This window comes from Felis catus, chromosome B3 (genome assembly GCF_018350175.1).
Source record: "Felis catus isolate Fca126 chromosome B3, F.catus_Fca126_mat1.0, whole genome shotgun sequence".
In the NCBI taxonomy this organism is placed as follows: Eukaryota; Metazoa; Chordata; class Mammalia; order Carnivora; family Felidae; genus Felis; species Felis catus.
Window position 1 is genome coordinate 53,717,156 of NC_058373.1, and position 125,345 is coordinate 53,842,500.

Here is a 125,345-nt window from a genome sequence, read left to right on the forward strand (position 1 = left end):
CATTAGGGACTCTAATTTGGGCCTGTTGTCTCTTTTTTAACAGATTGTGCTCATTCTTTTGTGTGGTGTGTTGTGTGCTTGTGCTATGATTTATTTAGTCTCCTAGCCACAGATATTTGGGTTGTTACCAGTCTTTTTTTATTATATACCATGCCGCAGAGAAAAACCCGGTGTTCTTATCCTGTCACACCAGTCCAAACATATCCAAAAGTGGAATAGCTGGGTCAAAAGGCAGGTACAGTTGCAGTTTGGGTAGGTGCTTCTAGAATGCCATGCCAAGGCCTTTGCTTGAGAACACTTGTTTCCCTACAGCCTCACATGCAGAATGTATTATCAAACTGGTCTTTTGCTAATCCATTAAGTAAAAATTGATATTTCAGTGTAGATTTAAGTTGATTTTCTCAGTTATGGGTTTTATATTTCCCTTTCTGCTCATTTCTCTGACTATTCTTTGTCCAATTTTTTATTAGAGTGATGGTCTTTTTCTTCATGCCCTTGTACTGTGTGTTGTAAATATTTTTTTTCTCGGTTTATCATTATCTTTTGACTTTCCTTCTGTGTAGGTGTGTGTGTATGTGTATGTGTGCATGTGTGCACATATGTTAATGTGGTTAAATTCATGATTTTGGATTTTGAACCATAGTTATAATATATTCTTCACTTTAAGGTTGCTGAGCAAAGCTTCTAAGTTTCCTCCGTGGAATTTTCATCTTTATTTTTTTAACAGCTTTATTGAGGTATGATTGATAGATGAAAAATTGCTCCATATTTAATGCATATAATCTGATGAGTTGGACATATGCATACATCTGTGAAACTATTTTAATTATGGTGATGGTTTCATGTAATTGTATGCTTTTATTTTTAAAATTTAAAAATTTGATTTAAAAATATTATCTAAGTTCTGGGTGTGAGGAATACAACTTACTTTTTTCCAGATGGTTATCCTTGTTCCAGCACTATTTATTAAGTAGTTCATCTTTTTCCCTTTGATCTGAGATGCCATTTTTATTATATGCTAAGTTCCTGTATATATTTGAATTTATTTGTATTTTTATTTTTTTTTTATTTATTTATTTAAAAAAAAATTTTTTTTTTCAACATTTATTTTTGGGACAGAGAGAGACAGAGCATGAACGGGGGAGGGGCAGAGAGAGAGGGAGACACAGAATCGGAAACAGGCTCCAGGCTCTGAGCCATCAGCCCAGAGCCTGACGCGGGGCTCGAACTCACGGAGCGCGAGATCGTGACCTGGCTGAAGTCGGACGCTTAACCGACTGCGCCACCCAGGTGCCCCTGTATTTTTATTTTTTAATTTAAATTTTAGTTTGTTAACACACAGTGCAATATTGGTTTCAGGAGTAGAATTCAGTGATTCATCACTTACATTCAACACCCAGTGCTCATCACAACAAGTGCCCTCCTTAGTACCTATCACTCATCTGGCCCATCTCCCACCCACTGCCCTCTATCAACCCTCATTTTGTTCTCTATTGTTGAGAGTCTCTTGTGGTTTGTTTCCCTCTTTCCTCTTCTCCTACCTTCCCATATGTTCATCTGTTTCATTTCTTAAATTCCTCATATGAGTGAAATCATATGATATTTGTCTTTCTCTGATTGACTTATTTCACTTAGCATAATACATTCTAGTTCCATCCATGTTGTTAAAAATGGCAAGATTTCATTCTTTTTGATGGCTGAGTAATATTCCAGTGTGTGTGTGTGTGTGTGTGTGTGTGTGTGTGTGTGTGTGTGTGTATCTTCTTTATTCATTCATCAGTCTATGGTCATTTGCACTCTCTCCATAGTTTGGCTATTGTTGATAATGCTGCTATAAACATTGGGGTGCATGTACACCTTCAAATTTGTATTTTTATATCCTTTGGGTAAATACCTACTAGTACAATTGCTCGGTTGTACAGCAGTTCTATTTTTAACTTTTTAAGGAACCTCTATACTATTCTCCAGAGTGGCCACACCAGTTTGCATTCCCACTAACAGTGCAAGAGGGTTACATTTTCTCTGCATCCTTGCCAACACCTGTTGCTTCCTGAGTTGTTAATTTTAGTCATTTTGACAGGTGTGAAGTGGTATCTCATGTGGTTTTGATTTGTATTTCCCTAATAATGAGTGATGTTAATCATCTTTTCATGTGTCTATTAGCCATCTGGATGTCTTCTTTGGAAAAGTGTCTATTCATGTTTTCTGCCCATTTCTTAACTGGGTTTTTTTTTGGGGGGGGGTGTGTTGAGTTTGATAAGTTCTTTATAGATTTTGGATACTAGCCCTTTTATCAGATATGTCATTTGCAAATATTTTCTCCCATTCTGTCAGTTGCCTTTTGGTTTGTTAATTATTTCCTTGGGTGTTCAGGAGGTATTTGTCTTGATAAAGTTCCAACAGTTAGTGTTTGCTTTTGTTTCCCTTGCCTTTGGTGATGTGTCTGGTAAGAACATGCTGTGGCCAAGGTCAAAGAGGTTGCTGCCTGTGGTCTCCTCTAGGATTTTGATGGTTTCCTGTCTCACATTTAGGTCTTTCATCCATTTTGAATTTATTTTTTTAGATTTTTATTTATTTATTTAAAAAAAATTTTTTTTTCTCAACGTTTTTATTTATTTTTGGGACAGAGAGAGACAGAGCATGAACGGGGGAGGGGCAGAGAGAGAGGGAGACACAGAATCGGAAACAGGCTCCAGGCTCTGAGCCATCAGCCCAGAGCCTGATGCGGGGCTCGTACTCCCGGACCACGAGATCGTGACCTGGCTGAAGTCGGACGCTTAACCGACTGCGCCACCCAGGCGCCCCGATTTTTATTTATTTTTGAGAAAGAGAGAGAGAGAGAACATGAGTGGGAGAGAGGAAGAGAGAGGGGGAGAGAGAATCTAAAGTAGGCTCCATGTTGTCAGTGCAGAGCCTGATGTGAGGCTTGAACTCACGAACTGTGAGATCATGACCTGAGCCGAAATCAAGAGTTGGACGCTTAACTGACTGAGCCACTCAGGAGCTCCTGAATTTATTTTTGTATATGGTGTAAGAAAGTAATCCAGTTTCATTATTCCACATGTTGCTGTTCAGTTTTCCCAACACCATTTGTTGAAAAGACTGTCTTTTCTCCACTGGATATTCTTTGCTGCTTTGCCAAATATTAGATGACCATCTAGCTGTGGGTCCATTTCTGGGTTTTCTATTCTGTTCCACTGATCTATCTGTCTGTTTTTGGGCCAGTTACATACTAGCTTGATGACTTTTAATATAGCTTGAAATCTGGAATTGTAATATCTCCAGTTTTGTTTTTTCTTTTCAGGATTACTTTGGCTATTGGGTGTCTTTTGTGGTTCCATACAGGTTTTAGGATTGTTTGTTTTAGCTCTGTGAAAAATGCTGGTGGTATTTGGGTAGGGATTGCATTACATGTGCAGATTGCTTTGGGTAATATAGACATTTTGACAATGTCTGTTCTTCCAATCCATGAGCATGGAATATTTTTCCATTTCTTTGTGTCTTCTTCAATTTCTTTCATAAGTGTTCTATAGTTTTTAGAGTACAGATCTTTTACCTTAACAGATGAATTCAGAACATTTCATCTTAATGTAGCAGAATACACATTCTTCTTGATTGCACATGGGACGTTCTCCAGAATAGAGCACATACTGGGTCACAAATCAGCCCTCAATAAGTACAAAAAGGTTGAGATCAGACAATACATACCTTTGGATCAGAACACCATGAGACTTAAAAAAAAAAAAAAAAAAAAAAAAGAACACCATGAGACTTGAAGTCAACTACAAGAAAAAATTTGGAAAGCCCTCAAATACATGGAGGTTAAAGAATATCCTACTAAAGAATGAATGAGTTTGGGGCACCTGGGTGGCTCAGTCAGTTAGTCTCAGTCATGATCTCACCGTTCATGGGTTTGAGTCCCATGTTGGGCTCTCTGCTGTCAGCACAGAGTCTGTTTAGGATCTTCTGTATTCTCCCCCTCTCTCTGCCCTATGTTTGTGTTTTCTCACTCCCTCTCTCTCAAAAATAAATAAATATTAAAAAAGAAATAATGAATGGGTTTACCAGGAAATTAAAGAAGAAATAAAAAAATACATGGAAACAAATGAAAATGAAAACAGGGCAGTCTAGAACCTTTGGGATGCAGCAAAGGCAGTTCTAAGAAGGAGGTATAGTGTATTGAAATTCAGGCCCATCTTAAGAAGCAAGAAAGGTCCCAAATGCACAACCTAATCTACACCTAAAGGAGCTAGATAAGGAAGATCAAATAAAGCCTAAAGCCAGCAGAAAAAGGGAATTAATAAAGACTAGAGCAGAAATAAATGATATGGAAACAAAAAACAATAGAATGGATCAATGAAACTAAGAGCTGGTTCTTTGAAAGAATTAACAAAATTGATAAACCCTTAGCCAGACTTAGCAAAAAGAAAAGAGAAAGGACCCAAATAGGGAAAATCACTAGTGAAAGAGGAGAGATAACAACTAACACTACATAAATATAAACAATTATCAGAGAATACTATGAAAAATTATATGCCAACAAACTGGGCATTCTGGAACAAATGGACGAATTCCTAGAAACTCACAAACTATCAAAATTGGAACAGAAAGAAATAGAAATTTGAATAGACCCAAAGCCAGCAAAGAAGTTGAATCAGTAATCAAAAATCTCCCAACAAATGAGTCCTGGGCCAGATGGCTTCCCAGGGGAATTCTACCAGACATTCAAAGAAGAATTAATATCTATTCTTCTCAAATTTTTCCAAAAATAGAAATGTAAGGGAAGCTTCCAAACTCATTCTACAAAACCAGAATTACCTTGATCCCAAAACCAGATGAAGACCTCACTAAAAAGGAGAATTACAGGCCAACATCCCTCGTGAATGTGGATGCAAATATTCTCAACAAGATACTAGCAAATTAAATTCAACAGTACATTAAAATAATTATTCACCATGATCAAGTAGGATTTATTCCTGGGCTGCAGGTCTGGTTCAATATTCACAAATCAATCAACGTGATATACCACATAATAAAAGAAAGGATAAGAACTATATGATCCTCTCAATAGATGCAGAAAAAACATTTGACAAAATATAGCATCCATTCTTGATAAAAACCCTCAACAAAGTAGGTATAGATGGAACATACCTCAACATCGTAAAGGTCATATAGAAAAGACTCACAGCTAATATCATCCTCAATGGGGAAAAACTGAGAACCTTTCCCTTATGGTCAGGAACAAGATAAAGATGTTCATTCTCACCATTACTATTTAACATAGCACTGGAAGGCAGCCTTGGCAATCAGAAAACAAAAAGAAATAAAGGCATACAAATCAGCAAGGAAGAAGTCAAACTTTTACTATGACATGATACTCTATGTAGAAAACCCAAAAGTCTCCACCAAAGAAAAAAATTGCTAGAACTAATATATAAACTTAGCAAAGTCACAGGGTATAAAATGAACATGCAGAAATCTGTTGCATTTCTATACACAGAAATGTAGCAGAAAAAGAAATCAAGGAATCTATCCCATTTGTAATTGCACCCAAAACAATAAGATACCTAGGAATAAACCTAACTAAAAAGGTGACTTTGTTTTTCCTTTGGTCTGTTCATATATCAGTTTCTCATTCTTTTAATTCTTGAGGATTCATAATATATTTTAATACCTTCTTGGTAGGAACAGAATCTTCTAGTTCCTTTTTTTTTTTTTTTTTTTTTTTACTTTACAGTTTTCCTTACAATCTTAGTTTATTTGTTTTTCCTTTGAACTGTAAAAGTAGCTACTGAATTCCAAAACAGAACACCCAAAATTCTTGCTGGGGTTTTCACTGGGATTGTGTTAAATTTATAAATTAACTTAGGAAAAATGATATCTTTGTGATGGTGAGTCTTACTCTCTGAGAATGTGGTATGTCTTTCCATTTATACAGGTGTTTTACATTGTTTAGTGTCAATTTTTAAAAAAAAGTTTATTATGTTCAAGGACTTAATAGTCAAGATTAAAAGATTTGGTAAGAAATTGAAAAGTGTAAAAAAGGAATCAAATGAAAATTTTACAACTGAAAAATGTTCTTAACATATTAAGAAATCAATAACCAGGTTTATTATCATATTAGATACATCTGAACACAGAACTCGAAGATAGGTCAGAAAACATTTCAAACTGAAACTCCGAGAGACAAGAAGATGGAAAATAAAGAAAAGAATATATATATATATATATATATATATATATATATATATATATAAAACATATATATTATACATGTAATTTATATAACTTATATAAAATACATAACATACACATAAATACTATATATGTTATATTTATGAGATAAGGTAAAAAATTTTAACATAGCATAACTGGAGTTGCAGAAGAATAGAAGAGAGATAATGGAGAAGTAACACTTGAAGAGAAAATAAACTGAAACTTAAAAAAATTGTTTTTAATATGTATTTATTTAGAAAGCATGCAAGCAGGGGAGGGGCAGAGAGAGAGGGAGAAGGAGAATCCCAAGCAGGCTCAGCGCCATCAGCCCAGAGCCCGATGTGGGGCTTGATCCCCCAAACTGTGAGATTGTGACCTGAGCCAAAGTCAAGAGTTGGACACTAAATCAACTGAGCCACTCAGTTTCAGCTCAGGCACTGAAACTGCTCAGTGCCTGAGCCACTCAGGCACCCCTCAACTGAAACTTTTCTATTTAAAGTACTGAACTTGGTGGTTGGTACTTTTTATGTGCTCAATAAACGTCGGCTATTATCACTGTCAATATTATTTTTCTACCCCTGGTCCTATAAAAGATTTATACTATTGGTCATATCACTGGAGTCCAAATCCACTAGACCATTTTTCCTCAAAGATCTTATGCTCCTCATGCATACTTATTCTCCTCATCTGTTTTTTTAAATTTTTAATCAACAGCTTTTTTGAGCTGTTCCCATACTATAAAATCCCCCATTTAAAACCAATAATTCAATGTTTTTAGCATATTCAGAGTTGTGTAACCATCAAAATAATCAATTTTAAAACATTTTTATCACCCCTTCCCCCTAAAAAACCCTATCCCCCGTAGCTGTCAACTTCGAACTCCTTCTCCCCTGCCCCAGCCCCTGGTAACCAGTAAGCTACTTTCTGTCTCTATAGATCTGACTCTTCTGGACATTTCATATAAATACAATATATGGTCCTTTGTGACTGGCTTCTTTCACTTAACATGTTTTCAAGGCTCATCCATGTTGTAGCATGTATCAGTACTTCATTCCTTTTTATTGTGAAATAATATTTGTATGGACATACCACGTTTTATTTATTTATCTGTTGATGGACATTTGGGTTGTTTCCATATTTTGGCAATTATGAATAATGCTATGAACATTCATGTATAAATTTTTGTGTGGACATAAATTTTCATTTTTCTTAACTGTATACCCCCTAGTGGAATTGGTGATTCATAAAGGAATTTTATGTGTAGGTTTTTGAAGAACCACTTATTTTCCAAAATGGCTACGTTATTTTTACATTCCCACCAGCAATATATGAGGGTTCCAATTGCTCCACACCCTCACCAACATCTGTTATTATCTGTCTTTTTTCCTTCTTTTTCAAGTACCCTCTACATCCAAAATGGGGCTTGAACTCACCACCCTGAGATCAAGAGTCACACGCTCTACTGACTGAGCAAGCCAGGAGTCCCATCTGTCTTTTTGATTATAGCCATCTTAGTAGGTGTAAATTTTTCAGTAGCAATTAACAAAAAAAAAAAAAACAAAAAAAAAAACAAAAAAACTTCTTATTTCAAAATAATTATAAATTCAGAAGAAGTTGCACAAATAGTACAGAGTCCATGAATCATTCTGTTACCAGTTTCTCCCAATGGAAAACATCTTACAAAAGTTTAGTAAAACGTGAAAACTAGGGAATTGACATCAGTACAATACTATTAATTAGGTCTGATTCAGATTTCACCAGATTTAAGATGCACTCTGTTATGAACTGCATGTTTCTGTCCCCCAGCCAAATTCATCATGTTGAAGTCCAACACCCAAAGTGATAGTATTAGGAGAAAATTAGGTTTAGATAACTTTCTGAAGGTGGAGCCTTCCTAATGGGATTCGTGTCTTATAAGAAGAGGAAGATACTAGTGCTCTCTTTCTCTATCATGTGAAGATACAGCAAGAGTGCAGCCATCTGCAAACCAGGGAGAGGGTTCTCATCAGACACAGAGTCGGCTGACACCATGCAAAGGGATTTGTCAAGGAGGCAGTTGGATAAAAGATTTTGGAGCTCAGAAACTGGGAGGGCCTCATGGTATAAATTTGATGCGAGCTTTAAACCTGTATGCGTGCCAACGTCCACAGCCTGGTTGGAGGGGACAGACAGCACAGAGGTAGATGGGAGAGCAGGACAAGCCATTTCCTGGAAGCCCAGAGAGACTGTGCGCCTCAAGGACAAGGAAGTAGTATCTGTCTAACACCATCGAGAGGACAAGAAAGATGAAGACAGGAAACAAAACAAAACAAAACAAGTCTATTCTATTTGGCAATTTTTTTTTTAATGTTTATTCATTTTGAGAGAGAGAGAGAGAGAGAGAACATGAGCGGGGGAGGGGCAGAGACAGAGGGAGACACAGAATCCGAAGCAGGCAGGCTCCAGACTGAGCTGTCAGCACAGAGCCCAACGCCGGCCGGGCTGGAACTCACCAACTCACAGAACCGTGAGATCATGACCCCAGCCGAGGTCCGACGCTAAACTGACAGGCGCCCCTATGTGGCAATTTCGCAGCATTCGATCACCTTTCAATCTTTACCTCTCCACAGAAACCGTCAGTAAATGGCAAAAGATTTATGCTCTCTGAAGAGAAACCAGAGCGTGCATCTGATCGCTTTTCCCTCAGAAGCAAGCTTAGAGAGAGGCGCTGTTCTCCTCGCGGCAGAGGAGGCCTGCCCTTTCACACACACACGTGCAGACGCACGCACCCTGTCAAGTGCTAAAAGCCGTGAAAGTCTGGGCGAGGCTTCCATTTCTTTTCTTTTTGCCTCTCTGTGTTTTCTCATCTCTCTGCAACGGTAAGTGTGTTATGTGGCAATTTAAAAAGCCCATCGCGTGAGGTGATAATATATATATCTGCGTGTCCCCAAGCGGCCTGCGGCCGGCCGGCCGGGCGGCCTGTGTGAGGGGTGCCCGTTCCTCCCTGCCCGCTGCGGACAGAGAAGCAGTAGCGGGAGGAATCACGGATAACTTGTGCGGCTTATTCTGCCTCCCCTCGGCTTTGTCCTGGGCTGCCGGGCTGTGCTGTGTCCCAGGCGGGGGGCTCTGTGGTGGGAATGGAGGGGCGGAAAGAACTGACGGGGACTGACGCGAGGGCCTGGGTTGCTAAGTGGCCTGTTTAATCTAGAAGCGCCTTTTATCCCGGATCTCTCGAGCAGCCCTGGGTGGGGGGAGGAGGGGTGGAGTTAATCAGGCCTAGAGGAAGGGCCTCTGAAGGGTGGAGCCAAGGTGGAAGAAAGAGCACCTTAAATAAAGGGCCCACACTGGCTGCCCAGGAGCCCATCCTCCACCTCCTCCGTGTCTGTCTGTGAGAAGGAGTCGCGGCCGGCCCGCAGCCCGAGGGACACGATGGAGCCCGAGGAGTACAGGCAGAGAGGTGAGCGACGGGCACCCTGAGGCCGTGCAGCAGCTGGTGCTGCTGATCCGCCCTTAGGTTTTGGGGGTGTCATTTGACTGGAGCATCAGACTTGCCCTCTGCGAGCTGGCTTCCGCGCAGCTTTTTCCTGAGGAAAGAATGCAGGATGGGAAATTAAAACTTTTCTCAACCTGGCTTTCCCCCTGCCCCTCACACGCCCACTCTCCTCTCCGTCCACTCTCCCGTGTGTCGCGCTTTTCTGGTCCAGGGTCCCACAGACGCAGGGTTCGGATTCCTGATCCGCGAAAGGGGAAAAGAATTCGTATTCTGCAGTGGCAACAAAAATTTCCCCCCATATTCTGTCGTCGCTGCAAAAGCCTTTCTTTATATTCGTTTCTCTCTGCGTGGATGTGTCAGCACTGTTCTTTCAGGTAGTCCCTCATTTCCGAAATGTTTAGTGAGCAGCTACTCTGTCTGGAGCCCTTGTGTGGTGAGAAGGAAGCCATGGTTAACCCGTTTTCAGGCGTGGCTGGCTAAGGGGAGCAGTGGACGGCTGCTAACCATTTTTCTCTCCGTAGCTTTTTGCTGTCCTCATCCCCGCTGGTAGGTTATATCGCCTAAAATGTGTTTGCTGTAAGCTGTTGTCCCATGTGAAATGCAACTCTTCCTCTCTCTCCTCCACCCAGACGTAACTCACCTCAGCCTCTACCTGTCTGCCCGCGCTGGCTTACTCCATCGCTTCCCAAAAGTCGTCAGCAGGTTCCCGTAGACATGTATCCTGTGCGGAGAACACAAATACATCTCCGCCCGCCCCTGGACAAGTGGCGGGCAAGGTCTAGTGCTCTCAGAGCTCTGCTGGGGTGCCACTACAGTCACAAGAGGCATCAGCTGTGGGAGGTTTGGAGGCGAGCACAAAGGGAAGAGAGGAGGGTGTCGAAACCCCTCTTTGTCTCCTTCACAGTTTTTTCTGGAGCTGGTCCTGCACATGAGAATTTTTGCAGAGCTGGTGCAGAGACAAGAAATAGGGGTCCCTCTCTTTTTCTCTGTTTTATTTTTTTTCAGGGAGAGAAAAGCTTAAGGAGTACTAAGGAGGAATTTTAGATATTGAGAGAGACAGACAGAGGGAGGGAGACCGACACAGAAAGGGAGAGAAGCAGAGAGAGAGAGAGAGAGACACGTAGAGCAAGAGACAGAGGCACTGTCTGGGAGAAAAAGGAAATAATTTACAGTGGCTCCAGAGTATTTGAGTTGACTCTTTTTCTTCCTTTTTTATTTGTTCATATGTTTGACAATTTTTTTTTTTTTGAGTATCTAAGAAATGCCCCAGGCATTGAGGTATTGGTGCAAACAGAGGGAGAGAAGTCGAGTGATTAAGACATGGTTTTGCATTTCCCCAAGACTTCAGGCTAGTGCCCCGTTCTCAGTCTGGGTGTGGTTGTGCTTTCAGGATTCCCTGAACCACAGAAATTATATACCATATTTTTTGTGTGTGCAAGCTCACCGTTTTCATCAGATTCTCAAAGAAACGCATGAGTCCAAAAGTGAGGAATTACTGGTCCAATGGGAATAGTGAGCAAGCAGATTTTTCAGCTTGTATCAGAACATGGCATAGGAATTTAGGGTGTGTGTGTGTGTGTGTGTGTGTGTGTGTGTGTGTGTGTGTGTAACAATTTTTGGATAGAAAGAGTCACAGAGTTTCTACTAAACCTGCAAGTAGTGAATTAATTAGATGTTCTGTTTTTGAGAAGAAAAGAAAGGTAGGAGAGACAATCAGGATTGGTATAGATAATGGAAGAGGGAGGAAAAAGAAATATTTTACTTCGGTGCTAGAGTTTTACACTTCAAGCTTTTCCGTCTTCTTCATTTGTTCACTCGCACACTCCCCCCACCATTCATTCATCCTCTTACTTACTTTTTCACTCTTTTTAAAAATTATTTATTTTAAGTAATCTCCACACCTGATGTGGGGCTTGAACCCACAACCCCGAGATCAGAAGTCACACACTGTGCTGACTGAGCCAGCCAGGCGTACCACCCTCACTTATTTTCTTAAATTCTGAAGACAAGGCTGATGCTGGGGATCAGACCCTCTCCCCATCAGCCCATGAATCCACTTCCGTCTTCACCAAGTCTGTTGGCCGTGAGCCAAGGGGGTCAGGCATGAATTGGCCGGGCCCAGTCAGGGGACATGAGGCTGGTTTCTACTCCCCCCTTGTAGGAAAAGAGATGGTGGATTACATCTGCCAGTACCTGAGCACCGTGCGGGAGCGGCGGGTGACTCCAGACGTGCGTCCTGGTTACTTGCGAGCCCAGCTGCCTGACAGTGCTCCCGAGGAACCTGACAGCTGGGACAGCATCTTTGGGGATATTGAGCGAATCATCATGCCTGGGGTGAGATACAGTTGCCACAAAGATGATTCTGGGTTTTAGAGCAGAGGAGGTGGGGGGGGGGCAGTAGGCCTGAAGAGAGGCCTGCCTTGGGTAAGCCTGGGATGCCTGCCCCTTGTCCACCAACACACAAGCCTGGCCTGTGGGCTGTAGAGGGCCAGGACTGTGACCGAAATTAGGTTTCTGATGCGAGGGCTGACCTGTATGCTGGGTAGGAGGCTGACACCCCAGGGCCTGGCCTGACAGATGTGTGGAAATCTAATCGGATGAGATGAGAATGAAAATTGGGTCTGAGGGGAAAGGCCGATGTGGATAGCATGACAGAGAGAGGAGGCTGGAGACAGTCCCTGAAGCCCCAGCTGGGAGAGTCAGGGACTCTCCTACAGAATGCTGTGACTCACTGAAGGGAGGGAAGGAGGGCCAGAATACACCTTCAGAGGGCACCCTGTCGGGGAGGGAGGCCCAGGATGCTGAGTGAGGCTGGAACCGTGTCGTTCCCTACCAAGGGGGATCTCGTGATTGAGGTGCTTTTCAAGAGTAGGAAGGAGCTTTCCAGTGACAAAGAGCACAGGCTGGTGACAGCACTGGCAGGGCCAGGAAACAGACAGAGGCTGGCTGGTGCTTGAGCTGGAGCCCGCCTCTGTGGGTTGTGAGCCATCCCTGGCCACCAGGGGCGAGGAGCCGTGCCAAGGTGCTTGTGTTAAGGTGTACCAGTCCCCTTCCCACAGAAGGGCTGCCTGTACTGAGCTCCGTGCCACATGCCAGGCACTGGATGAGCCCCATTACAGGCTAGCCTGTTTTATCCCACAGTGATCCTACAATCCCTGTTTTAGAAATGAGGAAACTGAGGCTCAGGGATATTCATTGTTTTCTCAAAGTTGCAGAATTCATGGCTGGCAGATCCAAGATTTTAGCCGAGGCCAGTCGTAGTCCAAAAGCTCTGCTCTTTCTCCTGTACTAGTATCCCTACTAGTGTGTGACAGAGTACTCCAGCCTGAGCCTGCGCACCCAGGCACTGCCTTTCAGCAGCACCCCAACAAGCAGGCTGTCCTCACTCTGCCTGCTGGGGACACTGATGTCCTGAACCACACGTGTCTAGTCTCTTCCTTCCGTCCTTCTTTCCTTCCTTCTCTCCTTCCTTCCTTCCTTCCTTCCTTCCTTCCTTCCTTCCTTCCTTCCTTCCTTCCCTCCTTTCATGTTTGTTTATTTTTGAGAGGGAGAAAGAGAGTGCAGGAGGAGGGGCAAAGAGATTGGGAGACAGAGGATCTGAAGTGGGCTGGCTCTGCACTGTCAGCATAGAACCTGGTGCGGGGCTCAAACTCAACGAACCGGGAGATCATGACCTGACCCGAAGTTGTACGTTTAACAGACTGACCCACCCAGGGGCCCCTGAACCACATGTGTCTAGAGACTTTCTGAGGCTGACTTGAGATTTACAACCATCATCCTCTAAGAGATTTAGATGTGACAGAAATGTGCCTGGAGGCAGGGATGCTAAATAATTTAAACTCAGAATAAGTGTCTACAAACGTATTGGTTGGCAAGTTTGTACAAAGCCAAATACACAGCTCTGTCTGACCACTCAGCCTATTTCATAAGCATCTTTTGAAAATTTCCCTATCGTAAAGCTTTACCAAGGAAGCTAGCTCCCCGATAAGATTATCTCATGGATTTCATTCTGTAAAGTGTAATCTCCTGAGGGGCCAACTGTAGTTTCGTAGTGAGACTGAGAGCAACTGTCAGAAGAGGCGGAAGTGAGCTGATTTGTTTGATTGCAATTCCAGCAGTTGCTGGGGGTGTGTGGTCAAAGAGACTCACTTCTGGACCCAGAGGTCTGCCTGTTTTTGATAAGTGTTCCTCTAGCCTATCTTATCATATTTATCTTGCAAGGACAGATAATTGGCTCTTGATAGGGCCATGGGATGGAAGCCCTTCTCTGGGGTTTCCAAAATACCGTCACTAAGGACACTGATAATGAGGGCCCCGTCTTCCATCTAATCTCACAGGCCGTACCAGCCTCTGAGAGATGGCGTGAAAGCAGTTGGCCCTTTGCTTTCTCATTCTGACCAGCCCCTCATTGAAGACTGGATTGATTTTTCTCTCCATGCCGTGACACAAACAATAACTGTCCTTCTGCTTTAGAAAAACTTCCTCTACTAGGGGCGCCTGGGTGGCTCAGTTGGTGAAGCGTCCAACTCCTGATTTTCGCTCAGGTCAGGATCTCACGGTTTGTGGGTTTGAGCCCTGTGTTGGGCTCTGTGCCAACAGCACGGAGCCTGCTAGGGATTCTCTCTGTCTCTCCCTCTCTCTTTGCTCCTTCACAGCTTGAGCGCATGCTTGTGTGCTCTCTCTCAAAATAAGTAAATAAAAATAAAAAATAAAAAGAAAGAAAGGAAAACCTCTTCTCTTCATATGGGAGAGAAAGCAGCACAGTGGGAGAAGGCAGGACACCATCCTGCTTAGGAGCTTGGGCTGTGGGGTTAGACAGCCTTGGATTTCTGTCTTCGCACAGTTACCTGTGTCTGAGAGGTGGGTGTGATCACGTGGATGCTGCTTCGCACTAGCCAGCCCTCATTCTCATCTGTAAAACAGGGGTAATGGTAGAATTTACCTCATAGGGGTCTTGTGAGGATTAAACAAGATAAAGCATGGAAAGGGGGAGATATTGTTAGGTAGAACACATTTTGTCTGGCAAAAATCGGAGGAAGAGGTCTGATTATCTGAGTCAAGTCAGGATAAATGATGTGTCTATTACCGTGTGACTAACTTACCATGAACATTAGTGCTTTTCATTTGGCAAATTTCTTCCTAGACCAATCCACATGATAGCCCCAGGAAACAAGATTTATTTTATGATGAGAAACTGAGGTCAAGAAAGGTATAGAGGACTATCTTGTTTGTATGGGGTCTGAATCACATATAAATTTTGAGATCCCCTGTAAGAAAATAAAATTAAGTGTGGTTCTTGGAAAAGACCCATGCAAACATGGGACCGTGGAGCTTAAGCTCCTTAGCTTCACAATAAACTTACAAACTCACACAGCTGGTTAGGGACAACGGAAAGTCTGAAACCTGTGTCCTTGGACTTTAATAGTATGCTCCTCCTACCACCTGCACTGTCTAGGACACTACCCTTGCTAGTGAGGGATAAAAAGAATTTGTGCATACCAAATAGCTCGATGATGCACTAAGATGTTGACTAATGAGTTCTCAGTAGGGTGGAACATCTATCGAGAATGAGAATGTTCCATGGGTTCAGGGAAAGGATCAAAGGGGGCTGGGAAACTGGGGAAGGGTTTGTGGAGGAAATGGGTATTCAGTACCTTTCTAAGAATTAACAGGTTTTGGAAGGTTCTGTCAGTATGGGAAGTGTCTTCCTGTCAGGGGACACAGTATTGCTCAAAAACATGAAATGAAAAGGGCATGAACAGGGAGATGAAGTCAGATTAGATAATCAATGAGTCTAATGTGGGGCCCTGTCTTTCCACCTGGCTCCTGCTTATATCTGGTTCTTCGACCTGATTGTGGGCTCAGGGGTTAACTTGGAGGTGGGGGTCCCATGCCCTTGGGCTGGCACTTCCCCTGCCCTTTTCTCTCCTTTCACCATCCCCACTGGGAAGCTAAGGACAGCTTTGAATCTCTGCATCCTGATCCTCTGCAGGAGCTGTGTGCCCAGGGAGCTCAACGTCCATAGAACAAAGGGTGTTTTTTTGTTTTTTTTTTTTTTCACAAGAAACTGGATGAGGCAGGTAGCCTATTCTTCTGGAGCTCATAGTCTCCTCTTCCTCTTTATTACCGGGCAGGGTGGCATGGGGGGCAAGCACTGGAGACTAATGTGCACACTATCCAGAATCCACAACCCTAATTACTATACCTGTTTTCATTTTGCATATTCCCTTCTGGTCTTTGCACAAATGCTCCACTGAGGAAGCAGCTTAGACTATGAGGAAGATGGGTGGCAAGAACAGCATGAGTCTGTTTTATTTTTACGGAGTTGTGTCATTTACTGGACTGTCTTAAAAGTGTCAGCCCATCTCTAGAGTGGGTGCTTCCCCCTGCCAGAGAGGGTGTCTGGTAGAGGAAAGCCTCCCAGATGAGCCTCCTGGTGCCACACATATACGTGCTCTGCCTCCAGGTGGTACACTGGCAGAGCCCCCACATGCACGCCTACTACCCGGCTCTCACCTCGTGGCCATCACTGCTGGGAGACATGCTGGCCGATGCCATCAACTGCTTGGGATTCACCTGGGTGAGTAACGATGGCAGTAGCTCTAACCAGTGGCAACTGGCAGAAAGTGACATCCTGGGGCAGACATGTTTTGTCCTGACCTCTGAAGTGGGTTCCGAGTTAAATGTTAACAATGGCTACATTCTTTGGGCTTAAGCTCTATATAAATTACCTCATCTTATCCTTTAACCCTGTGGAATCATGAATAGTGACCCATTTTGTAGATGAAGAAATTGCGGCTTAAGTAACTCATCTCCCCAAGCTCACACAGCTCATAGAGGCAGAGATGAGATTTGGACCGAGATCCGGTTATTCCCACGATTTGTGATCCTAACTAAGCACTTTGGTGCCTGTGGGTACAACTTTCCCTGTGTTCTTGTCTTTGAGGGGTGAGGGATATAGCCTCAGACTTCCCTTAATAACCCCCTAAGCACCAAACAGCTTTAAACTGTGCCAGAAGCCTCCTAGAACAGCTTTATATTTTAAGCCTGAAGGGTGTGTTGTGGGGAGGGAAGGCTGAGAGGAGTGAGGGGGAGTGTTGATGTCTTTTCCAGGAAGGAGTGCTTTCTTTCTTAGTCCTAAAACTTGTCCCTGGCCTTCAGAAAGCCACTTGGCTGGATATTTGGGAGACTAGGGAGGCCAAATGGAAGCAATCATTTTTAGGGCTGTTTCTCCATAGAGCTTTGGAGTTAGGAAAGACTCCACTTCACTGAGGGTGGCATCAATCCAAAGCCCTACATTCTCTTCCCTTTTTGGTTTGGTAAAAGATGGGGTGGGAATGGGGCCCAGGGACTGACATTGACCCCTTCTCCAGGGGGAAGATAGGTCAGGTTCTCACTGGTAGTGCAGGGATCCAGGGAGGGCCAGGGCAGAGACAGATGTGTTTCTGGGGCCGGTGTGGAGTTGCATTTGGTGTCCTGGAGCTGTCTGGATGAAGTTGCTTTCCCTCTTTCAGGCTTCCAGCCCTGCATGCACGGAGCTGGAGATGAACGTCATGGACTGGCTGGCAAAAATGCTGGGACTCCCAGAGCACTTCCTGCATCACCAACCTGGCAGCCAGGGAGGCGGCGTCTTGCAGGTGCCTCCATTGGCAAAGCTCCTCCCAGCTTGAGGGCTGACTAGTGAAAGATCAGCTGAACCCTTGCCCAGGCAATTCTCCTGTTCTCCGTGGAGGTTCCCCTATGTCATCTACTGCCCTACTATCGCTGCCACCGCTCTTGCCTTTACCATCATCACTGTCCTGATTGCCGCCAGTATCACTGATGCCACCACTGTCATGGCTGCCACCTCCGCCACTGTCACTGCTGCCGCCTCCACACTTCCTTTCTTTTTCCTTTGAAAAAGATTGAGAAATCAACACATTATCACATTTCCAGTATTGCTTGATTCAGGTTTCCTAGTTTATGAACTGACAACTCCCCTTCCTTGTCTTATTTAACACCTTATGGCCAATGGACAAAAAAAAAAAAAAAAAAAGGCAAGTAGAAACTTCTTTCCCTCCCTCCTGGGTCCAGGAGACCCTTGGTAGTAAGAAAAATTAATGACATAAATCGATTTATCTTATCATATAACCCTATCATTTGGATATCTATCAGATGATAGTTCCTCAAATATTTCTTTTTTTGTCAAGAGCAATCAGCATAATGGAGCTTGCTGAGTGCCTGCCACAGACCGTGCACATTGCTAGGTTCTTTCGCGTCTATAAACCTTGGATATTCAGGAGGGCTTGGTTCTGAGACCTTTGAGAACCCTCAGATTCTTTTTTCTTTAAAGCTATTTTTTAATGTTTATTTATTTTGAGAGAGAGAGAGAGAGAGAGAGAGAGAGAGAGACAGAGAGAGACAGAGAGAGAGAGAGAGAACATGAGCAGGGGAGGGTCAGAGAGGGAGAGAGAGAATCCCAGGCAGGTACCATAATATCAACGCAGAGCCCGATGCAGGGCTTGAACTCACGAACCATGAGGTCATGACCTGAGCGAAAATCAAGAGTCAGACACTTAAACGACTGAGCCACCCAGATGCTCCGAGAATTCTCAGATTCTTAAATTCCACTGTAGTATGTAATTTTCCTGCTTTTATATTCTATAAGACAGAGATGATAATAATTAATAATAATAACAATAATGTTTTCCTCACAGAGTGGATATGGACATTCAATGAGCTCTTCCTTAAAATAAAACCAGCCATGGTGCCCTGAGCTGAGAACCAGAAAGGTTGCTGGGCTCATTTGCTAGCTAAGTGACTCCCTCTCTCTCTCCAGTCTTGCAGCAAGATTAAAATCCTCACAAGGAAGACAAATTACTGCATGTTGTGGACCTTCTGTATTGTTTGCAAAAATAGTTACAGCTTCAGGTATTCTATCTGGGAGACATGCTAAATGTCTGCTGTACACGATCTTGCTTTTCATTTAATTATCTCAAGAACTCCATAGGTAAATACTATCATCGCTAATTTTTGAGATAAGAACCCTGAAACTCAGAGAGATTAAAAACTTGTCCCACTTGCTCAGCTGATAGGTAGAAGAGTGAGGATTCGACCCCCCGCCTGTCTAAATACAAACTCTGCTTTCTCTTGTATTCATCAGCCGTGTGAACTTGATTCCGTCCTGTAACATCTCTGAGCATTGCTATCCTCATCTGTAGACAGGAGTCACAATAACCTCAGAGAGGTTTTATGAGGAGCCGAAGGGACCACAGAAAGTTTTGTAAACTACAAACAGCAATGTAGACGGAAGGTAGCATTATTATTAGTATTACTATTCTGCTGACTTCCTTGTTGCAGAGTAATTTCCAGTTACTGAATATCTAATGGGATCTGATCTCTACCACTCCCCATGACACTGTCTGCCAGGCTTTTTAACAAGGAGCTATCAGATGTCGGTCACCTCAAGATTTCAAGAAGCAAAGGCACCAAAGACTGAGTGAATGAATGATGAGAAACCAAGATTTCTGTAAGGTTGCTGAGGGGGCACACAGGATTCCCATAATCGTGTGGCCAGAATGAAATCCTATTCAACCCTCATTTGGATGATCAATCCTCCCACTCTGGGAGGCAGCCAGAGGGATGCTTTCCATTTTATAAATGGAAAAGAATCTTCCAGAGAGGCAATGTTAACCCAAGGTCACGAGAGCCATTGGCGACAGAATCAAGGCCAAAGTGACTAGCCTCTCACATAGGCCAGGACCTCTCTCTCTGGATTATGCCTTTAGAAACAAACTGTTGCCATTCCTAAGAAACTGAACGTTCTTTATGTTCAGCAAGTTTTAAGTGGGGAGCAAACATATCTGTAAGCAAATTTGTACCTAGCTGAGGCTGAACATTCTCCTGTTGGTCTCTGTGGCCTCTGAATAAAGAGGTTGGTATTAGGTGAAAATGTGCTTTCATTACCTCCCTAGAAAATGAGAGGAGAGGGAGGTGTCCCAGGAGTGCACAAGGTGTTGTGAAGGGAGAATGTGGAATAGGCCTGAGAGTCAGGAGGAAGGACAGCCCCTTTGGCAGGAGCCCCTTCTTAGGAATGGCTATCACACACACACACACACACCACCACCACCACCACCACCACCGCCACACCACACCTAGAAGCCTGGGGAATATGCCCAGAGAACTCAAGGAGAGGCTGCCACTGGTAATCCTTTTTCCACTACAGAGCACAGTCAGTGAGTCCACCTTGATTGCCTTGCTGGCAGCAAGGAAGAACAAAATCCTAGAAATGAAAGCTTCTGAACCTGGGGCAGACGAGTCCTCCCTAAACGCCCGGCTCATTGCCTATGCCTCTGACCAGGTGAGTTGCCCAATACAGGCCAAACCTTGGGGTTAGGGCTTGGCTTCTGGAGTCTTAGCTCTTGAGTAATTTTTTTCTAGACATGAGTATGCTGGAGCTCAGGGCAGTGCAGGCCTTGGAGGTAGTCTCCAGGAACCGAAGGGGAAGACACACAAATGTTAGTTTTGATTTCTTTAGTCTGGCTTCAGCAGTATGTTTTTTGGCAGGGGGACAGGGGGCTGCTCATCCCAGGATGACACTGCTAACAGGTGTCCATGGTCCTAGGCTCACTCATCAGTAGAAAAAGCTGGTTTGATTTCTCTTGTGAAGATGAAATTTCTGCCTGTGGATGACAACTTCTCACTCCGAGGGGAAGCTCTTCAGAAAGCCATCAAAGAGGACAAGGAGAGGGGCTTGGTGCCTGTCTTTGTAAGTCAGAATGTGTTCTAAGCTTAGAATTTTAGAACCTGGAGGTGAGGAAGGAGTATGGGCAGAATTCAGGCAAGTAACCTGCTGCAAAGAAAAGCAGAGATGTTGTCAAATACAATGTTTTACAAATTATGAGTTATTGTTTGTTGGTGTGTTAGGAAATAAATTCTGTGGATCATAACCCGCATAAGAAAAAATAAGTAGAATAGAGACTATCTGTAGCCAGAGTATGTATTGTTTGGTGAGACTTTTATTTCAAATACACACATATATATGTACTAGATTTGCTTTAAAAAATATATTTCTCACTGTGGGTCTTGGTAAAGTGTAATGTGAAATACATACTGTTGAGGTGGGATGGGTGGGGTAGAGAATACCTGTGGTTAGAATCTTTGTTTCAGGCCAAATGTGTCACACGAGCCCACCCTCCCACGTTAACTTCCTTTATTTTCCTTCAGGTGTGTGCAACGCTGGGGACCACAGGGGTCTGTGCGTTTGACTGCCTGTCAGAGCTGGGCCCCATCTGTAAGTGTCTGCCCTGTCTGGCTAGGAAAACAAGTAATGAACTTCAGAATGTTCCCTAGAGCAAGAACCCAAAACTAGCTCTGTGGAATGATCCTCCTTGGTCATTGCAGAGAGAGTAAGAAGAGCCACCACAGCTCACAAATGCCTTCTCCTAGGCAGTCAGGTCACAGCTTTTCCCAGTGGTGGGCGAGGGGTTAGAGAGCTGCCCCTCGACCCCTGCCCTGCATCCTGTCAGGAGACAACACTGGGAGGTCTCCAGGTTTTCTTGCCCTCTCAGTTGTATGCTGAAATCTACTTAAAGTAAGCTATATGCAAAACCCAGGGTAAATGAGGCACAGTGAAATATTTTCTCTCCTAGGCTAAGGAAAGGAAAATGGTAGGCTAGGGGAAGCCATAGGAGAAGATAAAGGCAGAGAAGAGACCCAAAGCAGATTGTTTAAAGTCCCCAAGCAAGAAATCCACAAGGAAAGAGAGACGTCCCCTCTCTAAAGTTGGTGTTAGATGCGTTAACATTTGGGCTGGTGGGAAGTTAGTTTCTGTGCCAGGAACTTCTAGGTTGATGCCAAGAAGATGTCAACCCTCTGGCCAATTAGAAAGAAAGGCCAGGTATGGCTCTGTGGACTTTCCCTTTAGGAGGCTCCACTCCCATTGATGTGCCCCCCTGCTCCCATCTCCACATCCTCCAGCCATAGTGGACCATCCCTTCTTCTCTTCTCTTGAAGCCCACCAGCCACTGCACAGGGAGAGAGATGCCTTTGAGCTGGCTGGTGGTAACCCCTACTCCCACCCCCAGTCCTGCCTCCCAGCCGGGTGACGTTTGCTTCCCCAGGTGCCAGTGAGGGGCTGTGGCTCCACATCGATGCTGCCTACGCAGGCACTGCCTTCCTGTGCCCCGAGTTCCGGGGGTTTCTGAAGGGCATCGAGTATGCCGATTCCTTCACCTTTAATCCTTCCAAGTGGATGATGGTGCACTTTGACTGTACTGGGTTCTGGTGAGTGTGACAGCCAAGCTTCTAGCCCATGGGCAAGCCTTGCTTCCTCTGCAGAGGCCTCAGCCACTAATCCCATTTGGAAACCCGCAGGGTCAAGGACAAGTACAAGCTGCAGCAGACCTTCAGCGTGAACCCCATCTACCTCAGGCATGCCAACTCGGGCATGGCCACTGACTTCATGGTGAGTGGCCAGGAATGGTGGCCTCTGAGATGGAAACTGGCTGCACCTGGCCCCAGAGGGTCTTTTTTATGTTGGCTCCTGTCTGAAATTAGCACACTGTGAGCCCATCCCATAATATACTGCTGTATGCCTTTGGTTTCTAAGTATATGCAATGAAACCCAGAAAATTGTTAAAAAGCCTAGAAAATGAGACCAACCTCTGAGGCAGTATGCACATTTCCTGAGTATGTGTGGCATTCCTTAAGTCCCAGAAATATCTTTTCTATCATGAGTGGATCAGTTCCCTTCTGTCTCCATCTTGGATAATCTTTTCTGCTTACTGCCCAGCATTGGGGAAGGGTGGAGAGTTTTCTTGGGTAATGAAAGAGGATCCTTGCTTAAATCGCTTTTATCTCTTGCCCCTCAGAGACAAGGTGGGAGGCTCCATGGGAGGTGATGGGGCACAGGGACCAAACTTCTTGAGTTTCTGGACGCCTCTGAGCAGTCCTGGCCATCCCAACTAGCTGTACCTTGCTTGGTCTCTTGAACTTGCCCACAGTTTCAGCCTGTACTGACTCTTGTGGAAACAATCTTTTCAGATTTACTCCTCAGTTTGAAGACAAGCCTTTCCTTTAATTGTAGGGAAGACAAGAGATGTAAACCAGTTATATATCCGTGGCCAATGGGAGGCAGCAGAGCAGAGAGAGATGAGCTTGGTTTGAAATGCCATGCCAGCAGTGGGCCTTTGAGAAACTTAACGGCCCTCTCTGAGCTGTGGCTTCCTCATCTGTAAAATGGGCACACTGGCATGGATTTGATATGGTATCATGAGGCTGAAATGGGAATGTACATGTAGATCACTTAACACAGTACTGGGAATGTGCCAAATGCTCAATAAACGGTAGGGCTAATATTCCTAGAAACTCTTAAGCTGTAGAGATTTGCTATAGCAAAATGGTTAAGCATTTAGGTGCTAAAGGGTGATGGCCTGTGTTCCTCCTTATTCCTCCTTGTTCCTCCATTTGTTAGCTTGTGTGGCCTTAGTCAAATGACTTAACTTCTCTCTCTGGGTTTCCTTATCTGTAAAATGAGGATGATGATAGTATTGGCTTCTTAGGCTTGTTGTGAGGATTAAATGAATTAATGCAGTGAGGCGGAGAGAGCAATGCCTGATGTCTGTGAGATTTAGTTTGTAAAGAGATGGTTCTGTCTTGTCTCCTTGGGCAGCTGAGATGTGTTGCCCATTTAGTCCTAAATTAATAGCTCTGTCATCTCTTGATTTTTATTGGTTATTCTCCCTCAGGCCAGTTTACACTTCCTTTAGATTTTTGAGACTGTTGATTGCCATTGCAGGTAGTAAGCTTACAGACCCTGTAGAAGTTGATAAAAATAGACAAATAATGGTTCTTTCATCTCCATTGCCCTGTCTGGTAGGTTTTCAGAAAATTTTAATTAAAAAAAAATTTTTTCCCCCAGCATCCTAAGGGGCAGGTATCTTTAAGGGTAATTCTAAGTTGTTTCTTTCTTGAGTGTGAAATGGTGCCCATCCTCCTATAAGTGAATCTGGATCATAATTGTAGAGTATTATCTTACCTCGGCCCACTTTGGATCTCGTGTTACTTTTTTTGTTTTGTTTTGTCTGTTTGTTCACACCAGTATCTCAAGATGTTCCTGTGGTTCATTCCCATCAGTTTGGAGATTTAATGGTGCTCTCTCTCTTCCAGATAACTTATAAAAATATTGAATTAAACTTTTCTTAGCACTGGTTATTTATATTTCTTAGCCTTATTATTTATATTTCTACATCCAGAAGGTACTGCTGTATCCTTTTCCTTCCCCCACCTCTAACTGTATGGATTTAATTTTCAAGTCTCAAAGAAAGTCCTAGAAAATTGAAGCTTCTGTTTGTTGTGATCCTGGGAGTCTTCACTGCTGTTCTGACCCAAACTCCTTTTCACTCAGGTTGCTGTAGCTTTAAATTGAAGGCCAGCCATGTTTGAGATAAGCCAGAAACAGAGCACCTTCCTGGGAGAGAAGACTTAGGGACTCCATCCTTAGGCCCTGGCACCACCTAAAATTAGGGCTAGATTTTCTGACGTCCAGCTCCCACTAGTGGATGGGGCATTATCTTCCTTTGGCAGGGGAGACCTGCAAAACCTTGCAAGGACACAGAGGAGGCTTGGGGATGTCTCGAGTTCAAGAAGATCCATGTCATTCTTTGTAAGTCCAAATTTCCTGCTCTAACAGAAAATATCAGCTAGAACCACCCTGCTGGGTCAGCATGGATTGGGTTTGGAATAATGGCCAGAGGAAAAACCGGGTATACGAAAGAGTATGAAGAAATAAAAAATAAAATAATCTCTGCCTCTCATTAAAAATTATTATTATTATTATTATTATTATTATTATTATTTTAACATTTATTTATTTTTGAGAGACAGAACGTGAATGGGGGAGGGGTAGAGAGGGAGATACACAGAATCCAAAGCAGGCTCCAGGCTCTGAGCTGTCAGCACAGAGCCCGACGCGGGTCTCGACCCCAAGAACTGGGAGATCATGACCTGAGCCAAAGTTGGATGCTCAACCAATGGAGACATCCAGGCACCCCTCTGCCTCTCATTTTAATTTGCTGGTGAGATAAAGCAGTCAATTGGCCATAACAATTTGAGAAACAATATTTTTAGAGAAGGCTCCTATTATCCATTCTTTATTCTCCTAGAGTGTTTATCTAACAAGGGGTATAGAGTTGACTGCTTTCTCTGTCACAGAAATTTTGTCCTGTGTCCAGGTTTTGATGCCCTTTTCTGGTGAATGAGTCCCCAAGCCAGTCCTCACCACTAGAATGTTTTGCTTAAAAAACAAAAGGCTTAGTATTTGATGTAGGAGAACCTTGTCCATCAACAAAGGGGGAATGTCCCCAAAGGGAGCGTGCCGGGTCAGGAAATAAGGGTGAACGGTGAAGGTGAGTACAGTTTTGAGGATTTGGCAATCCTGTGGATGAGTAGATAAATACTCAGTGGGACAAATATTTATTTTTAGCCAACAGAAATTATGGTGAAGTATTCTGACATTTACTTTGTGACCATCGGAGGAAGAGGTCATTAGAAACCACCTTACTCATCAGGTTAACTTCCAATGTTTTCCAAACCTGCTGGTCTGTTTTCAGATCTGTGAAATCAGTTTGAAATTGGCTTGGTAATGTTTAGATCTATGGTGCCCCCCGAACCTTGAACTTTGAGCTCTGTTGAATTGGTCACCAGGAACAAAGGGTCAATTTTGGTTAAACAGAGGCCGAAATGTGGATGTTCATTTCAAATCTGAAAGCTGGAGTGATGCCTCTTGTGGGCACAAGCGTGTCACAGGATGAAGTCAGGACAAGACAGAGAGGTTAAATACTGATTATCTTGGTCCTAGGCAGAAATCCTGCTGTGATTTGTAGCTCACGTTTTTATCATCTAAAAAGCCAACACTTGCTGACAACTTCCTGCGAGGCTCTTTGCATTGGTTCTTTTCCTGCCTTCAGAAGTGCTGTCCATTCTCTGTCTCACCAGGAGCCAGTGAGGCAGCAATGCCCAAGGTCACAGATAGTAACTGGCAGAGCTGGAGGAGAAACCCAGGTCTGTGGGGCTCTTGCATCCCAGCTCTTGACTACTATACTTTACATTTTACAGGGGGGAACTTTATTCTCTGCACTTCAAGAAACTTAGGTTCTTTTAGAGAAAACATGTATTCCCCCTATCTTGAATTTCAGCCTGAGATGAAATGTTTAAAGCAGCGTTTGAAGCAAAATGCCTTCTCCTTTGTTCAGGGCCATGGGCTTGGTTTCCACTTGTCTTGCTCTTGGACAAGGGTAACTAGTGGCCACCTTCACCATGACTTGGTCACATGACAGGGCAGCCTTGGGATAATTTGCCTTAGCTTCTCCTTAGCAACAGCTTTGGGAGTCATGGTGACACTTTCTGTCCCTGGAGGTCTGGGCAGGCAGGGGATGATAAAGCTGAGGAGTGCATGAGGGAGCAGTGCCCTTGCCTCTAACCATGAGCACTGTGTTCCTTTGTTCTAGCACTGGCAGATCCCCCTGAGCCGGCGGTTTCGTTCTATTAAACTCTGGTTCGTGATTCGGTCCTTTGGGGTGAAGAATCTTCAAGCACACGTCAGACATGTATGTAGTCTTGCTATGTGTCCTCATGGGGAGGAAGGCTGGTTTCTGCCCAGAGGACCTGTGGTGTTGGCTCAGGTGTCTGAGCCTGTTCTTGGACTCCTGGGACTTGATTATTTAGGGTAGCCATTTCTTAGTTAGAGGGACACTGAGCAGAACATGACACCAAGGGCTATCTGCTGTCTCCTCTTGAATAAGTGTCTCATTATTCCTTCTGCTATCATCAAGCACCTGGGAGTGATGCTCCCAGTGCCTGGTTTGCAGGGAGAGAAAGAGAAAATAAATCACAGGGCAGCTAGCGTGTCTACGGTAGGAGTATATCCTTTTAAGAATTTTCCGATTATCACAGCAGTCTGAAAATTTGAGTCCCTATTATGGTTACACCTGAGACATGGCTCTTCTGGCTGTGAGAGGTAGACCTACCAAGTCTGGGACAAACATCTCTGCATGGTGTCAGTAGGTATTTACTGAAAGTCTATTTGGTACAATTTATTTTGACTCAATTCGACAACAGCAACAAAAAAATCATTGTGCTAGAAACAAGACCCAGAGGTGAGACAGGCATTGTCTCTCTGTCATATTCTTCATGAAAGGGGTGGGACTTCACTGAGAACTTTGGCCAGCAGTGTTTTTCTCTCATTTCTCTGAGTGCCTATGAGTAAGACAAAGCCATTGGTAAAAGCCACGGCATTAGATAAATCCAAAGACATTGTCCTTTATTACTCTGTCCATCTACCTTTCCTTTAGGAATTCCGTCTTCATTAAGTAAACACAAAACCAAATAAGATGGTTGAAGCAGTAACAAAGACTGGTTTACTGTTGGTAATTTTACATTTGTAATGAACGTCAAGGTATTTGTCAACTGGACATTTATCAATGAGTGACTGTCACCTAGGATATTGAGGGATGTTAGGCACTTTGTACTCTAAATCCTCAGACCCATGATTGGAGGTAGTGGCTGAGGAATGAAGACGGTGGAGGTTACAAGGCATCAGGAAAACTCTTAGGACTGGGTATTCAATGTGTAGGTGCTGGTCAACTCCCCTGATGCTCCTCTTACAAGTCAAAGCTCTGAATTCCTAACAGCTCCCCCACACTCCTAGGCCTGGCTTTCAAGGACCTGGTTATCAGCCTTTATTTTAGCTCAGGCTTCTCAATGACCCATTTCAGCTGTATCCTCAGCCTGCCTCTGCACCTTCACCTTCACTTTGCCCTCCTGGATTGCTCTCTCTTCTCCATATGTTATTAATGGTTTAGGTTCCATTTCTCCCAGGAGCTTTCCTGACTATTCCATCTGTCCCAGTCACTGCTTCCTTGTCATTCCTAAGATCACCTATTCAAGTGTACTTACAAAACTGGGCTCAAAGATTACCAATGTCCCACAACAGTAAGAGGTGGAACTAAAACAGAGTTGTTTGATGTGAGTTAATTTTATTTCTTCAACTTGACTGTGCTCACAATTATGACTTGCATAGCATTTTAAATTTTAAAAATACCTTATAGTGTTTTATTAGATTCTTACAACAATGCTTGGGGTGGTCACCCAGACCGGCCCCATACTGCCCTGCTCAAGAGTGGAAGGTCTTCTCTCTTCAAAAATTTGGGCTATCTTCTACTATGTGAGCTCTTGAAGGTTATAGAAAACCAAGTTGTGTATCCCTCTGTAATACAGTAATGCTTTAGAAAATGGAATCTGGGTTTGGTGTTTTAGTTCTACCTACTGTTTGGTGATCTTAGACAATTTACTTAAACTTTCTGTGTTTGGCTTTCTAATTTATAAAATGGGAAATGGTAATACCTCTCTCAGTGGTTTATGGTGATGATTAAATGAGATAATACATATACAGACCTTATTTATAGTACAGGGCCTAATGCTCAGCTAACAGTCGATGAATATTTTTTTCTTCCCTTCCTCCTCCTTCTCCTACTTCCTCTTCCTTCTCTCCCTTCCTCCTCCATTTCCCCCTTCTTCTAATGACAACATATCATTGTCGTCATCATCATCATCATCATCATCACCAATCATTTATTGTCACCTAGAATTGGGATTAGTAAACTTTTTCTGTAAAAGACAGACACTAAGTATTTTTGGCCTTGTAGGCCATACTGTTTCTGTTGCAACTACTCAACTCTGCCATTTTAGCCCAAAAGCCACCATAGACAATACATAAACAAAGGGGCATGGCTATGTTTCAGCAAAGCTTTATTTACAAAAACAGGTTGGGGGGGTGCTGTATTTGGCCTGGGACTATAGTTTGCCCACCCTTGACCTAGAGTGGTTCAGGGCACTGGGAGCAGCAGGTTTTTTATTCGTCCATAAAGGTGGTTTCTGGTGGCAGGGATGCTGTGTGGTTTCCCTTTTCCCTTGGCCCCTGTTTCTACCTTGTTGCAAACAGCTTATGTTGTAGGAAGCAGCAGAGCATGGTGGGAGGAGCATGTGCTTGGTGACCAGGAGACCTGCATTCTGCCACTTGTACCTTGGGGAAGTCACTTTCTCTCAGCCCCTCCTAGGAAAATGAAGAGGTTGGACAAAGATGTCTTCTGGGTCTCTTTGCTCAAAAGTGTCAGCTTCATGGTCCTTACCTAGCCTGACTCTAGGTCTGTACCTGAGATGTCTTAATGGCACTCATGTAGAGTTAAGAAACATTTACTTGGAAAGATCAAAATTGGTAGGACAGGTGGGCGGAAGTTGGCCTGGAGGGGAAGGAGATATGGGGAGAATCCTGGCGAAATTAGAACATGAATTGCAAAAGTATAAACTAGTTAGAAAACATTTAGAAGGGTGCCTTCTCTCAGAGCTTTAGGACTTGAAAATGAAAAGTTCTTGGGCAGTGATTGGAGACCATTTTAAATAGACTACACAGTGGTCTCTCCCAGAAAGAAAGGGGTCTGGATGAGGTTTGCAGCAACTTGCTTCAACGTGGTCAAAGATGTGCTTAGCTGAATTTTTTGAGTTCTCTTGAAATCAAGTATCAAGTCCGAAAACAAGGTGATTCAATGAGAACCAGGTGATAGCAATTACTTAGCAAATATTTTATTGAGATCCTTCCGGATGCTTGAAGAAATTTTTTTAAAATGAAAGAAAAGTTAAGACCTGCCCTTGTTTGGTTAATAATCCTAGGTTAAAAAAAAAAAAAAGGAAACTTAAAAAAAAAATGACATAAACTTCAATGAAAGGTTAATATGGTACAAAGCTTTCCATTTTTTTATTGTGGTAAAATATAACATAAAAATTTCACTTTAACCATTTTTAAGTGTACAATTCAGTAACATTAAGTACACACACAATGTGTGCAACCATCATTACTATTTCTAGAACTTCTTCCATCATCTCAAATAGAAATTCTATACTTGATAAACTGGTTCAGTTTTCTGTGACGTATGTGGGGAGGATATGTAAAAATATGTACCCTGTGTAATATAAAAAAAAAGTGGGGGAAATGAAATAGCATTTGAGGTATAAGATTTGAAAAGGTTTGAGAGGTGAGGGAAAGATGTAGGCTTAGGATGAGGGCACAGCTGTTGACAGCCCCATGGTGCCTCTACATACCGTAAAAACAAGGATGTCTTCCTTTGGGCAGATGCAGCTGGTACACGAGGTACGTGGCTGGGAATGCAGAGAATAGGTTGGGTTTTTGCCCTCGCTTGCCACCTCAACCAGTCAAAAAGCTGTGAAACCAAGATATGAGGCCAGATTGCATTGATGCCTTCTTGTTCTGGGGGCGAGTTGAAAAAGAGCCCTCAGAAGTGATTTCTTGAGATGAATCTGATGTGACAAGTAATAGGGAGCCATTGGAGGTTTTCTAGCTTGGACTATAAACAAAATCAAATGGAGAAGAAACTCAGGCAGAAGACTTTCACAACTCTGCAGTTCAAAGGTGTCACTGGTGTAAACCCGTTTAGCAGAATGAAAGTTTATGCGGAACTGTCCCTTGTCTGATTATTAAACTCTGTTCTCTACTTACACTTCTAGGGAACTGAAATGGCAAAATATTTTGAATCTCTGGTCAGAAATGACCCTTTCTTTGAAATTCCTGCCAAGAGGCACCTTGGCCTGGTGGTTTTTCGTCTAAAGGTAATGCCATCTTCTATGGCTTATGATTAATAGTATTGGCTGGTTAGCCTCTTAGAAATATAAATGCTGGGCTTCTGGGGATGCTTATTGGGGATGTAATATAGACTTCACTTTCTTTATTTTTCAAACAGGGTCCTAATTGTCTCACCGAAAGTGTATTAAAGGAATTAGCTAGAGATGGTCGTCTCTTCCTCATTCCGGCCACTATCCAGGACAAACTGATTATTCGTTTCACTGTGACATCCCAGTTCACCACCAGAGATGACATCCTGAGAGACTGGAATCTCATTCGAGATGCTGCCACTCTTATCATGAGTCAGCACTGTACTTCCCAACCTAGCCCTCAGGTTGGGAACCTCATCTCCCAAACCATGGGACCCAGAGCCTTGGCCAATGGGATGTCCCTTCAGTCTGTCAATGGGGCCGGATATGACCCAGCCCAGGCCAGGAAGATCATCAAGCAGCCTCAACATGTGGAAGCCAGTCCTGTGAGAAAGGAAGACAGCTGCCATCTTGAAACCCTGCTGGACCCACTTGATGACGACTGCTTTTCAGAAGAGGCCCCGGATGTCACCAAGCACAAGTTGTCCTCCTTCCTGTTCAATTATTTGTCCGTACAAAATAAGAAGAAGGCAGTGCGTTCCTTCAGTTGCAACAGCATGCCTGTGAGTGCTCAGAAGTCACTGCCCACAGATGGCTCTGTGAAGGGCTCTTCTAGGGCCAGAATCTTCTCTAGGTTTCCAGAAGAAATGATGATGCTAAAGAAAAGTGCCTTCAAAAAACTAATCAAGTTTTACAGTGTCCCCAGCTTTCCCGAATGCAGCTCTCAGTGTGGGCTCCAGTTGCCCTGTTGCCCTTTGCAGGCAATGGTTTAGATCAGGGTTTTCGGCCAGAACCCAAGAATGTGTTTCAGGGAGTCTCTGAACTCCTCAAAATTGTGTGCTGAATTTGTGTGCTTATTATGTGTATGTGCATTCTTCTTAAGAGAGCCTATAATTTTATCAGATTCTCACAGAGTTTCATGACCCACAACAGGATACAAATGGGGAGTTTAAGCCAGCGTGGTACAGAATGTTCTAGCAGTCTGGTCAGAGAGAAAGGACCCAAGGTAGTGTAGTGACAGGCAGCTTCTGTGGTTCAGCTTGTGATATGAAATATAACATAGAAATAAATTGTACTTGTCTTTAAAAAAAATATCCTGTGTGACTTAATTGACCATTGAAACATTGATTAATTAATAAGAGATTATCCTGGAGCCTAAATGCATGTACTTATGGATTCTACTTTGCAGGATGCTAAAGATTTGGATTTAACTGTGAAAAAATGACTTTGGAGGAGCCCTTGGTATGAAGAAGGCAGGCAGTTTGAGTCAGGCACTGTGACTTCCAGTTGACAAATGAGGAAACTAAGGCTCTGGGTCACAAAAGCTTGTAAGTGGGGAAAGCCAGGTCTCCTTGTCTTCAATAATGCCCATGCCATTTCCACCATACTGTGCTGTTCAGGCTTGTACTTGATCAGAAGCTCCCAGTCTAGCAGGCCCCCGGTCCTTCAGTACATTTAAATGTTCCCTCTGTAGGTTTGGAATTTGTACATTTTCTCTTCTTCTGGACACTGTAGTCAAATAAAAGTTGTGCTCACAGGCAACCTGACTATGGTTAATTTATATGCCAAGAACCATTTTCTTTCCATATGAGATAGCTCTGAAATTGGATATTTTAACAGCATAAATGGTAAACAAACAAAGCTGGATACTAGTTAAAGTGGTAAGGACAGATTTTAATCCATAATATGCTATTGCAATAGGGAAAAGAGTCCAAGATAAACTGGACTCAACTTTGATTTATACAGAGGTGACTGGGCATTTTAAAGGGAGAATGAGGGGTAGAGAAGGAGGCAAGTAGGGAGTTGGTAGAGTCAGGAAACTGAAAAATGACAAAAGGCAAGAAGACAGCATTGGTTCATGTGAAATCCATCTGGGTTTGCTAACTGGTATGCATTGAAGTTAGACTCCTACCCTCTCACAGAGGCTGGGAGACAGAGGTCCATCTTGGCCTTGTGGCCAAGGTCGACAAGATGGCTTGGAGGAACCTGGCAGGAGTCTGGTCAAGGAGATAGTCTTTGTCAAGAGCGCAGTTTCATGTTGACACTTCCTTCCAGTGATCATTCTAGTCAGCTTTCCTTGAAGGTCTGACCTGACTTCCTAAATAGAGGCTTGGAAAACTCTATCACGCTAGTGCTCATCTCATCTCTTGGTCCAGAGCAGGCACCCACTAAATGCCTATTGAGTGGATGTGCAAATGAGTAACACATTAACAAATTATCTGTTAGGTAGGTCACTGCACTTGGTTAATCTTACTCATTTTTTTTTTTTAATTTTTTTTTTTTAACGTTTATTTATTTTTGGGACAGAGAGAGACAGAGCATGAACGGGGGAGGGGCAGAGAGAGGGGGAGACACAGAATCGGAAACAGGCTCCAGGCTCTGAGCCATCAGCCCAGAGCCTGATGCGGGGCTCGAACCCACGGACCGCGAGATCGTGACCTGGCTGAAGTCGGACGCTCAACCGACTGCGCCACCCAGGCGCCCCAATCTTACTCATTTTTATAGTGATTCTCATTAGCTTCCATTTCAGATGCTGACATTTCTTAGTTTTATCCCCAAATTATTTGGGAGCCTATAGCATCCTATCTATGCACTGACTACGTTTCCAAACAATACATTTAAAATCAGACCTGTTGAATGATTTACACGGGTATCAGCTTATATTTTTAAAAAATATCCATTTGTACCTGATGATTTGTGCAGGTATGTCTACAGCAACAATTTGTGACCCTTTTAAAAGAGAAAAATTAGTATGTAAAATTGATGATCTGTCATGGGCTTACTTTTATGCACACACATGCGAACCCAGGTATTGAGGATATTGTGCTGGTGTCTCTATCTGTCAGAGCGGACCTGTGGTTCCTGGCCAGAATCACAGAGGTTTGGAGGAAGTGGAGGCTGAGGAAGCCATCAGGCTGTGAGAGAGAGTTTCTGAGTTTCTAACTGGAAAATGTAAAATGTGGCTTTAAAGGTGGTCAGGCTCCAGTAGGCTCTGGTTACAGGCACACTAATGTTCTGGCTAACAGTGTAAGTGCTGGTGTCTCATCTGAGAACATGCCCTTTGAGATAACCTCTGCTTACCACCAGATCCACTGTAACACGATCACAAGTGACACAACTGCACAACGTGATACTTCCGAAAACAGAAGTCATGCTCTTTCCCATCACTTGGGTTCAATTCTCGCTGGGAGATCAATATAGCAAAGGCAGAGATACTTAGAATTTTGCAAACATTCTTAAGTGCTAACTCATAAACAACAATGTTCTAAACTATTGGCAAAATTCGCAAAGACACAAGGGTATCCAGAGTTTTCCTGAGGCCATGCTCAAGTCCCTTATACATATTAAGCACTCAGAAATGGTCATCATTGGGCATAAAGAGTGGGGGCAGGGATTCAGGTCATGAATCTTCTTGGTAGTCACTTGAAAGAATGAGAGTTTAAAAAATACTTCTAGTACTGTGTGTGTGTGTGTGGGGGGTGAGAGTGGCAACCTCTCCTGTATCTATCATTAAGGATCCCTAGATATGTTTTCCCGGGGCCTTATGGGGATTACATTGAGGGAGAATTGGGGCCCCTTGCCAGCTCCTGGTCATCGGAGAATGTCCTTTAGGGAAGGAAACTCCACTTCTTTTAAGGAGGCTGGGGTAAACTTGGATTATACTTCCTTGACATGGACTTAGTGACCATGACATTCCTGTTTCCTAGGAAAAACTCTAGTAAACATGTCTTGATTGCTGCTACTGAGGACCTATTCCTGAAACTGTCTGTAGCTAACACATGCAGAGGTTAAGGAGTTCTGTTGAGGAAGGGAGCCAGCTGAGTGTAAGAAGAAACAGCCTGTCTGAAGGAGCTCCTTGAAGTTCCCAAACCCACCTGCATCATGTCAAAGGGCCCTGGGTCCTTAAATAAACAGGCTGTTTGATAGGAGACTGGATATGGAGTGAAACCAGCTCAGGTTTGAGGAGTATATGGGACTGGGGGTACTCACTGGAGATCTGGGACTTATCTGGTCCACACATCCATTTTGTTGGGTGCATGGAAGTCATAAAATTTGAAACTTCACAAATTTAAAAGACTGGGAGAGTCACATGAATATCTGGGTTTCTGTTTTCTAAATAATCAGATCTTGGAAGTACCTAAACTGTATTCCCACATGACAATAATCAGCCAACTGAAGCTAAGTAGTACCCTCATGTTTGCCACATTCATTTGTGACCTGTTTCTCTCGTCCACATTACTCATGTGATTCCTGAAGACACTCGAGCCTACAAGCCTTGATGGAGTTAAAAAATATCTACTGACACCTTCTATATATAGAATTCTGATGCTGTTGACTTAGGCTCCTTCAAAAACTATAGTTGGCATTCTCACCTGCTGGACAACGCAATTTGTAGACAGTGGCCCAGATAGGAGGAGAGAGTTGGCTTCACAGTAAAGCTGAACTGTTCATTGGTGTTCATTGGAGTTCATTGGTGTTGCATCCCCCTCACCTTTCAATTTCTTGCCTTTTTTTTTTTTAAACCTAGGATGCCATTATCATTATGAGTAGGACACCTATGAAAAGATGCCAATGAGGCTCTTAGGCTCAGGATTTGCATTTAGAGTAAAATCAGGAAAGAGACAATGCCATCTCATATGTTAGCATTCATCTATTTTATTACATATTTAAAAAATAATGCACCCTCTAACAAGCTTAGTCTGCAAATACAAACAGTAGGTGCAAACTGAAAACTAATCATCTCTAAATATTTTCACGTGCAACGGCTCGGGTATAATTTTTAAAAGTCTCCCGTTATTGGAATGCATAAAAAATGGCATGTTACAATCTTCAATCAAATTAAGGTTGGATTATATCAAGTGGTTGCACTAGGTCCTTTTAATTTCTTTCTGGAAATATGAGTTATCCTCCTAGGAATATTCAGAGTTTCAGAGTTTTATCATTTATGGCATTGTAAATGTCCTCAGTCATAGGCACATACATTTCTGCTTTGTCATCCAAGAAATATAAGGCATCTTTGATGACTGCAGGATTAAAGCCCTCCTCCACGAGGGTCACTTTGCGGTGTTTAAAAGTTCCAGTGATCTCAATGGTGTCCTGGAAAACATCAAACAATCCACACTGTTGCAGTGTTTTGTGAACAGATTAGGGTTCGGGCAAACGGCAGAGGGTGGGGTGTCTGGTAGCTCTGGCTCCTGAGAGAGATTGGGGAAGCTAGTTCAATACCTCCTGTTTACAGAAGCTCCACTAGGGGGCCCTTTGTGCAGGTAGCTTTTCATTCCTCTGAGGCTTTAAGATCACCTGTGGGGAGGGAGGGGCTGTGGAGGGTGAAATGCAGAGCAGAGCAGGGGTGCCTAGGTGGCTTAGTCGGTTAAGTGTCTGACTCTTGATTTTGGCTCGGATCATCTCATGGTTCATGAGTTTGAGCCCCACATCTGGCTTTGCACTGCAGGCATGGAGCCTGCTTGGGATTCTCTCCCTCTACCCCTCCCCTGCAGGGCAGTCTGTTGCTTAGTGAGCTTCCGGTTTTACTAAAATATCCAGATTTAGGGTGGGGTGGGGTTAGGGATCATCTACACACAGACCACTCTATTTTCTCAGCCTGTTTGTCCACTAGGCTGAAGCTTTTTTCCTTCAATTGACAGGTGATGGATGATCTGAGCGTATTTCAATTTTCATGTCTCTCCACCATCTCATTATAAATGTCCATGCTTTATGAACATCAACAGAAATAACATACAACTTCCACAATAGCTGGTAGCCTAACATTTCTTTTCTCAAGTCTTCAACTACAGAATCATATTGCTCAGAGTCCAAAAGTGAGAGAATGTTAGGCTAACATGGATTAATGTTTGCGAAAAAACACATCCCTCTAGTGGTGATAGTTAAACATTTGACAGCTCCAACTGGCTAATGCTTCCCAACTAAGTTTCACACCGTAGGAAGGTGTAGAGCTTCAGTGGATTTTTCCATCCTTTAAAACTGGAAACATTTTAAGTATCTGTCATACTTCATCAAACCATAGACTTTGTGAGTTATTTGCTAATACTACTGCTGAATGATCTGGTCTGTCATTTTAGGGAAAGGGGGATCAGGATTTGGCTTCTGCTAGCTCTATTTTCTGATACTTCTGCTTCCTTGTGGAGCTTCCTGGCAAGGGTAGTGACAATCTGGCCAATATGGTCACCGCGGTAGAAGGGAGTTGTTCCCTAAGACGCAGTGGTCTCCAAGAGAGAGAGGATAATTGAACTCAACAACAAGAAGTCTCACCTGTATTCTTAGAAACCGGGGCCTTGCATAACTGGGCAGGTAATCGACAACATGGTTAAAGAGTTTTTTTCCATCAAATTCGTGGTTTTCCTTCATTTTGATAGAGGCCATGCCAATTCGACCCTCATGACCTAGAAATAAAGAGAAAAAATTAGACGTGTTAATACTACTTATGATGTTCTCCTAGTTCAAAGTGGGCTGAGAACATTGACATGGGTTTCTTTTGGATAGTCGGAATTTTTATTTCAGGTATATGTGGAAGTTATTCTAAAGTGACTATAACAACAATAACAAGAGATATACGCTGATTAAATCTTCATTATATGCCAGACCCTATACTAAGTGTGTTTTATGGACTATTTCATTCAACCCTCACAACAACCTTCTGAAAAGGTATAAATATGATCTCCATTTTACAGATGAAAAGTACTAAGGCTTAAAGATATAGTACGAGACTTGTTCAAGTTCACACAGCAAACAATAGACAAAGTCGGAAACCAGATTGAGGCAATCAACGGTCACCCTTCTCAGCAGCCTAAATGAAAACACCAGAGTAGAAAACAGGCCCTACTGGTGGCTGAGGGAATTTTTTTTTTTTTTTTTTTTTTGGACTCCAGTGAGAAGTCCTTGTTCCACAGTCATGAACAATTGGGCTCGGGTTGTTCTTTAGGGTGTAGTGTCAGGTCTGTTGTGCGTCCAGACACAAATACCACCTTTGAGATTTTGCCTTTCTGCATTTCAGAGAAGCTGGGGGTCAGGAGGGTGATGGGAGGTGCAAAGGCAAGCGGCTGTGGGCCCTCCCATTGATGAGCTATATTCCCCAAGGCTGTGTCTCCACAGAGACCAGGATCCAGCAGCTCCTTCCTGTCTGGGCAGCAAGGTAAGTGGGGAGGAGTTAAGCACAATGACTACACTGTTTTCTTGTAAAGACAGCAATAATTAGGTATTAATACATCTTTTGCCTGATCCAGCAGACTGGGTGGGAGTTGAGATCCATTGAGATCCACTTCGCTGAACTACCTAGCTGTAATCAGAGAGGGGAAGGGGCCGCCTTGTGCCCTTTGTCACCTGGGCCCCAGCTTTTGAAACCTCTCCCATGGTGATTGTGTGTTTACCTGTGGCTCCAAAGAAGGCAGGAAACAAGAGGAAACATTAAGAGAAAGGAAATGCACGCCTCTACGATTTGCCTCATATCTGAAGGAGGGAGACAGGGCACAGGACCCTCTTTCTCTAGGGGTCCCTGGTAGTTTGCTCAAAAGCAACCATCTTAGGAATCTCCAATGTCTCCAATAAGCTTCTTTTCCAATCAAGGCAGAGGCTGATGCAACAGAAATCTTCAGCACTGACTGGCTCCTTGCCTCTTGCTCTGACAGAGACAATGCCCAACTGAGAGACGAATAGGCCTATTGAGTCTCAGATCTCTGCCCCAGTTCCCAGGGGTTGGTTTGGGGCTAGTTTAGCTCCGGGGGGGAGGTTCCAGTTTACAACTGTTCTGGCCAGAGTTTCTCTAGCGCTGCACTGTCCAGTATGGTAGCCACTGGTTTCATTTGGCTATCAAAATTAATTCTAAAAACACAAACTAAAAAAAAATTCAATTCCTCAGTTGTACTAGCCACAATTTCAAGTCCTTAATAGCCATGTAGTGGTTATTGGCTACCATAGTGGAGAGTGCACATATAGAACATTTGCATCACTGCAGAAAGTTCTGTTGAGAACAAAAAGTTCTAGAGAGTAGTTGGGAAGTTCTGGTGTGACATCTAATAACAGTCAACTGGGCTTACACTTTGGTGTACCTTCCTGGTCCAAAGCTGAGATCTGTGAAGGCCTTGCTGAGCCCTTTGATACTGAAATTCACCCTGGTAGATTGCCTTCTAGATAGACCTGCCACATTTCTGGGCTGCAGCAAGGCTGGCCGTGTGCCTGTCAGGCCAGCCAGCAGCTGGCATGGCATCGAGAATCACAGAATCTAAAAGCTGAGAGACACTTCTCAGTTTATCTTTAATCTTTTTTTTCTTCCATCTTATTTGAGAGGGAGAGAGAGAGAGAGAGAGAGGGAGCGAGCAAGCAGGGGAGGGGCAGAGGGAGAGAGAGAGAATTTCAAACAGGTTCCATGCTCAGTGCAGACCCTGACTCAGGGCTCCATCCCAGGACCCTAAGATCATGAGCTGAGCCAAAATCCAGAGTTGGATGCTCAACTGACTGAGCCACCAAGGTGCCCCTATCTCTAATATTTCAATGCAGCAAGAATTCTCACAGGATCTTGAGTAGACATCCAGCCTCTCTACACGCCCCGGCTGGTGGGCCATTCCCCACCTCAGGAGATAGACTTTTGTGTTGTTAATCTCTCTGATTATAGGAGACATCTCAGGCTAAAATTTGCTCCCTGGTCATTTCAATCCCTTGGCCCTCGGTCTGCTCGCTGTGGGTATGGCAAGCACACCTGCTCCTTGTTCTACTTTGACTGCCTTCCAACCATGTGAAAACCATTAATCTCCTTTTTGTTCTAGATCGTTGACTCCCAAACCTTACTGGTTGTTAGAGTCACCTGGGGACTAAAAGAAGACATGAAGTGTCTGAGTCCCAAACCCCAGAGGTTCTGATCCATTATATCTAGGCTTTAAACACTCTCCCAGACTGAATCACTGTACTCTACACCTGAGACTAATATTGCACTGCAGGTTAATTAATTTGAATTTCAATAACTTAAAAAAAATGAAAGTTTCCCAGATGATTCTGATGATTGGTCAGACGAGGCTTCAGTGCTTCTCAAAATTTAGTATCTTCTAAAAATTTGTGGTAACACACACATAGCATAAAATTCATCATCTTAACCATTTTAAAGTGCCCAATTCAGTGGTATTTGATACATTCACAATGTTGTGTAACTATCACCATTATCTAGTTCTAGAACATTTTCATCACCCCCAAGTCAAACTTCATTGCTTTTAAGAATCACTGGATGGCTTGTTAAAACACAGGTCCCTGGGCCCCACCCCAGAGATTCTGATTCAGTAAGGGTTGGGGTTGGCCTGAGAAGTCATGTTTCACAAGCTCCCCAGTGGTTCTGGGCCAGGGGCCCCACTCTGAAGAGCAGTGGACTCGATCCTTCCAATCCATTCCCCCAGATTCTCTCACCTTCGCATACACATTCTTTTGTGTTGCTACCTAAATCCAGCATTTAGAGGTGCACACAACACGCCAGGTGGGGTCTGTGAGAGCCCCGCGCAGTGTGATGACTGACAACCTTGCCATGGGCTCTTGTGTTAATTCAGCCCACGTTCCAGCATGAGCAGTGTGCACTCAGGTCACGCTCTGTGACCTGAGATGTGGCTGCACTTCCTATCATATCATTGCCGTTGTGCTGGAGAGGAACAGGGAAGAGAAAATCTCAAATATTCTTAAAAAAAAAAAAAAAAAGACAGCACAAAGTTATGTGAAACCACCACAGCTTAGGAAAGAGAGACTCTTGGATTTCTATTTTGAATATAGGTGAGAATCCCAAATACTGAGTTCTGGGGGAATACTAATATCCCTAGCACCTTAGAGTTGTACAGTGACTTGGAAGTTTTAATTCTCTCTCATCTATATAATTAAAACGATTTCTTCCAATGACAGCACTCATGTATACATCTGGTAGGTGTATGTTTAGTGTTTACATAATTGAAGCGAATGAGTTCTCTTAACAATCTCAACGTCAGGGCTGATATTACCCCTAATTTTAGTGATTTGTCTGAAGTCAAACAGCCCCAGGTACTGGAGCCAAGGACCCAAAGTCAGACCTCAGCTCTCCCCACTCTGCTGGCAGAGGCAGATCTGCAGATGAAGGCTTGGTGACACCACTCTGTGTGATGATTCTGAAACTCACTGGGGTGAGCTGGGGTCAAGGATCTGTTTTAAAAGAAGTCTGGACAAAGGCAGCTCCTTTTCAGTTTTTTCTCCTAGCAAATATACTTGCTGTTACTTGTGATACTCGGTTCCGAGGCCAAGATACCATTTCCCAGCTATCAAGCCTGACACGTCTTTTCTCGAGGCATGCCAAATGTAGCATGGGACCCTGCATCTTGCAGAGATCTGGCTTGCCTGAGAGCCCAAGAACAGCTGGGGAGGTGAGCCACAGAGGAAGGCCAAGTTCAGATGTGCTGAGTTGGCTGATTTATAATGGAATATGAACCAGACATCAGCCCCTTACTCCCAGGTGGCTGAAAGAGACTGGTTCTCCAGCAGGGAGGCAGAAGTGATGACAAACTTTGCCATGGGGTTAAAATGATGTTCAGTTACTGTATAGGTTTATGCAGAGACTTATGTGTACCTGGCACACACACTCCATAAACGTTTACTTCCTGGACAAAATCAACCAGTCCTACGATATCAGCGACTTCAGTGGTGGCCACATTTTCCCCTTTCCAGCTGGAAGAAAAGGCAAGGTTAGCAGAGGTTACTGGTGGTCCCTGGCCCACGGTTCCATGGCAGAGCACGCATCTCTTCTAGGCCCTGCAAGGTGTCTGCATTTGTTTTCCCATCTCTGCTCTCAAATCCCCTGGAACTTAGTCACAGGAGAGGCATTCTGCTTGAGAAACAAAAGACAAAGGCATAGACAAAGGCATTTAAATAATAAAATGTGGAATTCCAATCTCACCACATGAAACACGATACAAAGAATGTTCTAATGTTGAAATACAGGTTGGCCTAAGAAAGGTACTGGAAATCAAGAACAAATCTCAATAACTTTTTGTTGTGTTTAGGTCTCCCACTTTTCTCACTCACTAACTTTGGTTGGTTTCATACCTGTATTTCAGGGTCTCATGGCAATGAGAAAGCTTTGAGTAGCAAATAAAATACCATGCTTTATTTACAGGGAGATTATAACGTTAGTGCCCAACCTACACTCGTCTACTTAATAAGGCTTTAAAATTTGTCTACATTTAAAAATTCTTTAGATCTCCTGGAAGTATCTTTTTAGTAACATGAAGGTTGCATAAAATCATGGTATGGATCCTGAGTCATGGAATACTCCAAAGACGGAAGGAACACTCTGGATCATTGGGACCTTCATTTCATGGGTGAAAAAGGTTACCAGCCTTGACAGCACAGCTGGCCAGGAGTAGGGGTGAGCCTAGGAGCTCAGGTCTCCTCATTTGTATTCTTGCTCTGCCTACTACAGCCAGACAACTTCCATCCCTTCCGCATGCATTCACGCAAAAGTATTTATGTGTGTCAAGCACTGTGCTAGGTGCTGGGGAGTGAACCAGCAGACACAAGGCCTGGCTTCAGGGAGCTTGCACAGGAGGGAAGTTGATTAAACCAAAGTGTCATGAGAGGACCATGAGAGAAGCTGGAGGACCATGCTGTTGTTGGGAATTAGTTTCATGGTCTTATTATAATGACTTTCAAATTTCATGGTGCTGACTTGGGTTTCTGTGGGAATGGTTAGGGATGGAGAGTGGGAGGGAGGTGAATAGTGGATTTCAGAACCCCTCACTTCCTCTTCAGCTAGATCAGCTCCGTATTAGCTTGCATTTGATTTTATCTGAAGAAAAGCCCCACGACTGGAAATAGTGTGAAACCCTGGGCTATCCTAGGGGTGACTGGTAACAACTGAGGATAAATGAGAGAAACTGGATACACTGTTAGTTAGGCTCCAAAAATCAGGCACAGGTTTTCTGCCTATTTCTCAACTGGTGTTGCTCAACTAACTTATCTGTGCATTGCAGGAGTGACACTTGTAGGAAGAGTGACACTTCCTGTGGTTTGCTCCTTATTTTCTGGGAATATAGAAGTTTGGATGGACATGCCAAAGAGATAGAGGGAAATGGGGCACTGCAGCCAAAGTGGAATGCAGTTCCAATTTAGGAGTAAGCCAAATTGTGCATGTGTTTGTTTTTGACTCAATAACTCAAAGAAACCAACCGGAAAGTATCTCCAACTCTGTCATGAAAGTAGATGAAATTTTCATGGTCAATCATTAAGAGATCTCCACTATTGAAATAGAGGTCTCCTTTCTTAAAGACATCTCTCAGTTTTTTCTTCTCCGTCTGAGCACTTCCTCCAGCGTAGCCACTAAAGGGTGTGAGTTGTGTGATTCTGCAAATAAAGAGTCCAACTTCGCCTAAGACAGAAGAAAGTAAATTGTTATTTTATGTGATAGCAGTAGGCAAATTTTATTACTAACATTCTCATAAAACTGTTGCCATACACTCAAAAGTGGACATCTTAAAACATGGCCCCTAAATCGACAAATATCATTTTTTAACCTTACAGAGGCTAGTACTAAACCTGTCTTCAACAATGAAAAAATTAAAGACTTTCTTTTATTTTTTTTATTTTTTTTTATTTTTTATTTTTTAAAATTTTTTTTTCAATGTTTATTTATTTTTGGGACAGAGAGAGACAGAGCATGAACAGGTGAGGGGCAGAGAGAGAGGGAGACACAGAATCGGAAACAGGCTCCAGGCTCTGAGCCATCAGCCCAGAGCCCGACGCGGGGCTCGAACTCCCGGACCGCGAGATCGTGACCTGGCTGAAGTCGGACGCTAAACCGACTGTGCCACCCAGGTGCCCCTAAAGACTTTCTTTGTAATTAAAATACACTCAGAAAAATGTAATGCAATGTTATTCAAGTTGCATTTTCAGTTACCCCTCTCCACTCCTCCTTTTTTTAAAGTAGGCTCCACACTCAGTGTGGAATTCATGACATTGAGATCAAGACCTGACCTGCAATCAAGAGTCGACTGAGCCTCCCAGGTACCCCTTCAGTTACCTTTATTATAAATCATTTATAAAGCTGATAAAACATTGATTTCATTTTCTATGTATGGTAGCAACATTTACATGCTTATCATTTCAATAATTTGCATATATTAGTAAGAATCAGTTTCTGAACTTACAAATGGAAGATATTTTCTCCTTTACCTCAATCTTTAATTTTCCACAACCTAAGACAACTCACAAGTGAGATATCCCCATCATTCCATCTTAATTTTATAGCATTTCCAAGACACAAACTTATAAAATTCTCTTTCAATCTGTTTTGATTGACTATATGCATAGATTTTCCAAATACTAGATCTTGAACTTCCATATATATTTGTTAGTAAAGTTGATATTAAATTCTCTGTAAAGCAACTGTGTTCAAAATAATTTTTATCCCACTTTACAGAAAATATGTTTATCCCTCATCTAAGCCTAAATCCTGCCAATGGACATTGCTCCAGTTATTAAATTAGCCCTGGGCTGAAATTAGCATATAAGGTTTTTTTCCAAACTACTCCCAGATTTTAAAATTTGTGATAGGGGTGCCTGGGTGGCTCAGTTGGTTAAGTGTCTGACTCTTGATTTCAGCTCAGGTCATGATCCCAGGCTCGTGGGATCGAGCCCCGTGTCATGGGATTGAGCCCTGCGTTGGGGCAGAGCCTGTTTGGGATTCTCTCTCTCTCCCTCTCTCTCTGCCCCTCCCTTGCTTGCATTCCTCCCCCTCCCAAATAAATAAACTTAAAAAAAAGATAAAAAAATGAACAGGGGGTTTTGAAACAGGTAGGGTATGTCTGAATTCAGATATATGGTAGAGTGGGAGCGACAGAGGTCATGAGAATTTTCAGTTAGCAACTTTGCATTTTTCACTCCTGGAGAGAAATGTTAAAAAATGCCCAGCTTTGGAGCAAAATAACACAACGATAAGAAGTGGTGAATGCTAAAGAACAAAAAACAAAGAAACCAAAAACCGAACTAACCAAACAAAACTGTTGCCATACAATCCATTGGCAACAAGCTAGCTGAAGGAAGTGTCACTATCCGTGCACGTGTATGTCCATATACATCCTATACATACATATAGACCATACATACAAAGTACAGTATCCCATGTGGCCACACACTTGTAATTCTAAAAATGCTAGTATTTTATGGAATAATGATTTACACACATACTTGGACAAATGCACAGTAGTCTAAGCTTGAAGGTAGACCTTGTAAAGCTAACTATAGCTTTGCAACCATGATTACATATCCCTTTCCTCAAAACACTTACCTCATAATTAAGAAGTTAAGCTAGGCTTCAAAGTATAATTATGTTACATGTAGTGGTAAATTAGTATCTTTTGGAATTTCTGTAACTATTTCTGAGGGTACTTAAAATAAACCTCTTTTATCCCCCCACTCTAAAATTTTTTTTACCATATATTCATTTTAGCAATGATATGCTAGTTCTTAACAGTTACTTGATCAAGTTAAGAAAGGGCACAGGTTAGCTGAGCAAAAATCTACTGTACCTTTGGGAACTCGGATGCAATATCCATTTCCATCTCGGACAGGTTCATCTTTCTCCACATCATATTTAATCAGCTCATAAGTTATGACTTTCTAGCAAAATTAACACATATCATTTTAAATACAAATTCCTTCACATTTTTTCCTTTTTATTGTGGTACAGCATACGTGAAGTACAAAAAGTACATTATCTTTAGTGTCCAGCTTGATAAAATTACATATGGACACATCCATGTAACTACCACCCAGACCAAGAAATAAAACATTTCCAGTACTGTAAAAACTTTCCCTTTGCCCCCTTTCTTTCAAGGTAAACACTATTCTGACTTACCACCATCAATTAGTCTTAAAAAATTTTTTTTTTAATTTGTATTTATTTTGAGAGAAAGAGAGATAGAGAGTGAGTAGGGGAGGGGTAGAGAGCTGTCAACACAGAGCCAGACATGGGGCTTGAACTCATGAACTGCGAGATCATGACCTGAGCCAAAGTCAGATGCTTAACTGACTGAGCCATCCAGGTGCCCCACCATCAATTAGTCTTACACTTGAAATAAATGAAATAAGAAATGAAATACATGCCTTTGTGCTGCTGCTTTCACTGAACATAATACCTGTTACTCATCTAGCCATCTTAATGTTTTTTTTCAGTGGTTTATTTTTTATTGCCATGGAATTTTCCTTGCAGGAATATGCCATAATTGATCTATCCTTCTGTTAACTGGCATCTGGACTGTTTCTAGTTTTAGACTATTAAAAATGATGCTGTTATGAACACTCTCAATACATGTGTTTTGGTGAACATATCACAATGGATTTTAAAAATCCTATATGCCGCTGTTAGATGATTCATGTTTCCATCTGTTCTCCAATATATTTAAGGTTCAATGGTATAATTATTTCATGCCTATGGCTATAAAATTATTAAAACTCTATTATATTTTACATATACATATTTTACATATTTCAATGGCATAAGAATTTAAATGTATGTAGTGCAGTAAGAGTAATCGGTATATTATTTTCTCAACTCTACTAATACTCTCTACTATTACTTTCCCTACTAAATATGACAGGATTTAGAAGTAATGATTAGCCATGATTATTGTGTCCATTTCAAATTTTATATTTAATAGTAGCAAATAACCATTACAAGGCAAGTAGCATTCATAGTCAACAAATGGAGGGCTTGTTTATTTGCAAGAGTATAAAAAATTTGGGGCTGGTAACCAATGTTTCTTTCCACATCAGTTGCAGGGGCATCTTCTTCCCTTTCTGCTTCAGTTAAAAATAACTCCTTGTTTTTTGTTTTGTTTTGTTTTGCTTTTATTTTTTGAGAGAGAGAGAGAGAGAGAGAGAGTGAGCAAGCCAGGGAGAAGGGCAGAGGGAGAGACAGAGAGACAGAGAGACAGAGAGAGAGAGAGAGAGAGAGAGAGAGAATCTTAAGCAGGCTCCATCCTCATCACAGAGCCTGAGGTGGGGCTCAATCCCATGACCCTGGGATCATAACTTGAGCCAAAATCAAGAGCTGGGTGGGTGCTCAATCAACTGAGACACCCAGGCACCCCTCTTCTTGTTTTAAGTAGAAAAACTGACAATAAAACATGGCAGTCCATGGATGAGGAGCAAAGAAATATATATATATATATATATATATATATATATATATATATATATATATATATATTTTTTTTTTTTTTTTTGGGGGGGGGGGAGAACTATTAATACATAGCACTGACTTCTAAGGTCCTTAGGTTTGGTTTAAAACAAAAGTTTCCTTGAAATTCATCTTCTTGAGGGTCAACAGTAACAACATAGATACCTTGCACCGTGTCTCAACTCAACTTTCTGCCCTTTCTTGTTCTGAACTACATTAGACTTGGGTCTCCAGCGTCTGGGCTTGGTACAAGTAGAACTGAAGCTAACTAGAAAAGACTGACTTTATCAGCAGTGGTTCCAGTAGGGAGTAGAAATTGATTCTTAGTCTGTAGCAGCACTGCCCAGTAGAGTTTCTGTGATGATGGAAATGTTCTACATCTGTACTGCTCAACGTGGTAGTCACTAAACCCAGGTGGCTACTGAGCACTTGAAACATGGCTAGTGTGTGTGAAGAACTGAATTGAAAATTCCATTTACATAATTTAAATTTAAATGGCCACACACAGCTAGTGGCTGCCGCACCGTATGGTACAGATGTGGAGGGCAGTGGAGGGACCTGCGTGGCACAGGTGTGGCTGTCAATGTCAGAGTGGTTCCCCAGGCTTGAGAATGCCTCGTGATAAGGCCCGGATGTGAGGAACAGGATGATAATATCACTACAGCTAACAATTATTCAAGACTTTATATGATAGGCCTTGGGCTATGTCCTCTAAGAATTTTTTTCAGAAGTTATTTAATTTAATTCTTTCAATAACCTTTTCCCCTTATGCTAAATACTGAGTTTGGGCCAGGCACTAGGCCCTACATTTTCTCTTTTTTATTTCTGTTTTCCAAACAATGAAATTGAGGCCTAAGGAACATAAATGACTCGCCCAAGGTCACTCAGGATGCAAGGTGCTGAAATTTTATCTCTTGGGGCAGCTCTCTCATGCACATGCATTGCTATCTTTTGTACTCTGCCCATCAGTCCCTGGGGACACATTGCCTGGGAGCTCTGGTGTATCTGTTCACGGCCAGCTGGGCAGGAAGGGCCGCCAGAGGTGTAATGACAACAGCGATGGCTCACGCATGTGGAGGCTCAGCATCTGCTGAATGTTGCTGGAATTCTGAAAAAAGAGGGGATCACCTGGAAGACTTCTCAAAAGCAAAAAAAAAAAAAAAAAATGCAAAGAGACTGTCTAGAGACCCTAGGCCAGAAGTGACTGTGAGGGAAGAGAGACTACCATGTAGCTGGCTTACACATAAGAGATAACCGGTGGAGTTTGCAGGCAAATACAAATGTTCGTAAGATCCTAGAACTGGAGTGCATTCCAGTTCTCTCGAAGGTCTACACAGCAGTTCCTCAGCCCTGGCTTTTGGAAAACACTGATGCCTGGGCCCTGCCTCAGAACTACTAAATCCAAAGCTCAGAGGGTGACACCCTGCACCTGCATACATGAAAAACTCCCCAGGTAACTGTGATTTCACAGTGTGTGGTAAACTTATGGAACTGGCAACCTTCTGGAGTTTGGTCACATACGTGTATAAATGGCATCAGGAAGACTTCACATAAGTTGCAGATAGCAAAGGTGTAATAGGTTGTTATTAAGAGAAATTAAGATTTTTAGGGACGCCTGGGTGGCTCAGTCAGTTAAGTGTCCAGCTCTTGACTTCAGCTCAGGTCACGATCTCCTGGTTCATGAGTTTGAGCCCCACATCGGGCTCTGCACTCACAGCACGCAAATCCTGCTTGAGATTCTCTCTCTCCCTCTCTCTTTGTCCCTCCCCCACTCATGTGCCCTGTTTCTCTCTCTCTCACAATGAAAGGATAAACTGAAAAAAATTTTTGAAAAAAAAAAGAGAAATTAAGATTTTAAAATTAAAGGGTCCTGTCACTTTGTGCTCACTGTCATAGAGAAGGAGCAAATCCTCTCTCTTGGTTACATGGATTGGCCATGGCTCTGATGCAGTAAGAAATAACGTCATCATGACATCTCTTAAGACGTGTCTGCATTGGGGCACCTAGGTGGCTCAGTCAGTTAAGCGTCCAGCTCTTGGTTTCAGCTCATGTCATGATCTCATGATTTCGTGAGCTTAAGTGCTTTATTGGGCTCTGTGCTGGCAGGGCTGAGCCTGCTTGGGATTCTCTCTCTCCCTCTCTCTCTGCCCCTCCCCACTCATGCTGTCTCTGTCTCTCTCAAAATAAATAAATAAACTTAAAAAAAAAGTCTCTTCATTCTGAAAAGTGGCTACATATACTCTCATATTTCAGTGTACTTACTTTCTGTAGGTAGTTTACTCTCCCAACAGCACCAATTTTTCTCGTATAATTCATAAAGCCAATATTGCCTTCAGTGGAAGCGTAGAACTCATAAATGGTAATGTCCCCAAATCTCCTGATGAATTCCCTCCACACATCTCCTCGCAAGCCATTTCCCATTGCCATTCTCACTTTATGGACACGATCATTTGGTTTCTGTGGTAGGAGGAGGAGAGACCGAATTGAAACCTCTCTGAAGCCCGTACTTATACACTAGTGATTGCCTTCATGTTTCTACATATTCATGTTGGTTAGGAATTCACCTTTGTGCACATCTTTTCTGTTACTCACACACATAACACCTCCTCCCCGCCAACACATGCAGTTTAAGCCGCCGGCTGGAACTCTGACTTAATAAGCAGAAGAATTGGCTTCTTTCATTTTGATTTTTAAGAGGCAAGGTGAGATAATTTGATAGAACTAAGTAATGTCAACATTTAATTCACATCCAATCTGAAGCTAGAACAGTGTGCTGACTGTTTTCTTGATGGGGCTGGTGAATCTCAGTGAACTGTCAGAAAGGAGGAAAGATCTGTCGAAGACTGACAATCCGAAGCACAATGTTCACGTGGTGAGGAAGAAGAAAACCGGGAACACAGTGCAAGGAGAGAGGAATGGTTTTCCACAGAGTCATTACTGTGGGGGCCTCAGGGGGCTGGAGAGAAGACTCTTGATCATGTCCTCATTTCACAGATAGACCCAGAGGCAGGTATACAATGAAACTGTCCCAGTGGGATTGGGAAAGGGAAGAGAGAGAGGAAGCTGGCTCCCAGTTGCCTCAGGTGGCCTGGGAGGAACGTGCTTTGCTATAAACACAAATCACAAAGGAAAAGTTGTTTTGAGTGTAAGGAACTGAAAGGACAGCTTGTGTCCCCAAGAGGTGGAGTTAGGACCAGGCTGGTTTCTATGCAACCGCAATCATTTATGAGGCCCCTAAAAATATGTCCAAACAAGCCCAGAGTAACTTAAATGATGTTTTATATTAATAAGGCAATTTATGTCCTCTAGGAGATCAGAGTCTGGTGGTAGAGAAAGGTAAATAAGTATAATTTTAACTTGAAAATTCTGTAACTCTATGACCTTTAACAGAAAACAGAATGGAATGGGTAAGAGTGCTTGGTAACCAGGCTTCCCCTCTCACATCAAGTGTTAATTTCTTTGATCGGATTGCAATTTGCTTACAAGAGCAAATGTTCTGAAGAGCATTTCCTACATTATTTCCTAATTTGTGAAATCATTGTGAAGTTAGTTTGGAGTAAGAGTTCCTCTTTGAAAAAGAACTGTTGGAATAGAGAGGCTGGTCGTTCTCTGATAAGGGGGAGGGCCTTGGGTGTAGCAGTTAAAAACCAAACCAAAACAAACCTTGGACTGATTTTCATGTGAGAGGAGGCAGTAGGTCAGGAGAGAAGTATAGATGGATTTCATTTCTGAGTAGTTCCTTGGTCAAAAGGCCTGACCTCCTTCAGAAGTCCTAACCAGAGAGGTGGACAGATCCTGGTCACTGGTAAAAACTGGGCCCTTGTGTGGCCTTTCTGAGGAGGAAATGTGTAGGGACCAGGGGTCTCATGCTAGTAGTAGTTCCTAACCAGGGTGTTCAGGAGAGTTACCTGAGAAGCCTTCTGAACCTGCATGAACCTTAGACATTATGACTGAGTGGAAACCTACTGTCTTCATCAGCTCCCTAGGTCACTGAATCTATAGATCTTTCTCAATTTATGATGACATTACATCCCAATTAAGTCACCATCCATTAAAATATTATAAGTCAAAAATGCACTTAATTCACCTAACCTACCGAACATTATAGCTTAACCTAACATACCTTAAATGTGTTGGGAACACGTACATCAGCCTACGGAGCTGGGCAAAATTGTCTAACACAAAGCCTGTTTTATAATACGGTGTTGACTATCTCATGTAATTGATTGGATACTGTGAGAAACAGAATGGCTGTGTGGGTATCAGTTGTTCACCCTCGTGATCGTGTGGCTGCCTGGGGGCTGAGGCTCACTGCGGCTGCCCAGTGCCACCAGAGAGTATCGTACCATATATTGCTAGACGGGAAAAGATCAAAATTCAAAACTCAATGTATGGCTTCTACGGAGTGCAGATCACTTTCACACCATTGTAAAGCCAAAAAATCATAGGTCAAACCATTCTAAGTTGGGGACCATCTGTATTTCCTTCTATAACCACCAAGTACCTCTAAGCAGGGAGACCCTACGTCTAGTTTGTCGGGGCCAGTCCTGCTTATGCTGTTGTCCTGATGTGCTTATCAATGACATGCTTTCACTCTCAAGTGTCCCCATCTGGATGGTGAATCGCAGGGGCACTCTTCTAGAAGGCACTATTCCCAGTAAGAATTATCAGCTTTTCAGAGACCACCCTCACCCCCCCACAGTGCTATCCCTCATTCCCCCTCTGGGAAGAAAACATCATAAAATATTTGAAGAATACTGACTTTGGCTTAAAAATAACCTCCAGACCTGGGGCTTACCTGCTCCCAGGCCTGTGTGAGAAGCTCCAAACTAGCATTCCAATGTGTAAACCCAAGACCTTACTAATCCATATGCAGCCTGTAATCACCCTCCTAGTTCCTTTCCTAATGGGTGGTGAACATCTGTCTCCCCCGCTTGGACTGTTAACTCCTCTGAGGCCAAATACATCTCTATATCACCTGCACTGTGTTTTTCCTACAGTCCAATAAAAGAAGGAATAACCTCCACCAGGAAGCCCTCAAGTTCCCTGTCTGACAGGGACTGGGACATCAGGACACCGGCAGGGCCTGGGGCACAGGGGAGCTGCAGGTGCCTGTGGTGCATGGGAAGCAGGCCAGCTTCACAGGTGCAGCTGTCACCTGCGGGTGGCAGTTAGCTGGGTTCAGAGTCACAATACCAACAGCTCAGTTTTCATCATGACCTGAAGGATCTTATTACACCAGCAGGGGATTAAGTCTTTAAGCTGGAAGTGTTTGTGCACACGAAATGAAGGGCCCTGGAGTCTTCTGAGATGTCTGGTTCTCATCTAAGTTTTGCTCACCACTGGTTGAGGGTACTGGGTGTGACTCAAGTCTTCCCTTCCCACAGGAGAAGCAGTGTTTCCTTATCACCAAAGTCACTCCTCAAAGGAGCCGTATTTTAGGTCAAGGGTCACTGGCTCATTTTTTCTTTAACAAGGATCAAACCTTCGATTCCACTTCAGAGGTGAAGGGTCACATGCAAACACACCCTGGGGAGTTAAATCTACACCAGGATTTAATGACCGAAAGGTGAGAGGTCAGGGTGCCCAGAGAGGAATGGAAAGCACCAGGTAAAGATAGTAAACTGAAAACATTTATGGAGGGCTTTACTACTACGTGCCAGGTATTTGACCTTTATTGTCTTACTCATGTTTCTACAGAATCATACCGAAATGTGATAGGTAATAACAGTATTTGCCTCAATTATAATCGAGGAAGCAGAGCCTCAAAACGATTAAAATAATTTGCCAGAGATCACACAGGTAACAACACAGTTGCTCCAAGATTCAAATCCAAATCTATGTGACTTAGAGAGAAGTCTTTCCTTTCATTAAAAAAAAAAAAAAAAAAAAAAAAAGTGGGGCACCCACGTGGTTTAACATTCAACATACTGAAAGGCTTTTAAATGGAGAATGTCACCACCCTGCTTACCTGCCTCCATCCTTTGCATCTATTTTACCATCTGGACGCAGACACCTTCCATTTTTGTAGCTGCTTCCTCTTCTCTCCATTTTCTAAGTTAAATGTTTATTCTGCTATCTTTTGATTCATCACTGTTAGACATTATTTATTGATTTTCTATTGTGCTAGAGGAAGATGAAGCTCTCTATCATCCTCTCCAGTTTTTTCAATATCACAATTATTGGTTAAATCAATTTTCAGTGCTCACATTATTTTGCTCATAATACATTACTGATGAACCAAGGAATATGCCGTGATCAAATTCTTGAGTAAATTGTAATTTTTCCTAGAATTAACTGCCTCCTGCCCCATTGCTTCGTGTTCTTAGTTTCGATTCATAGGTCTTTCTTCACCCCCCCAACAGCCTCGAAATACAATGTTCTTTATGGTGAAATCCACCAGATGCTAGAATTTCCTTTTTCAGACCCTTATGCTTCCTTTTAGCCTTCTGCCCCAGTCCGGACTGGTTACCTTCCAGGCCTGGGAATTCCCTTTGTCTCTCTTTCCTGGCTCCTGGCTCCTCAGCTTTCCTCACTCTCCTGTTTGCATGGAACACTTTCCCTAGTAACTTCCTAAAGGAGAGTGTAGAGGAGGTAATTTATTTTGAGACTTTGAAAGTCTGGAAATACTCTTACTGTACACTTGATTGATAATTTTATTGGATATAGAATTCTAGAGAGGCAATACTTTTTACTTAGAATTTTGAAGGCACTGACCTTCCAGCTTCCAGTCTTGCAGCTAACAGTGTTGATGTTGCCAAGTCAAATGTTATTCTTATAGAATCTTTCCTCTCTCTCTCTTTTTTTTTTTTTTTGGTAGTCTTAAGTTTCATCCTGATGTAGTGTTAAAAGTATTAATTCCACTCATTTTATTGGTACCCCCCTGGCTCTTTCAATCTGTCCTACAGTTTCGGGAAATTTTCTTTCCTTTTTAATTTTTTTTTATCTTAAAATGCTGTATCTCTTCAGCATTCTTTTTATGTACAAATAGGCTGACCATTACTGTTTTCATTTCACTTTTTAAAAATATTAAAGTTCTATTCCTTCTTCATTTTTTCATTAAAGGATAGCTAACATATAATGTTTTATTAGTTTCAGGTGTACAACAAAGTGATTTGAGAATTCCATACATTACTCATGGTTCACAATTACTGACTATATTCCCTATGCTATACTTTTTGCCTCCATGGCTTTTTATAGTTTGAATCTCTTACTCCCCTTCATCTATTTCACTTATACCCTTGTCCCTCTCCCTTCGGACAACCACCAGCTTGGTCTCTGTATTTATGATTCTGTTTTCTGCTTTTTTGTTCATTTAGCTTTTTAGATTCTACATGAGTGGAATCACATGGTATTTGTCTTCCTCTGTCTGACTTATTTCACTTAGCATTATACTCTCTAGGTCCATCCACGTTGCTGCAAATGGCAAGATCTCATTCTTTTTTATAGCTTAGTAATATATATGTATATATATATTATATTATATATGTATATATATATCTATATATATATATATACATATCTCATCTTCTTCATCCCTTTATGAAGTTCTCTTGTATTGCTTCTTTGATAATATCCTCCTCTCCATTTTCCCCATTTTATTTTCCTGATTTTCTATTAATTAGATGTTGGACCTCTTGGATTGATCTTCTATTTTCTTATCGTGCCTCCTCTCACATCCAACACTTTATCTTTTCTCCAACTTCAAGGTTTCTCAAGTTTATCTTCCAAACTTTCTATGAATTAAATAATTTAAATCATATTTTTATTTTCAGGAGGTTTTATTAGTTTTTTTTGTAGCATACTATTCTTGTTTCATGGATAGAATATCTCTTCTAACAGCTCTGAGGATATTAATTATAGGTTTTTGGAAGTTTTCTCCAACTCTTTGAGTTGATGCTGTTTCTTCTATTCTTTTGGTGATACTTCATCCTGGAGGCTTTCCTCGGGTGTCTGCTGATCCTTGACGTCTGTTCATGTTCAGAAGTAAGGCAAATAAAAGATGTTTGAGCAGCTTTGTGTGCAGAGGCAGTGACTATTGCTAAGCGGGCTTCATGGTCCTGTGACAGGGTAGTTCGACCTGAGGATCAGACTTCTCTGTCTCTTGCTTATAGGCATAAATTAGCTACGGAGTTCTAGAAGCTGTGCAGGGAAAGGGAGCTGGCGGTCTCTCTGGTTAATAAGTAGATATTTACTCAGTCTCTATCTTCAGTGCCTCATCCCTGCTGTCTTCCACTGCCCTCATTCCCTCATCCCTGCTGTCCTTAAGGTTCACAGCTCTTCAAGGTCTTCTCAAGAGAATAAACTTCCTGTCTCCTAAAGGGGTGTGAGAGGGGAGCAGAGGTCCAGCTACTTCTTACACAAATTTTCCAAAATCCTCCTATTTTCAAGCCTGAAACCTGATCCTATCTCTAGTTGTATTTGGTGCCTCTGATTTCTCAGGTTTCAGGAAGTCAATTGGCTTCCTTCTTGTTGGTACTGACCTATTGTTAGGTTTCACCTTTCTTAGTATTGTGATTTCAGTGACCTTCATCTTTCAGCTCTCTGTTCTATGTAGTTTCCTGTTGCAATGCCTCTTAGTTTCTAAGAAGTGCAGTTTATATGTCTTTTCCTTGGTCTCCTTGTTTTTGGAAGATTTTCAAGAGGTGAGAAGGCAGAAGGCATTCACCATCTTAAAAAAACAAACTCCTGAGTCCATGATCTTGACAACTAACTTGCTATACTTCAGCCCAGCTCCCTCAGGAGAAAAGAAAGCAGCCACTGGACAGGAATCAAAGGAGGAGCCTCAATTTCTCTGCTTTACCAAAGAGGGCTTTCTCCCTCCAGCATATCTTCCCACTTGTGAAGCCAAAGGGACTGTCTAAAAACACCCTCTCTCCCCATCACTCTTCCATCGAAGGCCCTTTAGTGGTGCTTTGTCATTCACAAGTAAGTCTCACAAAGCAAAGCCCTTGTCACCTGGCCCAGCCAACCAGCCTCGCCTCCCACTACACTGCTTTCAGCTCCCAATATGCCAGACCCTTCCTTCCACTCTGCGTACACTGCTCTGGGTAACCAGAAGCCCTTCTTTAGAAGTGCATGGTTGGAAACCATCTCTGCACCCTTCCAAATTCACCTTCTGGGTAAACTTCTCTGATCCTGCTCTCTTTCCCTCATTTGTTTTTCTGCTTTCTTTCCCTTCCCCCACCCCCTGCCCCTGGCCTGGCCCTGACAGGTCAAACTGGTCGCTCTTCCCTCTGTGCTGCTAAATACCCCTCCATTCTGTTTTCTGTCAGAATGGAGGTGATGCAGGGACAGAGATTTTAGGCTGGGAAAGGACCACAGGGGCTACCTAATTTTGGAAGGAAGGCAGATGATGCTAGGGATTTAACAGTAGGGAAGTAAGTTAGTTGAGTCTATTCAGTGGACTCAGGGTCCTGGTCTGTCTTCTTTCCCCTTCCAAATTTGACAACTTCTATGTGTGGCCCCTGGAACTCTTTTCTGGTTCCATATTCCCTCTCCCCTCTGCTCCTCCCACCCTGGCCACATGCCTAGCAAGCAATACAAAACCTCATTTACACCCATCCTACAGCTTCTACCATCCTACTGGAGTAATATTGAGCTTTAGCAGTATCTTGTTCCACCACATATTTTTCCCCTAAATTACATTGTTTTTTTAAACAACTACACAAACAAAATGGGACATGACAGCTGCACACTGCAGAAAATGAACCAGAGTGGACTTTCATTGTAAACAGGTATGCTGGATGCCAAGTGCCAAATACAACAATGGAAGACAGGTAACATGGTGCAATAATTTTCTACAATCGATAACACCATAAATTCACTAGTCAACAGCTTTGCGAGCCAACTCCCACTCAACCCTACATGAAAGTGATTGACTAGTTTGGATGTCTTCTCTTCTTTCTTCTTTCGTGTCTCTGGGGAAGAATTTTCACTGATTCCTTTGATGATATGTGTGGAGCACCTACTATGAGCTGCACATTCTTTGGTACTGAAGGTAATGATAATAATGGCTACTATTAGTTGATTATTTACTAAGAGCCAGGTACTTTGTACATGCTTTCCGTATACATCATCTCATTTTTGTCTTCACAGCCCCCTATGAAGTAAGTACTATCATTTACCCTGCTGGATGATGGGGAAATGAGAGTTGAACTATCCTACTCAAACAGTAGAATCGGGTTGCAGACTGCCAGTTGCAGAGTCCTGCCTCTTGAGAACTACATTATTGCCTCAGGCTAATGGCTGCCAGTATTTCTCCCTGGTCCTCTGCTCTATCCGAGGAGCTACTGAATATGATTAAGACAAGGGACAAGCCTCCACCACTCCAACGTTGTCTCAGATTCTCCTGATGAGAAATGCTTTGTCTGTGGAGGGATGTCATTTGTTTTATCTGCTCAGCTAAGGCAGGAATTGCCTCCCTGATATCCACTGCTTGGGGGGCCTGGTGGTGTTAGCCCTTCCTGTGACAGCCTATTCTAGGCAGCTCTAAGAGCGAGAAACTTTCTGATTATGTTGATCCAGAGCCTTCCACCAAGTATTCTAGTTTTTATCCACGTTGTTTGAGAAGTCCTTTTGACATAGTCTTTCTTTAAGCTCCCTTTAAAGCCCTAGAATTTGGGTTTTCTATTGTGATCTATTTCTTAAAAAATATGGTTAAATACAATTTCCTATCTTACCCATTTAACCAAAAATATGGTTAAATACAATTTCCTATCTTACCCATTTTAAAATGTACAGTTCAGTGGTACTAAATTCATTCATTATGTTGTGCAACCATCACCACGATTCATTTCCAGAACTCTTTCATCTTGTAAAACTGAAACGCCATACTCATTAAACAATAACTCCCTATTCTCCCCTGCTCCTAGTCCCTGGCAATCCACCATTCTACTTTTTGCCTCTATGATTTTGATTACTCTAAGTACCTTATATATGTTGAATCATACGGTATTTGCCTTTTTGTGATAGGCTGTTTCACTTAATATAATGTCCTCAAGGTACATCCATGTTGTAGCATACTGCAGAATCTCCTTCCTTTTTAAGGCTGAATAATATTCCATTGTATGTACATACCATATTTGGTTTGTCCAAATTTGGCTTGGACCTTTGGGTTACTTCCACATTTTAGTTATTATGAGTAATACTGTTATGAACATGAACATACAAATAATTCTTTGAGACCTTGCTTTCAATTCTTTTGGGTATAGGACCCAGAAATGGAATTGATGGATCATATAGTAATTTTATTTTGAATGTCTTGAGGAATTGCCATGCTGTTTTCACAGGGGCTGCACCAGTTACATCCCACCAATAGGATTCTAATTTCTCCACACCCTCATCAATGCTGGTTGTTCGCTGCTATTTATTTATGTTTTTATAGTAGCCATCATAATGAGAATGAAGTGGAATTTTACTGTAGTTTTGATTTGCATTTCCCTAATAATTAGTGATGTGGAGCATTTTTTTCATATGCTTATTGGCCATTGTACGTCTTCTTTGGAGAGATGTCTATTCAAGTCCTTTGTCTATATTTGAATCAGGTTCTTTATTTGTTATTGAGGTCTAGGAGTTCTCTATATATTCTAAATATTAATATCTCATAAGATATGTTATTTGCAAATATTTTCTCCCATTCTGGTTGCTGCACTTTTACTCTGTTGATAGTGTCTTCTGAGGCAGAATTTTGAAACTTTTATGAAGTCCACTTTGTCTATTTTTTCTTTTGATGCCTATGGCTTTGGTGTCACATTCAAGAAATCAGTGACAAATCCAATGTCATAAAGTTTTATTTCGTGTCTTCTTCCAACAGTTTTATTGTTTTAAGTCTTAAATTTAGGTCTTTTTTTTCCATTTTGAGGTAATTTTTGTATACGGTATTAGGTAAGAGTCCAACTTCATTCTTTTGCATGTGGATATTCAGTTTTCCCAGTGCTATTTATTGAAAAGATTGGCTGTCCTTTCCCCAGTAAATGGTCTTGGCACCCTTGTCAAAAATCATTTGACAACACATATGAGGGCTTATTTCTGGGCTCTTGATTCTATTCCATCAGTTTATATGTCTGTCTTTATGTTGGTACCATATTGTTTTGATTATTATAGGCTTGTAGAAAGTTTTGAAATTAGGAAGTGTAAATTCCCGAGTTTTGTTCTCTTTGAGGTTGTTTTGGCCATTTGGGGTCCCTATGACTTTTAGGATAAGTTTGTTCTGTTTTTGCAAAAAGTGTCATTGAGATTTTGATAGGAATTGCATTGAATCTATAGGTCACTTTGGGTAGCTGCAACATTATAACAATACTAAATCTTCCAATCTGTGAATATGGGGTGTGTTTTCATTTATTTATGTTTTCTTTAATTTCTTTCATCCATGTTTTCTAGTTTTCATTATATGTGTCTTTTACTTCCTTGGTTAAGTTAATCCCTAAGTATCTTATGTCATTGTTTTTTAATGTTATTGTTTTTTGTAATTGTCTTTTCAGATTTTTCATTGTTAGTGTATAGAAATACAACTGATTATTGTGTATTGACTTTGTACCCTGCTACTTTGCCAAATTCATTTATTAGTAAAAACAGTTTTTTGTCTTAAGGATTTTCTATATATAAGCTCCTATCATTTTTAAAAAGCCTTTAACTGAAAGTTTTTTTGAGGTAACTTTGATCATTCCTTACAATTCTTGTAAGTATTTTTTAAAAAAACCAGAAATCAGGGGTAGGGGAGAAGCATGAGCAAACAGAAACTCCATATCCACTTCTAGATTTGATATATTCCATGAATTATACAACAAATCAACATATATTTTGAGGATATAAAACCCAAATCACATTTTTTTTTCAGCATCTGAGACAACACTATAAGGAGGGACAAAGGTGGAAGTGTTTATACGTGTGAGTGTGTGTAAGCCTGAAAGAGCTACACAAACATGTTTATTTTCTTCAAGTCGACACACCCTCCCCCAGGAGACTTCTAACTGACAAAGGGGTGCCTTTGAGGCCGAGAAGAAAAGCCAAACAGAAGGGCTCCATACGGATTTCTGAGTTTTAATAGAGAGGCATGCAATCTTGAAGGCCAGATGGGATACTAATGTGAAAAAAATTCAATAATGACATCAACAGAAATTGCTGTGGGAAAGGTCCTAATCCAGCTCATAGCTAATTATGACGCTCATGAAGCTGTCGAATCTGCTGCCCAAATCAGAATAATATGTGCTAAGCCTAAACATTTCAGGGGGAACATATTACCTCTCTTAAGTTAATCATACACCTTTCAGGGGCCAGAATTTAGAGGTTCATTCAACAGAGTTTGTTGATGCCCAGAACGTGCCGGATGCACATCTCAGTGCTGGAGATCTGGCAGTGAACAAAGTCCCTGGTGCATGGAATGTTCATTTAACTGGGGGAGATAGACAATTGTCATATAAACCTGTACTATGTCAGGAGGGACAGTACCCACCCATGAGAGGGATGGTAAGGGATGAGGTGATATGTTTGTTAATTAGTAGGAGGGGCCTCTATGATGAGCTGATCTGTGGGCAAAGACTGAATGAAGTGAGGAGAGGAAGAACCGGGGCAGGAGCATCCTAGATTCCTTTCCAAGTCACACAGTAGCTGTTATACAAGTTGAACATAACAGGTGCTTCTAAATAGCCATTTATCAACTTAGTGATCCCCTGAGTTTGCTGTCTTACAATGATTGAAAGGACTAAAAGAAGCAGAATCTGCTGAGTTTACTGCATTGTCTGGTCTAATGGTTCTCAACTGGAGTTGATTTTGCCTGCCAGGGGACGTCTGGCAATGTCTGAAGACATTTTGATTATCACAGCCTGGGGGGAGGGAGAAGGTACTATGGCCATGTCCTGTGTAAACGCCAAAGGTGCTACTAAACATCTATAGTGCACTGAATAACTCCATACAGCAAATAATGAATGGGCCCCAAATATCAGCAGTGTCGCCACTGAGAAACCTTGATTTGGCCCCCGGAAAGGCTGCCAGACCTCTGATGAGAGTGGAGGGACCAGGAAGGAGAAGTTCTTTCGAACAGCCCCATCAAGACATCTGGACCTCTGCAAACAGAGTAGATCCAAGGCCTCTGGAGTAACTTTGGGCGTCTGCTCCCAGCTTGTTGACAGACTTAGTCAAATGGTTTCAAAGCCACAAGGGGATTTTTTAATCAACATTAAGTAAAAATTTCCTGTGTGTCTTGTGGTATAAGACAAGTAAGGATGCAAGATGTGGTCCCTGCCATCAAAGTCTTTATAGCTTAGGGAGAAAAAAAGGTATGAAGACAAACACTTACAATGTGACAAGGGCCACAAAGGGGTAAAAATCAAATGATGTAAGGGAAGGGAGTGATGACTTTTGTCGGAGTGACCAAACAGGTTTAACATAGGAGGTATCATTTGAACTGGGCTTTGACAGTGAGAAGGCTTTAAACAAATAGGGAAGTGGAGGATATGTTAGACAGAGGGCGAGATGTGAAAACAGGTAAAAAGGTAGGGAATAATAATATTAATAGCAACTGCCACCTAGTAAATCCTCTCTATATGATAGGTGTGGTGCCAAGCACTTTATCATGACACACAATTGTAGTCTACACTGAAAACTGATAGATGTGTGAGAAGCAGCCGAAACCTAGCATGACCAAAGTTACTTGAATTTCTATCTTATTCATTTCAAAGTGAATGAAGCAAAATGAATGAAGCGTTACCTGGGGTGAGTTGCATAAATACCGAAGAAGTTCACCAATATACTGAATGACAGTGACATTATATTTTCTGCAGTCATCCCAAAACTGGCTGGCTGAAAATTTGTTCCGCAAAACAAGAGTAGCACCTACAGAGAAGTGTATATAAAGTGTTAATAAAGAGATGCTACAAAAAACTCCCTGGTTATATTTGTCATTTTTGAAAGGTAGAACTTTAAATGTGAATTATATTCACAAACAAGTTTTGAGTATCAATTAGATTCAATACAAAAATGAGTAAGACATGGTTTAGGATAAAACCAGGCTTTAACCAGGATAAAAACAGAGGCTTTCAATCTAGTGAGGGAAAAGACACATACCAACATCTTTCTAATAAAAATCAGTGTGCAATAAATAAGAGTTTCAAATGAATCTCTAAGGGAATGTGAACATGAGTGTGTGTGTGTGTGTGTGTGTGTGTGTGTGTGTGTGTGTATTAATTCTGGTTGGGGGCAAGGGCTGAGAAAGGCATATTTTGGAAGAGGTAGATCTGAATTGTGTCTTGAGCAATGAATATGAATAAAGGTAAGAGAATTCCAGGCAGAGGAAACAGTATGAAACAAAAAGATAGGACAGTCCAGAAGGCGTTGGAAGATAGCCAAGACTCAGTTGGCCTGTAACTGGAGTGGTGAACAGGGGGTGGCTCATGGGAGATGAGCCTAGAGAAGCAGCCAGGGGTGCCATCATGGAGAACTTGGAAGTGCCAGGTAGAGGAGTCAGACTTAACTTTGCAGTCAATGGAGAGCCAAGGTCTTGAACAAGCAGGAAATCTATTCTTTGATGGGTGAGGTAGACATAATAATGGTTCCCAAAGATGTCCATGTTCTAATCCATACAACCTGTGAACATTCTACCTTACATGGCAAAAAGAACTGTGTAGATGTGATTAAGTTAAGGATTCTGAGATGGGAAGATCATCCTGGATAACCTGGGTGGGCCCAAGGTAATCATAAATGGCCTTCTAACAGGAAGGCAGGCAGGTCAAGGGCAGAAGGGGATGGATGCAGAAACAAAAGGCTGGAGGAATGTGTTGTGAAGACAGCAAAAGTGGCCACAAGCCAAAGAATGCAGGCAGCTTCTAGAAGCTGGAAAAAGCAAGCAAATGGACTCTCTCTTTCCTAGAACTTCCAGAAGGGATACAGCTCTGCAGACACCTGGATTATAGGACTTCTGACTTTCAAAACAGAGAAAAAAATTATGTTGTTTTCAAGCCACTAAGTTTGTGGTAATTTGTTATAATAGCAATAGGGAAAGATGGGTAAAAAAATATATATCAATGTGAAACTATATCATATTACAATGGGTAAAAATAATATATATCACACCCAACCAAATTATAGTCATAAGATGTAGTAAAGTGAAATAAAAACATCTCAGAAATACTTTTTCATGCTCTTAGTTTAGCTTTACTCCTAAATATACAAGAGTGTGATGTTTTAGAAGAGGAAAAGATTTTTTAAGTATGATTTTTTCTTCCTTAAAATGTATCTTTGGTGCTTAAGCAAATATGTGAGCAGTGAATTAGTCCCTTTGGGAGCCTCAGAGTTCCCCAGTTGTTGAAGAGCCCAGCTATATGATCAGGCCCAGTCAGTTGTTCCTGGCTGATGTGAAGGCTGGTACTGAGGCTGGGGTAAGTATTTTACAGCTGATCAATAAGTTGATGAGGGAAAAAGAGAGGCTTGGGCCATCATGCATACATTTATATATGTATGTGGATATATGTTATTATATATACATATATGAGTATTTAAAAGGAAATGCCGCACGGGGGAAAAATTAAGTTTTTTTTTTACTTAGAGAGTTAGAGATGGCTTTCTGGAAGAGGTGGACATTGGACTGAGTCTTAATGTATACAAGTGGCATAAAGCCTACTGAAAGGAAAAAAATGGCAACTCTAATTTGAATGGCAACATTTCAGAAAGAAAGAGAAGAGATGGAAAGCAAGGTATTCTGACCAGAGCTGAGGAGTTGTGTGAGGGGGGAAGAACGAAGTAGGATGGGGACGGCTAAGGGAGAAGTTTACATCAGATGCAGATGGAGATCCACATGCAGATTTCGGAAGACATAAATGACAGAGGGGAATTATTTACAGAACTTAAGAATCAAGTGTCTTAACTTGGATAAAAATGTTTTAAAGAAGTTTCCTCCTTGATATCCTGAACATATGTGGCATTATTTATCAGACTAGCAGGCACGAGGAAATAGAAATGATTCTAGATACTTGCTGGTGATACGTGAGCCAAATAGCTTTGCTGTTAACATTGAATTAAACGCTGTCCCTGGCAGACAGGAAAGTAGGCAAATTTTGTATTACTTTCCCTGTTGAGCACATATGAATGTGTACTGGACTCCAGTGCCTTGTTGAGAGAAAAGTCTTACCAGTCACGATACATCCATGGAGGCCGACCATAAGCGCAGCACTGTGGTACAAGGGCAGGGTGGTATAGATGACATCATCTTTCCTAACTCTGCTTGCAGTGGCAAAGCTAGCTCCATACCACAGGCGATAGTGATTGATCTTGGCAGCTTTCGGGAGACCTTTGCAAAGATACAAGAGAAGGCATGAGTGAGTCAGGATGGAATCATTCACAGACCAGTGGTCTGGAAGAGAGATCTGGCTTAGAAGAATCCATCATCCAGTGGTTAGAGAATGCAGAGGAGAGGGCCATGACTGGTTACATCAAGAGCCAGCAAATTTCTTCTGTAAAAGACCAGATAGTCAATGTTTTAGGCTTTGCAGGGTCATACAACCTCTGTTAAAACTACTCATCTCTACTATTATAGCCAATAGCAGCCAACCACAGAAAGGAATGAATGTGGTTGTGTTCTGATAAAGCTCTATTTACAAAATCAGGTTGGGAGGGGCTGTATTTGGCACACAGACCATAGCTTATTGACACCTGAGTTAGGTGTAATTAGAAGAAAAAGGCATGAATGTCTATCAAATTTTTGTTTTGTGCCTACCACCTTGTAAGGTATTTTCAAATTTCGTTTAGTTCTCATAATTAACAAGGTAAGTAAAATTATATTCTTTAATCCACAGATGAGAAGGCTGAGATTCAGAGACATTAAATAGCTTATTCCATTCCCATCACTTTCCTTCATAATCACTTTTATGCATTCTTTAAGTATTGTTCTAGAATTTCTTTATATAAATATAAGCAAATATGAAGAGTTGCTTATTTGTTCTTGTCCTTTCTCCACCCAGGGACACCCAGGTGGGTCAGTCAGCTAAATGTCCAACTCTTGATTTTGGCTCAGGTCTTGATCTCACAGTTTGTAAGTTTGAGCCCCGCCTCTGGCTCTGCGCTGACAGCACAGAGCTTGCTTGGGATTCTCTCTTTCCTGGGGTGCCTGGGTGGCTCAGTCTGTTGAGTGTCCGACCTCAGCTCAGGTCACGATTTAGCGGTCTGTGAGTTTGAGCCCCGTATCGGGCTCTGGGCTGATGGCTCAGAGCCTGGAGCCTGCTTCCGATTCTGTGTCTCCCTCTCTCTTTGTGCCTCCCCCGTTCATGCTCTGTCTCTCTCTGTCTCAAAAATAAATAAATGTTAAAAAAATTAAAAAAAAAAAGAAAATTATTAAAAAAAAAAAAAAGGAATTCTCTTTTTCCTTCCCCCTCTGACTCTCCCTACTTTCTCTGTCTCTCTCAAAGTAAATAACCTTAAAAAATTCACACCTTTCTGCACTTTCTCCCCCTTCTACTTAGCAATGTATGGTAGAAAACTGTCCACATTTATACAAAGAAATTTCCCTTATTTATTTATTCATTCATTTATTCTTCCCCTCTCTCCCTCCCTCCCTCTCTCTCAGTTGCATCAAGTCCTTTGTATGTTGCATTATAATTTATTTAACTATTTGGCTATTTCAAATGATGCTGTAGTGAATAGCCTGGTCCACATGGTAGTTTGCAGTATGAATGATGCTGTATTTGTAGGATAAACTTGCTGAAGTGAGATTGCAGGGTCAAAAGATAAACATCTTTTGTCATTTTGATAGGTATTGCCACATTGAGAGTTATGGGGGCTGTCCCCATTCACTCTCCCACCAGCAATATCTGGGTGTACCTGTTCCTCATAGCCCTGCCTAGGTATGCTCTCAAATGTTGGAATTTTTGCCAGTCTGAAAGGTGAAAAATGGTATCTCAGTGTAGTTTCGGTATATTTGCAATTTCTTACATGTAATTTATGTCACTTTTTTGGTAAGACTGTATTAAAAGGATATATTTATATTGTACCCAGGGAAGGGTGCCTGGGTGGTTCAGTCAGTTAAGTGTCCGACTTCCACTCACAGTTCGTGAGTTCAAGCCCCATGACGGGCTCTGTGCTGACAGCTCAGAGCCTGGAACCTACTTCGGATTTTGTGTCTCCCTCTCTCTCTGCCCCTCCCCCGCTCACAGTCTGCCTGTCTCTCTCAAAAGTGAATAAACATTAAAAAAAATTATGTTGCTTCCCAGGGGAAGTCAGTTTAGTGGGGGGAGGGCACAAAGCCATTACTAAGGAGCTGGGGCTAGAGGTTAAGACCTGAGTGGGTAAATGGACGTTGTGAACAGGAAGATAGTTCTCTGCAGACTCAGACCCTTCCATATTTGATGGTGCCTTTGATCGGTATTGCCTAAGAAACAGCCATTCATTATAAGGCAAAGCAGTATGTCCAGCACACTACCATAATTGTAAACACAATTCAAAATTCATTTTCTTTGACAGAGGGCCAGTGGCATTGTGTCAGTATCAATGCCCCATTCTACACTAATACGAAGACATAGAAGAAGGCATCAATAAATCAACTGTATCCATGGAAAAGAATTGTCTGGATAGTAAAAGCTCTATAGTATATTTTTATTTAATTTAATTTAATTTAATTTATTTATTTATTTATTTATTTATTTTCAACGTTTATTTATTTTTGGGACAGAGAGAGACAGAGCATGAACGGGGGAGGGGCAGAGAGAGAGGGAGACACAGAATCGGAAACAGGCTCCAGGCTCTGAGCCATCAGCCCAGAGCCTGACGCGGGGCTCGAACTCACCGACCGCGAGATCGTGACCTGGCTGAAGTCCGACGCTTAACCGACTGCGCCACCCAGGCGCCCCATTTTTTTATTTTTATTTCTTTTATTTTTATTTTTTTTTCAACGTTTATTTATTTTTGGGACAGAGAGAGACAGAGCATGAACGGGGTATAGTAAAATTTTAAAAATGAAATACATAGCCTTTGCTGCTTTGAAGTACTTTCAAAAATTTCCTAATTTAAGATTTTGTGTTAGTGAAGAAATACGAATGTTTGGTGGGTATTATGTAATTTTGTGCTAAGGACTGTGAGGAACTTTGTTCTCCAACTGATTAAATGAGTTCTTTTATGTAATCTTTACGAGAGTAACTTAGCAAATATTTTACTCAGAGATAAGGAGAGAAGTAAATACACATCAAACCATTTATCTTCCAATTAAATATAAATTCTGAATTGCGGGATTAAATTAAGGAGTGTCCATTCTCTTTTCCTGTAAAAAAATTTTTTAAACGTTTATTTATTATTGAGAGACAGAGAGAGACAAAGCACAAGCATGGGAGGGGCAGAGAGAGGGGGAGACACAGAATCTGAAGCAGGCTGCAGCCTCTGAGCTGTCAGCACAGAGCCCAACGCAGGGCTTGAATTTACCAACCATGAGATCATGACCTGAGCCGAAGTCGGAGCCTTAACCGACTGAGCCACCCAGGTGCCCCTCCATTCTCTTTTTCTCCCTAACATGGATTTTATATCTGACTGCTAAAACCTGCAGATCTACTAAATGGGTTTTATATTTGACTGCTAAAATCTGCAGACCAACCTGCAGGTCTAATGTCTGGCATTAAGACAAGAACTACTTGTCCGTAACCACGGACTCCATTTTTCTCAATCATTTCCCAAAGGTTACAATTAAATTTTACCATTCTATTAAGAAATGAGGGTAGAAGTCTCATATATTGAGGTACTATCTGTACATAGGGGAAGCATTTGGTTAACTATGTCATTCCACCATTCTGTTGGCATGCTAGGATATAACTGCCGGCAGATGGAAAAAGGATGGACATGCTTTGGGCATTGGTTTTAATATGCCATTCCCAATCTCCCTTCTTCATTTACTTAAAGAAAACACTAAGTGAAAGTGATTGTATGAAGGGAAGTTGACATTCAGGTCTGAAAACTGGGAGAGCAGATGGGTGCCAAGGGCCTGTTAAGGTGAAGGAGGGAGTGTTTATAGGCTGGTGTTGAGATAAAAGGCTCAAAGGAAACCTTAGCTTTACCTATAATCAGTTAGAGTGTTCTACAAGGAAACTCATGTGTGCGTTACCTTAAGTTAAAATTTTAGGGGCGCCTGGGTGGCTCAGTCGGTTGGGTGTCCGACTTCGGCTCAGGTCACGATCTCACAGTCCGTGAGTTAGAGCCCCGCGTCGGGCTCTGGGCTGATGGCCCAGAGCCTGGAGCGTGCTTCCAATTCTGTGTCTCCCTCTCTCTCTGCCCCTCCCCCATTCATGCTCTGTCTCTCTCTGTCTCAAAAATAAATAAACGTTAAAAAAAATTAAAAAAAAAATAAAATTTTAATCAAAAGAGAGAAGATTCACATATTCAGTTTTCCAATATTAGTAATAATGGTCAGCATGCTGGTACTGGCTTCCTGTCCTCCTTCTAACTATATCCCTCAGGCCTCATATTATTAACATTTTCATAATGTTTTCCCTGGCCTATATTAGGCAGACACCACATATCTGTTAAATGGAAGAACTGGGCAGTATTGTGGCAGAGAGGTCAGATTTATGAGCTGTGGAGTCAGCCTACCAAGGTGAATCTTGACACTTCTACCTGTCTTGAGAAGTTCTTACCCTCAGTTTCTGGATTGGTAAAATGGGAATAAGATTGGTATCTGTCTTAAGGATGGTAGGAGAATTGTATGAACATAGACCATAAAGCTCATAGGAGAGTGGATAGTGCATTCTATCTTTAATAGTGCATGTTCTATATAGCAATGTTCCAATAACACTGTTAATTGGCAGTGTTTTCTCTTAGTGGCTCATAAAGTTATGGTGCAGCTTACAGTTGAAGATATCCTAGACTGGATGAAATACACTATTTTAGGCCCTGGGCTACAGCCATCCTATACCCACAGCACCAAGTCAGTGTTGCATGGGAAGATAGCGGTAAAAACATTTATGTAAAATACAACCCCATTATTGTCCTAATGTCTTCTTTGGAGTCCCATTAATAATTGGTTATACATTATGTGTGGACTTGGAATATAATATAATAAAAATCCAACAATCATTTAAAACTTCCAAAAACATATTCAGTGCCAAATTTCATCCATCCTCACAATTATTTTTGTATTTCTTGCTTAACCTATTTATCTGTTCTACATACCAACTAGGGGGAAATATGTGTAGCCTGGGCAAACCCAAATAGGATTATATGCTATGAAATAAGATCAGTTCCCACAGGTGAAAGAGCTAAATCCTCTAAGTATTAGTTATTGGGTAAGTTTTGCCAAAGGAAAAGACCATTTGAAAACCTAACCCAACCTTTAACTCCTTCAGGATAGGTCCATTTCTTTGAGAATCCTCTCTTTATTTTTACCTGTGGTTCCAGAAGTATAAATGTATAAGGCAGGACTGGAAAAAGTGACTTCAGACCTCCACGACTCTGGAATAGGTTCTGTTGACACTTCATCCACTTTGTCCAGTAAAGATTCAACCCCATCCATGTTAGAAGTTCTGCTCACATAATAGATGGACACATTATCTTTTTTCAGGCTTGGTAGCACTTCTTCCACAGCTTCTTGTAGTTCTTAATAAGGAAAAAAAAATCCAAACACATTAAATTAGTCCACTTTAAAAAGTTCTATTAGTATAACAAGCCTCACAGTAATTATGTTTTTGGCATAATTTTTGCTGAACTGTGTAGACATGACAAGTGGAGCTTATAGTCACGTGATATTAAACATGGAATTTGCTACATGTGAAAAATATCACAAGATTTCAAAGTTTGAGGGAAGGCTAGGTTTTAATGGTTTCATAAGCGGCAGATGGTTGAAATCTGTACAAATGGACACGTGGTCTATATAAAAACCAAGATATATAAGCATATAACTTATAAGCATGTCTGGTATACATCTCAAAATACTCCAGAAATGAATTTGGTTATTCCTAATATATGTGTCCCTTAGTGATGAAAAAGAAAAAAAGAAAATTTTAAGGTAGGAGACGAGGAATGAAAACAAGGCAGCCATGCTAACTAAGATGATAGAAGTGAACTTTATATAACATATATGTGTGTGTATATATATATATGTATACACACACACACACACACACATATATATTAATGTTTATTTTTGAGAGAGAGAGAGACAGAGCACAAGTGGGGGAGGGGCAGAGAAAGAGGGAGACACAGAATCTGAAGCAGGCTCCAGGCTCTGAGCTGTCTGCACAGAGCCTGATGCAGGGCTTGAACCCATGAACTGCGAGATCGTGACCTGAGTCGAAGTCAGATGCTTAACTGACTGAGCCACCCAGGTGCCCCAACATATATATATATATATATATATATATATATATATATATATATATATATTTAACATATCAGTAACAAATAGTTCCCCAAGGAAGGTTCAGCTTATCTGAGAAATAACCTCCAAATTTCATAAGCACATTTTCTGGTATGAGAAGAAAACAGGACTGATTAGCATGTTTTTCAAACCATAGGGCACAGTACAATAGTGGGTTTTTAAAATCATTTGAAGTGACCAGCATTAAAAAAAATTAAAATAGAAGGAAATATAAATTTTCAGAGTGTATCACACAGAGTAAGAGGGAAGTATCAGTTTTTTAAAGATGTGTTTCAGTTATGTGGGTGTCTGGGTACTGGGCCACAGACAAATATATTTTTTACTATAGGTCAATGCCAAAAAAACCTTCATGTTTGCTACTTGATTTATGTGCCCTTAAATCACAAGATGAGATGACCTTTAAGCTTACTTATCTTGAATTTGTGATAGCTGAGGTGAATATACTTAATAGGAAGGTGACCCAATACTGGAAGGAATTACCTTGGGTAGGCTATACCTAATGCATCCTATATACTTTGTTTTTCAGATGTTTATATATGATGTCTCCATCAAAACAAAAAATATCATCTGGACAGATGCATTAAAAAAAATTTCAAAACATTTTAACCAGAGGACTCATGCACATGGTAAAAATCAATCAAAGAGTACAAAAGAGTCTATAATAAAGATCAACAGTCCCTTACCCCATCCCTCTTAAAAACTAAACCTGCTGCCTAGAGGCACAATCCCTTTTCATTTTTTTTAAACCTAGGTCTTGTAACAGTCACTTGTCTGTCACCAAACAATGTGCTTTTCCTGCTACCTTGGGACCTATCAATTTTGATCCCCACCCTTGTTTTACCCTTGTCCACTCCCAACAGTTACTATCTCCACTTTATGTTGTCTAGCTTAATAGTATGTACATCTATTCTGAGGCTATAATTCCATCTTCCCAGCTTTGTTTATGGGTTGGTTCTAGAAGCTGAACACCAATAATCAGGATCAACAAGATTATAACTATGTAAATATTATTCACTGCAGAAGTAACACACTATAATCATACTTCGTGAGTTTTCTCCTGGAGTTTCTATTGGCTATCATTCTTTTATTATTATTTATTATTATTTATTTTTATTTTTAGAAAGAGAAAGTGTGTGCACGTGAGCGCTCAAGTTGGACAGTGGCAGAGAGAGAAAGAGAGAATCTCAAGCAGGTTGCACACTAGCACAGAGCCCGATGCATGCTCAATCTTAGGACCATGAGATCATGACTTGAGCCGAAATCAAGAGTCAGATGCTCAACTGACTAAGCCACCCAGGCACCCGTGGCCACCATTCTTCAATAAACTATTTGCCTCAAATATTTTTTTAACCTCCATCAGATCAGCTTCTCCCTCTTTTGGCCCCTTGAACTTCCGTTCTCCTTTTCTACTCTTTTAACAGGTTCCTTCAGCACTTCAAAATATTAACCAAAAATATGACTGTTATAAAAACACCCCATTCCTTGCCACTGCCTTGGTCCAGATCCTCATTATTTCCTACTTTAATCATCCCATTAGCCTTCTGATCAATCTCCTTATCTCTAATCTTTCCTTGCTTCCAACTGATCAGCTACACTATGGCTTCTTGTTACTGCCCTGTTCAGAATCTTTCAATGGCTGCTCATCCTTTGTGGTGAGTCCACTCTCCTTATGCAACATGTGAGGTCCCGAGCTCATTCACAGTCTAACCCCTGGGGACTTTTCTGATGTCATCTCTTAGTACCATCTCTTGTCCCCTTTCCTTTAACTACACTGATCTATGTGAACGGATTATACCCATATCCTCACATCTCATGGCCTTTGTCCAAATGGTTTTACCTGCTTTGAGTGCCCTCCTACATCCGGGTCACCTGGAAAACTCCAGCTCACCCTTCAAGACTCACCCTTGGTGACACTTCTCTCTGTTGCCTTCCCTCCCTCTACAAAGTGAGGTGCTCCCACAGGGGCCTGCATATACTTCTGGCAGAGTAGTTAGTACATAGTACAACTTGCTCGTTCTTTTTCTCCTCTATTAGTGAAAACTTTGAGATTAAGGATCATAACTTAATCATCTTCACACAGTCAACAGTAGTGAGTGCTCAACAAGTGTTTGTAATTCAAAGAATGTGCACAAAGGATTGTGTTTGTGTGGAAGAGACAGAGGAATAAACTAAAGCTGTTGATTAAAAAAATTTTTTTTAACATTTACTTATTATTGAGAGACAGAGAGAGACAGCGAATGAGCAGGGGAGGGGCCAAGAGATGGGAGACACATAGTCTGAAGCAGGCTTTAAGCTTCGAGCTGTCAGCACAGAGCCCAACGCAGGGCTCGAACTCACAAACCGCGAGATCATGACCTGAGCTGAAGTCAGACACTTAACCGACGGAGCCACCCAGGCGCCCCTAAAGCTGTTGATTTTAAAGGATTCAGATCTTACAATACTATGAGTTGATAAACCTCTAATAAAATATAATGCACAACGATATAATTATTATAATACAGATATGCCTTGCATACAAGGGCCCAGACCAATAAATTAAAAATGACAACAACAATTGCTACTTCAAGAATTAAGAAATCTCCTCCCTCTTTTCCTTCCCTCCCTCCCTCCTCTGAGGCTATATACTTAAATACTGTGTTATAAGTTACCTGGATTAGTCTTTCTTCTCTCCCTCCCTCTTTCCCAACATTTATTCAATATCTATCTAAAGGGTGCTCCCTATGTACCAGGCATGGTTCTAAGCACTGGATATAACAGTGAACAAAACTGATACTGTCCCTGTTTCTATAGAGCCTAATGGGGGAGGAAATTATCCATTAAAATAAGGTGTCCTAGGTGTCACAATAGGGGTTATGATGTTTGGGGAGGAACACAAAGACAGCCCAGAGGCAGGATCATCTAAATGGAGACCTGAAAGATAAACAGGAATTGGCAACAAGTTGACGATCAACTGAGATTGGCTGTGCCTGTTTCTAGCAGAGGGAACAGCTTATGTAAAGGCTGGGGGGGGCACATAACATGGTACCAAAGTAACTAAGAGGCTAAAGCTGACTGGAGTGTAGAACAGGAGGGAAGAAGGTTGGAAGAAGAGGCTGGGATGGGGGCAGGGCCCAAGTCCCTGGTGTAAGTCAGGCAAATGGACTGCGTGGAAGACCATGATAAATTTTTCAGCATGAAATTTACATTCCATTTTTTAAAAAAGGAAAAAGAAAATGTAATTAAGCAGGTGTCATGCTTGATTACAGTTCAAGCAATTTGGTGTCATATATCTTCTACTACATTCATCTTCCTACCCTACCAAACATTTAGTTTGTGATACCTTTCGGAGAAGGCATCTCAGCTGTAGGGAAGGCCACTGACCTTGCCCAACACAATTTCCCTACATGTCCTCTGGGCTGCTGGTGTACAATGAGCATTTGGGCATTGACCTGAGGGTCCAGTGACTCACCAACCATATTAGACACACCTAACATGTCCAATTGTAGCAGCCTTTCTTCCCCTAGAGATGCTGCTATAAAAATGAAACTTGAAAGGAAATTCTGGAAGTGAATATCAGTTATTAACTATCTCTTTGTTATTTAGTGTCTTTCCTTAAGCTTTTTATGACTACATTTGGACATACATGTTTTCCCCTTCACAGATTTTTTATGTAGGGTGTGTGTGTGTTAATTCTTACCATAAAGTCTGCTTACTTAAAAGTGGCAATCAACCACTTGGATACAAAAGCTCAAATAATTCTACTTGGCACAGGTTGAGTTGCTGGGAACTCTGGGTTTTGAGATTTACATGCAGGAATGTTCTTGGGAATGACATCTGTGAGGCTGTAAGAGAAGCGGACTGGATAGAGGGAAAGTTGAACAGTGATGCAGTCACATAGGGGACTCGCTCAACTGATCCTCTGATCCTATGGGGACTCTGGGCCTGGGATGGCCCTTCAGGATTGTTCCAAACTAAGGAAAGTGGGCTATACCTTTACCCCTGCCCATGAACCAGTCACTGGATGCAGGAGGCAGGGGTGGGGGGCGGGGAGGGTAGTGCTTAACCTTGGGCACAGTGGCTCTTTTTAAGCAAGGGCAAATCCTGGAAGTGGTCTCAGCTGAGAACTTTAGCTGCCAATGCTCCCAACAGATAAGGAATGAGCATCTCAGTCCTGAGAGGGGATTTGGGTAGTCTATCACAGCAACCAATATACATTGCATCCTTACTGATAGCAAAGCCCTTATATTTTTCATTTGTATAGACCAATTTGTAGAGTAGCTTTACACAATTTATGTCATAATTTTCACAAGAACCCTGTGATAAAGATACAGTAACCCAATTTCTACAAATGGGGACAGAAGCTCAGTGAGTCTATGTATGAAAAGACAGATACAAAATGAACAGAAATATACTGGGTTTATAGGATTCCTGTCTCCTTATATCAGCCATTCAGGTTAAAGTTTTGAAAGACGGCTTTACTTTTTAGAAGATGCTGCCTATTTGACCTTCTGCTCAGTACTTGTTAAATGAAGCATGTGGAATCTGCCTTTGAAGAGTACTACTGACAATCTCTTGTTCATGTTCTTTGAAAAGCATAACCTTGAGCTTTATTAAAAGCTTGGGTGTGAAAAACAGTATTCACAGAAAGTTATCTCAGTGGTGTAGAGCAGACCTGTTGATTCCTCAATGGTCTGGTTTTAAGCCATGGATTGAAATAGAACCTCAGAGAAAGCAGTGCATACTGGCTGGAGTGATGGAAAATTGAGTGATTACCACATTTCTCCTCCCTTCCTTAAAATCTATCTTGTTAAAAAAAAAAAAAAAGAAAAGAAATCAAGATAGCATATGAAGTTTCTCTGCTTTTTTTTTTTTTAATAAAAGAAGAAGAAATTTATGAACACCTGGGCCCATTCTTAGAAAGTGGGGAGAGAGGGCAGGTGGCGAGCTGAACCAGTCTTCACCACTGAGCTGGTGAGATGCTACTGGCTAACTCTGCAGCTTTCTGCTAGGAAAGGCATTTAATCTAGAGGCTTGTTCTGCTACTCCATTGCCTCATTGAATGGGTATCTGATGGAATTAAATCAAACACCCCAGAAATGCTTATCAATAAAGTGGGACCTGAAAAGGAGGCAATGAAAGGAAATGTGTTTTGATCAAAGTTCTAAGATGATTGTGAAATGGTTGGTAGATGGGCAAGTCAGGATTGAAGGCTTTACCTTTTCTTCATTCAAAAAGGCACCTGAAACACAAACTGGTTCTTGACAGCCCTTGGAGACAGTCTGAAAACAGCCTTTCAAATGCCATTTGTAACCGTGATTTTGCATTTTTAGCATAGGCAGTTTGGAATTATCACATTTAAGAACCCATTGTCTGGTCTGTACATCGACAAGGTACGAGTTAGAACACCTTCAGATAGAGGCGTGCATTCACCTCTTCCCCTCCCCCCACAAAACAAATTGCCCTGAGGTCAGAAAGATGTTAACCAAGGTTAAGTCTTATCAGCAACAAGTAAATCTTTAACAGGGGAATACATATTCATATTACCTTTGTGTAGTTATATATCTTCTTAATATTATTTTAAAGTTCTTACTTAAGCGAACTCTCACTTTCTAAATAGTCCCAGAATCAAGCATAATTCTTTGTCATGAAGTTACCCAGTCATACCAGGACTTACATAATTGTTATCATTTGATATCCACAAGCAGCCATGTCACCTTTCTACTAGCTATCTACTTCCTTATTTTTCTCAAGAGGCTGTAGGAAGGTCTTTTTAGAATACTGGCCACTTACACTCAATGTGCAGAATAATCTGAATTCTATCCTTCTTCAGATTCAATAACATTAACGTCTGATTTAAAGTTGTTTTGCTTCTACCCTTCTTGTTTCTAAGGAAAAAGAACTGCTGGCCTTCCCGAATATGCTAGCAAAGTGCTAGTTTATTTTGATGGAGATTTACAACCACCTGTCTTGCAACCTTTAGTTATGAGCAGGGTAAGAAGAAAAATTTTAGAGAATGTCTTTAAGCTAGCTCTCTGTTCAGACCTTGGGCTGCTTGAGATCTCAGCCCTTGAGTACATTATTTTTTGATGTTTCCGTTTTTGTCCTCCACTATCCTATGTACAGACCCTCCCTACTATGGTCCCAGCCCATCCTATGCTCATGACCAGCTCCCTCTCTGGCAATGAGACCCCAGGAGAGCACCTCTCTCCTACAGCCAACTGCCAGAGGTGAACTGGGAGGTAAACAAATTTGGTAGAGTGCGGCTGGGCCTGGGAGATTGGATCTAAATGGATTTTCTCAAATCAGGATATATTTAACTTTTTTACATCATTTTTCATGTCCTCATGCCTAACCCAATGGTTCTTATGCTTCAGAGAAGAAAGCCTATTGCAACCAACCAGAATAATGGAACTCATTAATTTGACAAACATTATTGAATGACTACTATATGCTAGGTATTGCTAGGTCGTTATTCAAAGATATATGAGAGAATTCTAAGCCTTTGAGATAATCAAAGTCCAGTGAAGCAACTCATCTAAGCTTTTCCTTGTACAACTCAGAGAGAGGAGAGAAGTGGAGATCAGATTATCTCTATGCCTTGATCCTTGATTAAAGTTGGCACTGGAAAATTAATCCCCTTCATGGAAGTGAGGTCTCTGCCGTTGGCCATTCTTTGAATTCCCTGAGTCCTTATTTTCTCTACAGTAGAGTCCCTTCAGTAAACAGCCTTTAAAAACTACCACTATTGTTGTCCTTACATAGCAAAACTCTAATGAAGCATCTGTGTTATGAACCTGATGAAAACAGCCTCTGGGGCTCCTCTTGCCTGGAATCCCCTCTCTCCTACTGCACTTGCCCAGCTCAGTGTCAATGCCTCCAGGAATTTTCACTCTCTGCTCATCCCCTGCCTCTATCCACCCCCCAACGCCCAACTCTGTAGTTCTTTCAGCATACTTATCACATTCTTCTGGGTATCACGTTCACAGACATTTGGGTATGTGGCTTAGTTCTTTTATTGGAGTGTAACATCCTTGAAGTAATTCATCTTATTTTCTCCCTGTCCTTTTGTGGCAACTAGCTTGTACCTTGTGGGGACTCTCTACCTGGTGGTTTTTATATCATCTGCTTTTCTAAACCTAACCTCAAAAGTTTGTGCTACAAGACTTGATTACAGACCTAATCTCTGCAGTCCCTGACCTCCCTCACACAAAGCCTGAGATACTATGCAGGCAAGTAGTATTTAAATCACTCCTGAATTGGTAAAAAAAAGATCACTGCGATACTTTCTTAGGAACCAAAAGGTAAAGTAATAGGTTTAAGAGAGACTTCCAGTTACTAAGAGATTAAATCGTCTCTTTTCTCAGGCAACTAGAAATCGTTGGGGATTTTCTTGAAAGGATCATCCTTTCAAGTGTGGCAGGAGGGAACTACAGAACCAACGGTCGCTTTGGTTATAGATGTAATGGGGACTGACGAGGTCTCTGCAGCAGATCCCCAAAGTCTTCTTGGGGAGCAGGTGGGGTAACCTTCTTGCAGTGAGAATCCAGAGAGGCTAACAGCATTTGAGAGCCCGAAGCAGCAGTGAAGACCCTCTATTAGAGGAGGACACCACGGGACAGGAAGAGAAAATGACTTTCTCGTGATCATGTAGCCAATCAAACAGCAGAGGTGAGAACATTGGGGATCCTCTAGAGTTCACACTTAAGATTCTCTGCATTTTAATGCCCATATTGTCGGTTTTGGTTAAAAGCCTGGACGCTGAAGATAGACAGCTCTGGTTAACCCCTCTCCTCAGCTCTACAACCTGGGACCTAAGGCTTCACGGTCCTCGGTGGTCTCACCTACAAAGCCCGATAGTAAGCCCTGTGTTATGTGAGGATTAAAAGCAACACTATGTACTGCACGGTGCTTAACACAGTGCCTGAAAGAGCTTCCACAACGGTCTGTTTTAATGACCATTAGCGTCTTGAGGAAGGGTTGCCATCCCCTCCCTCTACACTTCCAGTTCGGACCTGAAGTTCCCTTTCCAACCCTCTATACCATGCAGTGGCTGGTCTGTCAAGGTGCGGGGGAGCCCACCGCCAGGGCGGGCGGTCCCCGGGCTCACCTGGTGAGACCAGTAGCACCTTCGCGCCGCAACACTGGAAGCAGTGCAGCAGGGACTTCGCGCGGATGTTGGAGTTGAGGCACGACATGGCACAGCCCAGCTTGGCCAGCCCCAGCCACAGCCACACGTAGGCTGGTTCGTTGCCCATGAAGATCGCCACGCAGTCTCCCTGGCGCAGGCCGACGTGGTCGTGCAGCGCCCGCGCCACTTGGTTGCTGCGCCGGTCCACCTGCGCATAGGTGAGCGTCTCGTCACGGAAAAGCAGGAAAGGCTTGTGCGGGCTCTGGCGCGCTTGTTCCAGAAACTTGTGTAGGACGGTGCGCACCGGCCGCTGCTGCCCGTAGCTGCGCACTCGCCGGGCCACGCCGGCCAGGCGCAGGAAGTAGCCCAAGTCCTGGAAGAAGTAGGGGCAGCAGAGGTTCACCAGCAGCGGCAGGAGCAGCAGCCCCGCCAGAGCCGTGTACAGGGCGGGCAGCATGACGGCGGCGGGGCCCCCAGTCCCCTCGAGGACAGGAGGCGCGCTCCGGGCGTGCAGCGCGGCGGCGGGGAGGGCTCCTCGCGGACGGCGGGCGGGCTGCGCGGGGGGCGCGCGGCGAGGCTGGGGCGGCGGCGGAGCACTTGCGCTGCCGGCACCAGCGCGGGTTCTCGGGCAAGTGGAGCGACCTGTGGATGGCGGGGTGACAGGAGGGACCCGCCGGCTGAGCCCGCCCCCTGGTGGGTGTGCAGCCACCTGCGCGCTCGGCCCTGTGGTCTTCCCCCGGCGGGGAAGGAGGCTTTGAGGCGCTTCGCGCGCCGCCGGCGGTCTGCGTTGTGACCCAAGTACCTTCCACCTCGGAGCCACGGTTTCCTTGTCCGAATGCTGATGACAAGAGGCACTTAGTGGCTGTTGAGATTAGAGGAGATAACGTAAGCTTCGCGCTATTCACTGCCACCACTAGCAGGGTGCCTTATACAAACGACTTGCTGTTATTACCAGTGAAGCGCCTTGTAAATGTGAGTCCGGTTATTTATTAGCAACGGGTACCAGGCGCCACTGCCAAATTAGAATCCCATCTCTCCCTTCTTGGGCCCAGGGGCTTTCCGCTTGGTGTCTTGTCAGATTTGCACCCTCCCCCGCAGCCCAATTGCTGGGCCGTCTCCTGTGGCGAGGATTTCACGGTTGAACAGAGACACCCGAGACTGTCACCTCCACCTCACCCCAGTCCTTGGGCTGTAGGTGAGGACGGGACACTGTGATCCTAGTCGGGCCCAGCCGGGTCCAGCTAGCCCAGACTGGGCGTGAGGGAGCGCCACACTCTGCCAGCTGAAACCAAGCTCCGGCGGTTTTGGACATGTGTGTGTTTGACTTTTAATATTTGGTTCTACGTGATTCTTCTCTCCTGTATGTTGAAGATTCTCAACTAGTGTCAGCCCACTTCAACCGACATTTACTAAGGGGCTTCGTCAGAGAACATTACAACATAGAGCAAATTAAGGAAACACTTGAATTTCTCAAAAGCCATTTATTTATTTTTATTTTTTTTTAGTGTGACCCTCTTTTTTAATTTCCCTTAGTGCTGCTTCTATGGAGTGAATACTTGCTGCTTGCTACTGAGGAGGGTGGGGATCTAGGTAAAGCACTATTCTGCTTCCTTCCTCTCCTGCCTTCCCGCATTCATCTTCTTATTCTTAGGAGATAGCCACAAGTAATGAACGTTTCCTCCTGCCAGACACTGTGCTAGGGGCTTCCCTGTAATATGTTTCTGGAGCGTCACAGTCACCTGAAGGTGGCACTTTCAGGCTCATTTACAAATAGGTAAATTAAGACAGCGAGTAAGTGACTCATGAGTTTTGAAACTGGTATCTGGCCCCAGGGCCCTCCCTTAGCAACCACATTATGCTGCCCTCTTATTCTCCAAGTTTCTATCCATGTTCTTTAGCAATCTTTTCTTTGCTTTTTTCACAATCTTCCCCTCCTCCATTTTCTAAGCCCCCTCTTTTTATCCCTGGGACCTGCTCAAACAACACTTTCTTTACCTTTCCCGAGTCTTTCATGGCAGATCCAGCTACCAGCTAGTGACTGGTTGCATCATTTCCCTGGGAATGGGGTGGGGGCCTTGGTTATCCCTGAGGAGTAGGCTGTAGTGTTAATCAAAGGAGGGGTCAGGACTGAAATCATTCTTGTGGCACCGCTTCTTTCATGCGGAAGCTCAGAGCCACCCCCCCCCCCTTAAATGCTTATTTATCTTTGAGAGAGAGAGAGAGAGAGAGAGAGAGGAGGGAACGGAAGATCTGAAGTGGGCTCTGCACTGACAGCAGAGAGCCCGATGCTGGGCTCTAACTCACCAACCGTGAGATCAGATCATGACCGGAACCAAAGTCCAATGCTTCACCAACTGAGCCACCCAGGCACCCTAGAGCCAGCCCTCTCTTTATGTCCTCATGCCACCTCTGTTCCTTCATGGCCGGTCTCTTCGGGAGCCTCCTAGAACCCTCTTGTCATGTCTTCGAATAGCTACTTTCCAGAGTGCTAGATCACTGCGAATGACCCCTTTCTTCTCTCTTATGCTGAGGATCACTTCAGCCTTGTGCATCAGTAGTCTTTCAGTTCAAGCGAAAGAAAACAAGACCCAAACTGGCTTGCATAGAAATAAGAATTTTAGCAGTAACTTCAGAGTCCAGGGGTAGAGTAGGCTTTGGAGAAGCCTTCATTGGTGGCTTTGGTGCTAGGACCTGGACCCCATTTCCCTTTCACCGTTAGGACCTGGAACCCATTTCTCTTTCACCATTGTTCCACCACCTCTATTCTCACATAGTCTCTCCCCTCATGATCCAAAGATGCTTGCCAACCAACCCCTTCGGACTACATGCTTGCTTCCCATGTCAACTCCAGACAGAAATGTGAGAATCTTTTTTCTTAGGAGGTCATCTATCTATCTATCTATCTATCTATCTATCTATCTTCCATCTGTCTAATTGGGTTATATGCCCAACCCCAGACCAATCTCTGTGGCCTGGGGAACAGAAATGTTGATTTCTTTAAGCCAATCAAGGCTCACCCATGGAGCTGCGGTAGAGTCAGTCCTATATATCTTGGAGCTCTTCTTCCCAATGATTCTAGCTTCCAGCCTGGGCTCCACCGTGCACTACCACCAGGCTAATAGTGTTCCTGGAAATACTGCTGTCATCTTATATCTCCACTGCTTAGCATCTTCAGTGGCTCCCCATTGCTTCCCATCTTCTCCAGCTGTTGTATACAAACAGCATGTTTTAATACACCTAGGCTGGAGCTGACCACGTGTTCTGGGTCCTGGCTGGTGCCCTTGAGGGTGGAGAAGATCAGTAGGTTACACATTCTAGGAACCTCTGCTGGGAAATGCTGGTTTATAAATGAAGTTCAGATTTTATTTTCTCACTCTTCCTAATCTGACTCGAACTTTCACTGCACTCAATAAACATTTATTGACTTGCCACAGTAAGCGGAACATCGCCAGGCACTAAATATTTGAAAATGGACCCAAACTTCATTCCAACTACTCCTTTTCAAAAACACTTTATTTTAGCACGTCTGGTCTACACCCTCCTCTCCTCCACCCCCACCTCCAAAACTGCCCTGCACATTTTTCTCTCTGTGGCTTTATTCTGGCTTCTTTCAAATACCTTGAACTCTCTTCCTCTAAACCCTAACTCTCCTTTAAGGCAGTGGTTCAGAGATGTCTGAATTTCCCAATCCAGTAGCATTTCAAAACAAAGTTAGGAACCCAAAATAAAATACCAACTTTTACATTTTTCAAGTAAAAACAGCTCCCTGCCCACCAACTACAGCCTGTTTTTATTCTTATTTCATAAAGGAATACCACTTTTAGCACTAAAAAATAAGGTATAACTGAACCAGACACTTACAAATGGTTAATTTTACACCAAGTATATTTTACCACAGAAATATACAAAAAAGGAAAAAATACACACAAAAGGGAGAAAGGATTCCAGAAAGGCTGAAGATAAAACTAAAACATACAAAAAAAGATAGAAATTAAAATATTTTTAAATGTAGAAAAATACTTTTATTTTGTTTATTATATACAATTTGTTTCTATGCAAGTGTGCCCATTTAGAAATATACATTCAACAGTGAAGTATCAAGTATACCCAAATCTTGGGCTTCGATATAACTTCGGATTGTTTCAGCACTGAGACCTCAAACACAGAACTTCTCCACCCCAGTGCCCTTACTCAGTGCCCCCACCTCTCCCATGCCCCACACCCACTGAGCCTGCCGGCTACCTTCACTCAGATCTAGTTCTTCAAGTCTAGTCTTTTCATGGCCAGCTTCTGTGCAGCCTCCTGGACCCCTTGTTTCCTTAAACTTTCTACCCAGAGTGCCAGGTCACCGCAAATGCCCTCTCTTTTCTGTCCTATTGTGAGACATGGCCAGAGGAGGTCAGGGGATAGACACAAACACTGGGGAGTGAATATTGGCACCTTCTAACCTTGGTGAGGACTTCTCTCCTGCTCACCCCACTCATCCATCTCTGCTGATGTCTCGCAGAAGGCCTGTCAGTGGCAGTTCCCAACTCCCTTCAAAGTCTGCAACCCCAACCTCAAATGTGGGTGGTCTCTCCTCCTATTTTATGGAGATGAAGTAGCCCACTGGTTCTCAAACTTGATGGGGATCAAGTTACCCAGACAGCATGCTGAAATGCAGCCTGCTAAATTTCTGATTCAGTAAGGCTTGGGTGGGGTCAGAGAATTCACGTTTTGAAGAAGTTACCAGGCTGCTGGTCCAGGGACTACATTCTACCTCTTTAGCCCAGTTGTTTCCCAACTGCTCAGCAGAACCCCAGGACTGCTGAGGAGCCAGGGAGGAGAACTCCTTGCAGAGCCTGGGAAAGGCAGTCTGGGATCCTACCCTAGCTCATCAGAGCCGTTCCACATATGTCCGTTTTACTTATTGGACTTTCCTGTAGACCTCACATGACCAAAGTTTTCCAAAAACACTTTCTTTCAAATCCTCCAGCCCATGAGGATCTATCCCTTGTATTGAACTTATAAACCTACAGCTTGGCTTTTGATTTTGTGTCTGTTAGTTTTGCCTTCCCAAGTAGAATTCAGCTTTCCTCAACGAAGTCATAGAAAACAGCATGAGACTTGAAGTCAGAGGACCCTCGGTTCAAATCCTTATCCATCACATTTTGGCTGGGGACCTTTAGGTGAATTCCCTGATCTCTCAGGGTACCTTGTGTTAATTTTGTAGGCCTTGAGGTACCTAATGCATGGGGACTAAAGTTGACAAAAGTGTGTAACTTATGAAGCCTGCTGTTTTGTGACATCACTTAGTGTAAATACGAGTTTTGTCATTGATTCGTTTAATGGCTTATGAGAAGGTTTATCTCCAATCGTGTTGTCTGAATCAATCACATTGCTTGAAATGAGGGGTGCCTGGTATCCTGTGGAGTACCTGGCATGGTAGCATTTGGGGACAGATGTACAGGATGTGTAGGTATCCAGAGGGAAATGGTAAAAGGTCAGTGGAGATGGCATATGCTGAGATTGGCCCTTCCTTTGGAGAATGAAGGAGAGAGACTGGGAACAATTGGTTGTTGGTGTTAGACATGAGGGAGCAGGCCTCCCCCTCTTTTGTGGCAGCCCAGTTGTGCTTGCTAACTAGCAATCAAGACAAAGTACAATTTGAGAAAAAGGTGTGTGTTCTTGCTAGTTCTCACCAGAATGCCTTTGATTTGGTGTGGAGTTCTAACCGAGGGAAATATCCTAGTGAGGCGATGTTGCTTCTAGAGATACTATGTGTGCTTCTCAAGATTCTTTTCTGCTTGTTGGACAGCGCTCTCTCTCCTCTTTCAACATCCCACTGTAAGCCATGACTACCCTTCCCAGTCACTCTTCTCCGTTCCTGAATGTGTTGGTTAATTCTTTACTTTTGAGTCCCTTTGCTCTTATTTTACCTTCTCTTGAAATATCTTCTTGTTCACCTCTTTTTTTTTTTTTAGTTTATTTATTTATTTTGAGAGAGAGAGAAAGCATGAGTGGGGGAGGGGCACAGAGGAGAGAGAGAGAGAGACAGAGAGAGGGAGAGGGAGGGAGGGAGGGAGGGAGAGAGAGAGAGAGAGAGAGAGAGAGAGAGAGAGAGAGAGAGAGAATCCCAAGCGGACTCCACACTGTCAGTGCAGAGCCTGATGTGGAGGTTCAAACTCATGAACCGTGAAATCATGACCAGAGCTGAAGTCAGATACTCAATTGCCTGAGCCACCCAGGTGCCCCCAATTCTTTTTTTTAACTGGAGACTAGTTGACACATCATGTTACATTAGTTTCAGGTGTATCTTCCTGTCTGCTTCTTAAATGTTAACGTTCTTTGGCTTGTAGCTTCACCTTTCTTCTGTCTTTCTCTCTAGGTGGCCTCACTTGTTCCTGTCCATGCTGAAGTATCAAGTCTGAGTATTCAGCCCTAACCTCTCTCCTGAGTGCCAGGTCTCATTTGATAATGGCAAACTGAACACCTCCAGATGAATCCATTTATTTGGTCACTCTTTAATTTATTAAGTTAGCATGTATTTAAAGTGTACTAGGTACACACTACTTTCCAGGGGAAAAGGCAGGGCAGATATTATTCTCATTTTCAGGTGAGTGAATTGAGATTCAGAGAAGTTAGCCAATGTGTTGAAGGTCACACACAGCTGGTAAATGAACTGTGGAGCAGGTACTATAACCTGTTTCTCAGTTCCTAGTTAGGTATCATGGGTTGAATGATTCTCTGCCCCCATCCCCTCGAAAAAGATAGTTACTCAGTAGAGCCCCAGAATCTGCGAATGTGACCTTATTTGGAAAAAGGATCTTTCAGATGTAATTAATTTAAGGATCTTGAGATGAGGTCATCCTGCACTAGGGTGGACCTTAAATCCAATAATAAGTGTCCTTAAAAGAGAAAGGAAGAGGACACATGAAAGAGAAGGCATGTGAAAATGGAGGCAAAGAAGGGATTATAAATGACTCTGTCATCCAAGGAATGCCCACGATGGCTGTCAGCTACCAGGTGACAGAGAAGGCTGGAATGGATTCTCTCCCAGATGCTTCAGAAGGAACCAGTCCTGCTATTATCTTGATTTTGAACTTCTGTCCTTCGGAATTATGAGAGAATAAATTTCTGTTGTTTTTAGCCAATGAGTTTGTGGCAATTTATTACAGTAGTCCTAGAAAACTCATCTACTAAGCCACATTGTATTTCAAATAAATTAGGATTCCTACCTCAAGACTGGGCAGTGGGTCAAAAAGTCCAGCAGTTGACAAAAGAGAAAAAAGTACAAAGTTCTGAAGTAAGTGCCACCGTGTTCACTGGAACAATAAGAATCTTCATGTACTAGGCCTCATGGAGAGTAAAATTGTGATCTGGCAATCTGGTTTCCCAAGCAGTCTGGGATCATTTTACTGACCCCAGAACCTAACTTATCAATCATCTGCTGTTATGGTGATTCAACTCTTCTCTATCACTGTTTTGTAGTTCCTGCCACACATTTTACCCTTGGTTCTGTATATTATGTCCCCTGTCTGCTACATGGAATCTGCTCCAGTCATATCTTCTGTTGCCTAATGACATGTGATTACCTCCTTCATCTTGCAAATCTTTCACCATTGGCTCCCTTCTCGCTCAATTATATTTCCAGTTTTCTAGCTCATATTCTGGAGCAAATGTGGTAGTCCAAACAAACTACCCATATACATGACTATATAGAATTTTTTTTTATGTTTATTTTTAAGAGGGAACATGAGTGGGGGAGGGGCAGATAGAGAGGGGGGACAGAGGATTCGAAGTGGGCTCTGCGCTGGTAGCAGTGCACTTGATGTGGGGCTCGAATGCACAAACCATGAGATCATGACCCGAGTCAAAGACGCTCAACCAACTGAGGCACCCAGACACCCCATGCCTATATAGCATTCTTTTTTTTTTAATTTTTAAAATTTTATTTTTTTAATTTATACCCCAGTTAGTTAGCATATAGTGCAACAATGATTTCAGGAGTAGATTCCTTAGTGCCCCTTATCCATTTAGCCCATTCCCCCTCCCACAACCCCTCCAGGAACCCTCTGTTTGTTCTCCATATTTAAGAGTCTCTTATGTTTTGTCCACCTCCCTGTTTTTATATATTTTTTTGTATTTATATTATTTTTTATATATTATTGACAAGTAAACATCCAAGTTAGTTAGCATATAGCACAATAATGATTTCAGGAGTAGAATCCAGTGATTCATCCCCTATGTATAACACCCAATGCTCATCCCAACAAGTGTCTTCCTTAATGCCCCTTGCCCATTTAGCCCATCTCCCCACCCTCAACCCCTCCAACAACCCTCTGTTTGTTCTCCATATTTAAGAGTCTCTTATGTTTTGTCCCCCTCCCTGTTTTTATTTTTGCTTCCTTCCCTTATGTTCATCTGTTTTATATCTTAAAGTCCTCATGAGTGAAGTCATATGATATTTGTCTTTCTCTGACTGACTAATTTCACTTAGCATAATACCCTCCAGTTCCATCCATGTAGTTGCAAATGGCAAGATTTCATTCTTTTTGATTGCTGAGTAATACTCCATTGTATATATGTACCACATCTTCTTTATCCATTCATCTGTCAGTGGACATTTGGGTTCTTTCCATACTTTGGCTATTGTTGATAGTGCTGCTATAAACATGGGGGTGCATGTGTTCCTTCGAAACAGCAAACCTGTATCCCTTGGATGAATACCTAGTCTGGCAATTGCTGGGTCATAGGGTAGTTGTATTTTTAATTTTTTGAGGAACCTCCATACTGTTTTCCAGAGTGGCTGCTATATAATATTCTTAAAATCAATATCCATTGGCTACTCTCCAGCCTGTAGATTACTGAAATTGAGTTAAGTGCAGTCCTGTTCCAGTCAGCTCTGTGTATTTGTGGGGATGCCTGGAGGTGGGAATAGAGAGGGGGATGGAGCCTCTGATTCACTATAAACATGGTCACTGTACTTAAGTACTCACTAGTAGAGATTTGGCATTTTCCCTCTAAAGGGACTGTGGACATGGTAAAACACATTAATTAGCTGGTCTTATCTTTCTCTTCTGTTATTTCAGATTGTAATGTCTCCATTGAATTCTTCTGATGACTACATATAGCAGTCATGAAAAACTAACTCCTATTAACTAACAAATCATAGTTCATAATTTAGTGTTTACTTATGTGACAAGATTGTGTAGATTCAGGTTTTTGTCTGATGTCATAGTCCTTCTGTCTGAAGAGCTTCCTCTAACATTTCTTCAATTGTAGATATCCTGGCAATGAGTTATTTCAGCTGTAGTTTTTTTTTAAAAAATATCTTTATTTAACATTCATTTTTTGAGTGGTATTTTCACTGGGTAAAGAGGTCTGGTATGATAGTTTTATTCTTTGGGACTTTCAAGATGTCGCTTTCTTGTCTTCTGGCTTGCACAGTTTCTGACTGCTGTAATTCTTATCTTTGTTTCTTAGTACATAGTTTATTTTTTTTTTCTGGATATCTTCAAGATTTTCTCTTTATTTTTGGTTTTTAGCAGTTATGCTAGGTGTGTATGTGTGGGTGTGTTTAATTTATCCCACCTGGGATTCTATGAACTTCTGGATCTGTGGCTTGATGTGTCTCTTAATTTTGGAAAATTTCTTGGTCATTATCTCTTCAAATATTTCTTCTCCCCTATTTTCTCTCTCCTCACTCTCTCTGACTTCAATTATTCATATATTGCGCCATTTGATATTGTCCAACAGTTTTTGGATGCACAGTTTTTTATTCACATTTTTTTCTTTGTGTTTCAGTTTGGATAACTTTTTGACGTATGTTCAAATTTACTGAATTTTTTCCTCACCTGTGATAAGTCTATCTAAATAATTCATTTCTGGTATTGTTTTTTTTTTTTTTAATTTCTAGCACTTCAGTTTGACTCTTTCTTGGGGTTTTAATTTTTACCAATATTCCCCATCTGCTCATACATTTAAAAAAAAATGTCTGTTACTCTAAAGAGCTCCTCCCTACAGTTCTTTCCTACCCACAGAAGTGGACTCTGTCTCAAAGAGTTCTTCAAAGCTTAATGCACACATGGGTACCACCCAACACTTGCCTTTTGTTTCATTATCATGTTAGTCACAGTAACTAGGAAGATAAGTCTGATTCTGATTTCTTCAAGAGGGAGGAGGCCAGTTATCTAAGATAAGTTCAGAACTGGTGATGCCAGAACTGGTGACCTTTTTTATCTTCTAGCTTTTAGCTTGCTCTTTTGTGCTACCCTGTTTCATGCTTACGACATGACACAGATAACATATAGGGACCTTCTGAGCACCAAGACAGACCTAGTCATCAATCATAGCATTCTGGCTGAGGCTAAGCATATATCAGAATCGTTTTTGTTTGTTTGTTTGTTTGTTTAACACAGTGCTATAAGCACTGACCAAATTATCAGATTTGACTTCTGAGATTAGTTCTGCTTATCATCTCTGTAGTATTGATTTATATTTGGACAATAAGACTACCAGGGAAACTTTAAAAATTGCATTTCATATTGTTGTTTTCTAAGGTGCTCTCATATTTTTGAAATACACACTAACATATTTATGGATGAGATCATGTTGAACCATATGAGAGATAGTTGTAGACATTGTGACATTTTCTTCCTAAATACTTCAGCGTGTATTTCATAAAAACAAGAGCCTTCATAGAGTTATAACACTTGGGAAATTTAAAATTAACGCAATTCTATTATCTAATATATTTAATATTATCACCTAATATGAGCCTTTATTCAAATTTCCCCAATTATCTCAATAATTTCTTTTATAGAATTTTTTAATCATCAAGAACCAATCAAGGACTACACATTGTCATTAATTATCTTTTTTATCTTCTTTAATCAAGAGCAGCTCTGGGTGCCAGGGTGGCTCAGTCGGTTAAGTGTCCAACTTTGGCTTAGGTCATGATCTCACAGTTCATGAGTTCGAGCCCCGTGTTGGGCTCTGTGCTGACAGCTCAGAGCCTGGAGACTGCTTTGGATTCTGTGTCTCCCTCTCTCTCTCTGCCCCTCCCCCACTCATGCTCTGTCTCTGTCTCTCTCAAAAATAAATAAACATTAAAAAAAATTAATCAAGAGCAGCTCTCCAGCCTTTTTCAGTCTTTCCTGACGTTGACATTTTTGGAGTCCAGCCAAGCATTTTGTAGAATGTTCTTCAGTTTGGGTTTATTTAATGGTTCCTTAAGATTGGAGAGAGGTCATGCAGTTTTGGCAGGACCACCATAGAAGTGATTTGTATCCTTCTCAGTGTGTCATATCAAGAGGCACCTGCTATCAGATTATGCCATTATTGTTCATATTAAGTTTGGTCAGTCAAGATTCATTGTAAAGTTGTGTTTTTATTTGTAACTTATACATATTCTGTTGGGCAATACTTTTAGATTGTATTAATATTCTTTTATACCCCAATTTTTTTACTGAATGGTTTTAGCACACTTTGATGATTCTTGGCTGAATCTATTATTCCTATGGTGATTCTAGAATGATGATTTTCTATTTCTAGTGTCCCTTCCACACGCATTTGTTGGCATCCTTTTTTTTTCTTTTCCTCTCTTTATTTATTTATTTATTTATTTATTTTTCAACGTTTATTTATTTATTTATTTATTTATTTATTTATTTTTGGGACAGAGAGAGACAGAGCATGAACGGGGGAGGGGCAGAGAGAGAGGGAGACACAGAATCGGAAACAGGCTCCAGGCTCTGAGCCATCAGCCCAGAGCCTGACGCGGGGCTCGAACTCACGGACAGCGAGATCGTGACCTGACTGATGTCGGACGCTTAACCGACTGCGCCACCCAGGCGCCCCTCTTTTCCTCTCTTTTTAAAGATGGGTATAGAGTCATGTATTAAAAAAAAAAATCAACATGTTATAGTTCTTTCAGTTATTTATTTATTTATTTATTTATTTATTTATTTATTTATTTATTATTTTTAAGTTTATTTAAACTTAAAAAGAGAGAGAGAGACCAAGAAAGGCAGAGAGAGAGGGAGAGAGAGAGAATCCCAAGCAAGCTCCGCACTGTCAGCACGGTGCCTGATGTGGGGCTCCAACCAATGAACCACGAGATCATGACCTGAGCCAAAACCAAGAATCAAACACTTAACTGACTGAACCACCCAGGTGCCCCGTTTTTTCGGTTATTTATTTTTTCTGGCTCTTTTATTTATTTATTTTATTTATTTTGCATTTCCCTATCAGCCTTTGGGCATGCTGTTATGTTCTGAAAAAGGAGTATGTTACAGGTTTGCTTGTATCTTCCCTGACCTAGCCCTGGAATCAGCCATTTTTTCCATGTGACCTGCTTCCTTCTCTTGCACTCTGGTGTTTAGACGCTAAGATCAGGGTACAAAGGTGTACTCCTTGCTACAAAGGGTCATGGCTTCTAGGATCTTTCAATGGACAAAACTAGGAAAGTATACTTTTAAAAATCAAGAATTTGTAAGTGATACCTCTAATTCCTTTTTTTAAAAATGCTTATTATTTATTTTGAGAAAGCAAGAGAGAGAGCATTCACTCAGGCACATGAGCAGAAGGAGAGAGAAAATCCTCACTGTCAACACAGAGTCCAAGGTGGGACTCGATCTCACAAATTCCAAGACCATGACCTCAGCTGAAATCAAGAGTCAGATGCTTAACCTACTGAGCCACCCAAGTGCCCCATAATTCCTTAATCCAATGCTATAGGGTTTGCTTCTTTTCTTCCTGTTCCATATCTTAAGCAAAAATCTCCCCTAGTGGGGAAAATTGGTTCCCAATATCAATATATTTATTTATTTGAAATTCTAAATACACACAAATCTGTTTTCAGAATTACTAGATCAATACCACTGTCAACAACGAACCTTCCAAAGATGCTTCAAGATTTTCTTGGATTTCTTTCCTTAGACCATCCCCTGATGATGGAAAATTAGAGTTTTGCATTAAAAAATTACTTGGAATAGTTCTTTTTCTTCTTTCAAGTGGTCATGTTATTGATGTGATCATACTTATAATGATTTGTTTCTGTCTCTGTTCAGTTTAGAGTCAATCCAACCTGTGGATTTAATTTTATATTTTGGAAATGAAAACATTTACATGGCTCAAAAGTCAAAATTCTGTAAAAATATGATCAGAAAATATGATTAAGGTAGTCCATTCCCTTCCCTATATTTCCCACTCATTCTCATCTTTTACCTTTAGGTAACCAATTCTACCAGTTTCTGGTTTATCTTCCTGTGTTTCATTTTGCATAAATAAGCACATATTTTTCCCCCAGCTCTATTGAGATTCACTTGACATATAATATGTTTTCTTATTCACTTTCTTTCTTACAGAAGGCACCATACTATATATACTTTTCATTTTGTACATTGCTTCATTTATGCAAAAAAGATTTTAATTTCTATTTTCTCTTATTATGGTTCTGACAAATCAGTTTTGGCTGAAGAGAAATATTGTCCTATTGGCGCAAAGCCCCAAATTTCAAGGAATTTCCCAATGACTGACCAAACATTTCCTATTCTGGGGTACCAGTGAGGTGCCTGATGGCACCTATGATAGAAAGAAAGAGAAACAGAAAAGAATGGCAGGGAGAGTAGTGGGGAAGTTAGAAAAATTAACCTTGAGAAAGCATTTATTTTACATTTATTGAAACTTCCACTAGATGGCAGTAACATCCCAGGAATAAGGTTGGTAAGGGTTCTGGGAAAGGGATAAATGAACCTATTTGGAAGGAACATGTCTAAGTACAATCTTTCTTTCCTGCAGAATCTTTTAAATGGATTTACTCTTCATATCATACCAACGTAACTTTTAAAATCTAATTCTCAACACTGTTTATCCCTCAGTAATCTAATATTATTCTGGGAAAAAAAAACCAGAAAAAACAAAAAACAGACTCTGACCCTGAATCAATCTATATAGATGGTCTCAAATCAGATAAGATGCTACAAACAGCAAATATTAAAAATAATTTTAGGATCAGTAAAAGGTGCTTTTAAATCTAAAATTAATTAAGCTTTCTTCATTAAAAGTAGCCTAATTTTCTTACTCTTAGTTCCTTTTGTTTGATCCTGATTTTAAAAACAAGTAAAAAAAACAGACAAAATTGAAAAGTAAATTAAATAGCAAGATTTATTCTAACTCAGATTAGGAACTGGCAGCTAGTTTTGGAAATTATAGAGGTAACACCATACCCTTGATTAATTCAGCAGATCTTGCAAAAAGTACTATTTAATATCAGTCATGGCCTTTCATGGTCGAGATAGAGAAACTAAGTATCTTCTATCTGCAGGCTCCTCCCAGCAGCAAGGTGGGTCTATAATTAGTCTTACTGCCAAGAGCCACATTGGTGGGGGCGGTGGGAAGAAACCTGGAACTTGCAAGTCAGGTGCTATGCAGCAGGATTCTTTACTCTTCATCCTGTTCTTTTGCTCCCTCCCACTTTCTTTTTTTTCTTTTAATTTTTTTGTTAACGTTTATTCATTTTTGAGAGACAGAGAGAAAAGAGCGTGAGCGGGGAGGGGCAGAGAGAGAGGGAGACAGAATCCAAAGCAGGCTCCAGGCTCTGAGCAGTCAGCACAGAGCCCGATGTGGGGCTCAAACTCACGAACCAAGAGAGCATGACCTGAGTGGAAGTTGGACACTCAACCGGACTGAGCCACCCCTGCGTCCCTGGTCCCTCCCACTTTCTAGCTGGCTGTTGAGGCACACAAGCAGATTAATGATGGCGCCAAGCTGGGCTGCAGTGTGAAGGATCCTAATTTCAGGGAGTGGCAATACAATATCCAGAAGTGACTTAACAAGGCTAAGCACAATGTTTACTAGCTTAATATGATACGAAATGAACTGTTTTCATAGGTGTAGAGCAAAGGACTGATGGCATCAACTGGGACTTGTCAGGCAGGGCTTCCAGGAGGTGGCGAGCTTTGAAAAAGTGATGAAGAAAATAGTATGAAGAAATAGTTGGTGGTTGGGGAAAGGCAGACAGAGTGGATAGGAGGAAATATGTAAGAACATATGGATAATTGCAAATCATGCCATTTATAACATAGCATTCTCCTGTGACTAAGTGAAGGAAAACATGACTTAAGTCTGAATGCAAAATTCTATTGTGTTCACTGGAATTATTTGAGAATCTTTCACTTCTCTTACCCTCCTTTGTCTTTGTACCAGCAACATCATACTATAGGCATAGGCTTTCCTACTAGCTTTATAAGTAATTAATCCACTACCTTTACTGTATATTTACCTTTACCAGTAAGATTTGTACTTTCATATGTTTTCTTGTTACCAGTTAGTACCTTTCCTTTTCAGTTTAAAGAAGTTCCTTGAAAACTTCTTCTAAGGCCAGTTTAGTGGTGATGAACTCCTTTAGCTTTTGTTTGTCCGGAAAAATCTTCATCTCTCCTTCAGGTCTGAATAACTTGCTAGATAGAGTATTCTTGGTAGGAAGTTGGTTGTTTTTTTTGTTTTTTTGTTTTTTTTTGTTTTTTTTAACACTTTGAATATATTGTGTTCCCTCCACCCCTGCTTGCCTATAAAGTTTCTGCCGAAAAATCTGCTAATAGTCCTTAGGGGCTTCCTTGTACGTAACAAGTTGTTTTCTCCTGCTGCTTTCAAGGCAGCAAGATGTGTGCAAAAAGCTCCCCTCAAGGAAATACTGGCACGCTGGAGCAACAGAGGGAGAGCATGCTCACTGGCTGGAGTGAGGCAGGGGGAAAGCATCTAGGCCATGCAGGTGGGAAAAGAGAGGGGGAGGGAAGAAAGGGAAAAAAAAAGCCTAGCGTTAAAAAAAAAAAAAAAAAAAAGATGGCGCCCATTGGCTAGAGCAAGACAGGGGTGGAGCATGAGCCAACCAGCTGGACCCTAGATGCTGCTAAATGAGATGCCTGTCCCTCAGGCCTTTGAAAGCACGTGAGCCTCATTAGTTCTCAAGGACTGCGCTGAGCCCGGGGCAGGTGAATCAGTGGGTGTGGCTATTTAAGAGCATTTCTGAAACCTTGCTGGTTTCCTGGGTTCAAGTCCTGCTCTTTTTCACAGCTCGACGTTTCAAGGGCTTGCCTCTCAGTGCAGGTCTTAAAAGTTGGGGTGCCTGATGTACAATTCAAACCCTTCACTCAAGAGAGAAGCTCCAAGTTTTGAGTTCCCTCCTGATTGTGCCTCAAGCCACCTGGGGTGGAGTTCATGGGGAGATTCTGTTCAGCCTCTACTACCTGCTTTGCTATGGGACGTGAAGGGATCGCTCAGACAAGTTGTAGTTTTCTTCAGAGGAAGTTATTCCCTATGTGGCTGCACATCCAGTGTAACTAGGGGAGAAGGTAAGTACAGGATCCTCCAACGCCGCCATCTTGGCCTGAAACCTTTCTCTCAAAGGTTTCACCTACTTCACTCTCCCTGATCGGAATTGGGAACCATGGCCCAACATCATGGCAGTACGATCTTGGAGAGTCTGGAAACTTTATCTTTTCCCCAAGTTTGTTCTCTTTTGTTTTCCTTCTTTGTAGTAATCATTGGTTAACAACCCTTAAAAGGGAAATGGCTGATGTGCTTATCTACAGGGACAGGAAGAAGAAAAGGAGGTGGTTCCTCTTGCTACAGCTGGTTTTGGGAAGGAGGGCAGAACCACAAGGGCTGGGGTAGGTGGAGGCAGCTTAAAAAAGAAGTGAAATAGGAACAGAATGAAGTGGGCCCAGGGAGCAGGTGTGGGCCAAGAGTAATTCAGGGCTCACAGATACTAGTGGGGATATCTGTCCCACAGGTCCTGCCAGGGCAGAGTTCTAGAAGGTGCCTGTGGCTTTTTGCTCTTTGGAGGACAGTCTAATAATTGTCTGAGAGAGGTCAGTATTTCTGTAAAACATTCTCAGTACTCCCCGAAGCTGCCTGCAGGTTAGAGTCGCCTCAGGAACTACAAATAGTATAGAACCCCTCACCCCCTCAGTCTCACCCTAGAACTACAGAATCAGAATCTGCAGGAGTGGGCCCCAAATGTCTCTACCTCTTGAAAAGTGCCCTTGTTGATTCTCTTGGAATTTATTCAGGTGGATATTTAGGAACCACTGCTCTAAACATAGTAAAACTTAGGTGTAAATTTCCCCCAGAGAACAGGGTGCTATTTCACTCCATGTGTATTTGAGATTTAGTAATTAGAACAAATGAAATCATGTTATGACTTTAACACGTGATAAATATTGATCTATTGTGGCAAATAACATTTACTGAATAATGACATTTATAACACTTTTAAATCTTCCCACATGATTTCTTATCTACATCCTCATAACTACTCCATGAGGTAATCAACCAAGGAATATTTAATGAGTTCCTAGTGTTGATCAGGAACAGTGCTGGTTAGACAGGAAAATGATTATTGCTCCCCCATTACACATTAGGAAATGAATTGTAAGGGACTTAACTAATGTCCTAAGGCCAATGGTTGCAAGAGTCGGGAGTCAGGACCTGCAGTGAGTGACCCAGCCTGGCTCCTCAGATACTGGTCTCTGCTGCTTGGAGACTTGTGGTTCACCTTGCTCTAGTGTTGCCATGGTTACCCTGCAGGATCTCCTAGAGTTCAGTTAGGAGTCAGTGTATTCATTTTTGTTACCCTTTTGTTCTGCTTCCATTGTATTCAAAATCCTAATTACACAGGAAGAACCCAAACTAATTTTTCCAACCAGCTTGTCTCATTTTCCTTCTAGGCTTTTAGAATAAGTGATCTGTAACAACTGACTGCAGCCTCAACTTTCTCAGTCTTTATAGTCTTTTTTCCTTTTCACCCAAATAACTCCAAGTTAGATCACACAAATCCCCTGCACAGTTTTTTTTTTTAAATGTTTGTTTATTTTGAGAGAGACAGAGAGAGAGTGTTAGCACCCACCTACCCAAGTAGAGGAGGGGCAGAGAGGGGGAGAGAATCCCAAGCAGCCTCTGTGCTGTCAGTGTGGAGCCTGACTCAGGGTTCAATATCTCGAACTTTGAGATCATGACCTGAGCCAAAATCAAGAGTCAGACTGAGCCACCCAGGCACCCCCCACTCCCACTGCACACTTAATCAGAATCTTATTTTCTTCATGCTCTTCTTTTCCCCCCGGCTGCCCTTTTCTTGTCTTCCACACCGGCTGGTCTTTCTTCAGCTCTCCCTTTTCCTTCCTGTTCTTTCAGTTGTTTCTACTTGCCTTACTCAATTCTACTCTAGACACACGGAATCCTACATTCTTTCAATGCAGAATTCTCCTCACTTGGCCACTCTAATTAAAAAGGCTGTGTAAGCTGGTTAAAACCTGTGCTATTATGTCTAAATTGTAACTCTTTTTGACCTTTAATACCCTCAAATGTGATCCTTTTATTCACCAAACTCGGGTTTGCAACAGACTCAAGTAACTTTCACACACCTCCCAGACAAATAGATTTGATACTTTTTACCAAGACACCCACCTTAGGTAGGAGCTCCTTCTGGGTGACCTCATCGAGTAGCAAACTTACCTCCTGAAAGCAGTGTGGAGTTGAGATAAAGCATAGCCTTTGGTCTCAGACACTGGTTTAAATCTTTCTTCTCTTGACAAGTTGTGTTCCTTGGGGAGAGCTACTAACCTCCTTTTTCTCATCTTCAAAAGGAGGACATCATCTCTTTTGCAAGTTTATGGTGAAGATCTGAGATAATTTATGTAATGTAACTGGTGTAATGACTAGCCCATAGTAGACACAGACTAAGGTTGGCTGCTACAGTGTTATATATCACTACTAGGACACTAACAGCAGCCAGCAATCATTCCTCTCTTCTGAGTCCCTTCCTGGACCAAGTAGCATTTGGTGATTTTTTTCATGTTTTCCATTTGCATTGTTTTAACGTGTATACAATTTTGCTTTGTTTGTGAAATTTAAAAAGATTTCAGTACATATTTGTGAATAAATCACGCTCTCAAGTAGACTATGTTTTAAATGCTCTTACTGGCTTTTCATTGGAGTCTAGGACCATTCAGTACATTATAGTGGGTGACTCAACATAACTTTCTTTACATTGACAACTCCTAGTATTTTTCTCTACACTGTCTCAGGTCTTGAATTTATTTGAGGTACTTTGAGGGTTTTAGTAGCTCTCTTTAGGTTCTCACACTCAGACCCAGAGCTCTGTTGGTATGAAAAGGGGCCAGGCCGGGAAGAGCCTACATAAGATACAGCCTGTGAAGGGGCCTCACATGGGGTAAAATCCAGCTGCAGGGACTGGGAGAGTGGAACTAGTAGGAAGAGAATCAACATGATTCAGAAGCCTGAGGACGTTCAGGGACTGACTTCTGTCCCTCAAAGGGGAGGAATTCCCTGGTATTTGCTGGTAAGAGCAAGGTGGACAGCCACAGAACCCCGCCCCCCCCTTCCCCCCCCTCTTCAATGGGCATGTTCTAGGCAAAGATTTGCACATAAGGCTGAATGTGGAAGAGAAAGTTACCTGGCTACTGGGATACTGGGAGGTCAGGACCCAAAGCGCCAACTTTCTGATCATGTGGTTCACTTTACTGACAACCAGCCCCCAATGTTAAGTGCTTTCCAAAAGTTGCCTCATTAACATAAACGGCTTTTCTTTTTCTCTCTCCACTTTGGAAATTCCAAGAGTTTTAGAAGTTCTAGGCTAGGAATGAGGATGAAGACCAAATAATTTTTTTTTATTATAAATCACAATCTTGTGGTGCAAAATTTATTGAGCACCAACAATATGCTAGGCATTGTGCTAGGCACTCAGGAGAAAACCACAACTGAGACATAGGCAGTCTCTGTTTTTGGAAAGCTTAGGGTTTTAAGGAGAAGACAGCATTAAAGAAAAAAACTACAGGCAATTAATAGTTAAAGGTGTACAGGATGCTGCAGAAATGTAAGAGCCTTGAAGCTTGGTGCCAGTAAGACAAAGGGGTGCAGAATCAGAAAAGGACTAGATTGGTCTTCAGATCTTGTAGGTAGGGGCCGCGTTGAAGAGCCTGTGGGCATAGGAGGCTGGTAAAGCAGCCCTGGACAGTGAGAACTTGGTTTTATGTTTCTAGGTACTCTCAGAACCCCTGTGGGATAATCTCTCTACTCTTGTGTTCTCTTTATGATGCTACCTACTGTGCTTGTCCAGGTTTAATTTCTGTCTATCAAACAGAAAACATCCTGCTGTGCAGATAAACTCCAGGACTCAAGATAAAATGTGATTTCAAACAAAAAAAACCCTTTATTTAGAACATAGTCAGTTAATGACATTATTTCTCCTAATATGTGTAGTCTATGATAATCAGTGAGTTATCTCAAATATGAATTTGAGGTTTTGTAAGAAGATGGCTAACAATGAGAATGACCTAGTACTTGAACAATTAATTGAGTCTGTTATATCAGAGTCACTCCAAGTCCTCTATAGAATGGACACATTTAACTACCTTATTTATTCACACAATTTCTCCCATACCAGCGATGGAGTCCTGTTGATGTGTACTTTGGCTCTGAAAAAAAGGAAAGAATTTACAATGCAGGCAGTCTTCCTAGTTAGATGGTAGTATGAGGGGGTATAAAAGAGCAGCAAAAGGAGAAAAGGATAAATAAAAGTGGTTAGAGAGTGGTGTTTTTGTTAAAATTGTTTTTTTGTTAAAATTGTTTTTTTCTAATTTCTGGTTTGAAACTGGGATGTTTGCAATCAGTGAAATTGGGTCGACTTTACAAGATACCCTTCTATTTGATAGTTCGTTCTTGGCATTGTGCCTTCAATTCCAGTATCTGCCACCAGGTGGGCGGTGGTACCTTTTAGGGTGTCCAGGTGTAGTTAACTGATTGCCGAGTATATTTCATTCAGTTTTAGATGTATCGATATTTAGACCAGTGCTGCCCTGTCTCTTGCTAACCATATTTTTGTTGTGTTTCTGATCATTTCTGTATATTCCCAGCAATGGAAGGATTGAGTCCCAAGGTATGCTCATGTGTGAAGTGTTTGATACAGTACCAGACTGAGCTCCAGGAAGCTTATGCCAGTCCACTCTCTGTCCACCAGTGTATGAGAGAGACTGTCCGAGTGTGGCTTCAGATTGCGGAAGGATGAAAATGTGATAGATTCTCTCAGCCAGCTCCTAGAGTGGCATGGAGATGATCATTGCTGTTGGCAGGCTGTGCTCACAGCTTACACCAACATGTTGTAAACTGAGTTGATCAGTAGGACTTTGGTGAAAGAGTAGCTGAGCGGAAAGTCTTGAAATCTTGTCACCAAGTATGGCAGTTAGGAGGCCTGGGTTCTGGAATTAAGAAATGTTGGATTCTGTCCACTCCCCTCTCTGTCACTTGTGTCTAACATGATGCTTCCCCCCCCCCCCACCCTGCAAATGGCTATAAGGGTCTGTGTGTCACTTCCCACGAGAAGCATGGTAAGTATTATTAACGAGAGAGAGAAGCAGATGCCTAACGGTGAAGAAGGACATAAATGAGACCATTCTTGTGCCCCAGTTATGCATTTCCTGGCAATATGCATTGTTGCTGTCAGAAACAGTGATTCAGATCTTATCCCAAGGGCACATTCAATCTGAGGAGCTTCCAATAACTGCGGGAAAATGCGGCTGGTAGTTAATCAAGATGTTTAAATGTCACTCAGTGATTGATTACTTGTGAGTCATGATGATGCATTATGATGCCCAGCATTCAAAGGACACGGTGACTGTCCGCAGCCAGCACTACACAGAAAGATAGATGCATAACTTGTGATCCCTTAGGATTAGTCTTCCCAGAAAGTTCTGGCTAAAATAGGGAATCTAGGCATCTCCCCCCAATTTTTTTTTTTAAGAAAAATTTACTCACTGATTGGTTAGAGCCAGGGATTTGGGACATTGCACTTGTGTAGCCCATTGGCTGTCCCATGATAGGTCATTACTTGATGAATGAAACCTAATGAGAGAAGGAATGGAAAAGTACTCATGGAAAGATTGACATCATATCAGTGCTAACACGCTGCTTGATTCTGTGGCTGTCCTAAGTATGAGGAGCCTCTTGCACAGTGCTTCATGCAGAGGAGGGCATCAATATTACAAATGCTCCAGTAAAGTACAAACAAAAGCTGTGGGGATACAGAATTCAGAACCCCAACAAGAGGGTTTTTCTTGGTCCTTCAGGGGCTAATTCCTGGGCTGAAAAGAAGTACTCTTATTTCTTCTGTCCAGTGTTTCAATTATAATAATAAAATATTTACTGAATACTTTCCATGTACTAGGCACAGATTATTTTATTTGATTCTTACAGCTTGATGAGGTAGGTTCTGTATTACTACCCCATTTTATAGACATGGAAACTGAGACACATAGGGAACTTATCCAGTGGTATTCAACTAGAAGGTGGCACAGCTGGGCTTCACCTATAGCCAAGCCTGCCTCCAGAGTCCCTATTCTCAGAGTCATGCAACATGGCCTCTTCAGACACGCAGGCCTGTTCTGTGTTCTCAGTACCATGTCACAAGGATAATTCACCCGAATGAGACATCTGGTCACTTTCAAAAAAGAGAGCGGGAGGAAGTGAACTCATTTCTACTTACCAATTAGGCACTACTCATTTAGCAAAGGAAACAATTAGGATGAAGTATCTTAATCATGGAAAAATCAAACAGCCCTTCCAAACCAACATTTAAGCCACATTTGTTCCAGCCTGGCTTTATCCCCGTATGGGTGGTAGATGGATTGGCCTTTTCATTTTTCTCCTGGACATTTGACATTTTATAGACATACAGAATGCATTTGTGAAGTACTTAGAATTTGAAGTTTCTGCATAGCACTCCTCCCTTTATTCCTTGCCATGATAAACATGCCCAGATAGTAAGTTCACAGAAGGTTGTGAGCTTTGAAGTCTTTGAAAATTATATGACAATGTTGTATATGTAATCATGGATGAGAGCAAGCTAATATCTTCTCAAGTGCCAGACACACGGCCCCTATAAATCCTGTGCTAAGAGCAGAGAGTGGTGGTCCTGTTTACTTAAACTCTGGGATGGAATGGGCATGGTTAGCATCACAGTAATTGACACAATTAGGAGATCCAAACAGATTTGCTGCTACTTGTTGTGTGTAGTTAAATTCCATGTTTCTATCATTAATTCAGAAGAAGAAAGTCTCTAGACTCAAGGTTGGATTAAAAACAAAAAAAACGCTTCATCTTTCTTTGAGATGTACATGAGAGAATTTTTTAATGTCTGGGAACTGTACAGTTTAATCATGAGGAGATAAGGGTTTATCAGTGAGAATTTGCACTTTTTTAGAGGCCCTTTGAAGTTACATCTGTGTTCCCTTAACTGGACCAAAAATTTCCCAGTAGATTACAATAGGAGCTTAGGACATTTCTCTTTGTGGTGCTCTGCTCCAATGGCATCAGTATTTAGTTACAGTCTTATTTATGTCAAGTTTCAATTATGATGACTTATGAAAATGTCTAGGAGATATACTCCATTGTTTAGAAGTATCTGCTTACTGTGTTGCTGGATGAAGTCCCATGCAGAATTCTTGCACTTGGATATTCAATCGGTCTGCTTCCCACACTTTGGTAAAATTATGCAAGTTGTGACCAGATTGTTTTAAATTTGAAAGAATGTGTAGGAGCTTAGATACATGTACACTGAAAGGTTACCCAAAGCAATCTTGATGGACAGAAATGATGTGTCAAATGGTCTAGGTGTTCAAGCAATTCCCACAAATCACAATGAAAATGATTCATGGAAACAGTTAAAATTAACGGTTCTCTGAAGTGTGATAACATCAAGTGATGGTGGAGTGATTAAAGATTGATACCGATAGGAAAAGAATCTTTAGATAGACTAGATAGAAAGTAATATCCAAATGATGAAGTCTACAGGACCTCCTTGATCGACCTACAAGTTGAGACTTTGTCACACTAACTATTTAATGTAGATGAAACTAAGATCTTTGGAAATGAATATGTCAAAACTGTACCTCAAAAAGAGAAAAGACAGCTTTCAGATTTCAGCCAGCTAAGGGCTAAAGAGTGGGAACATAAAACCTTTAAAACTTTGCCCAAGGTTAGATTCCGAGGTTCTGAGGGAAGACCTACTCATTGTCGACACCCTCTGAACATTCAGGCATCCTGAAGGATCTGGTTAATAATGTGTAGGTTTTGTTTTACTGCTGTGAGAGTAAGAATAACTTCACCCTCCCCTCTGGTGAGTCATAGAGTGACTGTTGGACTTGAAATGTTCTCTCCTTCTGCTTAATGATGATGTGCTAGCTGAGACTCCTGCAAGGAGCTGACATAGATGACCTGGAACTTGTTTTACTTTTCCTTCCCAATTTTTGTCAATATCTCCAACATTGTCCCAGCCATTAGGGTTTAGAACTTGGCATCATCTTTGACTTTGCCCCTCTCCTTTCCCTTCCTGTTGCCAAGTGTTATTGATTTTATCTTTGGACTACTTCTTTTTAAAAAAATGTTTATTTTTTTGGTGGGGGGAAGACAGAGGGTCTGAAGCAGGCTCCCTGCTGACAGCAGTGTGGGTGTCATGACACTGAGCTGCATTCTGACACTTAACCAACAGAGCCACCCAGGTGCCCCTATGTTGGGAATACTTCTTGAATCTATACTTTGTTCTCCATTCCCATTGGCATTGCCTTAATTTAGGTTACTGTTATCACTTGCCAAGATAATTGTCAGAGGCTATAATCTACCCCTAACATAGGTTTTTCTTCCTTATTCCCCATTATCTCCTTCTGTACATTCCCATTTGCCAGATAGACTGACAGATAACATTAGATGAACCATGCAGATACTCTGTTTTTTTGACCTCTTTGTGCTACTGGTGTTCTTTCTCCTTGAATGGCTTTTACTCTTTGTTGTATACTAAGTCATACCAACCCTTCATGGCCCAGTGCAAATGCTTTCTGTTCCCCAAAGTCTGCCCGGATCATGAGCCTCTTCTATTCTTGCTCTTTTTGCCATTCCCACTGCAATTTTTTTTTTTTTACCTTTATAGGGGCACTTATTACTGCATAATTTTTCATAATAATTTATGTTGTGCTTTATTTCTTCTACCACACTCCAACACAAACTTAGCACAAACTCCAGCACGAACTTAGGATGGCTGGTTCTGTGCTCTACATTATGCAAATCCTGCAATTCCAGAACAGTCTGTGTCTAAATAGTGTCAATAAATTGTCTATTTTCATGTCAATTTCCTAGGTGCTGGACCATAGGCCAATTGCTGAATAGCTATTACAGCGTCATTGTTATAATCATGCATAGAACCGATGCATTTTAGCGTTAACCGTTAAAGATAAGTAAAAGGAGGAGCTCTTGGGGTGACTCGGTTGGTTAAGTGTCCAACTCTTGATTTCTGCTTATGTCATGATCTCATGGTTTGTGAGTTCAAACCCCACATTGGGCTCTTTGCTGACATGGAGTCTGCTTAGGATTCTCTCTCTCCCTCTCTCTCTCTCAAAACAAACTTAAAAAAGGTGCTTAAAAGGACAAAATAAAATTTGATAAAAGTTTTGTCTGATATAAATACAATCCATTAAAAATTTGCAGAACAAAACATTTTGCTGCTGCTCAGCAGCTTCTAATGCTGAGTAAGGGTATGAGAACATGCATTAATAGCAGTGACACAATTTTATAATCTTTATTTTTTTATCCTACTAATTATAACTAATGATAATTATACATATAAGCATTGTTAGTATTATTCCTAATAGTATTACTAAAACTTTGACAAAAAGACCATTGAAATTTTTTTATTTAAATGTTTATTTATTTTGAGAGCAAGAGATAGAGAGTGAGTGGGAGAGGGACAGAGAGAGGGAGACTGAGAATCCCAATCAGGCTCCACACTGTTAGCACAGAGCACGACGCAGGGCTCAAACTCACAAACTGTGAGATCATGATCCGAGTCAAAATCAAGAATTGAATGCTTAATTAACTGAGCCATCCAGGCACCTCAAAATATACCAATGCTTTTAGATATTGATGTTAAAAATTAAATAGGGTATTGGAATGCTATTCTCTGTATTTATCTAATTTTAATGAACTAGAATTTGTATCTCTAGCCTATCAGTGGGTAATCAGACACATGTAGGCTTTTGGGGTGAATAAATTCATACCAGCTCTTATATGGAATGAAAAGTGTGCCATCATAGAGAAGCAGAGATAATAGGTTAGTCACATAGAGTCAAGAATCAGACTGCCAGGGTTCAAATTCCAGTTCGGACACCTAGTTATACAACTTTATGGAATTTGCTTAACATCGGATTCTCCAATTTTTTATTTACAAAAGGGCTTCTCAGAAAGAACTGAGTTGCTCTATGTAAAGCACTTAGAACGTAGTGATGTTTGACTATTAGGAGTTCTTGACTATCATTATTATTTTGGAATGTTAGACATTGTTAGTCTGGCTCTTACAGATGAAGAAGCCAAGACCCAAAGAGGTTGAGCAACTTGTAAGATTATCTAGATGTTCCTCAGAGCCTAGGTAACCTCATCATGGGGGATGCATGCTCCTACATTCTGTGCTCGGCCCAGTGTGGGGCATTGAGTTGCCACCTTCAGGTATTAGAGGCCCAGACAAGCAGACAGGTGGAGATTACAGTAAGGTAAGTAATGTGCCATGATGCAGAAATGGAGCATCTTTTAGGAGCTCGGAGGAGTTCCAGATTTCTTAGATAATCTCCAAAGGGGGTTCCAAGGGAAATGATCATGCAGCTAAGACCTTAAAGATGCTGTCTTAGTCTATTTGGGCTGCTGTTATAAACTACCGTAGCCTGGGCAGTTTATAAACAACAGAACTTTATTTGTCAACAGTTCTGGAGGCCACAAGTCTGAGATCGGGTGCCAGCATGGTTGAATTCTGGGGGGGGGGGCCTCTTCCAGGTTATAGACTGCTGTCATTTAATTATGTCCTTACATAGTAGAAAGCAGAAGGGGAAGGAAGCTCTGCAGTGAGTCTTTTAAGGGCACTAATCCTGTCAATAAGGGCCTTACCCTTATGATCTCTTTTAATCCTAATTACCTCCTGAAGCCCCACCTCCTAATACCATCACCTGGAGAGGCTGTGTCTGTGTGGGGGGGGCGGTGGGGGGAGGCAGAGGGGGTGTGGTGTGTTGGGGGGAGGTAAGGGTTTTAGCATATGAATTTTAGAGAGATGCATTGAGTCCATAACAGATGTAGAAGATTTAGCCATGTAAAAGGAGGTGGGGGAAAAGCATTTGGGTAGTGGGTACAAAGGCCCCAATGTGCACATAATGTATGTAGAGAAACAAAAAATGTCTAGTCTTGCCAAAGAGTGGCGACCTCTAACTTTCTTTGTAGCAAATGAAAATCTTCCTGTACTGTATGTACCCTGTAATTTCAATACTGGCTGTTTATTAAAACCTCCTGTTATATTTGTACTGGGTTTAATAGTGTGCCCCCAAATTCATGTCTACCCAGAATCTTAGAATGTGGACTTACATGTAAACAGAATCTTTTCAGGTGTGATTAATTAAATTAAAATGAGATACTGGAATGGGTGGGGGGTACAAAATTCAGTGACTGGTATGCTTATAAGGAAGCTATGTGAAGATACAAAGATAGAGAGGAGACACAAGAACATGTGACATGGAGGCAGACTGGAATGATGCATTGGTAAACCAAGGATTGTCAAGGATTGTCAGCAACTACCAGAAGCTAGAGGGAGGTATGAAACAGATTCTCCCTCAGTAAGTCCAGGACCCAATATTGCCAATACCTGGATTTCAGACTTTTAGCATCCAGAACCGTGAGGGGGAAAAAATTTCTATTGTTTTAAGCCACCTAGTTTGTAATAATTTGTTGTTGCAGTCTGAGCAAAGAAATATAGCATTCTTGGTATGAATTTGACTTTTCCAGGTGACAAGAAAAAGGCATACATAGATTTTCTTCAGTGATGGAAATGAGTATAGTAGGCCACAGTTTACTGACTCTATTACATGCATGAAAAAATGTGGCTGTTTAATTTTTTACAAAGGATCTGTTCTTTCTCACTAACCCACATGGCATGATGGGTGAGTCGGGAAAAATAATCTCTAACAAACATTGAAATAGCTAAATAATAGCTGTATATTATTATACAGCTAAATAATATACTGTAATAATAGCTAAATAATATACTGTAATATTTCCCAGTTCAAATAAGCTCTTTTTGAATATTTAGTCTTTTTAGGACCTTTGTGTATCCTTCTCCTCCCCCTGATTCTCCCCAAGGCATCTGGGTAAATGGAGGATTCATTTGGCTCTGTGACAGGGATGTTGGAGCCTTGTGTCTATGCTGGGTTTTTCTGGTTTTTCTTTGCTCAGAGTGCTCTCTTCATCTTGACCTGGGCCTTGTTCTTTGTCAGCCACAAGGAAGCAAGAACACAGCCTCAAGTGTCTGTAGTTACCTTCTTCCTCCGCTGCTCTCCTCTTGATTATAGCCTTGCTAGATTTCATGCCATGGTAGACAAGGGAACCCTTTAGAGCTAGAGGAAACAGGCCACTAACCCAGAATTCCTAGGTGCCTTCCATCTTTCTGAATGCTTCTATAGTCAGCACCCTCTGAAGCTTAGGTCCCAAGCTAGGAAAAACCAGGATTCTGGTGTCTATCTCCATTGTTCCCCTTTTCTCCCTGTTTCTGGCATCACTTAACCCCATGTCTCACCCTCCTTTTCTGGGAAGATATTTATGCCCCATCCCCTTGACAGACTGGACACAAGGTGAAACACTAGCTTACCAATAAGGGAAGAGCTGAAAAACCTCTTCCTTACCCAATGATGCATAAGAACATGACAATGCACCAGACATAGCTTTATTATCCACTCAGCCACTGTAGATCCCAAGCCTTGAGGTTGGAGCATGTTCTACCTAAAGGTGGCTCAGCATGAGGGGGGATGTGTCCAGAACTGGAATGATGCACACTTTGTCATTGTTCATCTGGAATTAATATTTACTCAAAGCCTTTAATGGTATCTATTACTTTCCATTAGATATAGGATACCTCTAGAGGGCAGGATGACTCTGAAGCTACCTCAGACAGTTTTGCCTCCCTCTCACCATCTTGTGCTTTCACCCCCTGTACCATGTCCCAGTGTAGTTTTCCAGTTTCATAGTAGGGTGGATTTTCTTCCAACCTACAGTACAGTACAGCTGCAGCACCTTATGCAGTAAAGAATGCATTCCGGTTGCTTTTCTCACAGGTGGTGTGCCCAAGGCAGCACTTAAGGCATTCAGAACTCATTTCCTTCCTAAACTTTGCCTGGTCTCTGATTTGCTATAAACTCATAAACTTCACTGATGTACTGACGTGATGATGAACTCACTTTTGCTCTCTACATTCATGAATGCTGCAGGATGTGTGTTTGTGACTCACTCCTGCTATTTGGAATGGAAACTTGGGTCATAGTAAAGGGCCCCACTCTCTTAGGTGGTATAGAGTAGTTGCCAAGGGGAGGAGATAAAAATTAGCAGTGGTATTTTTTCTCATGGACTGTTAGATTGTGGAACTAACCAGATCCTTCGTATTCAACTGTTAGGATTCCGCTTCAAATCCTGAGGTTTTCCTCTGATACTCCACAACCATATAGAAATGAGTATGTCTTCTCCTGTAGTTCCAAGGCATGTTTAGACAGGGGATACCTCTTTTAGAGGTTTTACCACACTGTATTGTAGAATTCATTTCCCTTCCACTAGAAAAGTTCTTGGTAGGGCAGAGACCAGATCTTGGTTATCTTAGGATCCCAATGCCTTGCAGAGGGATTGCTACAGAACTGGGGCTTGGAAAATGGTGATGAATGTATGAAATGTCCCCGAAATAGTACTGATTAAGAGTCTGAACTCCTGCACTTTCCAGAAGACACATAGGGGTAGGGAGTTTTCACACTTATTGATGCACAGGACAGACTAACGGGTAAAGAGATAAAGGTAAGAGCTTCTTTAAAGCCATGTGGCCCTGCTCCTTCCTTCTGGGATGACAGTCTGTTAAGGAGAAAGTGGGGTTGGAGTAAGTGTTAAAGATCCTAAGTGTTTGGCTACTCCTGTGTCTTGAAGGTTCTAAGATGGCAAGAGCCAATGGAGACCTGAAACTGATGCAGATCAACTCCTTTCTGGTAAATGCCTCTTTTTGTCATAAAGACTTCTTATGATAACAGTCTGTAAAAAAAAAAAAAAAAAAAAAAAAAAATAGAGCCCCCAAATATTTCCTGGGCACTTGTTATATGCAAAGAAGACACTGTGGTTTCTTGATAGCAAGAGAGATATCATTTAGGGGAGTGTTGCTTTCACTGGTGGCAACAGCCAGTGCCAGGATCCATTTTTGGCTGTGGCGCATTCGTCATTTGGAAGTGAACTGTTAGAATGACTTTTATAACTAGGGATACCAGTTGTCTGGGTTGGAGTTAGGCTGTCTGGTTTAGAGCTGGGTCGTCTAGTTCTGGAACACATGGTTCAGAATGCATTTGAAAGGGCAAGTTAAATGCAAATTACCTGGTTTGGGTGCGGTGGCTTGGATAACAAACTTTCTGGATCCTACTGTTATGCTTTGTGTTTGAATGTCAGGACTGAAAGTGCTGTTCAGGAGAGCCCTTGTGGAATAGTCCAAATTGCTGGGAGGAGCTGTTCCCCAGAGGTGACTTTTAGCACCTAGGATTTTAGATATCTTTTTTTTTTTTAATTTTTGAAATCCTACTTGCTTAATTTTAATGTAGTGGTAAGTTTATATTATTTTTAATTTACTTTTAATTTTTGAAATTTTAACAGTAGAGCAGGAAACTGCTCTATTCCTAAATCTACATCCTTATCCAGGGCTTAACTTCTAAAGAAATGTCTGTCTTCTTGCATTTTCTGATTTTCTTTCTGTTCTTTTTGTGAGATAGTTGAGTAATAACTAAAACTCAGTGGTGAGTCTTTTCATCTAGGATGGAAAGTCCCACATAGGAAATGGTACCACTAGCAATGGGTCAGTCGTTTATGTTGGCCAATGTAAGGAAACCTACTTTCTTACACAAAAGGTTAACTAACCAAGAGGAAGTAATTGTTGGGGAGGATGGGGGGAGGAGGAGTTGAGTTACCTTTTCCTGATGAAATTCAGCCCAACACACTATGGGAAGTGCCATAGAGTACATAAAACCATAAGAGGTTGAAAATTCTACTTTGTTTTTAGATACTAAGGACCAAGAAGGTATGTATGATTTCAAGGTTTGGTGAAACTGTTTCTGAATGGAAAGTGAGTAGGTTTCAATTACTGAAGAGAGGAGGGTATGGTGGGCAGGAACATTTTTAATGTCTTCTGTCACTGGGTGAAACTTGTCCTGGAACAGTGGTTTTTAAATAATCCTCTGGGCTGGAGGAAGGAAATACTAAAACTGCCACTTATCCTTATTGATTTCATCCTTTAAAACTGTCTATTTCTTGTGCTGCTTTATGGTGTATAGAAAGGATATTCCTGGGGACCACTGTCCCAGAGACAAGAGGAGAAGGCAGATGGTTGTATCAGGATGGAAAGAACTGGAGAGGTGGAATAGCTCAGAATGTGGAGGTCTTCCTTCTTTTCTGATAAAAGAAATGTGGTAGTCGTTTGGGAAGATTCTGGAGAAAGCAGGGAGGACATTGACCTTTGTTGACCAATGACTGTACGACAGGCATTGGGTTATGTATTATTTATTGTTGTTAAATCACTGCACATGTAACTTACATATACATGCATTCTTTTATTAATTTATTATTCATTTAGTGAATATCTCATTTAATCCTCACAAATAGCTTGAGAAGCAGATTTTAATTTTTCCAGTTTTACAACCAGGAAGCTAAAGTTGTGTTTTTTTTTTATTGAAATGTAGTTGACATATAATACTATTAGTTTTGGATGTATAGCATAGTGATTCTCCATTTATTATATTAAATGATTACCACAGTAAGTCAAGTTATCATCTGTTACTATATAATGTGTAGTAACATCTGTTACTACAGATGTGTAGTATCATCTGTTACCATATAATAGTGTAGTAACACTATTATTGACTGTATTCTGTCTCTTATAAATAAATCACATTTCTGTGATTTATTTATTATCTATCTGGAAGAGTGTACTTCTTAATCCCCTTTGCTTTTTTTGTGCATACTCCCAGCTTATTTTTTGTATTTATGAATCTGTGTTTTGTTTTGCCTGTTCATTTTTGTTTTTTAGATTCCACATATAATTGAAATCATACAGTATTTGTATTTCTCCAACTTATAATAACCTCTAGGTCTATCCATGTTGTTGCAAATGGAAAGATTTCATTCCTTTTTATGGCTGAGTAGTAATCCACTGTGTGCAGGTGTGCACGCACACACACACGTTTATACATTCAACTATTGATGGATACTTAGGTTGCTCAGGAAGCTAAAGTTTAAAGCAATTAAGTAATTTTTACATCATATGATTTATACCCCTGCAATTCTCATGCCTTATGGCATAGAGAATTATATGCCATTTATAATATACACTCCAGGGCTTCTATCAAAGAGATGCTCCTTCAGTATGTTCAAGTTGGTTTCTAGTCTGCTAGTAGCAGTTGGATTGCTCAAGAAAGTATTTACAGAATCAGGGAATACTTGGTTGTAGTTTTATTTTCTTTTTTATTGTATATGTCCAAATCATAATTTTAGGCCAGAGATACTTCTCTGCCATTCAGGTTGACACCAAGCCTTGGTTTGACATTTCAGTTAGCTCAACCTTCCTTTCCTGGCATTAAAAGCAAGCAAGCAAGCAAACAAACCTGAAACTCTTGGAATGGCTATATTTCAGGGAATTGATTAAATCTTAACTAGTTCATTTCATTGGGATTAGATTGAATTGACACAAAGTGGTTCAATCTACTTCCTGGTGGTCCCATTCTCAATAGCAGAGACCTGTTGTTCTCCCCTTTGATTGTAGAATCCCCTCATTTTCATGTCTGACTCCTGCTGGCACGTAAGTGTCTCCTGATTAGGAACCACATTTTGTTTATCCTTCTGTGTCCCACAAAGTGCCTAGCAAAGTATCTGCACTTGTCGAATGAAAATATTGGATGCCCTGATCCCAGTTGCTATGGGTGGTTTATCTGTTGACGTAAAATGGTGATTTGTTGGCTTTCTTAGCTATCTTGGCAGTAGAGCTAGATGTTTTGACAGACATATGATGCTATTTATTCTGTTAAGAAAAGATAGCATGACTATTTGCATGGCTTTGTATTCTTAAGTATAAAAATTTCCATCTCTTAATTTTGATGAAAGGTGTGCAAAGTTGGAGGAAAGGTAAGAGGGTGAATAAATTAGGAAAAATTTTTCTCTTGAATGCTCAGGTATTTAATCAAAATTCCTTTAACATAATTCATTGGATTGTTGTGAGGACAAATTGAGGTGATCATTGAGAAAAATCTTTGGAAACTCTAGATTATAGACAGGGACATTTCTAAAAGGTAAGATTTTAAAGCAAAATAAGGTTTTTAAAAAACAACTTCTGGTGTTTTGACAATGTATATGCTCTGTAATGAAGATTAAAAATTAAGCTCTAGTCCTCTAATATTATCTAGTGGTAATATATAGCATTTACCATTTTAACCATGTTTAAGTGTACAGTTCAGTGATATTAAGTACATTCACAATGCTGTGTAACCATCACCACCATCCATCTCTGGAATTTTTTCATGATCCCAATCTGAAACTCTACCTAGTAAATGTCTTCCCATTTACCGTCCTCCCAGCCCTAGTAACCTCTATTCTTTGCCTATGCTAGGTACCTCCTACAAGTGGAGTTGTTACAATATTTTCCTTTTATGTATCGCTTATTTCACTTAGCATAATGTTTTCAAAGTTTATTTATGTTGCAGCATGAATGAGAATTGGATTCCTTTTTAAGACTGTAGTATTCCATACCATATTTTGTTTATTCCTTTACCCATCGATGGACACTTGGGTTGTTTTCACTTTTGGCTATTGTGGATAATGCTGCTATGAATGTTGGTGTACAAGTATCTGTTTGAGTCTCTGGCTTCTTTTCTTTTGGGTATGTATCTAGGAGTGGAAAACAGATCTTTTAAACTTCATTTCTCCTGACACTTTTGAGATTATCCAGAGCAAGTCTCTCTCCTCTGTTCATGCCCTAAAGAGTGAGCAATTGCTTCTTCATCTTCAGTGTGCTTCAGGCCTCCATGTTTTCCCCTAGGCTCCTCTTCCTCCTCTGAAATTGATACTTCTAGATGTAGCTACAAAGGAGTCTGAAATCTGATGCTAACCACTGTAACAAGCTCTATTCAAATCAGGCCCACCAACTGGCACTACTTTGGGGACTGACAAATTGAGGTGAGCTAAGAAAAATTAAACTGTAAGTTCCATTATACATGGAAATCTAGTAGAAATAAAAAGTGTCATACCGAGAACTATACTTTAAACTTGAGCTTCAGTTCATTTGATAAATTACTATCTGCTGAGCACTGTTGGTAGATAACAGGGAATGAGTTCAGAGCTCTGTTATCAAGCAGCTCAAATTCTAGAGGAGGATGCATACATATTTAGGAAGCTACAGAAACTAAACAACAATGCTACTACTATTCATTTGTTTATTCAACATTGCTCAAGCACCTGCTGCACGCTGTTCTAGGCCCTGGGTATACATCAAGTCAAAGACAAAGTCTCTGTTCTTCTACAGCTGACTTTCTGGTTGGGGAAACCGGACAGTAAACAAGGAAATACACAGTATAATAGCTATGTGTTTTTCCTATGGAGAAAAATGAAGCACGATAAGGGATCGAGAGTGACTGGCGTGTGTGTGGGTGGTTTTACGTAGGCTGACCAAGGCAGGCCTTTCAGAATTTGTGACTTTGAGCCCAGATGTGAATGAAGTGAGGGAGATAGTCAAGGGGATGTGTAGGTGATAAGGCAGCCTGGCAGGGGAGTAGCAGCATCTGCGATAATGTTAGATTTCAGAGATGGATAAAGAGCTTTGGGACTTAAAAGTTTTTTTGTTTTTTTTTTTTTTTATTTTGAGAGAGAGAGAGTGAGAAGGCAGAGAGATAGAGCGAGAAGGCAGAGAGAGAGCGAGAGAAGGCAGAGAGAGACAGAAGGCAGAGAGAGAGCGAGAAGGCAGAGAGAGGAGAGAGAAGGCAGAGAGAGCGAGAAGGCAGAGAGAGAGCGAGAAGGCAGAGAGAGAGCGAGAAGGCAGAGAGAGGAGAGAGAAGGTAGAGAGAGAAGGCAGAGAGAGAGCGAGAGAAGGCAGAGAGAGAGAGAAGGCAGAGAGAGAGCGAGAGAAGGCAGAGAGAGAGAGAAGGCAGAGAGAGAGAGAAGGCAGAGAGAGAGCGAGAAGGCAGAGAGAGGAGAGAGAAGGCAGAGAGAGGAGAGAGAAGGCAGAGAGAGGAGAGAGAAGGCAGAGAGAGGAGAGAGAAGGCAGAGAGAGAGAGAAGGCAGAGAGAGAGCAAGAAGGCAGAGAGAGAGCGAGCGAGAGCGAGAAGGCAGAGATAGAGCGAGCGAGAGTGAGAAGGCAGAGAGAGAGAAGGCAGAGAGCGAGAGAGCGAGAAGGCAGAGACAGCGAGAGAGAAGAAGGCAGAAATAGAGCGAGTGAGAGCGAGAAGGCAGAGAGCGAGAAGGCAGAGAGAGTGAGAGAGAGCGAGAAGGAAGAGTGAGTGAGAGAGAGCGAGCAAGAGGGCAGAGCAAGAGAGAGCGAGCGAGAGGGCCCAGAGAGCGAGCGAGAGCGAGAGGGCAGAGAGAGAGAGCAAGAAGGCAGAGCGAGCGAGAGCGAGAAGGCAGAGCGAGCGAGAGTGAGAAGGCAGATAGAGCGAGTGAGAGCGAGAAGGCAGAGATAGAGCGAGCGAGAGTGAGAAGGCAGAGAGAGAGCGAGAGCGAGAAGGCAGAGGGAGAGAGAGAAGGCAGAGAGAGGGAGAGAGAGAAGGCAGAGAGAGGGAGAGAGAGCGAGCGAGAGGGCCCAGAGAGCGAGCGAGAGCGAGAGGGCAGAGAGAGCGAGAGCGAGAAGGCAGAGCGAGCGAGAGCGAGAAGGCAGAGAGAGAGTGAGCGAGAGGGCAGAGAGAGAGAGCGAGAGGGCAGAGCGAGCGAGCGAGAAGGCAGAGAGTGAGAGAAGGCAGAGAATGAGAGAGAGAGAAGGCAGAGAGTGTGAGAGAGAGAAGGCAGAGAGTGAGAGAGAGAGAAGGCAGAGAGCGAGAAGTCAGAGAACAAGAGCAAGCGAGAAGGCAGAGCAAGAGCGAGAAGGCAGAGAGAAGGCAGAGAGAGCGAGAGAGAGTGAGAAGGCAGAGATAGAGCGAGCGAGAGTGAGAAGGCAGAGATAGAGCGAGCGAGAGAGAGAAGGCAGAGAGAGGGAGAGAGAGAAGGCAGATAGAGCGAGCGAGAAGGCAGAGAGAGAGCGAGAGAGAAAGAGCGAGAGTGAATCCCAAGCAGGCTCTGCACCATCAGCACAGAACCTGACACAGGGCTCAGACCCACAAACCATGATGTGACCTGAGCTGAAATCAAGAGTGGGATGCTTGACTGAGCCACCCAGGCACCCCAGAGCGTTGGGACTTAAAGTAATGGGACGAATAAATCTGATGTTCTGTGATTTTAGGCACATAATTTTGTGACACCGTAAAATCAGTTTTAAAGCACCCAAAGATTGTTCTGCAAGGGAGTATTTAATGGCAAGATACTTGTGTTTTAAAATAAATGAATGAATGAACATTTCAAAATGATATGAAATCATTGCTGGGGATCCCCCTGCCTCTGTTCATGCTGTATGCATTATGAGAATCTCTGTGTATGAGATGAGCATGAAGTAGTCATTCTTTGGCCTTACTGTGGGTATGGTAAGTCCTTTTTCTATCCCAACTTTGTTCTCCCGTTAGGATTCCTCATTCATTAAGGGTTGTTAATTAGGAAAAAATTTGACCAAATAAATTCTGACTAGTTAGTACATGAAGAACTAGAGAATTTTAAGCCAATTTAGAGCTTTTAGAAGCATTTAACAAGAATATACCAAGGAAGCTAAAGAAAGCTATCCTTAGTCTCGAAATTTCAGGGACAATGACAGGGCACATGAATTTTTTTTTTTTTTTTTTTTTTTTGCTGGTGTCAGAAACTTGGGCAAATGGAACAAAATCGCAACGCATAGCTCCTTAATGTGGCAGTCTCTTTTTTATAATGCAGGTTTGTGTGCCTGTGTGCATGTTCATATGTGTGAATGATGGGAGGAGGGGAAGGGTGAGAGAAGGGTTGCAAAACTGAAGACTCAGTCCTTATACTCCTCACCTCAAGGTGGTAGACGAGATAGCACATTGCAGAATAAGTGCCAGTGTATGATATCCAACCTAGTCTCTAGCAGTGTCCAAGAGGGAGGGACCAGAGATGCTAGGAAAGTCAGAAAATGCTCTGGGGAGGGCTGTGGAGCATGTGATATGGTCCTTGAAGGACAGGTTTAGAAGTGAGAAGATGAAGGGAAAGGTTTCCCAGGAGGAGAGAGTGGTCTGGGCAGAGATGCCATGGTGGGGATGTGCAGTTGATGTTTAGGTAAAGGAGAGGGGTCCTGATACATTAGGACAGAGGATCTGGTTTGGAGATTGTAGGGTTAAATTTGGAAAGATAAACAGAAAGCCAAGAAGAAAAGGAGAGTTCTGTGCTTTCCTTCTTTTTTAAGTTGCTTTTTGACTCATTAACTTATCAGGTGATAGGGAGGATCATCCCTTGCTCCTTCATTGGTCTGCTGTTAGGGGAACAACCATATATCTTAAGATGCTCCCTGTAAACAAAAACACTGTCTTCTAAGAGCTCCATTTTTATTGGTGGGCATACAAGCTCCTTGTAAAAAAATGTAAGCAGTACTTTTGGGGTACCTGGGTGGCTCATTCAGTTAAGCATTCAACTCTTGATTTTGGCTCAGGCCATCATCACAGTTCATGGGATCGAGCCCCACGTTGGGCTCCATGCTGATAGCACTGAGCCTGCTCAGAGGTCTCTCCCTCTCTCTCTGTCCTTCCCCTGCTTGTATGCACACACACTCTCTCTCAAGATAAATAAATGAACTTTAAAAGAATTTAAAAAAATGTAAGCAGTACTTTTGTAAGAAACAATGACATAGTTCCACCAGGACCCACCAGCCCCTCCACCCCCATGCCATTTTTCAGAAGTAACTACCATTAAATATTTCTTCTTGTTTATCCTTCCTGATTTATTAGGTCAACAAATATTCATTGAATTCCTATTATGGGCATAGGGTATACAACAGTGAATGGAAGTCCCTGCTCTCAAGGAGCTTCTATTTTATTGGGAAGAAACAGGCAGTAAACAGCAAGCAAGTTTAAAATATTTTAGCCAATATTTTTATCCCATGCATACTCTTGCAACTTGCTCTTTCCGCTTGACTGTGTCTCTTGGACATCTTTCCACGTCAGTGTAAAGAGGTCTATCTCTTTAACTGGTACTCACTAATATTTATTGAGCATCTGCTGTGCCTCAGGCACTGTCTTGGTCACAGCAATTCCCTACAGTAAGTACTATAATTTTCACCTGACTACAGGTGAGGGACCAAGGCCAAGAGAGGTTTGGGAACTTGCTCAAAGTCACCTGGCTAGTCGCTGGTGGAGGCAGACCTGAGCCCAGACCATCTGATGGTTCACTCCAGTTCTTCTCCCCCTTGATGGCTGCATAGTACTCCATTGTATGGATGTTCCTTCACTTATTTGGCCAGTCCTCTATTTTTAAGCCATTTTTAGTTTTTTCCTATCACAGATAGTGCTATAATGAACATTTTACACACTTGTTTACATGTGTTTATGATCATCTGTAAGTTTAATTCCTAAGAGATGGAAAAATACACATTTCTGTATTTGATAGACACTACTTAGTTTCCCTTTAAAATTATTTTACCAACTTCTCCACCAACATTGTAGGAGAAGGTGCTGATTTCTTTATAGCTTATTCAACAAAGGGAGTTGCCAAGGGTATAGGAGTTGCTAATACAGTAGCTTAAAAAAATGGTATAGAAATTACACTTAAAAACATTTTTTATTTTTTATTTATTTTTTAAATGTTTATTTTTGAGACAGTGGTGGGGGAAGGGCAGAGAGACAGGAGGGGTCAGAGGATCCAAAGTGGGCTCTGTGCTGTCATCAGAGAGCCCAAGGCGGGGCTTGAACCCACAAACCATGAGATCATGACCTGAGCTGAAGTTGGACGCTCAACTGACTGAGCCACCCAGGTGTCCCAAAACATTTTTTAAAAAGTCTTTCATTTTAAATATCTTGAAGAAATGATTACTTCCTCTTATAGGCTGTTCTTGGTTCTTTTTATCATGCAAGGGAGAAAGCCACCACTCTTGTTTCAAGAAATCTGCAGTTTCTTGTGACTAGGGGTGGGAGGAGGGCTTGGCAGGGAACAGTCCTTCCTTTTTCTCTGATCTGGCTCTCTCTGGAGGCCTGAGGGCTCAGTACCAGGATTGGCCAGGAGAGTGGATTGATATGTACAGGGCATCAACTTGCTCTGGTTATAGAGACATTAAAATATATTTGGTTTCAGTGTTGAACTGAAAATCTGATGCAACTTCTAGAGAACCCATAAATGGCTTGAGACACACTTAAGACATAATCCTTTCTTTTAAAAATAGACCAAAGTATTTTGTTTTCATCTAATCCCATCTTAAAAACAGGAGCCCCCTTAAAGGGATTCTAAACTAAAAAGTTTGACTCCATTTCGTATGTGCATTTGTTCTTTGGCATCCTCAGGGTTAATTGTTTGCTTTACTCAGAGTTGAAATTGAGGATGTTTGGAAAGAAATGTCTTCATTTTTTGTATTAAATGTTGCTTGAGTGTGCTTACCTTTCATCCATGTGAGAGTGAAACTCCCCTTGCAATGATTTTTTAAAAAATGCTAATTCCTTCATCTCTGGGAAAAACAGGTAGGAGCTCTAAAGATGTTTGCTAATTTCCTTCACTTGAGGGCTCATACAAGTTTGGTAAGCAGAAGTGATAACTGTGACTTCTTCCCTTGTCCGCTTCCATCCAACTGAACACTGGGTTCCCACAGAGGAAGCCATCCTGCTGAAGTCAGCCTCTAGGGAGCTTCCTTTTGTTTCTTCAAGATTAACCAGTTCTGCCCTGGCAGCAGTAGCAGGCAACTCTGGAAGGAGAGGCTCTTCTGGGCTTTTGGTATTTTTCCAAGGAGTGTTTTTTCTCCCCCAATTCCTCACTGGTAGTGAAGCTGCTTTCCTCCAACGCTGCCTTCTTCAGATGAGATGCTGATTCTGATCTGCCATCTAGCAGCTTCCGGTAGCGGTAAGTGGTCAAGAGTGTTTTTCCGGGAGTTGATCTCAGGTTCTCAAGAATGTCCTCTAGAGACCCACTTTGTTTTCTGTGTAATTGCTAGAGCCTTCAGAATAGCTTTGCTTTTCTCACTGTTCTCATTGCATGGTCATGGAATGGGTACCTGTTTGATCTCCCTGCACCCTCCCTTTTGGGAGAGAGGGTTAGGTCCAGGCTGAGGTGAGTTTGTGGGGAGCATTCAAGGGTTGGTGAAGCCAAGAGGAGAGTTAGCTCAGGGCTGACTAGGGCTTTCTGTTTCTGTTTTCTAGGTTGCTCTTTTGATCTTTTCATCTTCTGGTGTGGTTGAGGTTTAGCAAAAGTCTTCATTTTTCTCTAACTAAAAATACTTTAGAAACTAGTTGGGTGTGAGAAATAGGACGTCTGCTTTATTTCCCTTTTCAAATTTTTATTCAGTTAGCATCACCTATTAAATGGCTAATGGGAGTAGCATCAGTGTCCATTTCTTCTTGGCTTGTGGGTGTTTGTCACTTCCTTTGGGAGTAGTTGGTTTCATTTTTTTCAAGGGGTTTGTATCTAGTTCCCCTATTCAAGGTATTGTTTATTCTATGACCAATTCATGCTTTAAACATGAACAGTTTACTAAAATACTCTCTGAGGCTGGAGTGGTATGTTTTTAGTGCTGAGATTTGTCTGAACTGAGAAATCGATACTTCTAGCTGTTTGGTTGACAGATGTGAGAGTTTCTCAGGTCCCTGGTTAATAATTTGCTGTTTTGAAAACAAAGGAAACTGGTGAGAAACAATAATTGGGGGCTGAAGGCTTATTAGAAAGGAAATGAAGAAATATAGGATCATATGTGGAATTAACAACATCTCTCTTCACGAATGGCCGCCTTTGTTCAGGTGTTGTTCTGTGCTAGTCTTTGCATTTACTGAAATGTAAATTCAGAGTGATTTTTTAAAAACCTATATTTATCTGTCTTGTGCTTTTATATTGTTCCATCATGCATGCATCTTCAAAAATGAGGGATCAAGTAATTTTTGTGCCCCTGGGGGATTTTTTGTGCACAGGAGGATTCTATTTTGTTTTTACATGGTAAATTGGAAATTTCCATTTAGTCGGAAAAGACTTCACTTTTTGTTTCAAAGTAAATTATAATTGTAGCTTTCCTAGAAATAAAACTTCTTAATGGGTGCATTCTAGATGCTTGCATTGCATGTACAAGAATTAGATGCTGGTATTTGTTTTCAGGATTTCTTACAAAAAGGTGTCAAAGAGGGGCCCTGGGTCGCTCAGTCGATTGAGCGTCCGACTTCAGCTCAGGTCATGATCTCACAGCTCGTGAGTTCGAGCCCCATGTCAGGCTCTGTGCTGACAGCTCAGAGCCTGGAGCCTGCTTCAAATTCTGACTTCCTCTCTGCCCCAACCCACTTGCATCCTGTCTCTGTCTCTCTCAAAAATAAACATTAAAAAAAAAGGTGTCAAAGAAAATAGTAACCTGCAAGTGTTCCACATACCTATAGACTTACTTGACTTTTTAGCAATATTAAATATTTTTCAAATAGTAATTTCTGATTAAATAGTAAATGCAAATACTAAATATATCGGTCATTGCATTTTTGGAGATTTTTTTCCCCTTTCTTTCCTTTCTCCTTTCCTTTAGTCAGCTCGAGCTTGTCGAGCACCTGCACTATGTCAGGCTCTGTGCTGGATGCCCAGAGAAGATGCCACAGTAGGAAAGGCTGAGCATTTTATTTTGATATATCCTTCTATGACTCTTCTTTTCAAGTTGAGTGTTCCCTAGGACCTGTCCTTGTCTTTGTATTGACTCATCCTCATCCTCTGTCCTCTCCTCACTTCTTTTTATTCTTGTTCTGAGTGAGATCATTCATTTCCCATGACTTCAATGCTTTCATGTATGTTGACGATTCCATGTCTACAAATCTGTCTTTTGTCTTTAGTGCTGAGGATGTTTTCAAAGATAAAGAGGAATTTCAAGCCTAATGTGTTCAAACTGAATGTATTATTCTCCCATCCCAATTCCTGCTCCTTTGTTTTCTCTTCCTTCTCTTCTCCCTGCTGTACTAATGGCACCTCTGTCCCCTCATTGTCCTGAGCCAAAAACCCTAGAAGTCATCTGAGGTTCTTCTTTGTCCTGTATGCCAACATAGGGGCCATTTATAAACTCTGTCAATTCAACTGCAGAAACATTTCTAGAATCTGACTCCACTTGCCTATTGTTACTGCTTCTCCACCTCTCTCCATGCCAGGCCATGCTGTGAGCATAACCTTCCTAAAAGTGCCGACAGCATGCACTTGCATAGGGAGAGCCAAGAGAGTAATGACAGTGGACAGTGGAGCCCGGATTATAACCGTATCATTCTCTAAAAATCTCTTCTTCCTTCCCATTACCTGCAGGATTAACTATGGGTCTTGAACATAGCCCTGTTCTGTGTCACCTGACCTATCAAATGGGGATGATGATAGTCCCCACCTATATAGTTTTGGTGAGGATAAAATGAGATGATACATGGCAAGTACTTAGCACAAGATCAAGTACCCAGTGAATAGTAATGATGATGGCAATGATGAAGGTGATCACTTCTTTCAGAATCCATCTCTAATCTACCTTTCCAGCTCCATCACCCTAAAATCTCATTGCCATGACTGTCACTACTTCCCCAACCTTCTCTTCCCTTTCACAGTACTGGATCTTTTCACATGCTATTCCTTTGGCCTCTTTACCTCATTTTGCTGAGCAAACTCTTTCCTTTTCAAAAAGATTCAACTCAGAATTACTCTCTGTGAGGTCTTAGCTGACTGCACAAAACAGGCTTGGTGGCTCCCTTTCCTCTGCCTCCATGGTGCTCAGTCCTTTCTTCCATCACAGCCCAGAACTTGCCATTCTAATGGTCTGTGTATCTGTTTTCATCTTCCCCAGACTACAGGCTTTGGAAGGGATAGAGGTAGGAACTAATGATCCTTACCTCCATCTACTGAGCCCCGGTTTGACATAGAATAGGCACCCATAAGTGTTTGGTGATTGAATACCCATAGGGATGACTCTCAAATTTGATAGGAGGTTTTCTACTTGTGGAGAGTTAAACATACAGTTAAGAAAAAAAAAAACTTTCCCTCTCTTGAGTACTAACTTTGTAGCAGGAGGCACTGTGCTAAATTCTTTACGGGCATGCCTAGTGATCCAGTGAGTTACTCTAACTGTCCCTGTTTACAGATGAGAACACCAGGCTTAGAAGAGAGGGAACTTGCTGGAGGCTTTGAAGGTGGCAGGACCAGGCTCTGGCTGTCTGACTTGCAAACTGGTGGAAGGAAAGGGAAGTGAGAGGGGAAGGAAGATGACTAAGCCAAAGCAGGCATGTTTGTTAGAGAAAGGCAGCATGAGAAGGGCAGAAATGCACTAGAGAAGGCAGCAAGAGCAGGCTAGGAAAGGAGAAAGGAAAGTGAAAAGGATACAAGGAGAGCAAGGGAAAAAATGAACAGGGGATAAACAAGAGGAGGAAGGGAAGCAGGATTCCCACTGCTTCAGAATTTTGTGGCCAGGGAACAGCTGCATGCCTAATGGAACATAAACAGACTGCAGTGTTGACATGACAACTCACAACAAAATCTAATCTACATTATACAAGAAAGAATAATTTATTGTTAGGCCATGGTAATTAGATGTAATTGCTAAGCAGTTTAGAAATTTGGCTGTACAACCATCACTTACACACACACACACACACACACACACACACACACACACAGAGGCATGCACACACACTCACTGGCTTAAATTGTGTTCACTTTTGTCCAGTGTGGACACTTGGCAAGTGACTGTGGCTGTTGGCAGCTGTCACTGACACTAAATATGATCAAAACATTATCTACACCTCCCACCCACTATCACACTCAAAGCTGTACCCATGTAGGAAAGAAGCACAGTCTTACTCCTTATCCTTGGCTGATGTCCCCTCCCAAGGCTGGGATTTCCCTGTTGCACCAGGATTTCCCTTTCCTGAGTCTTCTCCCTGTGCTTCTGCCTCACCTCCCTTATCCCTCAGGGGCCTGGTCCCAGGGGATATTCTTGGGCTGGTAGGCAGGGTTGCCAGCAGATATGACCCCAAAGTCACCTTGTCCAGGGGTGAGAGAATTCACTGAGGCTTTGCTTTTTTGCCTTTGGGGACCTGGAGGCAGAGAAAGGAAAGGGAAAAGGGTAGGACCAGAGAAGATGGAGGGCAGCAGGAGGAGGAAAAGGGCTAGTGCCCTAATTCTGCCCTCCTATCTTCCCATCCTCAGATGCCACTATTGTTCAGGCAAGAGGGCTTTTCAAGGTTTTCCTGTGCCCACCCTGGTGCTGGCCAGTCCCCCTCCCTTCCACTCTTGGTTGGGTTAGTCCTCAGAGACCAGGTGAATTGGGTTGGGAAATACGTGACTGAGTGAAAAACCTGAAGGAAAGCTAAGGAAACAGGAAAGGGAAGCTGGGAGACTGAAAGAGGGAAAAAGGGAGGTAGTAGTAGAAGAACAGACAAATGGGAGGAGGGGAGGGAACATGTTTTATGGAGTGAACCATATATGCGTATATATTTAACCTCACAACAGCTCTAGGAGGAAGGCATTATTGTCTCTATTTTACAGATTCAAAGGTTTAGTCTTAGGAAGGGAAGTGACTTGGTCAAGTAACACTAGATACAAAGTAGCTGAGCTGGGATTGGAATCCTATTGTCCTAAAAGTCTCTTCCATATAGTACAGTGTTTCCAAAGAAGATGAGAAAGCAGAGTTGGGGAGGGCAGAAGGAAAGCTCACCAGAAGAGAATGGAGAATAGAGGGAGAAGAGGACAGGAGGTCCTCACAAGGGGTGAGGTCTGGGATTGGGCTTGTTGAAGCTGTATGGGTCCTTTCTCCCTTGGCTCCGTGTCCTGAGAACTGGAGAGAACCCACTGTGCTCAAAGGAGGTAGAGGATTCCCCTGGGGGGCACTCTGGTTCCTCTCAAGACCCTGAGATGAAGACAGGCAGGGATGGGCTCACCTCGGCAGTGCTCTGGGTGAGGAAGGAGAAGCTGCCAGGAATCTGCCCCATCTTGTTCTCCTGGTTTCCAGTGCTCCTGTCTTTTCCTCAACTGCCTTGGCTCCTTTCTTTTGCCTTTATTTTTCTATCTCCTCTAATTCCTTTGCATTTCTGTCATTCTACCTTGTATTCTCTTTTCTCTCTTTCTTTCTTTCTTTCTTTCTTTCTTTCTTTCTTTCTTTCTTTCTTTCTTTCTTTCTTTCTTTCTTTCTCTTGAAAGAGAGGGGGAGAGAGAGAAAGAACAAGTGGGGGAAGGGCAGAGAGAGAGGGAGAGAGAGAATCCTAAGCAGGCTCTGTGCTGTCAGCACGGAGCCTGATGGCGGGCTCCATCTCACATGACCTGAGCCAAAGTTGGATGTTTAACCGACTGAGCCACCCAGGTACCCCTCTATCTCGAGTTTTCAATCTTTCTCTTCCCACTGTTTTCCCTCCCCTCAGTTTATTCACAGGGCTGTTCCCTCCCACCACAAACACATCTTTTCTTTAAAGATTTCTTATCCATTCACACTTATCTGCTTTGTTCTATTGTAGAATGTCCTGAAGGAAGTTAGACTCACTGTACTCATTTAATCCTAATGTTTATGTAGATACTTTGACAGAGAAAGTTCAGAGGGTGCCTTCAAGATAACTAATAACTAATGAGCCTTTTCATCATGTGCCCCCATTCCCAACAGTCCAACCAGTAGGTTCTGAGGCTTACAGAGTATATTTGCCCTGCATTCTGTAATGAGTTAGTGGAAAAAGCAGGGATCCAAGGTTAGCCTGTTTGACTCCAAAGGACAAGCTTCCAACCACCACATCCTGCTGCCCCTTAAGCAGGTCAGTGGTCTGGCTATTCCCTTGGAGGCCTCTTGATGAGTTTATTGCATTCAGAACGAGTTGTTTGTCCTGTAGGTTTTTGACCACAATTGAACAGCATACCAAAACCAGATTTATCTTTCTGAGTTACACTAATACTAGCTCAGGAGACTGGTAATATAAAATAAGAATGACAATTGAGAACGTGTAGTATAACTGTCAGGAGGACCAGAATGTTCATTTCAGCATGCATGACTAGTGTACTCTTTCCCTGTAGGCAGACTTCTGTGGGAAAGCAAGTTATTATCAGCAGGTGGCTTGGTGATCATGGAATTGGAGCATGGGGAATTAACTGTAATAACTTGATTGTTGAATGACCTCATATCATTAAAGGGAATCTCCATTTGAATCCTTTGTTTAAAATGTTGAGTCACCTGCACTCAAGTGTACCCATTTTCACTATAAGTAGAGACCTTGTGGAATCATATTATGGACAGGATGCTCTCCTTTGCATACAGCTGTTGAAGTAGCATTCCTAACTTGGATGTCTTGTTATTGCCCTCAGTCTCAAGATGTTTGAAACCAACTCTTTATTTTCCCTGAACAAACTAGAGTCTTCTTTGGACTTTGTTATTTTTCCATTAGAGTTATTTTCTGTCACCAAGATTCAAAATCTGAACTAGAAATGTAAAAAAAAAAAAATCCTTTATGCAAGTATAACTTCCAATGTTTTCAAAAAAAAGAGTAGTCATTGCCTTTGAAAATGAATTAATATACATAAAAACCCTTAGCTATTACTTAGCTGTTAGCTACTCCTTCCTCTGTCTTCCTCTTTTCCCATCTCTCTTTTTTGTAACCCCCTCCCCGCATCACTGTCACACAAGGAAACCACCATTTTAATTACTTGCATAAGATGAAACCAAGAATTAAATAAGACCTACCAGGGGTGTCTGGGTGGCGCAGTCGGTTAAGCGTCCGACTTCAGCCAGGTCACGATCTCGCGGTCCGGGAGTTCGAGCCCCGCGTCAGGCTCTGGGCTGATGGCTCAGAGCCTGGAGCCTGTTTCCGATTCTGTGTCTCCCTCTCTCTCTGCCCCTCCCCCATTCATGCTCTGTCTCTCTCTGTCCCAAAAATAAATAAACATTGAAAAAAAAAAT

At 41.9% G+C, this 125,345-nt stretch overlaps 3 protein-coding genes across 8 annotated transcripts in view; 2 read left to right on the top strand and 1 right to left on the bottom strand.

The window, feature by feature from the left end:
• Positions 1-8,668: 8,668 nt before the first annotated feature.
• Positions 8,669-31,990, top strand: HDC (histidine decarboxylase). Of its 3 annotated transcripts, none has more exons than XM_023255377.2 (12): positions 8,669-9,074; positions 11,850-12,022; positions 16,155-16,268; positions 17,203-17,325; positions 19,893-20,027; positions 20,292-20,435; positions 20,894-20,960; positions 21,790-21,952; positions 22,043-22,133; positions 26,176-26,274; positions 30,245-30,346; positions 30,478-31,990. In XM_023255377.2, the coding sequence occupies exons 2-12, from the start codon at positions 11,858-11,860 to the stop codon at positions 31,219-31,221; spliced, it is 1,947 nt and encodes a 648-aa protein (XP_023111145.1). In that variant the 5' UTR covers positions 8,669-9,074; positions 11,850-11,857; the 3' UTR covers positions 31,222-31,990. The 3 variants fall into 3 exon arrangements, with proteins under 3 accessions (XP_023111145.1, XP_044915267.1, XP_023111144.1); XM_023255376.2 differs by lacking the exon at positions 8,669-9,074 and adding an exon at positions 9,203-9,652; XM_045059332.1 differs by lacking the exons at positions 8,669-9,074; positions 26,176-26,274 and adding an exon at positions 9,202-9,652.
• Positions 31,991-35,084: 3,094 nt separating this feature from the next.
• SLC27A2 (solute carrier family 27 member 2) lies at positions 35,085-79,004 on the bottom strand. Its single transcript, XM_003987149.5, has 10 exons — positions 78,059-79,004; positions 68,982-69,191; positions 63,757-63,915; positions 61,342-61,466; positions 48,897-49,091; positions 44,983-45,073; positions 42,626-42,824; positions 41,028-41,125; positions 36,719-36,849; positions 35,085-35,545 (listed from the first exon to the last, which is right to left on the bottom strand). Exons 1-10 carry the CDS (start codon positions 78,534-78,536, stop codon positions 35,369-35,371), a joined length of 1,863 nt encoding a protein of 620 aa, XP_003987198.2. The 5' UTR covers positions 78,537-79,004; the 3' UTR covers positions 35,085-35,368.
• A 15,087-nt stretch (positions 79,005-94,091) lies between these two features.
• Positions 94,092-125,345, top strand: part of ATP8B4 (ATPase phospholipid transporting 8B4 (putative)) — a 279,642-nt gene continuing 248,388 nt past the window's right edge. Inside the window, exon 1 of one of the 4 annotated variants that reach the window (XM_045059334.1) lies at positions 94,092-94,413. The gene's annotated coding sequence lies outside the window, so the exon portion shown is untranslated. Of the gene's footprint in view, positions 94,414-109,179; positions 109,245-118,001; positions 118,334-118,388; positions 118,541-125,345 lie in introns of those variants that run through there. The other 3 variants (XM_019832448.3, XM_019832446.3, XM_019832447.3) reach the window with 3 other exon arrangements.

Excerpts from the sequence above, each read along its gene's own strand:
- HDC (XM_023255376.2), top strand. The coding sequence starts at position 9,625 with ATGGAGCCCGAGGAGTACAGGCAGAGAG. Across the intron at positions 9,653-11,849 it reads CGAGGAGTACAGGCAGAGAG|GAAAAGAGATGGTGGATTAC; the intron begins GTGAGCGACGGG and ends CCCCCCTTGTAG. Across the intron at positions 26,275-30,244 it reads TTCAAGCACACGTCAGACAT|GGAACTGAAATGGCAAAATA; the intron begins GTATGTAGTCTT and ends TTACACTTCTAG.
- SLC27A2 (XM_003987149.5), bottom strand. The coding sequence starts at position 78,536 with ATGCTGCCCGCCCTGTACACGGCTCTGGCGGGGCTGCTGCTCCTGCCG. Across the intron at positions 41,126-42,625 it reads AGAGTTGGAGATACTTTCCG|CTGGAAAGGGGAAAATGTGG; the intron begins GTTGGTTTCTTT and ends CTTTTCTTCCAG. Across the intron at positions 35,546-36,718 it reads CCCGGTTTCTAAGAATACAG|GACACCATTGAGATCACTGG; the intron begins GTGAGACTTCTT and ends GATGTTTTCCAG.